This window comes from Chenopodium quinoa, unplaced genomic scaffold (assembly GCF_001683475.1).
Source record: "Chenopodium quinoa cultivar QQ74 unplaced genomic scaffold, ASM168347v1, whole genome shotgun sequence".
NCBI lineage: Eukaryota > Viridiplantae > Streptophyta > Magnoliopsida > Caryophyllales > Amaranthaceae > Chenopodium > Chenopodium quinoa.
This window is the reverse complement of record NW_018742418.1, coordinates 7,657,365-7,800,913: the sequence shown is the minus strand read 5'-3', so window position 1 is coordinate 7,800,913 and position 143,549 is coordinate 7,657,365. Positions and strand designations below refer to the sequence as shown.

The following is a 143,549-nucleotide window of genomic DNA, read 5'->3' as shown; positions in this document are numbered from 1 at the left end:
TCGTGTGAGTTGGTTTACTTAGATATTTCTATAAATAAGCTCTAGAGCACTAGTTATTTTACTTTATTTTTTTCCTAAAACTTCAGAAGTAAAAAACGATCAAAACCCAAAAAATGGCTAATCTTTTTCCCCAACTTTCAACCACAATCCTCCTAATTTTCTCTTTTTACATCGTTACTTCAACCACAACCGCCAACGACGTCAACTCCCTTGTCCTAGATGTTGAAGGGAACCCACTCGAAGTAGGTTCATCTTACTACGTCCGTACTGCAGTGTCAATATACAGAATAGGGGGTGGCCTAGTCGCGGCATCCAAACCAAACCAAATTGAATGCCCTCAATACGTAGCCCAATTAGCCGAAGGCTGGTACGGCGAAGCCCCAATAACATTCCTACCATCAGACCCATCACAAAAACACGTTCACATTTCCTCAGACCTTAACATAATCTTCAACACCTCATCTAGCGTCTGCTCGCAAGGGGCATGGCAGCTAACCCCCGATGCCAACTCCGGTGAACTCCACTTGTCTACCGGAGGTGTTATTGGAAACCCGAGCCCTCAGACCGCAGCTAATTGGTTCAAGATAGAGAAAAGTATTGCTGGTTCGGAGTTTTACCAGCTCGAATATTGTCCGTCTAGTAGTACGATCAACGGGTTTGCAGCTAAGAAAGATATAGTATGCGGCTTTATCGACGCTATTTTCGGCAGAAATGACTACCGCATGTTGTGGTTAGGTCTAGTTCAAGGAAGGCCAAGTTTCAACACTCTAAGTTTCATTAAAGCTTAAGTGTCGTGTGGTTTTCCTCGCTCCTAAATACATTACTACGCATGTACTCAAGAATAATATAAATAAATAAACAAGGTTGTTCATCTTGAAAATTTCTCTTCATTTGAGTACTTAATTACGAATGTCTTTGGCGGAATCGGAAAAGTTTAATGATGATAGGAAATGTTACGGTAGTTGCAATACACTATAAAAGGAAGGTTTTTATGGTGAAAATTGTTCTATTACCTTTATTTAAAACTCATGACCCTTTTGATTATACTTCTAACAACCTTTTAACCACATTTTAAGTGTACTATATCATGTGAGGTCCACTTTTCTTAAATAATGTGATAAAGTGTGTGTTGCAATTATAAAGAAACAAAGAAAGTACTTATCAGAGTTATCACTAATACATTTTTTATTTTTTAGATTTGGTACGAGAATTTGGATTTACAATTGAGGCGGATAAATTTTTATTTTTCATTTTGCATACCCAACTCAAATTATTTATAATACTTACTAAGTTACTATATACTCACTTTGTCCCTAAATTTTAGCCCTATTGCAATAATACGGGTCAAACTTTAAAATCTTTTACCATTAAATACTCTTTATTTATAAGAGATAATATAGTCAAGTGAGATTTTGTTGGATTCGTCTCATTGTATATATTATTAATATCGAGTTTTTATAATTTTTACACGTATAAAAATGAAGATACAATCGTTTTAAGATGCGTCTTGGAGAACGTGAAAAGTCAAATGGGACAAACTATTAAGGACGGAGGGAGTAGGACTCTAATTTATAAGTTCGCCCTAGGCCGCCAAAATCTCATAAACGGACCTGAATATTTTGTTACAAAAATAACAGTTTAATAATTCTAAAAAATCAGACAGCCACATTAGAAATATGTAATCCCTACCTTTTAAAAAGTTTGAGTTAAATCTTATGAATAAGGTTTGGACAATTATACCCTTTAAAATGATTATTTACTTATTTGCCCTTATTATTGCTAATTGTTTCTTTTTTTGAACTCTTGAAAATAGTATACTTATATTTATACTCTAAAGATATTTGTTTATATAATTTCTCTCATTAATCCTATCTGCTAAATCAAAAGACTCTTCTAACATGACTAGCTATGACGCGCATTGCGCACGTTAGCTACCCTAGTTATAAAAAAAAAAAAAAAAAATAAGCATAACAAATATTCCCTACAATAAATGAAGAACTTTTTGCGAAGTACTTAACTAATTAAAATATATTAAACCTTGAATTTAAAAAGCTACTTCGTAATCCGTAGTAGATACTCATCCAAATAACACCATATCGAATAGTATAATTGATCTTTGAGTAAAAACTAATCCAAAGCATTATAAATTTATAAGTAAGCTGAGCTTTGTAGTCATGTAGAGCCGCTATTTGCAGTCGGCTTACAACAAAATATTGTGAGCATGCTTAGCTTGAATGCGTTGAAAATATAATTATAGAGATCATATTAGAAGTTAATCTAGAAAATTCTAGATATGTAATGAAAAATCTAGTGAGTAGTTTAGAAAAATCTAGAATAAAGTAGAAAAGTCAAGAGAGGTTTGTATCTAGAAGTATCTTGTAAAAATATCAAAGATATTTGATGTCGAAAGATCTAGATACATGTAATATTAGACATGTGTAGAAAATCTAAAGAGTAGGAACAACCACTATAAATATGTTCAATGTGCATGGGTTAAGAGCTGCGCTAATTAAGAGAGGTCCCATTAATATGATGAGGGAAGTACTCACCAAGATAGTGAGAGAGATGAGCTCTCACTAATTAGATATGAGTTGTGTATGTGTGGAGTAAGTCTCCACCAAAAATATTGTTGTACAATTTATGATGAAATTTATGAAATCATAAAATTGCTGTATGATATTCGGATCTGTTAAACTTTCTTGTGCGCCAAAATTCTATCATATCATGCATGCCTAGCATTACTCTTTACTCTTTAGACGCTGCTAACACAAACTAATCACTTAAGATAGAGCAAATTCCTATACATTAGGAGTTAAGTACCCACTAACAATTAAAAGCAGATATTTCATCACACCTCAGTGTAAGAGTAGGTGGAATTGTATTTCATCAAGAATAATTACATGCAGTATATATTACAAGCCTAAGGCACTAATCACCTAAGCTATACAATAAGAGAATCAATCACAAAGTCAAAGATAATATATACTTTACAAATATAAAAGATAGTATACTCTCAATCAAGGAAATGGAGTGATATTAGCTAGCCCGTGATTTAAATATCAAGATATTATTCTCTACACTCAGCTCCTTGCTTCAAATTAGATTACAATGGCTATCTGATCTTCACGATTGACCTTTGATTTTACAACATTTTGTGATGCAAATCTCATCACACACATAATTTTGCTGGTGCATATTATCACCGATGCCTCACTTTCGGAGCACTTCTCTCTGCACAACTGTACTTATTGATGCACATACTTCTTTTTTCGTACTTATTGATAAGTGTTTGAGTAAAATGTCTATTGGTTACTGTACTTGCTGATGCACATACTTCTTTTTTCGTACTTATTGTTAAGTGTTTTAGTAAAATGTCTATTGGTTTTTTCCAAGAATTGTCCGTGCGTGTAAAAGAAGGACGAGTGATTAATTTAAAATTTGGTGGGTACTAAGAAATAATTAGAATGCAATCTCACATAAGTGTACAAACTCACCTTTCACACGACTTACACGTTACACTTAATCCAGTTAAAATCAATCAAGTTTGTACGATTAACGCCAATTAAGTTATTGTTCTACATCTACCACAATTGTGGTACAAAAATTTTCCAGTACATAGGTAAATATATAAATCCCCGTTTTTGTTATTGCAAATGTAGTACAATGAAAACTAAGTTTCATCCTATCACTGTACATGTCGCTACTTATTGGCCTCTAGCTAGGATTAGCAACAAGCCAACAACCTTCTTATCTACTTGGGTGACTATGCAATATGATGCGCAGTCCATATAATGCCACAAACTTTTTTCCCTCTTCTACAAAATACACTACGCTATAATTTTCAATAAAAAATAATAAATGAAAATAAATTTAATATTAATTTATTTTAAGAAAAAATAAATCACAAAATTTAAAGTAAGATGAAGGACCCTAATGAATCTATACCTCTCACAGATGAAGTCAGTCCATCTCCACAAGTCAATGCTTGAGAGTAGAGGAGGGATGTAAGGGAATCTCCCTAACACATGTAGTTGGTGGGGTTCGAACTCGTGACCTAATTTACTTTATTTGGGATCCTTAATAATATAGTCATGTAAAAATGTAAAATCTTATGTATTCAATAAAAAAAATGTCCAATTTTATAATATCACATTTTTGTAATTTTTTTCATAAATAGTAGAATTTGAAATATGTATTGGAAACCATGAAAAGTTAATTGATTAAAACTAACATATACTTCTTCTATTTTTAAATATTTGCAGCACAGCTTTGTGACACGGACTTTGAGATCGAGATTATTTAATGTAAACGATCAAATTAATCAAAATAAAAACTAGACATCTCATACAAAACTAGACATCTCATACAAACGATCAAATTAATCAAAAAATATTAATCGGGGAAAATGAAAAAAGAAAGTTTAACTAAGTTGAGGCCAATCGAGGCAACTTTATTTTTTGGTAGATAAAGAGAAGGTACCTACTGAATGGAACCACACACAAGTACCTTACAAGTTAATCCAACCCAATATAACGGTTTAGGTCTTTGGGAGTGAGGATAAAGGGTAAGGGAATCCCGATCCCCCCAAGCAAAATGTCTCTAGCAGGGTTTGACCTTGGATCCCACAGCCTCGTAATTATGGAAGCAAAATTTCCAATTAGTAGGAATGCGGCAATATTGATTATTAGTTAATTATAATGAACTTAAAGTGATGATAATTTGGGGAAAAAATTGGTCTAACGATTTAATAAGACTAGAGGGAGTAACTAACATAGCATTTTTTATCAAATAATTTTTTCTAGCTTCATTAGATGAAGCCTCTTATAAATACCAACTTCTACTAGTTCCTACTTTTCCAAAATACTTCAAACAACTTAGCAACCAAAGCTCAAAAGTTCTTAAGAAAATGACTTCCTTTCTCCAACTAGCAATTGCAATTCACTAGTAGAAAAAATGAAATAGGCACCGTAAAATACGCACCGGATTTTAAAAATCGGTGCGAAAAAAAATAGGCGGGATTGAAGGGAAGACTTTTCGCACCGCTCTAACCAAACCGGTGCAAAAAAAGAGTTAATCGCACCGGTTTGGTTCGAACCGGTGTGGAAGCTATTTAAAAAAAAAAAACCCGACCATTTTTATCTTCTTTTTTACTCTTTCTGTCTTCTTTCTTTCTCTTTCCTCGATCTCTCATCCTCTCAACATCGGAAACCCTAAATTCCTTCTCTCTCCTTCGATCTCCTTCTCTTTCCTCAAACTGAAAAAAAACCCTAAAGCTCTTTTGCTTTGCAATCAGCCGTTGTCACTCTTATTCCCCACAGAGAGCCTCTCATCTTATTCTAGCCCACCATAGAAGCGTGCACTCTACATTCACCATTGACGTTTCCTCGCGTCCTCTTCCTTAGCCAGTTCGATTCTTCTATAATCGATTATTGAACACTATTGGTTATAATTGAAGCTGATGATGCTAGGTAAGATGTTTCTCTTTGTAATCATCGAAAATCAATTTAAAAGTTTTTTCAGTTTGAATGTTGTAAATGATGATTGTTTGAGTTGATTTAACTCTATTTTTTCAAATTTATGTAGTTTTGAGTTGATTTATGTTTTTGGGTAATGGTTTTTTGGATAGTTTGTGCTGAATTTTTGCGGATTCAGAGATAATTTTTTTTTTCTCGATCTGAAGTTTTCGATTTTATTCTAATTCTAATATCGATTTTCGTTTTAATCCTCAATCATTTTATCCCTTTAATCGTTTTCAGGTTTCGTTTTGTTTTTAATTTTCAATTATATTAGATCTAATTTTTCTAATTTTCATTTGAAAATTAATCTAAAGTTTCTGTTTGGTGCGATTTGTTCTGATTTTGTGCGTTGATGGTGTGGTTGTGGGTGTTTGGTGCGGTTGCTCTGACTTTGTGCGCCGATGGTGGAAGGCTGGAAGCGTTGTTGTTATGGTGGCAAGTCAGTTTCTATTTCTTCATTTTTTATATTTTGTTTGTTTAATTGGATGGTTAGAAGTTTAGAACATACACGAGTGACGAAATATTGGTAAGGCATTGTGTCAATAGATTGTGATTCATGGGCAGTAATCATATGTTATTATGTTCATTGTTTTTTCGTGAGTTGGATGCTCAATAATATCAGAATTTGCTACATGTTTGCTGTTGCGCACTCAAATTTAAAATATTAACTCATCTGCAAAGTTGCTTTAGTTTTTAAGTACTTTTCTTTTTCAAATGGCCTATGTGCTTATGCAATTTCGTGAAGTTTCTTGAGTAGTCTTGTTGATTATGGTAAGCCATTTACATATCATATTTGTTGGGTTAACTAAAGGAACAACATGCTCATATGACAAAATAGACTCTAATGTACATGGCATCATAGGTAAAGAAGGAACATGAGTAATAGGCATAGAAACTTCATCCTCAAATAAATTTTACGACTTGCGCCATCAAACAAGGAATAATCAAAATCACAATTTCCATTTGAATTATCAAGTTTCTCATGAGGTTGTTCTAAAAAAGAATCATGCATTAAAGAATCATTGACTTTAGTTTCAGTTTCCAAAACTTCCTCATATATAAGTGACTCAACCTCAATAAGTTCCTCTTCCTTTTCCCCCACACTTGGCGTTTTCCCACTAAGGTCATTAGGAATCAAGGTAGCTTCGTTAAAAGTTTTGGTCCCTAAGTCACATACAAAAGTAGCTAACTATCCCATCATTTTTCTAAGGATTATAAACGAGCATTAGTATCCCTTCCAAATTGCTCTACAAGATTGGCTAAGGAAAATTTAGAAACTTGGTCATGCATGGGGTCATGAATATATGAAGAATAATTAACATCAAATGAAAGATTTGGTGGACAATCATATAAAAATGCGGATGAAGGATGCTCATATGTATAAGCAAAACATAAATCCTTACCTCACGTTGTTGCTAGTTTTTTATGACATTTTTTTTTTATAAAATGTATATTTTGTTGGAGACCTACCAGAAGAAAGGTCGAAGAAGCAAGGAGTCAAGGCATTCGGAAGAGTCCGAATGAGGTGTACTGGGAGGCGGTGGGTGGGCGCAATAAGAAGGGCTGTGTGAAGGGACTTGGCCAAGGTGCAGAGCTGTACTATGGCAACCAGATGGGTCGATTTTGCAGTTCTTTACAGCAATACACGCCTTCCATCGTTTCTCAGATGCAAGATTAGATGGAGGCTAGGGTGCAAGCTCTACAAGCAAATGGAAGTCGAGATGTAAAACCAAATTGAAGCCAAAACGGTCGAAATGGAGAAGAGATACAAGGAGAGTATGGATTAGATGATGAGTCGTTTCACCAACAATGACACTGTTAGGTTTTACAGCAATTCAAACAAAGAATTACTTAAAGATTGTGGGAACAAAACCTAAATAGTTTATAATAATCAAATTATAAAACAACCAAATACTTAATCAAAGTATTACAACCAAATACCAAATAAACAATGTATTTCAGAAAATACAGAAGAAAACACTAATGTAAAAGATTCTAGACTTGCCTCAACTCCAATCCTTGATGATGATGAACATGAACATGAGAAAACTATGACCACTTGAGTCTCAAACCTTGATACACTGTCAAAGGCGTGTAAACACTTTCCTAAAGAGGTTTATTTCCCCCACACAGTGCTTGGGTTAAACCGGAAATCCTCTTTCAGATACAATTGACAACAAACTTCGTTCTTAGCACTAGAATCGAAGAACAATGAGCAATTCACAAATTTGGCTAAATTTCAAGAGATTTCTCACAATAGTTTGCAAGAAGATTGAGAGAAAAATGTGGAGAATTTCGTCTTGGAGAGAAAAGGTGAAAAAATGTTCTGTCTTTTTAGAACTTCACGAAATTCCCTTTAATAAGAGAAATAATCGTCAGCAAATAACCGCAGAACTGGGAAGCAGCGCGGACGCAACTCAAATCGGCGCGGGCGCGCCTCCTTGCGGAGCGAGCGCTCCTCCCAAATTGCCTGCGAAATGAACTTGACGTAAGTGAGGGGCGCGGTTTTAGCGCGGTCTGCAGCGCGGGCGTGCTACCAGGTAGCGCGGGCGCGCTTCCCACTTTCATTCAACATGCTGATTTCTAGAGAGGTGCGCGGTTTAGGCGCGCTCTCATCGCGACCGCGCCTAACTTGCGCGGGCGCGCTTAACATGGGGGCGGGCGCGCACCATACAACACTCTAAATCATTAACAATCCTCCCCCATTTAGAGTGTTCCTTTAATACATTCTCCACTTCTATTAATTTAGCCATATCTCATGCATCAATGCCAATGTCCCTACGGATTGAATCACACGGATATATCCAACCATTCGAAGGTGAAGTACACACAAGACAAATCGAATTAATCATCACTTGACACTTTTAAACAGCCATGTGTCCGTATCTTTCATAAGTTCATCAAAGTTTATATGTCCATTTGGACTTCTTAAAGCGGCTAAACTTTGAACTTATATAGGTAGGTTCTCATATACGTAATAGTGCCCTTGTGATAAGACACCTCCATTTAGAGCTTCTCAACTCTAAATCTTTAAGAACTTTAAATAGACGCTACCTTTAACATCACAAGTATCATATCAATTTGGGTCACAAACATTGCTAACAAACAACAAAAATGCAACTCAACCACATTGAATCTAAGACTTGGTGTTTCTTCAAGCGTTAGATTGGGTTTCACAAATTCGTGTTTTTGGACATAAACCCATTCCATTCATAGCAAATATGATGGAATGCCTTGGCATTGCCTTTGTAAAGCAATCCGCCAAATTTAACTTTGTTGGAACATAGTCAAGACTTATGACCCCATCATTGATAAGCTCTTTCACTAGGCTATGCCTAAGTGAAATATGCCGAGACTTACCATTATACACTTGACTATATGCCTTTATCAACGCCGAATTAGAGTCACAATGGATTGCCACCAGTGGCATTGGCTTTGGCAATAAAGGGCAATTCTATCATGAGATTCCTCAACCACTCAGCTTCCTTACTAGCTGAAGCAAGAGCAATAAACTCCGCTGCCATAGTGGAATTCGCAATGCAAGTTTGTTTCTTGGAAGACCATGAAATGGCACCTCCCCCAAACATGAATACCCAACCACTAACAAAAGAGTCATCCTCTTTGTAAGTGATCTAACTAGCATCAGAATACCCTTCTAAAGCCGAAGGAAATCCACTATAAGATAGACTATGGTCTAACGTACCCTTAAGGTACTTCAAGACCCTCCGAATTGCAAATCAATGTTGTACACCCGGGTTACTAGTAAATCTACTAAGTTTCCCTACAGCCAATGCAATATCGGGTCTTGTACTAGTCATGGCATACATCAAGGATCCAATTATCCTTGAATATTCCAATTGGGAAACCGTTTTCCCCGAATTCTTAACCAATTTAACATTAGGTTCCATGGGGGTGTTCACGGGACACTTATCAAACATATTAAACCGTTTGATCATCTTCTCAATATAATGAGATTGACATAAACTAAGTCTACCATTGTCCCTAATAATTTAGATGCCCAAAATGACATCTGTCTCCCCCAAATCCTTCATCTGAAAAGATGAGGATAAGAATTCCTTGGTCAATTCTACTTGTTGTAGACTAGTACCAAAGATAAGCATATCATCAACATATAGACAAATGATGACACCATGACCTTTGTCATCAAATTTGCTATATATACACTTATCAGCTTGATTCACTTTAAATCCAAAGGACAAAATCGTGTCATCAAATTTCCGATGCCACTGCTTTGGTGCTTGTTTAAGTCCATACAATGACTTAACCAATTTACACACCTTATTTTCCTGTCCTTCCAAAACAAACCCTTCGGGTTGTTTCATATACAATTCTTCCTCTAGATCTCAATAAAGGAATGTTGTCTTGACATCCATTTGATGAATCACTAGATTATATACCGAAGCCATTGCAATCAATAACCTTATAGACGTAATTCTTACAACCGGTGCATAGGTATCGAAATAATCAACACCATGCTTTTGCCTAAAGCCTTGGATAACCAATCTGGCTTTAAATTTCACTATGGAGCCATCTGGTCTCCTTTTCCTAGTGAAAATCCACTTGCAACCAAGAGGTTTGCAACCGGGAGGTAAATCCTCTAAGACCCAAGTATTATTTCCCATGATGGAATCCATTTCATCATTTATAGTTTCCTTCCAAAAGGCACTATCTTGAGAGGAAATGGCCTCGCTATAACTCTTTGGATCACTATCCACATTAAAACAATATGGAATAGTAGAACTAAGGACATCCCTAGAACCCTCGACTAAATAAATTATAAAGTCATCAAGAGGGTTCCTAGTTTTTCTTTCCCTAGCACTTCTCCTAACTTGAGGAGTTTCAATATTCTTATTATCGAATGTATCTTCATGAGGTTCAAGTTGATCATTCAACTCTACTATCTCCCTATCATTGGCACTGATTTGTAGATCTTTTGGTCTACTCATTGATTAAAACCGTTTTTCATCAAAAATTGCATCTCTTGACTCAATAACCGAATGAATCGATATATAGTCATTTTGTTCTATTACATAAAACCTATAGGTTTTGCTATGCTCAGCATAACCTATAAAAATGCAATTCAAGCCCCTTTCATCGAGGTTTCTTTTCTTGTTGTCAGGCACTCTTACGATTGCCCTACAACCCCAAACCTTGAGATACTTCAAGTTTGGCTTTCTTTTGTACCATAGTTTATTAGGAGTATATTGTTTTCCCTTAGTGGGAACCCGGTTAAGAATGTGACAAGCTGTCAACATTGCTTCACCCCAGAACCCTTCACTCAAACCAGAGTAATATAACATGAAATTAACCATTTCTTCAAGAGTTCTGTTTTTCCTTTTAGCTACACCATTTGATTGTGGTGCATAACTCGCTGTCGTCTCATGAATTATACCCAAAGATTGGAAATAAGCTGGATCATAATATTCCCCTCCCTTATCAGTTCTTATTCTCTTAATTAATGATTCTACTTGCAGTTCTACTTCCCTTTTATAAATATCAAACTTTATTAAAGCTTCATCTTTGGAGTGTAAAAGATACACATAACAAAACCTAGAATAATCATCTATAAACATAATCATGTATCGTTTATTCCCCAAAGAAGGAGTACTATGAAAATCACACAAGTCACTATGGATCAATTCCAAAATATTATAACTTCTCTGAACTCTCTTAAAAGGAGTTCTAGTGATCTTGTTCAACATGCAATGCAAGTAGAACATTTATTAGGAGAATTATCACAAGAAGGTATCAATTCTTGCTTTGACATGAAAAGCATTTTATTATAATTCACATGTCCTAACCTAGAATCCCATAAGTCAAACAAATTCAAACCAACATGATTATCATTGACATCAACATTCAAACATAAATTATCCAAAACACCACTCTATTTCAATAAGAGTTTAAACAAACCATTATCCAAATAACAACGACCTACAAATGTTACACCCCTAATAATAATGCATCTATTAGCTTCAAATACAAGTTTATAGCCAAGACTATTCAGGGTAGACCCAAATACAAGATTCCTACTAATTTCAGGAGCATACAAAACATTCCTAAGAATAATTGCAGTCCCCGAACTAAACACAAGTTCAACTTGTCCTCTTCCAAGAACCTTGATGGTAGAGTTGTTTCCCATGTAGAGGTCTTCTTCATCAACAACCTTTTGAAAGGTTTTGAACCAATGTTTACTCTTGCATACATGCCTTGAAGCCCCCGAATCAATCCACCATGAGTCATCATCCTACACCATAAAAATGTTAGGATCCGTTGCATTTAAGTCCAAATCGGAATTAAATTCAACCTCATGAAATGGATTACCTTTGATGGATGGGTCATTGCTTTCAGTAGCACGACCCTCCTTGGCTTTCTCCATACTTCTCTTAAAAGAAAAACAGTCCTTCTTGCGGTGACCAACTTTACCGCATTCCCAACAAGTAAACTTATTACTTGTCATATTCTTTTTGGACTTATTCTTGAAAGAATAGTTATTCTTTCTCTTTTTACTAGTAGATGCACTAGCTCTTCCTTCATCTACCATATGAACGGTAGATGTGCTAGGATTTCCATCCTTAGCACCTTCCATGGCACGAATCCCTTCTTCAATTTGAAGATGGGTGGCCAAACCGGATAATGTCATGTCCTCCTTTTTATGTTTATATTCATGCTTAACATTTTTCCAACTAGAGGTCGTTGCAATTCATGAAATTGGTCCATTATGGACCGACCATCAACAAATTTAAAGTTATTGAAATTACTAACTAAAAATCTCTTACTTGAAGCGTCTTCCGCCATGTACCTGCTTTTCAAAGACGCCCAAAGCTCCTTGGCCAATTCTACATTTTGGTAGATATCAAAAAGATCATCCTCTATCCCATTCAATATGTGACCACGACATATGAAATCGTCGTTGTCCCACTTCGATCTCTCCCGAACGGATCCAAGGTTTCATTCTCATGTTCATCCAGCCTTGGAGTATTTATGACATAGACAACATTCAAAGGTGTAAGAAGAAAATACATCTTTTTCTCCATCTCCGAAACTCCACACCGTCAAACTTTTTCAGTTTAACAAAATTTGTGGTCAATTCTTCCACACTAAACATGCTTTCTAAAGATGAATAAACCTTTTTAGATTGTTAGGTTTTACAGCAATTCAAACAAAGAATTACTTAAAGATTGTAAATAGTGTATAATAATCAAATTATACAACAACCAAATACTTAATCAAAGTATTACAACCAAACACCAAATAAATAATGTATTTCAGAAAATACAAAAGAAAACACTAATGTAACAGATTCTAGACTTGCCTCAACTGCAATCCTTGATGATGATGAACATGAACATGAGAAAACTATGACCACTTGAGTCTCAAACCTTGATACACTATCAAAGGCGTGTAAACATTTTCCTAAAGAGGTTTATTCCCCCACACGGTGCTTGGGTTAAACCGGAAATCCTCTTTGAGATACAATTGACAGCAAACTTCGTTCTTAGCACTAGAATAAAAGAATAATGAGCAATTCACAAATTTGGCTAAATTTCAAGAGATTTCTCACAATAGTTTGCAAGAAGATTGAGAGAAAAATGTGAAGAATTTCTTCTTGGAGAGAAAAGGTGAAAAATGTTTTATCTCTTTTTAGAACTTCACGAAATTCCCTTTAATAAGAGAAATAACCGTCAGCAAATAACCGCAGAACAAGGAAGCAGCGCGGGCGCGACTCAAATAGGCGCGGGCGCTCCTCCCAAATTGCCTGCAAAATGAACTTGAAGTTAATGAGGGGCGTGGTTTTAGTGCGGCCTGCAGCGCGGGTGCGCTACCAGGTAGCGCGGGCGTGCCTCCCACTTTCATTCAACATGCTGATTTCCAGAGAGGTGCGCGGTTTAGGCGCGCTCTCATCGCGGCCGCGCCTAACTTGCGCGGGCGCGGGCGCGCACCATTTAACACTCTAAATCATCAACAGACACATGTTCCACCATTTGTCCTCATCATCGAGACCCCAGGGACGACCCGAGTAGTGGCGGAGCAGTCCAGGGTACCCTGGCGATTGCTTAGCATAGCTTCACTCTAGCATAGCTTTTATTTAGTATGGACATTTAATTAGTTTGGATTATCGTATGTACTATTACATAATATATATTATATGTACGAAAATTTAAATTCTTAGGTCGATAATGAATTTCTTTTAAACATAAAATAGCTGCAGGTGTTTAGGTTTTAAATGATTTTATAAACAAAAATAGAAATCTGAAATTATATATCTGGAAATAATACTACGTATTTTTACATTTTTCCGATGGAAATTTAATCTGTCGCAATTTTCCGACGAAAAATTGTGTCGGAAAGCATATCATTTGCGACGGAATAGTTCTTCGGAAAAGGTTGTTTCCGACGGAATAAAATCCGTCGATATGGTAAAATTCCAACGGAATTAATTCCGTCGGAAATTTGCGACGGATTTCCAGTTTGGGTCAAACCTGATTCGATTATAAAAATATCAGTCGGAATTTCCGTCAGAATCATGTGTTCCGACGGAATTTTCGTCGGAATATGCCTACTTTCCTACAAAAGGTTTTCCGAAGAAGGCTTACGACGGAAATTCCGTCGGAGCACAAAATTCCGATGAATTTTCATATGTTTTCGACGGATTTTTTCCGTCGAAATTGAGCTGTTTTCGTGTAGTGAAATTAGACCTACGTCCACGGGTGGGGGATTCGAGAGCTTCTTCACTATAATGGAGAAAGAACGAGAGAATAATACAAGGAGTCCTAAATCTAATGGCTTAAAAGGTATGATCTAATTGACCAACTAAAGGGTCCTTTTATAACACAAGGAAACCCTAATGAAACCCTAAATTGCTCCACAAGTATACTCAAATAGTCATAGTTTAGATATAATTTTAGGAAATATTCCATAAGTTATCCTAGAAGAACCGAACTACCGAGCTATAGCTCGGCAGCTAGCTCAAGCCTGCCGCAAGTCTTCATAGGACCGAGCTATAGCTCACTCGCCTAGAGCAATAGCTCACAACCTCGTCGTCGCAGCTTTTCAGCTTCGATAGGTCCTCGTAAAGCAGCCATAACTTTCTCATTTCTTATCGAAATTGGGCATATGACCCACTGTTGGAAAGCTCTTGAAACACGCTATCACCTCCAACTTGAACTACCTCAAAATCACTTGTAATTTGAGAGATATCTGCATTCAAAGTCAGCCCTACTAGATTTCGAGTCACAATCTAACAGTAGTGAATTTTGTGTGTAAACACAACAGTGAAAAAAACATATCATATACAGAAATGGTGCAATTAACTTCCCAAAAAGGAAAATGTATGGTGCAATTAACTTCCCAAATAGGAAAATGTATGGTGCAATTAATCATTTATTTTTCGTTTGCATATTTTTAAACTACTAGAAATTTGGTCATCTAATAATAGCTTAATGCTTGAAATAGAGCCAAAGTTAGAACAATGAGTTAGATATTTTGCTTGAAACATAAACCATATAAACTTCATTACACCATATTCCTTTTAGATATATACTTCGTATTGTACATTGGAATTTACCCTTATATCCTTTCGATCACCTGTCCAAAACTGTCACTTGGATTTATGTTTAAATTTGTTGATGAATATTAAGTGTGTGAGTGTGTCAAAAGTTGAGCACAAAACTAAGAGGTACTTACAAATAATGCCCTGGCTTTTAGCCTCTTCTTTTTTTATAAATAAGTTCCAACTCTTATTCCTCTGTTCTACAATCCTTACCCTCTAACTTTTCTCAAACTTCAGAAATAAAAACGTACAAATGGCAAATCTTATCATCCAATTTTCAACAACAATCTTCCTCATCACTTTTCTTTCCATCGGAGCTGCAAAGACAGCCGCCAACGACCTTGTCCTAGACGTTGAAGGGAACCCACTCGAAGTAGGCTCATCCTACTACGTCCGCACTGAACTGTCAAAAGTCGGAATTGGGGGTGGCCTAGTCGCGGCATCCAAACCAGACGAGCCTGAATGCCCTCAATACGTAGCTCAATTAGCCGCAGGCTGGTACGGCGAAACCCCAATAACATTCCTACCATCAAACCCATCACAAAAACACATCCACATTTCCTCAGACCTCAACATAATGTTCAACACCTCATCTAGCGTCTGCTCGCAAGGGGCATGGGAGCTAACCCCCGATGCCAACTCCGGTAATCTCCACTTGTCTACCGGAGGTGGTATTGGAAACCCGAGCCCTCAGACCGCAGCCAATTGGTTCAAGATAGAGAAAAGTATTGCTATTTCGGGCTGTTACCAACTCGAATATTGTCCGTCTAGTAGTACAATCGATGGGTTTGCAGCTAAGAAAGATATCGTATGCGGCGCTATCGATGCTACTGATGGCACAGATGACGACCGCATGTTGTGGTTAGGTCTAGTTCCAAGAAGGCCTGATTTCTTCCACATTTTAAGTTTCATTAAAGCTTAAGTGTCGCGTTGTCTTCCTTGCTCCAAAGTACATTGCTACGCATGTAATTCAATATATAAATAATAAGAAGGTTGTATGAATAAGTATAACAATAATGTATGATGTATTATCAACAACAAGATTTTATGTTGGAAATTTATCTTCATTTGAGCACTTAATTATTATGGCCTAGACTTGACTAATTAGAAATCTAAAATATTATTCCAAACAAACTTAAATCACTCATAATTGAGTCATAAAATTATCTAAGCCATTCATTTTTTGTATTAAATCTCCACTCTCTGTTTTATTGACTAACTAAATTTTTTTTCATTTCTCCTTCTTCTCAATATGGTGATGTGACTGCTACAGTGCAACCCTTCGTTGGATACTAATTACTCATAATTGAGTCATAAAATCATTTCCAAGCAAACATCATTCATTAAATTTTTGTTCATTTCTAGAGGTGATTAGTACTTTGTATATATTTCATATATTTCGAATTAATGAATTCATCCTAGATTAAAAAGAGGTCGTTGATTTATTGTTTTATATACGGAAGCCTAGCTAGATTCTACGAAATTTGTTGTGCCTAGTTTATTTGGTCGATTCCTGCCATTCATTTTAATTTTTTTGTTTGCAAGATGGTAACTGTTTAAAACAAATGAATGTCGCTGGTTTTTCCAAAAATTTTGGCCAAACAAAAATTAAAAGATGAGATTTACTTTTAAAATTCAACGGCCATGATTTTAAAAAATTACAATGATTGCAAGTTTTGTGTAGCCATTAGAAAAATTTCCTTGTGTAGATAAGGTGTTAACAGGAAAATATCTCATGTGAAAATCTTTTGGCTTCACAAATTTGGACTTTTATTTTGGCAACTCATCTTGTGTGTAGCCGGTTGTAAAAGAACAAAATAATTCGTATAATACTGGCTGAGAATCCCCTGTAATACTGATCGATTAACCCCAATAACACTGACCAAATAACTCCTATAACGCTGACCGTTGTAACACGAAGGTAAATTCTTTTCGGGTATTTCTACACGATAACGCTCCTTATTTAACTTTTCTACGTCGTGCCCCTCCATATAAGCACTTTTCACACTGTAACCCGCAAGTACATGTAGTAAGTATACAGTAACCTTGCCGTTATCCCACCATTAACAAATTCCGTTAGTGGGGCCCACTCTCTGCTAATTAATATTTTTTTTAATCGATTTGTGTGTTAGAAAATGTTCCGTTAAAGATCTTGAGGGCTATTTTGGTCATTAAAGGTTTAAATTGAGCTCAGATTTGGAAAAAAATAACGTAAATGCCTCGTTTTGCGTATTAAAAAGAAAACACGCAAATCAAGACATTTTTTAATACGCATAACGAGGCATTTAAGTTATTTTTTGTCAAATTTGTGCTCAATTTGGTTCCTTAAGACAAAAATAGCCCTCAAAACCCTTGACAGAACATTTTTCAACACGTAAATCGATAAAATAATATTAATAAGTAGAAAGTCGACCCCACTAACGGACTTTGTTAACGGCGGGATAACGACAAGGTTACTGTATACTTAATACATGTACCTGTGATAAAATTATCTAAGCCATTCATTTTTTGTATTAAATCTCCACTCTCTGTTTTATTGACTAACTAATTTTTTTTTTCATTTCTCCTTCTTCTCAATATGGTGATGTGACTGCTACAGTGCAACCCTTCGTTGGATACTAATTACTCATAATTGAGTCATAAAATCATTTCCGAGCAAACATCATTCATTAAATTTTTGTTCATTTCTAGAGGTGATTAGTACTTTGTATATATTTCATATATTTCGAATTTATGAATTCATCCTAGATTAAATTTTGTGTACTGTGTATAAACATCATTAATGATTGCAAGTTTTGTGTAGCCATTAGAAAAATTTCCTTGTGTAGATAAGGTGTTAACAGGAAAATATCTCACGTGAAAATCTTTTGGGCCTCACAAATTTGGACTTTTATTTTGGCATCTCATCTTGTGCGTAGCCGGTTGTAAAAGAACAAAATAATTTCTATAACATTGGCTGAGAAATCCTGTAATACTGATCGAGTAACTCCAATAACACTGACTAAGTAACTCTTGTAACGTTAACCGAGTAACTTGTAACGTTGATCGAGTAGCCCTATTATAGCTGGACACATCGTGGGCCAGCCACATATAAGAATTTGTGTTATTTTAGTAGTCTGGAGTTCTGAACTATGTTCCTAAAAGAAAAGTACTGAACGCTGAAGACCACCAGTCAACCACCATGTGGTCCATGTCTCAAGCAAATGTTATTTTCTTATTTAATCCGATTCAAATTATAATCGGTGACAATTATGGTACGAGGACATGTTTTTTCAAAGTTAATTACAAAATGGTCCTGAAGATGGCAAAATTATACTCCCTCCGTGTTTTAATAATTGTTACATTTATTAAATGCGGTCGTATTTTAATAAGTGTTACACTCTCCGTTTTTTGTTACAAGCTAGAGATGAGATTGTACGGAACTTTAGGTGGTTTAATAAAATAAGATGTTAGTGGGGTAGGTAAGGTTATTACTTTATTGAAAAGTAAAGTGGTGTGAGAGGGAGTAGAGACCATTGAAAGAGTGAGAAGTGATAAAGTAAGAAAGAGTGGAGACATTAGTAGATAAAGATATATTATTCTGTTTTATTTCCGCAAAATTAGTCACTAAAAACTCACATACAACTTACCCCTCTTATAGCATTCGTCTCAACTATTAGTAATTTTGTTATTGCAAATGTAGTACGTTGAAAACTAAGTTTCATCCTATAATTGGACATGTCGTTTTTGGCCTCTAGCTAGCATTAGCAATAAGCCAACATTCTTATCTACTTGGGTGACCACTGACGGACCTACTTTGTAACTCGAGGGGCACGTGCTAACCCTTTATTTTTTTATTATTTTTGATAAATAAATATTTAAAAATCTGTTTACATAAAATAAATTATGAAATACTCGGTACTGTGTATATGGTTTAAACATTACATAATTTGGAATACAATTAGACGCATACCTGCTATTTATTTGGATGTATATAGAAGGGCTAATTAGTAAATTTACATAATTTTTGTGAATTTTTATCGTTACAGTAGTACTTTTAATGTAGTATTATACTTACAGTGGTATTTTTAATGTATTATTATACATGTATGTTATACTATTAGAATATAGTTTGTTTCAGTAGTACTATTTATAGCCATTATAGGTAACAGTGGTACAATATTTGATGATAACCTATATACTTATTTGTACCACTAGAAAAAAAAAAAAAAAAAAAAATTCACTACTCTTTTATCTTGTAACTGCTATTTACTTGCCATGTAAATAGCAGCTATGCACAAATATTTAACCCACATTTTGTACGACAAGTGAAGCTAATTTAGTGGGTAACAAAGCAGGTGTATTAAATTTCCCTTTGTGCTGCGGGATTAGAGGTTCGAATCTCCTCACCTTCTTGATATTATTTATGTTTTAATTGATATGTACGCAAATTCTAGGAAAGAATAATGTTGAAATTAATAAATTATTAGATTCAACCTAAGAAAAGAAATAAATACGCCTACTTTGATGACCTTTTCTAGTGGCAAATGATTAAAAAATGAAATTAAACCCCTCATATTTATTAAAATGAAAGATCATCTTCATTTAAATTTCTATTGAATGAAATCAAATACGTTTATCATCTTCAGCTAGCAAATGAGTAAATGATCAATTTAAATTAACTCACACTTACATACAAGCATCTCTCAAAACTAGAATTTTGTTCATGACCCTCCCAAACATGTCCAAAAATTCAACCCAGGCCAAACAAGTAATCCACCTTCCAACATTGTATTAATTAATAAAAAAAAATAATGAGCAAAATCCACGAAAAATTTACTTTGTTCATTTAATTAAAGTGAGTAGTGTATACTACTTCTATTTCGTAATAATACAGTCATGTGGAGTCTTGTTATATTCATTAATGTCGCTTTTTATAATTTCATATTTTCTTATTTTTCTACACAGGTATTTACATTTTAATATGTGTATTAAAATTTGTAAAAAAGTTAAATGAAGCTAATAAATACGAGTAATAAGTAGTAAAAGACATTATTTTATTAAAATTGTAGTTATGATAGAGGATAGAAGCAATTTTTTCTTTCAAATTTGAAAAATAATGAGCCCGAACTATTTGATAGTGGAAAGAAAGATATACCAAAATAATAGCAGGACGTTACCTATAAAGGAAGACCAAAAATACTTATCTAGAAAAAATGAAAAACGAAAGTGTAAAAGTAAGTTGTGGCCGATCAAGGGCTTATTTTAATTTAATTTCTAGTAAGGTAAAAGGTAAGGACCTATTAAATGGAATCTGTAACAGGTCAACTTAATTCAAAATAACAGGTTAGGTCCTTGGGAGTGAGGATGAAGGGTGTAGGAATCCCCTCTTCAATGTACCTTTAATGGAATTGATCTTTGATCCCACAATGCAATATGATGGTTGTGAGATGTAAACTTTTCCATTAAATCAAACCTTGTTTGATAGGACTGAAGGATTATTGAATAGTAAAATCATAAATATTTTTTTAAATCGTAAAATTATAAACATAAAGAAACTAGTGTAATGATTTAGTTAGAATAGATGGAGTAAGTAACATTTCAAATTTTTCTAGTTATATTCGTTGGAGCCTCTTATAAACATGCTCCTAATTTTTTTAAACAACTTAGCAACCAAAGCTCAAAAGTTCTTAAGAAAATGACTACCTTTCTCCTACCAGCCATTGCAATAACCGCTCTTCTTTTGCTCCAACTCTTTCCTCTCCCTACTATGGCCGTTTCGTTTTTCTATATCACGGACGAGGATGGTGAACTAATGCTAAACGGCGGAACCTATTACATCATCCCACAGAGAACCTATTCACTTGGGATTAGCGTTTTTTATCAAATTGTTGCCGGAGTATTTTTTTATTTTACCAAATTATTGCTAGAGGTCTGTTTTATTTACCAATCTGGTCAATTGGCCGCTAAAATTGAAATAAAAACATGTTTATATATGCTTAAGACATAAAACCATAATTAACATTTTTATACCATCTTCCTCCGTCTGATAAAAGGCAATCTAAATTTTTAAAAATTAATTTCACCATTTTTTTTGTAAGATAATCTCTTTACATTTTATCCCATAATCTTAGAATAATAGTATCACATAATCTTGAATAATAGAACAAGTTAAAAACTTAAATATCATTGATGATATTAATTGGCCGCTAAAATTGAAATAAAAACATGTTTATATATGGTCAATTGGCCGCTAAAATTGAAATAAAAACATGTTTATATATGCTTAAGACATAAAACCATAATTAACATTTTTATACCATCTTCCTCCGTCTGATAAAAGGCAATCTAAATTTTTAAAAATTAATTTCACCATTTTTTTTGTAAGATAATCTCTTTACATTTTATCCCATAATCTTAGAATAATAGTATCACATAATCTTGAATAATAGAACAAGTTAAAAACTTAAATATCATTGATGATATTAATTGTGTAAAAAAAAATTAACACAAGAAAAGTTGAGCTCAAATCTAAGCTCAAGAATTTTGATTCAAAAATTATCCATTACAATTGAATGTAAATATATTCTGTTACTGTATTTTAGCTAAGCATATTTTTAGATTGATATGATTGTAATTAGTTCCTAAATAGGTGCCTTGTATTATGGCTAGCATTATGCGGCTACATTGTATATATTGGGAAGTCAGTGAATGAAATCCCTTGAGGAAAATATTCCATAAACTCTTTCATGGTATCAGTTGCCTAGGGCACAATTTCCTTCATCTTCCGCTGCTTTCCTCGGCTATTGTTCTATAGCTCACGTTTTCTTTCCATCTACTCTCTTCTCTTCTCTATTCTTCACCATGGGTGAATCCAAGTCTCAATATCACCCTGCTCTTGCTGTCCCTAACATCAAGGCACACATTCCCATTACTCTCGAAATGGCAAATATGCAATACTCTACGTGGGCGGAGTTGTTCAAGCTTCACGCAAAATCTCATCGGGTCCTTCACCATATCATTCCCCCTGCTGCCGGCAAGGAGAAAGTTCCGTCTACCGAGGAAGAAAAGGAACTATGGCAGACCCTTGATGCTGCGGTTTTATCGTGGCTCTATGGTACTATCTCGACTGACCTTATCAACACCGTTATCGAACCAGATGCAACAGCAATGGAAATATGGAATAGGTTGCGTGACCTATTTCAGGACAATAAACATTCTCGGGCTGTGACTCTTGAGCAGGAGTTTTCAACCACGAATTTAGAGGACTTTCCTAATGTCTCGGCTTATTGTCAACGTTTGAAGTCTCTTGCCGATCAACTCAAGAATGTAGGTGCACCGGTTTTGGACAGTCGACTGGTCCTTCAGATGGTTGGGGGCCTTACGAAAGCGTACAGTGGTGTTGGTACGCTTATTAGGCAGAGCAATCCCTTACCCGCTTTTTATCAAGCACGATCCATGCTTACTTTAGAGGAGGTCGGCTTGGCCAAGGATGCTTCACAAGGGTCGGACTCGGCAATGGTTGCGGCATCATTTGATAATTCTCCGCTTGACTCCGGTTCTCATGGTCACTCGAAAGGAAAAAATCAAAAAAAAAGGGAAAAATTCAGGCAACCGCAAGAATTCTGGTGGTGCAGGCCGTGGCTCCGGTGGCGGCAAGGCGGGTCAGTTTTCTGGTGGTGGTTCCGGCGGTGCGTCACGTGGGACAGGCGGCCAACAGTCCTTCTCCCCGTTCTGGCAGCAACAGTGTCCACCATGGGGGTGGATGCCTCAAGGGTGGCCCGTGCCACCATGTCCTTACCCAACTCAGAATTGGGCCAAGCCCAATTTCCAACCCAGGCAGCAACCTGGCATCTTGGGGCCACGACCACAACAAGGCCAGCAGGCCTATGCAGCTTCTTGTATTGGGCAGCCCGCGTCCTATGCTCCGTCTTATGTTCCAACTGACATTGAGTCCGCGATGCACACTATGACTCTTTCTCAACCCGATCCGGCATGGTACATGGACACTGGAGCTACTTCTCATATGACCTCCTCTCCCGGTAATTTCTCGTCTTATTTTAATTTGAGCACTCATCCTAATAATGGCATTGTTGTTGGTAATGGTCATACTATTCCTATACTTGGTTATGGTCATACTAAATTGTCTTCCCCTACTGCTCCCCTTACTCTGAAAAATGTTCTTCATGCACCCAAACTCATCAAAAATCTCATTTCTGTTAGAAAATTTACCACCGATAATTCTGTGAAAGTTGAGTTTGATCCCTTTGGGTTTTCTGTGAAGGATTTTCGGACGGGGCAGCCAATCATGAGGAGTGATAGCCATGGGGACCTTTATCCATTTACCACAAATCAGGCTACTCATTCTACCTTTTCCGCCATCTCACCTAAGCTTTGGCACGATCGGTTGGGACATCCGGGTGCTCCTATCTTAGATGTTCTTAGGCATAATAAAAACATTGATTGTAATAAACATTCTTGTTCTAGCATTTGCAATTCTTGTGTTTATGGCAAACATGTTAAATTGCCCTTTGCTCCATCTACTTCTACTACTCTTATGCCTTTTGATATAATTCATAGTGACTTGTGGACTTCACCTATTTTAAGTTCTATAGGCCATCGTTATTACATTATGTTTTTGGATGATTTTTCGAAATATCTATGGACTTTTCCTATAGCCAAGAAATCGGATGTGTATGACACTTTTCTAGCTTTTAAAGCCCATATCCACACTCAATTTGAACGAAATATCAAAAATATTCAATGTGATAATGGGAGGGAGTTTGATAATGGTCCTTTTTGGGAATTTCGCAAACGCAATGGCCTATCTTTCCGTCTCTCTTGTCCCCATACTTCTCCTCAAAATGGGAAAGCCGAACGGAAACTTAGAACTATTAACAATGTCACTAGAACTCTTCTTGCTCATGCATCTCTACCTCCTTCCTTTTGGCATCATGCCTTGCAAATGGCTACATATCTTCTCAATATTCTTCCAAGTAAGTTGTTGGGTAATAAGTCTCCTTTAGAAATTCTTTATCAACGAATTCCTTCTTACTCACACTTACGGGTGTTTGGGTGTTTATGCTACCCTCTTATTCCTTCTACCACCATTAATAAGTTACAACCAAGGTCTACTCCTTGCGTCTTTTTGGGTTTTCCTTCTAATCATCGTGGTTACAAGTGTTTTGATTTATCGTCACATAAAATCATTATTTGTCGCCATGTCTTGTTTGATGAGAGTGTGTTCCCATTTTCTAATCTTCATCGTCCAACTTCTACCTCGTATGATTTTTTGGGGGATGGATTACATCCTTTGGTTGTTCATCACTTGACCCAAGCTGCTGAACCTACACAAAACGTCCAGCATAATTCTCCACCTCCCTCCCCTGCGGCCCAGCCCGTTACCCCTCCCTCCCATCCAGCCCAGGCCCACACTCCTCCCATCTCCCCTGCAGTGGGTTCCCAAGAGGCGCTTGGGCCACCCTTGCTGTCAAGCCCACACACTCCTTCCCCACAACATTCATCACCTCCCTCTCTCTCGGCCCAGATGCTGAATGGCCCAACCGCACCACCTTCTGCCCAAATTCCAATCCAGAAGCCAAGTATTGTGACCAGAAGTCAAAATGGCATTGTTAAGCCTAATAAAAAATACTTTTCCAATGTTGCTGTCACGAGGTCTCCTTTACCTCGTAATCCGGTCGCGGCTTTACGTGATCCTAATTGGAAAATGGCCATGGATGATGAATTTAGTGCTCTTATTAAAAATAAGACGTGGGAGTTGGTGCCCCGTCCACCTAATGTGAATGTTATTCGTTCTATGTGGATTTTTACTCATAAAGTCCAGTCTAACGGTGTTTTTGAGAGGCACAAAGCCCGTCTTGTAGGTGATGGCAAAACTCAACAAGTTGGCATTGATTGTGGTGAGACATTTAGTCCGGTTGTCAAACCAGCTACAATCCGCACTGTTCTTAGCCTTTCTCTATCACAGGCATGGCATATTCATCAGTTGGATGTGAAAAATGCTTTCTTACATGGTGAGTTGCAGGAAACAGTTTATATGCATCAACCAGTTGGTTACAGGGATAAGGATCATCCGGATTATGTTTGTCTCTTGAATAAGTCTCTTTATGGACTTAAACAGGCACCTCGGGCTTGGTATAAGCGTTTTGATGATTATATGTTATCTATTGGATTTACTCACAGCAGGATGGATAACTCTTTGTTTATCTACCGCAAAGGGTCAGATATGGCTTATCTTTTGTTATATGTGGATGACATTATACTGACGGCCTCTTCTGATGCTCTTTGCCGTTCTATTATATCTCTTCTTAGCTCTGAGTTTGCTATGAAGGACCTTGGTCCTTTAAATTATTTTTTGGGTATTGCTGTGACTCGACATAAGGATGGTTTGTTTCTTTCACAGCGGAAATATGCCGAGGAAATAATTGATCGTGCAGGGATGTCATCGTGTAAACCGTCTCAAACACCGGTTGACACGAAGTCCAAGATCGGCGCTACTACTAGTGCTCCTTTTGATGATCCATCTTTGTATAGGAGTCTTGCCGGGGCTCTACAGTACCTTACATTCACCAGACCGGATATTTCTTATTCTGTTCAGCAGGTTTGTCTACATATGCACGACCCCAGGGTTGATCATATGTCTGCTCCCAAACGGATTATTCGGTATGTTCAGGGTACTCTTGATTATGGCTTACATTTGTATCCCTCGTCTATTTCTTCTCTGGTTGCGTATACTGATGCAGATTGGGGGGGATGCCCGGATACGAGACGTTCAACGTCTGGTTATTGTGTATTTTTGGGGGATAATTTGATCTCTTGGTCGTCTAAGCGCCAACCCACGTTGTCTAAATCTAGTGCAGAGGCCGAATATCGTGGGGTGGCAAATGTTGTCTCCGAATCATGCTGGATTCGGAATCTTCTCTTGGAGTTACATTGTCCGATTAAAAAGGCTACCCTCGTTTATTATGACAATGTTAGTGCTATTTATTTGTCAGGAAATCCAGTTCAGCATCAACGTACGAAACACATCGAGTTGGATATTCATTTTGTACGCGAGAAGGTTGCACGGGGGGAAGTTCGGGTTCTACATGTGCCTTCTCGACATCAGATTGCGGATATCTTTACTAAGGGTCTTCCGCGAGTCTTGTTTGAGGATTTTCGTGACAGTCTTAGCGTCCGTGGTCCTCCCGCTTCGACTGTGGGGGTGTGTTAAGATATATATGTAAATATATTCTGTTACTGTATTTTAGCTAAGCATATTTTTAGATTGATATGATTGTAATTAGTTCCTAAATAGGTGCCTTGTATTATGGCTAGCATTATGCGGCTACATTGTATATATTGGGAAGTCAGTGAATGAAATCCCTTGAGGAAAATATTCCATAAACTCTTTCAGAATGTTATGTGAAATTAAAGAAATTCCCTCACATAATTTAAGGAATTTACTTATGAAAATGCTACAGTGGTCATCCTTAAAATGAATACCACTATACTTCATTTTTATTGGCCGATTTTTAATTTATGTTTCTATAGGTCAAACTTATGAAAAAATGATTTTTCTTTTTTAAAAATTCAATTTTTTCTTAGAAATTAATTTTTGAATATTTGAAAATCTTTTTTTAATTAATTTCCAAAAAAATGAATTTTTAAAAAGATTAATCATTTTTAGTAAGTTTGACAAGCAAAAAACATAAATTAAAGTCAGTCAATAAATATAAAGTATAGTGGTAGTCATTTTAAAGATGACCACCGTAGAAAATAAAGTATACTTAACATGTTCGATTAACAGTTAGAATTTGAATTTTCATTAATTTTAATAAACAAGGGGATAGCTTGATACTTTGAGTAATTTAATTTAATTCTCATGTTTTATGATATTGAGGTCCCCATGATTTTATACTTTAGCCACTAGTATTTTATAGGTGTCCAACAAAGAAGTACTATTAAATATCTAAAATACCATATATGAAGTAGTTTTGATTACTCTCTTCTCTTTTCTCTATTCTAGGGTTTTAATTTTTTTGCTATTTTTCGAAAATTAGACTATTTCTGATCCCTTTTTTCTTAATTTAATATAGTTTTTTTTGCCTTGTTTTACGTTTTGGTTTGTTTTGGTCTCTCCATCTGTGAGAGTCCGTCCCAATTTTCAGGGTTTTTCCCAATTTTCTGGGATTTTGATTGTCATCCATAGATGGGAATTTTATTTTTTGGGTTCTTATAAATAATTAGGAAGGTGATTTGGATTCCTATGGGTTTGGGGTTTGACATCAACTTGTCGATCAAAGCGTCAGCACAGATTACAAAGGTCTCTACTTGGAAAGATGCAAAGACATCGAAAATCATTGCTCGCGTCAAGTTTGAAGCGATGGAGTATGAGCTATGCCAAATATGCAAATTGGTTATGTTTTTTATTGTAAAAGTTATGGTATTTTCACTAAATTTATGTTTTACGGATCTTTTTTATTGTAAATACCGTATGGTTATTATTTAATGATATTGTAAAATTTAATCTAGAAAATTCTAGATATGCAATAAAAAAAATCTTGTGAGTAGTTTAGAAAAATCTAGAATAAAGTAGAAAAATCAAGAGAGGTTTGTATCTAGAAGTATCTTGTTAAAATATCAAAGATATTTGATGTAAAAAGATCTAGATACATGTAATATTAGACATGTGTAGAAAAATCTATAGCTTAGGATCAACCACTATAAATATGTTCAATGTGCATGGGTTAAGAGCTGCGCTAATTAAGAGAGCTCCCATTAATATGGTGAGGGAAGTACTCACCAAGATAGTGAGAGAGATGAGCTATCACAAATTAGATATGAGTTGTGTATGTGTGGAGTAGTCTCCACCAAAAATATTGTTGTACAATTTATGATGAAATTTATGAAATCATAAAATTACTGTATGATATACGGGTCCATTAAACTTTCGCGTGCACCAAATTCTATCAGATCATACATGCCTAGCATTACTCTTTACTCTTTAGACGCTGCTAACACAAACTAATCACTTAGGGGAGAGCAAATTCCTATACATTAGGTGGAATTGTATTTCATAAAGAATTAAAAGATAGTATACTCTCAATCAAGATAGTATACCACTAACAATTAAAAGCAGATATTCCATTACACCTCAGTGTAAGAGTAGGTGGAATTGTATTTCATAAAGAATAATTACATGCTATATATATTACAAGGTTAAGGCACTAATCACGTAAGCTATACAATAAGAGAATCAATCAAAAAGTCAAACATAATATATACTTTACAAATATAAAAGATAGTATACTCTCAATCAAGGAAATGGAGTGGTATTAGCTAGCCCCTGATTTGCATATCAAGAATAATATCTTGATGTGATATTATTCTCTACACTCAGCTTCTTGCTTCAAATTAGATTACAATGGCTATCTGATCTTTACGATTGACCTTTGCTTTTACAACATTTTGTGATGCAAATCTTATCACACACATAATTTTGCTGGTGCATATTATCACCAGTGCCTCACTTTCGGAGCACTTCTCTCTTGCATAACTGTACTTGTTGATGCACATACATCTCTTCACTATGATTCCCTTAATTATCACATACTTCTTTTTTTCGTACTTATTGATAAGTGTTTTGAGTAAAATGTCTATTGGTTTTTTTCGAGAATTGCCCGTGCATGTAAAAGAAGGAAGAGTGATTAATTTAAAATTTGGTGGGTATTAAGAAATAATTAGAATGCAATCTCACATAAGTGTACAAACTCACCTTTGACACGACTTACACGTTACACTTAATCCAGTTAAAATCAATCAAGTTTGTACGATTAACGCCAAATAAGTTATTGTTCTACATCTACCACAATTGTGGTCCAAAAATTTTCGAGTACATAGGTAAAAATATATATCCACGTTTTTGTTATTGCAAATGTAGTACAATGAAAACTAAGTTTCATCCTATCACTGTACATGTCGCTACTTATTGGCCTCTACCTAGCATTAGCAACAAGCCACAACCTTCTTATCTACTTGGGTGACTATGCAATATGATGCGCAGTCCATATAATGCCACAAACTTTTTTCCCTCTCATACATAATACACTACGCTAGAATTTTCAATACAAAATAATAAATGAAAATATGTTCAATATTAATTTATTTTACAAAAAAATAATTCACAAAATTTAAGGTAAGATAAAGGACCCTAATAAATTGACACCTCTCACAGGTGAAGCCAGTCCATCCCCACAGGCCAATGCTTAAGAGTAGAGGAGGGAAATAAGAGAATCTCCCTTCTCCCAAACACATACAATTGGTCGGGTTCGAACTCGTGACTTCAAAGTCACAAAATTGACTTTGCTTGGGTTCCTTAATAATATAGTCATGTAAATTTCCGATTAGTAGGAATGCGGCAATATTGATTATTAGTCAATTATAATGAACTTAAAGTGATAAAAATTTGTGGCAAAAATTGGTCTAACGATTTAATAAGACCGGAGGGAGTAACTAGTATAACATTTTTTATCAAATAATTTTTTCTAGCTTCATTAGATGAAGCCTCTTATAAATACCAACTTCTACTAGTTCCTACTTTTCCAAAATACTTCAAACAACTTAGAAACCAAAGCTCAAAAGTTCTTAAGAAAATGGCTACCTTTCTCCAACCAGCAATTGCAATTACCGCTCTTCTTTTGCTCCAACTCTTTCCTCTCCCTACTATGGCCGCCTCGTTTGCTTTTATCACGGACGAGGAAGGTGAACCATTGCTAAATGGCGGAACCTATTACATCATCCCACAGAGAACCGCCGATGGTGGAGGCCTCACCGTAGCACAAAAACCACAAACCTCGGCGTGCCCTCTGTTTATAGCCCAAGAGAAAGATGGTTCATCTAATGGCCACCCTTTCAAACTCACTTCTCCAATAAGCTCAAAGTACCTTCCGTTTGGTCCAACTGAATTCTATGTTATCGACGACACTACCACCTGCACGAAACCACTAGCGTGGCGATTAACCACGGATAATGCAACCGGCCATATCTATGTGGCTGCAGGTACTACTGAGTCGCTCGGACCGAGTGCATTCAGTATTACAGTACCATTCAACTATGTCCAACCAGATGAATATCAGATATTCCATTGTGACAATGTCTTATGCAAACTTGCTGGAATCTTTGAGAATGGACTTTTGGGCATGAATCATGATGTTAAACTTGCTTTTCGTTTCAGAAAAGCTTTTACCCAAACTTCACAGGTTATGTGATGTTTAATTTATAAATTTGGCCAGTGTTTGTTCCATGTTATGTAATGTGAATAAATTCCTCCTTGAATTAATTAATAATAAAATTTTAGTGTCGCTGTTATTACGTTCTAGTGCTAAATCATATTTATAATAAGTCCATTGATGCTTTTAGTGTTGGATTTGGTTTCTAATTTTAATTTAGCTATATATTGAGGCCAACACACCAATAATGTTGAATGAATATCTCTCTGTTTTATAATGTTTCTCACTTTTGCATTTTAAACTATTGCTAATGCACTATTTTGATTAGTAATTTAATATTTTTCAATTATGTTTAGTAAAATTGTAAACTTTTATTAATTGTAAAATTAATTCATTCATAAAAAGTATGCGTCATCTATAAAAAATATCGAATTTAATAAATACATAATATATTGAATCCAATAAAGATTTCCTTCATAAAAACCAGGATAATTTATATTTTAACCAGTCATAAATAACCCACTTTTTGAAATTACCACAAAAAAAAATTATTTTAAAATATTACCCAAAAAGACAAAAAACTTATATTTCACCACCATTTAATACTTTCCGTTAAATCAATCGTTTTAAAAAGTATTTCTTCGATTTTTGTGCCAAAAACATGTTTTATAGAATTTTAGATGTTTTGTCCTTTGGGTCTTATTTGAAGTTAAAATTTATAAAAATTAATGAATATGCCTCATTTTGCGTACTAAAAAATACCTCGATTTGCGTGACACATGAAAAATGAAGCATTGTTTATAGTTATTTGTCAATTTTGACATCTCTTTGGACAAAAATGACTCCCAAAACCTTTAAAGAGCATGTTTTTGTCACGAAAATCAAAATCTTACTGCCAGATAAGACCATGTTCAATTGAACAACAACTAGATTAATTAATGTGCACATGATGATGCAGATTTAAGGAATGAGAATGAATGACCTACAGAAATGAACAAAGAGGAAAGGGAGGAAGAGAGACAAGATGATGACGCAGCAAACCCCAGGAATAAGGGTAAAAACTACGGGTGACTATGAGTCCACCAATCCACTAGGTTAATAATTCAATACAAGTATAATGTAGGTTTAGAATAGATTTATAACGTTACTAATAATTGCTAGTTGGTATAAAATGTAAGGCTTAGTGATTGTGTGATGCCCGTGTACAATGATTCTTGTCATATTTATAATAGAAAATCTTCCTAAGGCACTTCAACGGCTCTTTACCTGATTCCGTGGAATCCGGGGTTAGTTGTCAGGCTCTACTCCGAGTTTTATGCCACATTCTTCATGCATTATCCGTTGCAGTTTGACTTATTCTTCGTAAGTAGTTAGCTATAGCTTACTGGCTCCGAGTCTCATGGCACTCCTCTTGACTCATTCAACATGGATCTTGCTTCTTGGAATATTCCTTGGAAAGACCTTCATTTGACTTCTTTTGATTACTTGAAACAAGATCATTAACTTCGTGGCAACCTGTAATCTGCAACCTAGCAACCTGCAGACATATGAACATGTAGTAATAATTTAGGCACGACATATACATATATAAAAAAGACGAACCAAATAAAGGAACCAATGTCAAACACGAGTGGAAGTTCCTGCAAAGGAACTTGGAAAACTGACAAAGCTGAAAGGAACTTGCTGGGCACGTTTTGTTCGTCTAGGTTCATTGAATCTATGAATTTGGGAAGTCTTGGGGAATAATTTACAAGATCTACATTAGTTGGAAAAGATATATATAAATAAATAGAATATCTTATCAATTGGTTAAGATATAGAAAGAGATAAAATTTCAAAATCTTATCTAATGACTTTCCTTATCTTTGAAAGATGACAACTCATCTCTTAGCCTATTTAAAGCCACGAAATTAAAGAAGAGAGACGGATGCTGGAGAAAAGGGGGACTTCACTCCAAAACCCCTCAAGGGTTAGGAGTCGTTCATCACTGTTCGTGATACATTGTAGCGGAGGAACTCAGAGCAACCTGAGAGGAACTCAGATCCAAATCTAAGGAACTTGATGGGTTCTTGTTTTCTTTTCTTTTCTTATCTTTGTGTTATGAGTCCTTAGCTTATTATTCTTAGTAACTATTAGTATGAAGCTGTGTAATAAGTATTTGAGATGATTATTGTTGGTTTTAATGATTAATGCTTTGGAGTATTCTTGAATTGTTGTTTATTTTATGAATGATAATTTCATATAAGTAGGTGTACAGCTAACAATTTGCTTGGGTCTAATTTCTATCGCTAATTAATGATAATAAGTTCGTAATTGCTTGGGAGCATTAATGAAGTAGCAACCAATTGTAGAGGAGGACGTTCCACTCTATTAACTGTAAAGTAATTCTTGGTCTAGGTGGAATCACGTTCCAATAATATTTCATAGTGTCTAGGCTTGATGTTTTCCTAGTTCCTAATGTTATCAACACGTTAAATTTCTTGCTCGTAGTATAGGGTTATTTGTTGGTTAAGGTTAGTGGAAGTATTACGGGATCTAACCATTAATAAGGGAAAACAGAGGAACTTGTCCCATAAGTCAAGTTATTCTAAAGGGTTAAGTAATATGTCTGGGATTATACATGTGCATGGGGGATTCCTATGTATAGTTGTTGAGTATCTCGAGTTCGTTTAGTGTTTTTCTTCTTTGTTCCTATTAGCTTTAGTTCCTAACTAGATTTAGTTATTCGTTGTTCCTTATCCTTAAACCCCCTTCCCCCAATCATTTGTTTTGTTGTCTTGAGTCTTAGTTAAGTGTTTTGGATCTTATTCTTAGTTATTTGTAATCATATTCTTTGTGGGATCAACCCCTACATCAACTAATTACAAGTTAGTATTCTTAGGGTAATTATTATTAATTTGTGTGCGTTTCGACACCACATCAAATTTTGGCATCGTTGGTCTTTGATCGTCCTCGAGCAAAGCACTCACATAAAATATAATAAACTATGTACCACCAAACTAACCTCTCTTGCAAGACATGGACTCATATATAAGTACTAAACAATAAATTAAAACACATCTCTTGTTAGATTAGCAAGCTTTGAAGATTATTTGTTAGATTAGCAAGCTATGCATACAACTTCCTCCCATACTCTAGCAATTTCAAAAAAAAAAACATAACACAATTAACTTATAAGCAATCTAGGTGCTCAAGTCCACGTGTATATAAGCCCTGATAAGTCGTGTTTTGTGTATATTATTTGGTTGGTTTTTAGTTAGTTTTGTTAGTTTAGTTGAGTATTTGAGTCCGTTTTGGCGTATTTTGCTTTAGTTTGGATAATTCGATGCTTTTATGGGTAGTTTTGTTGTTTTTGATGATTTTAAGGAATAATGGAGCTAATTTGGATGAATTATAGATCCATGAAGTAAGTCAAAGCCCATGGAGTTTGGAGATTGAAGAAAATTCAAGAAAATGGCATTTTAGAGGTAGGCACGGTCGTGCCTCCCTATTAGGCACGTCCGTGCCTCTGTGCCAGAAGCTGCGCTAAAGGAAGACCCTAGGCACGTCCGTGCCTAGCAGAAGAGGCACGTCCGTGCCTAGGTAAAGAAGCAGGAACGTCCGTGCCTGGAAGACAGAAACTGCAGCAATTTTGCTACGTGTAGAGGCACGTCCGTGCCTCCTGGGATTCTTGTGCGCCAAGGCTTAGCCGTTTTTCTATCTTTTTAGGCTCATGTAAATACTTTTTAGCCTTGTTTTTCTTATGAATTTTATTTTTCATTAAGCCATATATTATTTTTATTCTCTCATTAAGAACTAGTTGTCCATCTACTTTTCTAAGTTTTGTAATTCAAGATTCAAGGTTTCTACCTTCAATTTTATTTAAAATTTGGTATTTATTTCTCATCCTTTATTATTTAATTATGTTTTCATTATTTATTGTTGTTTTCGTTTCTTTAATCATGTGTGAGTAGATTCTTTAATTCAAGATCTAGTGTAGCCCTATTATTATTGATGCATGAATTAAATCTTTAAATTCTTTAATAACTTTAACAATTGAATTTCTAAATTGATTGTGATTATGCCAATTCTAGGTTAGACGTAACTATAGTATTGCGATTATTCCATTGTTTTTATCACAGCGAGAGTTGGGTATAAACGGATTTGAGTAAATCAATTTAGGGTTTGATTCTCAACACGAGAGTAGTTGGGTTTGATAATTGGGAAGTGAGAGTAATGTGTTTAATGTCTTTAATATGCATGATACCATGAGAATATGATTGATTGTATGTTAGGGAAGCCATTGATACTCGAGAGAGATCCTTGGTAATTATTAGGGTTTACTTTTCCCCGTTCACTTGAAATCGTATGTTAAGGGTAGAATTACAATTGCATCAATAATAGTTGTGGTGAAGCTAGATCTTGGATGTTTTTAATTGCTTGATTTAAACATCTTAATTAGTTTATTTTCGAATTTTTCCTATATTTTAGGCCCTTAGTTATCGATTATAATTGATTCTTGCTTAGTAGAAATTTGAGTCTAATTAATTGTTCCTGAACCTTAGTCTCTTGGGATCCGACCCTTACTTGCCAGTCTACATTAGTATTGGTCTGTTAGGTTATTTTGGATAGGTACGCGACATGCCTACCAAATTTTTGCGCCGTTGCCGGGGACTAACGGTTTCATTAGATTAATTGTGATTCGTTTTTGCTAGGCTTATTTCGTTGCTTCGGCTATTTTTTTCTTGTGTTTTTGATACTCTTTCTCTAGTTTTCTTGTTGCATGCCCACACGAAGCTCAAGTTCAGAAGATCTAGCACCTTTTGATTATGAAATCGAAGCAACCGCAAGAAGACGGGCAGGTAGAAGAAGAAGGAGAAATCAAACCAATAGAAACATGGTAGACCAACCAACGAAATCCCTTTTGGAGTACGGTATTCCTGATACGACTATCGGAATCCTTTCTAGCATCGTAAGACCACCTGTGACGGCTCAGCACTTCGAGCTCAAGCCGCAATTCATCCAGTTCATCTCCAATGATTCATTCGCAGGGCTACCACATGATTGCCCAGTAAGTCATATTGATAGCTTTTTGGAGAAATGTGATACCATGAAGATGAATGGTGTTACAGACGATGCTCTTAGACCTCGCCTTTTTCCTTTTTCATTACGGGATAGGGCGAAGGAATAGCTGAGAGATGAGGGTTCTGGCTCATTTGACACATGGGACAAATTGGTGAAGGCTTTCCTAGTCAAGTTCTTGGGACAGGAAAAGACTGCAAGGTTGAGAAATGAGTTATCCACTTTCAGGCAGTCAGATGATGAGTCCTTATATGACGCATGGAGGAGATTCAAGCGTTTGCAGAGACAATGCCCTCACTATGGTATTTCTGAATGGATGTTGATCCAAACTTTTTACAATGGTCTAACTCATGAGTTCCGAATCTACATTGATGCTGCATCTGGGGGCTCTCTCTTGACAAAGAATCCCACTGAAGCAAAGGAGCTTATAGAGAAGATGGCAGCTAATGATAATTATCATCCAGCAGGCCGAAACACTGTGAAAAAGGGAGGTAAACTCGATGTTGATGCTTTAACTATGCTAACTAGTTATGTTTAAGCACTAACAAGCAGGTTTGATAAGTTCCAAGCAGGAACTTCTAACACCCCACAGGAGTTGTGTCAGTTATGTCATGTGCAGGGTCATGTTGCTCCAGATTGCCCACAGATTTTGCAGAATACAGAACAGATGTCAATCGAGCAAGCCAATGCTTTTTACTCCTTTAACCCAAAGAGACCTTATGACCCTTATTCTAACACCTATAACGAAGGATGGAAACACCATCCTAACTTTTCATACAAGAATACCCAAGCACAACAAAATCCACCTCAACCCAACAACTACAACCAACCACCACCTGGTTTCCAACAAAGACCACCCAACAACCAATGCAACCACAACCTCAGAAATCTAGCCTTGAGGTGACGTTAGAGAGCTTTATAACCACAACAAATAGTGCCATCCAGCACCAAAATAGCTCTATACAACAGTTACAAGCCCAAAGTAAACTCATGGAAAACCAGATAAGCCAACTTGCTAATCAAGTTAGCCAATCTTTAAAGATTCCAGGAACTTTTCCGGGCCAGACAGAACAACCTCAAAAAGGCCAAATGAATGTCGTCACCCTGAGGAGTGGAAAGCAGTTGGAAGATCTTCCTACCAAGGAGCCATCAAGGGAGGTCATTGAAGAAGTAGGTGCAAGTGAGAAGGAAGTTGACAACCCTAGGGTCGAGGATGAATCAAAGGAAGCACCAGCAAAGCCACTTGCTCCGTATGTGCCTAAGGTTCCTTTTCCTCAAAGGTTAGCCCAAGCTAAACTTGAGAAAAAGTTCAGTAAGTTTCTTGATATTCTTAAAAAGTTTCATATTAATATTCCATTTTTAGATGCCATATCTGAGATTCCTTCTTATGCAAAATTCTTAAAAGATATGCTATCTAACAAGAAAAAGTTAGAAGAGAATACTACAGTTGCTTTGAATGCAGAGTGCAGTGCTATTTTGCAGAACACTCTCCCTAAGAAATTAGGAGATCTAGGTAGCTATTCGATTCCAGTGAAGCTTGGGGATATCGAAATCAACAGAGCATTGTCCGATCTTGGTGCAAGTGTAAGCCTCATGCCACTGTCCATATGCAAGAAGCTGCAAATGGGTGAACTCAAACCCACACGCATATCCCTGCAACTTGCAGACAGGTCAGTGAAGTTTCCTTTGGGTGTACTTGAGGATGTACCCCTCCGAGTAGGTAAGTTTTTCATTCCCAGTGATTTTGTTGTGATGGAGATGGATGAAGATGTGAATGTTCCAATTATACTTGGTAGACCTTTCTTAGCTACTGCAGGTGCAATTATTGATATGAAGAAAGGTAAGATTAATTTTGAAGTAGGTGATGAGAAATTGGAATACTCACTTTTGAATGTTATGGGTGCCCCTTCTATGGGAGACACTGTTTGTCAGGTTGATGTGCTCGATGAGCTGCAGAATGAGCAACTTCCCTTGAATCAGAATGATGATGCCCTCGAACAAGTGCTATTAGGGAAGGAAGATGATAATGGAGATTGGTAGTCTAAGGAGTATACCAGGTTACTTAATGAAGCAAAGGCCAATCCAAATCAGAACCCGATCAGAGAGACATTGGAAGCAATGAGTATTAGGGAGAGTTCTAAGCCTCCCGAGGTAGAGTTGAAACCCCTCCCCTCTAACTTAAAATATGCATATATTGGTCCAAATAATTCATATCTCGTTATTGTCAATGTTGAACTCAAGGACACAGAATTGGAGCAATTGCTCAACGTTTTGAAAACATATAAAAGTGTCATTGGGTACACCATTGATGATATCAAGGGCATTAATCCTTCTTTTTTTATGCATAAGATAATTCTTGAAAACGATCATGCCTCTTCTGTAGAACCTCAACGAAGACTTAATCCTAATATGATGGAGGTAGTTAAAAAAGAGGTTCTGAAATTGCTTGCTGCAGGTATAATCTACCCTATCTCTGATAGTAAGTGGGTTAGCCCTGTACAAGTAGTACCAAAGAAGGGAGGTATGACCGTTGTTAAGAATGACAAGGGTGAGCTAGTCGCCACTAGAACTGTCACAGGATGGCGAATGTGTATAGATTATAGGAAGTTGAATAAGGCCACCTTGAAGGATCACTTCCCCTTACCCTTTATCGACCAGATGCTTGAAAGGTTGGCAAAGCATTCCTTTTTCTGTTACTTGGATGGATATTCAGGTTTCTTTCAAATTCCCATCCATCCTTGTGACCAGGAAAAGACTACTTTCACATGTCCATATGGCACCTTTGCATATCGCAGGATGCCATTTGGATTATGTAATGCTCCTGCCACTTTTCAGCGATGTATGATGGCAATTTTCTCAAGACTCATAGAAAACTCTATGGAAGTATTTATGGATGATTTCTCTGTCTATGGAACAACCTTTGATGTATGTCTTGAAAATCTGAAAAAGGTGCTCCAAATATGTAAAGAAGTTAATCTAATCTTAAACTGGGAGAAATGCCATTTTATGGTTCAACAAGGAATTGTTTTAGGTCATGTTGTCTCTAATAAAGGGATTGAGGCCGATAAGGCCAAAATAGAGGTTATAGAGCGCTTACCACCCCCTAACTCTGTAAAAGGAGTTCGAAGCTTCCTTGGTCACGCAGGTTTTTATCGGCGTTTTATTAAGGATTTTTCGAAAATTGCTAGACCTTTAACTGAGCTATTGGCCAAGGATGTCCCTTTTGTTTTTTCTGATGCTTGTCTTGAAGCTTTTAACAGGTTGAAGGAAGCTTTAATCACTGCTTCATTCATGCAACCCCCAGATTGGAGTCTGCCGGTTGAGATCATGTGCGATGCTAGTGATTATGCGGTGGGAGCCGTATTGGGGCAAAGGAAGGAGAAGAAGCTTTATGCCATATACTATGCTAGCAAAAGTTTAAGCTCTGCTCAAATGAAATATGCCACAACTGAAAAAGAGATGTTAGCAGTTATATATGCTATTGACAAGTTTCATTCTTATTTGGTAGGTTCCAAGGTCATCATTCATACAGATCATGCAGCATTGAGGTACTTGATGACCAAGACACATGCCAAACCAAGGTTGATTCGATGGATACTCCAGCTACAGGATTACGACATCGAAATCAGGGATACCAAAGGAACAGAGAATGTCGTTGCAGACCATCTTTCCCGTCTTCTCCTTGACCCTGAAGATGGAGATGATATCCCTTTTGATGATTCTTTTCCTGCTGAACATTTATTAGCTTTATTACAGACTGAATCCCCTTGGTTTGCTGACTTAGCTAATTTTCTCACCACAGGTACAATGCCTCATGGCTATTCTTCTCAACAAAAGAAGAAATTCTTTTCTGAAGCAAGGAGATACCACTGGGACGATCCCTTCCTCTACAAGGAATGCGCAGACACCATGATCCGTAGATGCGTTCCAGAAACCGAGATAAGTAATATTAATTTCACATTTCCATGACCTACCTTGTGGTGGACATGCAGGCCCCTCGAAAACAGTTGCAAAGGTTTTGCAATGTGGATTTTACTGGCCTACGATGTTCAAAGATATTTATGATTATGTCAAGGCATGTGATAGATGTCAACGGACAGGCACGATTTCCAAGAAGAACGAGATGCCACTTAATAACATACTCGAGGTCGAGTTGTTTGATGTGTGGGGGATAGATTTCATGGGTCCGTTTCCCTCCTCTCATGGAAACCGTTACATATTGCTAGCTGTTGATTATGTTTCAGAGTGGGTGGAAGAAATAGCTACTCCAACCAATGATGCTCGTGTGGTAAGCAAGTTTTTCGAGAAAGTTATTTTCCCTCGTTTTGGTTTACCACGTGTTTTGATCAGTGACAGGGGAACATACTTTTTGGAGCATCGATTCGAGGCAATGTTGAAAAAATATGGAGTGCACCACAAGCTTGGAATTGGTTATCACCCACAGACAAGTGGCCAGGTAGAAGTGTCTAACCGAGAGATCAAGTCCATCATAGAGAAAACTGTTACGCGAACAAGAAAGGACTGGTCTGTGAAGCTAGATGATGCACTTTGGGCGTACCGAACGGCTTTCAAAACACCAATTGGTACGACCCCATACAAGCTTGTCTATGGTAAAGCATGTCATCTTCCCGTTGAGCTAGAACACAGGGCATTTTGGGCCATAAAAAGCTTGAATTTTGATGCCAAAGCAACGGGAGAGAATAGGTTGTTGCAACTCAACGAATTGGATGAGCTTCGTCTTGATGCTTATGAGAGTTCGAAGCTGTAAAAAGAGAAGACAAAAAGGTGGCACGACAAGAATCTTGTGAGAAGGGAGTTCAAAGAAGGCGATCAAGTCCTTCTTTTCAACTCTAGGCTGAAATTATTCCCTGGAAAGCTTCGGTCTAGATGGTCGGGACCGTTCAAGATTAGAAAAGTCTTCCCCTATGGCACGATTGAGTTAGAAAACACAAGAGGGGAACCCTTCAAAGTCGATGGACAACGAGTGAAGCACTACCGAGTCGGTGATCCCATCGATGAGGGGGTGGATATCACACTCTCGTCCCCATCACTAAGCCCATGAGAAACCATACGGTCGAGCTAAAGACCTCATAAACAAGCGCTAAATGGGAGGCAACCCATTCTCTAGTTTTCACTTTTAGTTCGTTTTGATTTATTTGGTTTGATCCTTGTGTTTTAGTTTTTGAGTTGTTTGTGGTTTTTATTTAGGTGAAAAGTGAACAAAAAAAGAAGAAACAAGGAGGAAAAGCGCCAAAAGGAAGGAAAAGGAGAAAAACAAATTTCTGCAGAGGCACGTCCGTGCCTCTGAGGCAGAAAGTTTGGGGGATGAAAGTTTAAAGAGGCACGTCCGTGCCTCGATTTTCCGTATTTAATTTTTTTTTTCTCTTACTTTATTTATTTCTCAAAAAAAAAAAAAAAAAAACTGCATAAGAGGCACGTCCTTGCCCCTGAGGCAGATTGTTTTTGAAACTCGATTTCTGAAGAGGCACGTCCGTGCCCCCCCCCCCCGAAACATAGGCACGGGCTCCCCTCTTCATTCACAACTCCCCCACTTTCAAACTCAAGAGCTTCTCCCTCCTCTCCTTTCACTCAAGATTTTCGGCCTTCCTCTCTTCAACCCATCACCCAAACTCACAAATTTTTACATAATCTTCAACTTTCTCATATTTCTACTTAATTCTCACACTCCATTATCAACAAAAATCATCCCACACACAATTTTGCCCAATTTTTCAAGAACCCTAGATTCAAAAAATCAATTTGGGACTTTTTGATTTAAAGTTCTTTGGAGAAATTGGAAGGAAAGGAAGGGATTCAAGGGTGCTATATACGTCAATTGTGGATCATTCGTAGGCATCCAACACCCACCATACCTTGGGTAACCCCTTTTCTCACACTTTCTCTCTTTAGGTTTTCATGAATGAATTGTTATAAATTGTTCATAAAAATTGTTAGAGATTGTTAATCGTGTTTGGTTTGTTCTATTTGTTTGGATATTTGTGATTATATTTTGGTGTAGTGTGATTGAAAAACCACTATTAATCTTGAAGCATTGTTGGAGTATTGTTGAATTATTGTGAACCTTTGTGAAATTGTGGTTGATTGATTGCTTGTTTGTGTGCTTGAGTTGTTATACATTGATTGTTAATTGAACTCATGGCATCCTCGTCTCACCAAAGAAGAAATATACCTAGGAACACCTCTACCAAAGGCCTTAGAACCCCACCCGTTCCACAACCTTCTCCCACACCACTTGCCCATATCCCACCCATCGAGACTTTTGGGATCAATTTTAAGGGTAATGAAGAACACTTAAACAATTTTCTTCGCATTAGATCACGACCCTTAGTGCCTACACGGTTTTTTGACCAAGAGGCCTTGGAAAGTTTGGGTATGGGAGGTGAGGTTCAATGCATTCTTAACCGACTAGGTTGGGACGGTTTCTTAGCCAAACATGCCAACACCTATTCCAATATCACCTATGAGTTCCTTTCTACCTTAGAGGTCCGTCGTAGATCGGACGGCCACACTCCTAGGGACGTTTTTTTTAAACTTGTTTGGTGAACGTCACACCCTTACGGTGAGGGAGGTTAATGTCTTGTTAGGCTTCCCCACTTTCGGCCAAATAGGTAGGCCAAACTACAGTAGGTTGACTGGCTACAGTGACCTTAACATGTGGCGGGATTTGACTGGGCTAGATGACTACGACCCTAGCCATTCTAAGACCTCATGTATAATCCACCCGGCCATGAGACTTATATGTCGACTCTTTTCCTGGACCCTTTTTGCTAGATGCAACACAGGAGGAGTTTGCTCGGCCAAGGAACTCTATTTTCTATGGCATTTTCTTTGCCACCCCGACCCCACTGAGGCAGAAGACATGATTAACCCTGGGGCATGGTTTTTAGACCACCTATATAATGTAGCCATGGGATCTGGGGAGATTGTTATAGGTGGTATGCTTTCTTTGTTGGTTGTTGGCTATGTGTAGGAATGGGCAGGTATCGACCAGTACAGGGTTGGAGGCCCCACCACGTTGAGCTTTCAGAGCTTCCAGCAGATGTGCTGGGTGAAGAGGCGCCGCAACGCCCAAGGTTTTGTGTGGTTGGTCGGCCGCCCAACTCTACCCCGACCGGTTCCTTATGCTTACCTCCCGAAGTTCGGGATCCCTCAGGTGACCGGGAGGGATACATGGATTATCCCTCCTGATTTCATGTGGCCACCACAGACTGGGGAGGGACTCCCGATGCCTATGGGGGAGGGAGTCCAGTTGCCTGGTGGTGAGGGACATGCACACATGGAGCAGGATGCTCCACATCAGGAGACCCATGCCCCACCTATTTTGGAGGAGCAAATAGCCTCCATGAGGGCCGATCTCAACCATGTCGTGCTAGGCATGGGTGACTTGAGGAGGGACGTCAATGAGACCCAGAGAGCAGTCACAAATCTGTCGATGTCCCATGATAGCATGGCGACCACCTTCGGCGACCTGCGAGATCAACTTGCCGCTTTCCAGCCTGAGTTCTATGATATAGAGGGCATGATGAGACAACACTTCCAGGGCGGTCCTAGTACCGACCCGAGGTATGGTTTCCCCCCCACCCCTCCTGATCCGTAGTTTGTCTTTCCCTTCCCCTTGTTTATTTGCCTTGATTTATGCATACATTGAGGACAATGTATGGTTTAGCTTGGGGGAGGATTTGCTTTTCACCATGTATATATTAGTTTTATTTCAGTTTTTGGGTAGTTTATTTCTTTCTAGTGTCGAATAATATACCATTGCATGACTATGCTTCTATGATTATAATCCCTTTTTGAAAAAAAAAAAAGAGTTTTCGAAAACCCATTCATTGATGTGCTTGGAATTGAGCTAGGTAGTGGCCAGGATGGTCTCCCCGCTCTACTTATGTGAATAGTTTGTGTACCCGGTGAGAGTCTTGAGCCTTATTTGACTGATTTCACTCTACCTCAGTCATGTTTCTTCTTGTGTGATTAGATTGTCCTTCATATAATCGAATTCTTGGTCTTGCTTTTTGACTATTTGAGACTTTATGATGCATGTCGCGAAAAGATGATTGAAATTCCCTTGTAGAATTTAGAGCCTCCACATTCTAGGCCTTCATGTTTTTTTCTTTTTGTTTTTATTTATTTTTTATTTTACATTCACCCGTAGGTTGAACCAATTTGAGCCATATTAACCCCTCCTTGATACCGTACATTTAAAGCTTTAGAGCTATTTTTCTAGGTTTATTTTGAAGGTGTTTTACATTTGTTAAGCCCTATGAGTGTGAATGATGTTGAAAAAAAAAGCGAAAAAAATGAGAGTTTTCGAAAAAAAAAAGAAAGAAAACAAGAGAAAGAGGGGATATTAGAAAAGGGAAAAAAGGAAAGAAAAGAAAAGTGGCCTTAAAGGCTTTTAAAAAATTGAGAGTTCTTCCATTTGTTTTTATTTATTAATTCCCTCCTCTTTGTGAAAAAAAAAATAATAAAAAAAAGACAAAAAAGGGAAAGAAAGAATAAAAGGGCTATAATATGAAGTTGGAGGAAATAAGGTTAGCTTGAACCCGACATTTGAATGTGTAGTGGGATTAGGATTTGTTTTATTTTGAGCACCACATTCCCAAATTACGTCGTCCAACCCTTATCTACCGAGCTTACCTAATATGGATTTCATGATTTTCGTGTTTGCATCAATCACTAAAAGTGGAGAAAGTTGCATTGCAAGCCTAAAGAGGCCGGTTGTGTGAAGTTGATATGCATGCTATGCTTAGGTTGAGTGGCTTCATATTTCATCCCGAAAACACATGAGCGTTATTGTTTTTATTTTTCACAACTAAAGTGAGAACTATTCATGTTTGTGTGAGTAGGTATGGGGAGATGTGTGGTAAGATTGGTTGTCAAGTCTAAGTATATGAGATGAATGGCGGTTTTTGTACATGTTGATTCTTGATTTCGTTTTTATCGTGGTTTTGAACTCGATGACACATTGTGATTGTTTGAGGAGTTATCATTCTCTTCCCTTGTGATTCATGGTTAAATTCTTGAGGACAAGCATTAGTTTAGCTTGGAGGAGTTTGATAAGTCGTGTTTTGTGTATATTATTTGGTTGGTTTTTAGTTAGTTTTGTTAGTTTAGTTGAGTATTTGAGTCCGTTTTGGCGTATTTTGCTTTAGTTTGGATAATCCGATGCTTTTATGGGTAGTTTTGTTGTTTTTGATGATTTTCAAGAATAATGGAGATAATTTGGATGAATTATAGATCCATGAAGTAAGTCAAAGCCCATGAAGTTTGGAGATTGAAGAAAAGTCAAGAAAATGGCATTTTAGAGGTAGGCACAGTCGTGCCTCCCTATTAGGCACGTCCGTGCCTCTGTGCCAGAAGTTGCGCCAAAGGAAGACCCTAGGCACGTCCGTGCCTAGCAGAAGAGGCACGTCCGTGTCTAGGTAAAGAAGCAGGCACGTTCGTGCCCAGCATCAGGCACGTCCGTGCCTGGAAGACAGAAACTGCAGCAATTTTGCTACGTGTAGAGGCACGTCCGTGCCTATGAAGAGGCACGTCCGTGCCTCCTGGGATTCTTGTGCACCAAGCCTTAGCCGTTTTTCTTATCTTTTTAGGCTCATATAAATACTTTTTAGCCTTGTTTTTCTTATGAATTTTATTTTTCATTAAGCCATATATTATTTTTATTCTCTCGTTAAGAACTAGTTGTCCATCTACTTTTCTAAGTTTTGTAATTCAAGATTCAAGGTTTCTACCTTCAATTTTATTCAAGATTTGGTATTTATTTCTCATCCTTTATTATTTAATTATGTTTTCATTATTTATTGTTGTTTTCGTTTCTTTAATCATGTGTGAGTAGATTCTTTAATTCAAGATCTAGTGTAGCCCTATTATTATTGATGCATGAATTAAATCTTTAAATTCTTTAATAACTTTAACAATTGAATTTCTAAATTGATTGTGATTATGCCAATGCTAGGTTAGACGTAACTATAGTATTGTGATTATTCCATTGTTTTTATCACAGCGAGAGTTGGGTATAAACGGATTTGAGTAAATCAATTTAGGGTTTGATTCTCAACACGAGAGTAGTTGGGTTTGATTATTGGGAAGTGAGAGTAATGTGTTTAATGTCTTTAATATGCATGATACCATGAGAATAGGATTGATTGTATGTTAGGGAAGCCATTGATACTCGAGAGAGATCCTTGGTAATTATTAGGGTTTACTTTTCCCCGTTCACTTGAAATTGTATATTAAGGGTAGAATTACAATTGCATCAATAATAGTTGTGGTGAAGCTAGATCTTGGATGTTTTTAATTGCTTGATTTAATCATCTTAATTAGTTTATTTTTGAATTTTTCCTATATTTTAGGCCCTTAGTTATCGATTATAATTGATTCTTGCTTAGTAGAAATTTGAGTCTAATTAATTGTTCCTGAACCTTAGTCTCTTGGGATCCGACCCTTACTTGCCAGTCTACATTAGTATTGGTCTGTTAGGTTATTTTTTATAGGTACGCGACACGCCTACCAAGCCCATAGAATTAGGTTAGTCAAGTTGGACCATTATAGTGTTTCAGTTGATTCCTTGGTGCTTTCTCATACATGAAGTACTTACCTACCAACAAATACATGGATATTTCCTTTCATGTGTCATTGCACTTGCCACCCATTGATCTCAAAGGAGTACTAGATACTTTGCTTTTTCCAATGCTTTTGAGGCTTTTATTTGCATTTCCTTAGTTCTTTTATCTAAGGAACTGATAAAAAATCACTCTATTATTTTTTTTAATGGTTCAATTTCCTCACCTTTGGGATTACTAATTCACTTTTCATTTTTTTTCTTTTGAACCATTTCTCCCTCATTTCTTTAACAAAGTCAAGTAATTCTCCAGTAACCAAGAGTAGTGAAAAGTCACCAAAGAAAACACCAAGTACTAATTAGATGAATTAAATAAGCAAATGTCCTTCCCAATATCACCACATCTTAAGCCAACAAAGTAGTGTTCCAAATTGCTTACATGTCTAAATACAAAAATAACCTTTACTTGTCACAATTGCTAGAGATGGAAATCTTTTGTACATAACTTGAGCTGTCAATTCGGGTAAACGGGTCGGGTTTGGGTTGGTTCATGCTTGAATAGGGTCACGTCGAGTCATAGACCTTATCGGGTTTAGGTCGAGTTTAGGTCGGGTCAGTAACAGGTCGAGTTAATTCGGGTCGGGTGAATAATAGATCGGGTTTGATTAGGGTTTTAACAAGTTAGGGTCATTCTCGGGTTCGATTCGGGTTCGGTTTAAGTCAATACTTTGCGGGTTATAATCAGGTTGGGCCATTTCCAAGTCGGGTCATGTTCGGGTCTCAAATAGTGGGTTAATTTGGGTCTCGAGTTCATTTCAGCTCGGGTCATATCGGGTTCTAGTACATTTTTTGGATCGGTTTATTAACAGTTCATGTATTGGCGTTCACAAAGCTAATAAATTTTAAGGCATAAACCTAAGTTATTATTTGCTCTAATTATTATTTAGCTAGAAAAAAAAGATTCGATCTTGATTCTTGGGTATCTCTTCCAAATCATGCCAGGTCAAAATGATTAGAAAAAAATTAAGGAAATTAGTCAAGCAAATTAAGGGAAAGCAAATAATATTCCAAGTTATTATTAGAATTAGACCCAAAAAGACTACATCGTCTATGGCTATAATTGATTTTAGAATGATAATAGACAAGCTTATGCGGTTATGCCAATATAATCTAACTCTTAATGAAAGATTGAGGGAACATTTTCCTTACTTATCATTAAGAGAATAACCACATATATACAATGCACATGCCTTCGTCAATCATCATAGGCTAAACTCAAGCTAACTATATGCAGATAATTATCAAGCTAAGTATCTCCATTGACTATATAACAATATATACGGCAATATACTAGGGAACTATAGCCTATAATTGAACTTGGGTCATGCTTGAGTCGGGTCACGTCAGGTCATACATCTTGTCGGGTTTAGGTCGTGTCAATAACAAGTCGAGTTACATTCGGGTCAGGTGAATAATAGGTCGGTTAAGGTCATTCTTGGGTTCTAGTTAGGTTCGGTTCAGGTCAATAATTTTACGGGTTATATTCAGGTCGGGTCATCTCCCGGTCGGTTCATGTTTGGGTTCGGGTCTCAAATACTCGGGTTAACTCGGGTCTAGGGTTGGTTTTAGGTCGGGTCATATCGGATTCGGGTCACCATTTTTCCGGGTTCAAACTGGTCGGTTAATAATCGGATTCGGGTAAATTTTTTGGATCGGGTCAGCTTTTGACAGCTCTATGCATAACTTAAAAAACGTCATCCTTTTTTTTCTTCTTTTTTCTTTTTTTTTCTTTCTTTCAAAAATCAATTAGATTAAAATTACTGTTTTTCCTAAGAGTTAGTCTTTTCAAGAAGTTTAGAGGTGGTATCCTAAATGTTTTTCCTAAGAGTTAGTCTTTTCAAGAAGTTTCGAGGTAGTATCTTAAAACACATATTGCTATCATCATGTTCCTCTCCCCACGCTTTAATTATACATTGTCCTCAATGTAAGAACTTGGCATTATGCGATAAAGAAACAAAAGCAAGAGACCATGACTTTATTAAACAACTAAAAAGCAATAAAAGATAGGGAAAAGAAACATCCTTGAGTTGCCTCCCAAGCAACGCCGTTATTTTAAGTCATAGGCTTGACCATCCAGCTTGTTCCAATCAAACTCCAACACCGCTAAGGCCATCTCGTTAGATGGGACTGGCCAATGGAATATCAGCTTACAAATCTGGAAAATTTTCATTTTCACACGAGGTATGTAATCCACATCATAATTACCATGCAACTTCTCATTCCATTCAGTTTTATGATAAAAAGCTTCCATGCTAATCCACTCATCCTTTGTTTCACTAAAAGAAAAGTAAGGATCACAAGGAACAACATTAGACTCAACTAAAGGAACAACATGCTCATATGACAAAATAGACTCTAATGTACATGGCATCGTAGGTAAAGAAGGAACATGAATAATAGGCATAGAAACTTCATCCTCAAATAAATTTTACGACTTGCGCCATCAAACAACGAATAATCAAAATCACAATTTCCATTCGAATTATCAAGTTCCTCATTAGGTTGTTCTACAAAAGAATCATGCATTAAAGAATTATTGACTTTAGTTTCAGTTTCCATAACTTCCTCATATATAGTTAAGTGACTCAACCTCAATAAGTTCCTCTTCCTTTTCCCCCACACTTGGCGTCTTCCCACTAGGGTCATTAGGAATCAAGGTAGCTTCGTTAAAAGTTTTGGTCCCTAAGTCACATACAAAAGTAGCTAACTATCCCATCATCTTTTCTAAGGAGTCTAAACGAGCATTAGTATCCCTTCCAAATTGCTCTACAAGATTGGCTAAGGAAAAGTTAGAAACTTGGTCATGCATGGGGTCATGAATATATGAAGAATAATTAACATCAAATGAAAGACTTGGTGGACAATCATATAAAAATGCGGATGAAGGATGCTCATATGAATAAGCAAAACATAAATCATAATTGTAATAATTCACTTCCTGTAAACCATGAGTTCCTCCATATATATTAGAACAGTGATGAGTTCTTGCATATAAATCTGAACAATGATGATTTCTTGCATATAAATCTGAACAATGATATCAGTAGTTCCACAAGGAACTTGAACAAATCTGCTCTTATTTTTCCATTTGTTTTAGGCGTTGAATTTCTATAAGTCTTGCAAGGACATTGGACATAGCGATATAATTAACCATCCTTTGAAGTTTCCTCATCATCTTCATCTTCTGTAATTTAAGAATTTAAGTTTCTCTCTATCTCAAGGAGTTCCTATTCTTCTTTTAACAACAAATCCATGCTATTGTACCTAAAAAGGAATTAAACAAGAAGGATCAATTTCTTAAATTAGATAGCAAAATAATCACATTCCCCGGCAACGGCGCCAATTCCTAATGAGATATGGATTCTAAATACAAGTATTAAACAATTCATAGACTAATTTGACATCGCTTTAATTTGCTCCTTAATTTATAATTATAGATGTCTTTGCACCTTTCTAAACAAAGCCTCATAGATATGTAATCTCGAAGGCGATAAAATGTAATCACAAAGGTGAAAAATGTAAGCAGTTCTCAAGATCGACAAATTAAATATGCAAGACAAATATTTCCAACTTGCAACCGAAACTTAATTCCACTTATCTATAAGATGTGTCTTCTAAATTTGTATCCCTGCATAAATAAACAACAAAACTAATACAATTAGGAAGGAAGACCGGCTGTGATTACCATATTTAAAATATGGTTCTAACAAGATTTGAACCTACAATTTTAACTTTAAACTTTAAGGTACTAACCACTAAGCTATTACCATATTACATACCATTCTATAAAAATTAAATATTATTAATAAAGATTTTTATCATGGAAATAATGCAGTAACACGGCGCATTGATAGCCTGAGCCTAAAAACTAGTTATTGATAAAACACTTGAAATAATGATAGATCGATGTAGCAAGAAAAGTTAAAAATTAATCACTCTTATTGATTTAATTATACAATATAATCTTCGTAAATAAAATTTTGCACATACATGATTATTCGAGTATTATATATATGATACATCAACTCTTTGTTTAAATGAGGCCGAGAAGTGCATGTTACTAGATCGTTGAAGAAAATGAACTAATAACATATTGAAGGCCTTGCAAATCCGACAAAGATACCAACTAGAACAAATTAAATATTTAACAATTGATGGAATGTGAATATTGATGAAGTAGTCTTTCCAATTGATGCACAACGGATCGAAGTTAAACACATCTTCATCCAAGCCATTTTCACGGGCAGTTTTGATCAAATTTTCGGTATTTGTATCGAAGAATCTATAAAGAGAAAACCATTCATTAGCAAGGATACAATTACTCTTACTACGCATAAGAATTGAATAGCTAGAGAGTTAAAGATAGAAGTTATGTTATTATGAAGCTCAAAAGTTGAACTTACATGCCCTTAAAGAACAAGTAGGGTTTGTACAAGTCGACCAATTTCATAGCTTTTTTCAGCTTTTTGTCGAAATTAAACAAGGTACATTGCAAGTCACTACGACCCATTCTAGTAGCAAATAATAGAATCTGAAAACAAATTGAGTAATTAGATAAAATTGGAATAATAATTAATTTTAAAGGATAAGAAACAACATTGTTGTTGAATTGTATGACAACATTAAACTTATGATTTGAACAAAAAATTGCCATACGAAGAGAATGATTTTGAATATCTTTATGTTGCTCAACACAAGACCTTTCCCAACTATGACAGAGTTACCTTCACGATTGCTCTATGGATTTTTAGTGAAGTAACGGTAGTGAATGTCATGCAACTCTTTAAAAGTTACAGGATTTCTGTATGAGCTTCCGACTTGATATATTGTCGAACAAGGTTTACAGACATGGGCTTTCATTGCCACAATTATCGAATTCACAAACATATCCGTAGGTATCTACATAGTTATTAATTGGTTAGCATCATCAAACTTATTGCCAAAATTCGCATAAATAATCATATAAATTAAATTATCGATTTCATATACCTGATAAGGTTATATAGTCAGAATTTGAAAAGTCAAATGGAGAAAGTAATTTGAGACGGTTACTTATAATAAATAAAAAGGGTAAGGGAGGACTGACCAAGTCTAAGACGGTGTTCCTATCCACAGGGAAGATACTTAGGATACCTTTTCCATAGGTCACGGCCACACTATCAATAGTCATGCACTCAAGTAAGTAGAAATGGAAAATTTAATACTTCGTACTACTCTGTAGTCTGTACCGATAAGGTCAATAGTACGTAATAGAGCTATTGTATTAGAGAGACTTAGTTTTAAAATCCAACAACATAGGTAGGGTGAAGAAAACCAATATGCGCTAGTATTCTAGTATTTGTATCTGCTTATGTACAGCTCCCTGTATTCTCTGTTTTTTGTACAGCTAGCTGTTTTCTTTTGTTCTTTTGTGCAGCCTAGGTGTAACTTTGTTAGTGGCTTGTTTTTTGTATATATTTTACAATACTAGGTTTGCTGATCCCTAAGAGGATTGAGCGCCGTTTTACCCTCAATACAGAGAAAAACATTCTCCCAATTATTGATTGTGAGAAAGGCATATTCAACCTAAAACTCGAAACTTTAAGGAAAACCGAGTAAATAGCTCGGGTTTTCACCTGGTATCAGAGCTTCCAAGCTAAAATCCGCCTGAAAGTTGCGATTTTCTTCTTATTTCTTCAATCATCTTGCCTCTAATTATCCAAAATGCTAGAAAATGAGAATTCTGATGTTCAAATGAATTATCAAAAGACCCATTATTCCTGTCACATTCTGATAGTCATGCTACATCTCTGACACAATGTTGTTTGATGGAAAAAACTTCATGATTTGGAGCAGAAATGTGAAGCTAGCTCTAGGAGCTAAGAACAAGAAGGGTTTTATTAAAGGAAAGGTAGCAAAACCAGCAGTCAGCCACAAAGATTACACCAGGTGGGAGAGAAATGACTACATGGTGAGGTGTTGGATCTTTATATCCATGACAGATCAGGTGGCTGGAGGTTTGAGCCTTAGTCAAACTTCCAAACAGCTGTGGGATGAGTTGACTGAGAGGTACTCCAAGAGCAACATACCTCTCTTATATCAACTTAAGAAGGATCTTGGAAAACTCGAACAAGGAGACATGTCTATAGGAGACTAAAACTGTAAGTTGAAGAAGTTTTGGGATGAGATATACAATATTGAGGCAATACCGGAATGTACCCGTGGGATTGTGGCAAAGTGTACATGTAGCATGTAAAAGAAAATGCTGGCAATGGTTGAGACAAATAGGGTGATTCAATTCTTGATGGGATTGAATGGAGGATACTAGAATGTTAGAGAGAACATTCTTAGCTTGGACCCTCTCCCTAGTGTCAACAAAGCTTTTCATTTGGTGCAACAAACTGAAAAGCAGAAGAAGATGTCTGGTGATATGCAAGAAATAGCAGAAGCCTCAACATTCCAAACCTAGAAGGAAACTCGAGGGTATGCTCCTGCAAAACTGAATGAGAGCAGGTACTAGAAAAGAGAAGCAAGAAAACCAAAACCTTATGTTACTTGTGACCACTATAAAAAGAAAAGACATGAAAGGTCCGGGTGCTTTGAAATCTACGGGTTTCCTAACTGGTATAAAGGTAAGAGAACTGCAGCAAATGTTGGGAAGCTTGAAGAGGAGATGGATTCTCCCTTGGATGAAGATGAATATGATGCTGGAAGTGGCTCTAGCAGCAAGCTAGATGCAGGAATGATTTCAGCAGTGGTGAAGGAAGTAATGAAGGGTTTTCAGGAGAAAGAAGGAGCAGGAAGCAGTCATTCGAAGGGAAATAACATGAGCAATTTTGCAGGTATAATTTCCTACTCAAATGTGGCTAGTTTTCGTGAAAACTTTGACTGCAACTCCTGGATTATTGACTCCGGGGCTTCAGATCATATGGCTGGCAATAAAAGATTGTTTTATAGCCTGAGAAGTCTGTCCAGACCTGTTATGGTAATCTTACCAGATGGGACAATAAAGAAGGTAGATCAAATAGGAACTATGAAGTTAGGAGCAAAAATTGTTCTTTATGATGTCTTGTATCTTCCTGAGTTCAAGAACAATTTATTATCTCTATGTAAGATAATAAGATGCAGCAACATTAAAGTAATCTTTTATCAAAATGGGTGTGTGTTTCAGGACCCTACTAACTAGTGGAGAAAGCTTGGCTTTTGGGAAGATTACAAATGACCTGACAAATTCACTTTAAGGAAGTGGTTAAGGAGCAAGAAATCAACCAGCAAGACTGTCTTAACAGCAAGCTTGGTAAATAATTCTAATGTTTTGGTTTGTAATAATTCAGTGACTCTAGATGTTATGCATGCTAGACTTGGGCATGGATTTTTTTCTAAGATGAAACACTTGGATTTTTGTAATTGCAAATCTGTTATAAGTTTCTGTTGTGATACTTGTTATGTTTCTAAGCACCATAAGCTTCCTTTACCTGCTAGCAGTAGTATAGCATCTGCAATATTTGATTTATTACATGTTGATTTGTGGGGTCCATATAGAACTCCAAACATAGATGGTTCTACATATTTTCTGACCATTGTAGATGATTGTAGTAACCGGGTGCACTTGCTGAAAAACAAAGAAATTGTGAGAGATTTGTTAGAAAACTTTCTTGCTTACATTGAGAACCATTTTGGTACAAGAGTCAAAACCATTAGGTCAGACAATGGGACTGAAATAGTCTAGTCAGAATGCAGCAAAATATTTGCTAAAAAGGGCATTGCTCATCAAACAAGCATAGCTGGTGTCCCACAGCAAAATGGGAGAGTAGAGAGAAAACATAGGCATCTTGTTGAAACAGCAAGAGCCTTGAGAATACATGCGGGGTTGCCTAAAAGATTCTGGGGTGAGTGTATACTTGCAGCTACTCATATCATCAATTTGCTGCCAAGTGTTGTTATAGGGTGGAAAACTCCTTTTGAGAGATTGTGGAAAAGGAAACCAGATTATAATCACCTCAGGACTATAGGTTGCTTAAGCTATGCAAGTGAAGCAAAGAAAAACAATGACAAATTTGCCGAGAGAGGAATTAGAGCTATCTTGATTGGATATCCTGTGGGTCAAAAGGGATATAAGCTCTATAATCTGGAAAAGAAAAAGGTTTTTACCAGTGTTCATGTGAAGTTTAAGGAGTAGATTTTCCCATATCTGCACCTAAAGAATGAATGAGGAGAGAACAAAGGGATGTACAACAACATTCCTTTAGTCAACCAAGATGTCCGAGGGAATCTTGAAGATGAAGAAAGTGAAGATGAAGAAAACATAAGGGAAGAGGTTGATGAGGATGCAACCATTGAAGAAGAACAACAACCACAAACTGAAGAAAAATTGCAAGAGTTGTTGCAGGAAGCAGAACAGTTAACTCCTGTAGTGAGAAAATCTACCAGGGACAGAAAAGTTCCAAGATAAATTCAAGAATTTTGAAGTCGATTTACCTCCAAGTAATTCAACTGATCATATGATCATCTCCTTCCTTTATTGCTCATAAACTCAGTGAGAATGAGTTCTACGATGGAGAATACATTGTTTTTCTTAACAATGTATTGAAAACTATAGAACCAGCAAGTTACACTCAAGCTTCGAAGAGCAAAGAGTGGACAGAAGCTATGGAGGAAGAATTGAGTGCTCTAGAGTATAATGAAACCTAGGAATTCACTGATCTTCCAGTTGACAAGAAAGCTTTGGACTCAAAATGGGTTTACAAGGTCAAGTTTGATAGAAATGAAAAAGTGGTGAGATTGAAAGAAAGGTTAGTGGCTCAGGGAGATAGACAGTTGAAGGGAAAGGATTACAAGCATACTTTCTCTCCAGTTGCCAAGTGTGCTACAGTCAGAATCTTATTGCCTTGGCAACAGTCCAAAATTGGAAGCTTCACCAGCTTGACAACAATAATGCCTTCTTACATGGCTTTATTGATGAAGACATTTACTTGAAGCCACCCCAGGGATATACAAAAGCTCCTAAAGGGAAGGTATGTAAACTCAAGAAGAGTTTATATGGCCTTAGCAGGCTTCAAGACAGTGGAATAAGGAAATTACAAAGTTTCTAAAGGAAAGAAGTTTTGACCAGTCAACTCGAGATTACAGTATGTTTTCTAGAGTGAGAAATGGAAAGCAAACCATTGTATTAGTCTATGTTGATGACCTCCTTATCACAGGTGATGATGATGACTATGTTTCTATTTTCAAGAAACAATTAGATGAGGAGTTCACTATAAAGGACTTAGGTGAAATGAGATACTTTCTTGGTTTGGAGGTGTCAAATACCTGCAAGGGAACTCTCTTGAATCAGAGAAAATATGTGCTTGATGTGTCGGAATATACTAGGTTAAGTAACTGCAAACCTGCCACTGCACCTTGTCCAAAACATGTTAAGCTATCTACTCATGAAGGCACAATTTTGAGTGATCCTGAAAAGTACAGGAGTTTAATAGGAAAGCTGCTATATCTTAATTTAAGCAGACCTGACTTTTCCTTCTCTGTACAGCAATTGAGCCAGTTCATGAGCTGTCCTAGAGAGTCTCATTGGGATGCAGCTTTACATGTTGTGAAATATTTGAAAGGGACTTCAGACTGGGGTCTTTTCTATCAGAACAATTTGGAGTTAAGAGAGATTGGTTACAGTGATGCAGATAATGGATCTTGTGTCTTTATAGGAAGATCCTTAACAGGCTATTGTTTTTCTTGGAGGAAGCTTGGTCTCATGGAAGACTAAGAAGCAGGCCACGGATTCAAAATCTTCCTGTGAATCCGAATATAGAAGCATGTCACAGACCACCAGTGAAATTGTTTGGGTGGATGGAATTTTTGAGGATTTAGGCTTCATTATTCCTAAACCAATTCCTTTGTACTGTGACAACAAGTCTGCAATGCACATAGCTGACAATCCTATATAGCTAAGTTTGATTTACTTTTAGATTGGATTTGTTTATAATTTGATGAAATAAGCTCGATTGGTTTAACATATTTATAGGATCAGAACAAAGGCCAAGCAAGTAGCTAAAGTCTACATACAACCTGTCGAAATTGTTCACCAATCAACAATTTAGGGAAGTTTTAATTTTTTTTTTTTTTTTTTTTTTTTTGTATTTAGTACACATTTTGCTAGTAATCTTCTTACCTCAAATGTCCTTATCAATTAGGGTATATCATGTTATCATCATCGAGTATACACAACTGTAAATAGAATAAAAGGAATTGCAAGTGGCGAAATTTAATTTGTACAAAACACGCTATTTACTCAATCGCTTAGAAAGCCAACCTTGCAAAGATCCGTGATTTTACATGTAATTTGGTATGACTAAACATGTCGTCTGCTGATATTTGAAACCACTCCACAGTAACATCTATCGGTCAATGTTTTGTTTTCTATTTTGAATTCTTTTATGTTTTTCTTCATTAAATCAAATGAACCATCAAATGAACCAATTCTCTTAATTTAGTTACCCTATAATTTAGGTACTTAGTTAAATAGTAATCCGTAGCATTGAATTATTAATCTAATAGCTACAATAAACCCACTGTTAATTAGCTAGGTTTAGAGTTTAGTAAACCCATTGTAGCTATTATATTATTAATAGTTCAATGGTACTATTTGGAAGAAAGTTAAAATAAGGGTACCATTTGAAAAAGCAAAATTTAGTCGGTACCATTTGGAAAATTACCCCCCCCCAAAAAAAAAAAAAAAAAGGAAGCCACGTTAGAAATTAAAAACATAAAACTTCAAAAAAAAAAGGAGGGGGGGAGTAGATGAATTAATGCAAATATAATATTCGGATAAAAATGACATGAAATGTACATCGTTCTGAGGATAAACAAGAGATATAATCAAAGAAGATACAACTCTCTTCATCTCACAAAACTTCTCGAGTGGAGTTACATATTGGCTCGCTAGGCTTAACGATTTCTTATATAACATAAGAAAACTATACAAAACCCTAATTATTCTCCAAGGAATAGCATTAGTAGCCGTCATAAGCGTACCCGAAATTAGGAAGCAAAAAAACATTCACGTGACTAAGCATGGGCGTGCTATGCAGGGCACGTCCGTGCACCTTCCCGGCCCAGCTTCGATAGCTATCCGTAAAACAGCCATAACTTTCTCATTTCTTTTCGGAATTGGGCATATGACCTATTGTTGGAAATCTTTTAAAACAAGCTATCACCTCCAACTTGAATCACCTCAATGCCATTTTTGGATTGAGAGATATGTGTGTTTGAAGTCGGCCCCTTTATTACACTAGATTAGTCAAATTAACATTGTACAATAAATGATGTACATTATGCTTAACTAATTAAGATATATTAAACCTGGAATTTAAAAGGCTACTCTGTAGTCCGTAATAATCATCCAAATAACACCATGTCGAATAGTATCAACTGATCTTGAGTCAAAAATCATCCAAAGCATTATAAGTAAGCTGAGTTTAAAAGAGCTGCTATTTGCAGCCGGTGTACAACAAAACATTGTGAGCATGCTTTGCTTGAATGAGTTAAAATTATAATTATAGATATGGGAGAGGACAAAGAATAACATAAACTAATTTTGTATTCAATACTAAACTAAAATTAAGGAACACGATTCTATGATGATGATTAGATCATGCCTAGCATTAACCCACTAAACCCAATACTCATAATACTCCGCTAACACAAACTAATCACTTAGGAGAGCAAATTCTTGTACATTAGGAGTTAATTAATTACCCACTAACAATTTGTAGCACATATTCCAACACACACCCTTGCTTCAAATTAGATTATAATGGCTATATAATTTTCATGTTTGACTTGCTTTCACATCAAATTTGATGGGTGGTATTAAGGAATAATTAGAATGCAATCTCACATAAGTGTACAAACTCACCTTTGACATGATTTACATCGTTACATGTCAGTGATGTCACACTTAATCCTATCACTTTTAAAATCAATGAAGTTTAATTTGTACAAGTAACGCCAATTAAATAATTGTTCTACATCTACCACAATTGTAGTCCACGTTTTTGTTATAGCAAATGAAAACTAAGTTTCATCCTATCACTTTACATGTCGGTAGTTCGGTACTTGGGCCCTAGCTACATCCTTTCCTTGGGTTCCATAATAATATACATCCTCCTTATATTTAAACTCGCCTCATTTGCACTTTTTTTGCATTATTCAATTGACATCTTATTGATAAGTGTTAAAGTAAGGGGTTATTGATGGATCACGTAAGCAAAAATAAGCGTCAAAACTAGCACATCTCTAAGGCAACCAAAACATACTTAGAAATTTACAACACAAATTAATATACTTATAAAACATCGGCAAGAGAGGATAAATACCTCATCCTCTTCGAGTTGCTTCATGATAGAGGGATCCATTGCACAACTAAATACTTATTCAAAACTTCTACCAACTGTTGATTAAAATACCAAGAATTAAGTCAAATTGTCGAACAAAGTGTGTTAAATAGACACAAATAATTAATAAGAAATTGAAATTGGTGCATCCCAAGATTTCTCTTATAATTTCAACTTCCCCACGAAGGTGGTTACTTTATTAAACATGGCTACACAATTCACCAATTTAACACCCTATTCGATTTGGAACTCGAAAATAAACTCATGATTTCTAATTCCCCAATAAAAATTCGATTTTTAGCAAATCACAATTCTATATTTCTTAACCTAATTCTGTTAAAATTAAATGCCCCACTCAACCATAAATAAAAAATTATCGCCAATTACAATAAGTGGCATATATAATTTAGAACAACCAAATCGGAAAAAATTATTGAGCTTGGCAAGGTAAAAATAATAATTATATAAAATTCGAAAAAAATGAGCAATCGAAAGAAAATAAGAGAACGATGATATACCTAGCGTGTGAATGAGTAGGATCGATGGTGAAGTAATGCTAAACGGCGGAACCTATTACATCATCCCACAGTGAACCGGCAATGGTGGAGGTCGAAACCAATAAAAATTGATCCGGACAAAAGAGAATTGGCACCATACTATCATTTCAATGTGGTTCCTGTTTACTGTTAAGTGCTAATAAAAATAAATTGAAATGATAGGGTCTCAATTGTCTTTTGTCGGGATCAATTATTGGTTTAAAAAAAAATGAATTATGTTTATTATAAACAAAAAAAAAAACATACTTCGTATTAACGTTTTTATCATCCATGTGTACTTGTATATATGCTCTTATTTAAGGAAACGTTAAAAAGAAGTATTTTTTTTTTTTAGGCTAAATGAAATATTAATATATGAAGTAGTGCTACTAGTTTAGTAGGTTAGACCTAGCCTCTATTGTTACTTTTGAAGGGGCTTTCATCGGATTTTACCGGTAAAAAACCCAATCTTTATTTCTTTTGAGCCTTTAGTTTCTTAGGTTATAATAATGTCTCCCTCAAAAGAAACAAGGTTTCTTCGATCTCTTTCAGAAGACAAAGTTTTTCCGATCTCCTTCGAAAGATAATGTTTTTCAACTCCTTCGAAAGACAAGGTTTTATTTGTGTTTAATTTAGTCTCCACTTGTACGGAGCTACGATTTCGAATTCGGGTTATAAAATCAACACAAAAATTTTCTTTCTCACAAAATTACGAAGCGATGACGAATTCACTCATAGCCTAAATTTTATGTGTGGCAAGTCACGTAATGTGAATGTGTGATCACATTTGTATATAAGAGTAATTATTATTGTATTTGTTATTATGAGTAAGCTGAATCATTCATATGATGAGTTACCTTATTTTATTTGCCTATAAAAGTAAGTCCAATTTATTACAGAGTACACAGTAATATCAATTAATTAAAAAAAAAAATGTGACCCATTTGTTCTAACATTAAAATATCTGATGTGAATGTCGCCACGAAGAGCTTGGCAAGTTTCCTCAAGCAAGTCGGTAATAGGGGTAGGGGCCACTTACTTACAGGCTCCTCCTATAATTAATTTAAGAGAGAATCTTTTATAATAATAAAGTTGTAGCTTAAATATAGGCTTTGAATAATAATAATAATAATAAAGTTGCTAAATTACTTAATTGTAAATTGTAAGAGAGAAATAAAAGTGTATGGCGTCTACTCCTGGTATCTTTTCCACTGGCCGTGGGAACCTCTTGGTAACTTCAAGGTTTACTCTCTATTTTACTATATCTTTGTCATAGCTATTTATTGCTTCGTGTTTGTTTCAATTATTATTATTTTTTTACAAATTCATGAAATATATATATACTTCATATTTACGTATTAATTATATATTGTGCAATTCTACAACATTGAAGTATTTTGTATGACCTAATAAGAACACGTGGCAACCAAGTAGTATTTGACTATTTGGTCGGACTGTATCTCACAATCTTAATAATACTAGTATAGCATCCGTGCGATACACGGATTACAAATTTTAATACTTATATTCATTTCACAAAAATTTAAAACTAGATCATGTAATACGAAGGATGTAACATTGAATATTCTTATAATGTTTTAATCATATATTTTTAATACTATTAAATGAACCGCTAAAAATGATGTATAGTAGTATTTGAAAGCAATTTATTTCTTCTTCTTATATGTAAAGACTAAATAAATAAATAAATAATAAAAAGAAGAAAAAAAACCAACACGCTTTTTCCCATCTACAACCTTTGAAAACACATGAAACTTAACACTTTAGTTTTAAAATTGAGAATTTTTTCCCGTGTATATATATAGGATGAATAAGTTTATCTCAAACTCTATATTATTTCGCATATATTTCATTCACCCGTGGAGAATATGAAATTTAAAAGGATTTTCTAAGCTATGCCCTTAAGGTTATTTAATTTTTAAGTTGTGTCCATATTTTTTCTAAAGAACAAGTATGACTTCTTCTAAGGTTTATTAGTTTTTAGTAACTGAGATGACTTTTTCTAATATATTCTAAAACCATGAGCATGACTTATTTTGGCATGATCCTTAAAGATTCACTGTGTTTTAATACAGTGGAGAATATATTATTGACTTATTTTGGCATACAGTGGAGAATATATTTACTTTAATAATGTATTCTAATACCAGGAGTATGACTTTTTCTAAGGCGTCTACTCCTGGATGTTACATCTTCGTACAAAAGAGTCTAATCAACAAAATTTCATCGTTACAAATATAAAATTTCATGTATGCTGATTGCTGATCGAATGATGTTAAAAATAACCTCTGACTAGTTGATTTAATTGTATGGGTTGAAGTATGTTTTAGTGGCACCAGGGATTATTCATAGCATATACTTGTACTTAGAGAGATCGGAGGAGAGAAAACCATTTTATCCCTTTGCATTCTTTTTTATGCTATGGAGGATGCTTCACCAGCAGCTATGGATAAGTCTGTCTCGATACCGAACAGCAAAAGGCAACAACCTTATTGTCGATAGGAGTATCGACTTCGAGCAAGTTGACAGGGAAAGCAAATGGTAACGTAATTTATCATCCTCAACTTGATGTGATAATTAATTTAAATCCACGTTGTTTGTATTTCCCTGGCAATTGTATCAATAATGTTGTTATTTGGTTGCTCCATGTTCGATCTAGATTAGTAAATAATCATAGAATATACTACCTTCGTTTTCTTTTAATTGACACATTTTGACTTTAGCACTATTCACACGCTTTCAATTGACCGTGTTTTGTGCTTTATACGTAATGAAAAATATAGTCATATGGGATTTTATTGGATTCGTCACGATATATATTTTCAAAATATCAAATTTTCATAATTTTTACTTATCGGTAATTAAAGATATATATGAATGGTTGAAGTTGTGCAATGACAAACGTGACTAAAGAAACGTGTCAATTAAAAAGATAACTCCAACTATTCAACTCCCTCAATGGCAATAAGGAGAGTAATCTCATGGCTTTAAAAAGTAATTGAACGAACACTTTTCTCTTAATTTGTCAATATACGACAGTTACATATTTGTATAATTTTTTTTTTTTTCCGTTTTTCTTTGTATAAATATGACACCTTTTTGTACGTATGTGGTAAATTATACAATCAGGGATGACCAGATTCTGCTTAATGGGATCTTATTCTATATTGCATATTGGGTGCTAGAGGATGTAAAGAACATGCCTTTATGGAGAATGGATGGTCTCCTTGTAGTTTTCATACTTCACATTGGTCCTGTTGATCGAGTTCCTCTACTATTGGTTACATCGCGCTCTACACCATCACTTCCTTTACTCTCGCTACCACTCTCATCACCATTCTTCTATTGTATCTCAACCCCATACTGGTAAGTCAACACAAAATCATTTTATATAATGATCAAACATCTTGAAATATACATATATGAATCAAAATAAGATTAATTAATGTTGAGTTGTACATACTGCTATATCAATTGGAAATAGGTGGAGTAACCAATTCAACTAGACCTTATATGTTACTCATCATATTATATATGTTTAATCTAGGACAATATTTTTTTGGTTGCAGCTGTGATTCATCCATTTGCTGAACTCATAGCATATTATGTTATCTTTGCATTACCATTGCTAGTAACCACATTCACGCGAACTATCTCTATAGCTACTGTGGCGTTGTATATCACTTACATCGACTTGATGAACAACATGGGTCATTGCAACTTTGAGGTCATTCCGAAATGGGTGCTTGATAGGATTCCTCCACTCAAACATTTCATGTACACTTCCTAACATGTACAGACAATACAATTCTCGCATCTATTTTAAAATGCACAAAAGTAATAACGCTCTATTTTGTTTAACTTATTTCAGACAAATTAAGTTCAAATAAGTGCTAGAGTAGCACTGCGTATACGTATTATCTACCTCATTCTTTATTTAAAAGTAAGTCATATATATGCATATATAATTCTTACTGAGAGTGAGGGATAGCTCCATTGGTTAGAGCTTCCCTCCCGATTTCAGGGGTTCCTGAGATCGATTCTTACCTTTGTCTTTGTGACTCTCTAAAAACAAAAAATATATATATAATTCTTACTTTTAGTAGTCTGTTTTGATGCTTACTGTTTTTCTGCTTTTATTTACAGGTATCACTCTCTGCATCACACCCGTTTCAGGACAAATTACTGTCTTTTCATGCCATTCTATGAGTACATCTATGGAACAATGGATTAATCAACAGATATAGTTTATGAAACTTCTCTGAAGAAGCCGGAAGATGTTCCGGATGTGGCTCACCTTACGCATCTGACAACTCTGCAGTCTGTCTATCATCTCCGGCTTGGGTTTGCCTCGCTTGCCTCGAAGCGTTTGAACTACAAATGGTACATGTGGCTAATCTGGCCTCTCACATGCTGGTCTGCGCTTATAACTTGGGCCTATGGTAGGACATTCATCATCGAAAGAAACACATTTAAGAAGCTTAAGGCAAAATTATGGATTGTGCCATGCTTTAAGAAAGAAGTGAGTTATTTTCACTTAGCCACTTAAAATTGAAGACAGTTTTTGGATCTCTATTTTTTTATATTACACTGTGAAGGTTTACAGATCAGAAATTTATATTTACAAGCTTGCCCTATTTGGCTCTTAATTTATGCCTAAAAATCCTCCTAATTGATACTGATTGATACAAAAAATATTCCCTAAACATTACAGATTTTCCTAGAAGATTATAGACAATTCTAGAATTTCTTACACTCCCCCTCAAGTTGGGTTGTAGGATCTCCGACACCCAACTTGCCTAACGCTCGTCTGAAGGCTTGTGCAGTAACAGCTTTAGTTAGAATGTCTGCTAACTGATCTTCTGATCGAACAAATGGCAAGCTTATCACCTTTCCTTCTAAATTATCCTTTTATAAAATGCCTGTCAATCTCAACATGTTTTGTACGATCATGTTGGACTGGATTTTCAGATATGCTTATGGCCGCCTTATTGTCACAATACAGCTTACAGCTTTTCTTGGGTGATAGAGATAACCTATGTAGGAATTGAACCTACATCTCCTATGCATTTGCATAGTATTCTACCAATAGAGCTAATAGGTTTATCATATGATCAAATTTCATGAAAAAGAACTCATTTGCTACCATGCAACACTTCAAAAAAAACATAGCAAACTTCAGCAAAGCCTTGAAAAGTCGAATTCACCCACATTGAGATGAAGCATGATAGAATTCTCTTCCAAATGTCAAATTAAATTACTCTTTGAAGCCAATCATACTCAACAGTCAACACCAACATTATAGTCCCCCAAGCCGCAACATTACACACACCAACACAAACATAAATAATAATTGTAATTTGCAGTAACATTCTATCAACTCTTGTCCAAACCTCTATCAAATAACTCCCCAAGCCCCATAGCATGTAAATTACAAAACTACAACTAATTATTAAGGAAAACCTTAATGTACACCTGAAAATGGAATATATCCTAGTTGGGTTACATTTCCAAACCATTCTAGTAGGCCCCTTAATTCAGAGAGCTCATCAATGTAAGTTTCTTAAAGACTTAGCATAGGCTCCTAGGAAGAGATTTCAGTTTTGAGATTGAATACAAGCTCAAGGAGCTAAGGAACTTCAGGCTTTGCAAAGCAAATGGCTTGCCACTAATAGCCTCATCTTCATCATCATCATCATTCTTGACATCCCACAAATCCACTTTTCACAGTGACAAAGCTTCAAATCCTCAAGTGAAGAGAGACGTTATAATGCACCCGTTATGTCTCTCAGTCCCCACAATCATTGATTATAAGTTGCCTTAGAGATGATGGAGATCCAGCCACAATTTGGTCAATCATGGCATCCCTTAATCCAGCTTGTTGCTCATTAGATAAATGAGCGATGAATTGTTGCTTATTTGATAAATGAGCAAAGAATTAGTTGCTCATTTGATAAATGAGTAAAGAACTGTTTGCTCATTTGATAAATTAGCAAAGAACTGTTTGCTCATTTGATAAATGAGCAAATAATTGTCGCTCATTTGATAAATGAGCAAATAATTGTTGCTCATTTTAATTCTTTTTGCTCATTTTATTTTTGTTCGCTCATTTTATTTTCACTATATTGCTTTTCATATTTAGTTTGCTCTTTTTAATTATGTTTGCTCATTTTAATTATCTTCTATTGAATTTATCAAATAATTACAAAATAAAGGGTAAAAGGATTCATAACAAAGGGCAGTTCATTTTCCGCATCAAAAGTATACGAAGTATTACCTACGAACTCATTCAAAACAAACTCATTGATAATAGAGTACCAAGTCACAAGATTTCTAACAAGCGCTTTATCAAACACCTTGTATGCACTATCAGGATATTCATAAATATTATGCACCAATAATCCATTTTAAACCAAGTTTTAATTGAAACACAATTACAGAATTCATAACAAAAATTAATCAACTCAAAAATTAATAAAAATTTTACAAATTAAGAATATTCAATAGAAATTTTACGAAAATTAGCTTTAATTAACGTAAAAGTAGCATGCAATAGGAAATTTATAATGAAAATCCTAAATTGAGAGCACTCAACTCAAAAAATGTAGCAAAAATCATAATGTCAAACTCAAATAACCAAAATAAGAGCATTCAAATTCAAAATTTCAGAACACCAAAATTTGATAATTAGAACATCAAATTCGAAAATTTTGATGAAAATACTAAATTGAGATAAATCAATTTGAAAATTATAATGAAAAACCAAAATTAATGGCATGATATTCGAAAATTACTTACCAAAATTATGTGTTAGTGAACAAGAGGAGAGAGAAATGATCGATCCTTGAAGCTTCAAACCATTGATATTTCTCCTTCAACTTTGGAGAGAGAGAAATAAGCTGGGTAATTTTTTCTGGAGAGAGAAAGAGGTTATGTGTGATGTTGGGTTTGGGTGGGTTTTGTTATGTTGCAAATTACATTAATCTCAACTGATGGATTTAATACAATCTAATGGCTTGTCCTCACATAAGGGATTGATTCTCACATAGAGGGTGGTTCTCACCTGATCCCGACCCTATATATATATATATATATATCAATCAATTCTATTATTTGCTAATAATGCTCATTGATGAGATAATGTATACAAGGAAAATTAAGTATTGTTATAAACTAATTTTAGTTATTTAATTATTTTGATAAGAATTATGTCTTTATTTTCATGATATTATAAATTAGATACGAAGGACATGTTTATGTAATTAGTCAATAATTTTTCAATAAATAGTTTATTCAAAGGTTTAATGAAAAACTATTATAAATACACAAATAATTAATAAATAAATAAATAATGAACCTATCTATTCAGTTAAGTATAAGTGTTCAAAGTAACAATTTGGGGCATCATCCGGGCCACACACTAGTTATGATTATCAAAACTATATCATATGAAATATTATTAGATTCGTCTTGAAATGTATTCGTATTTTCTAAATAGCAATTTTTTAGAATTTTTATTCATATAAAATTGAATACATAGCTCAAAGTTGCATACGGGAGATCGTAAAATTCAATGTGTAACAAATACAGTATAAGGTAACAGAGGGAATACTATAAATAGAACATAAGGGATCAGGCAAATTCCAAGGTACATCCATATATTTGTCAATTTGCGCATATTCATTAAACAAATAAAAATACTTCTTAGAATATTTTTTTTCATTCTTTTCTTATTGCAACGTTAGAATTTGACACTTGTCAATGGATATATTTTTTTTTAATATCTTTAATTAATTCTATTACCTCTATTATTTGTTATCTATAACTTTAGAGTATTATTTGTGAGATAAAAGTTTTCAAAGTTGTAAATATTAAATAATGGAGATAATGATTACAATATAAAAGTTAATATTTTAAAAAGTAGTCCGTGTATATATATAGAGAAAGTATTTTGTAAGTTGCAAGTGTGAACAATATACCTTTATACTTCATAATGGGTTTTTATGATGGAACCTCAATTTTTTACATGTTTGAAGGTCACCTCTACCTCCTCCTCGTCTCTGTGCTCCGTCTATTATAACACCAGGAATAAATAAGAAACAAAGTTTATTGTACGTAATAATTAAGATATTTCTTTGATTAAATTTTATGTATTGTTGGGAATGTTAAGAGGCTAAGGGTATCTTTAAAGTTCGAACTATTAGCTTATGAATATGAAATAAACAAAGACAACTAACCTAGACGACCTTTTGAATCTTAAATTTCCTTTTTTTTTTTTTTTGTTACTCTTCAATGTTACGAAGTACTCGTACATTTGCCTTAAAAAAAAGTACTCGTACATATTTTCTAGGTTCTAACCGTCAAAATAGGTTGAAGTAAATCCCTCTACAAAACATAGTATAAGACATAATTATGTATTTCACGTACAAACTACTGAAAATTTTACAGTAGTGGTTTGAATATGACTACCATAATGTTTTATGATTATATAGTTCATAATTGACATATTTTTTCCAAGTAATTAGTTATATTACTTTATTAATGGTATTAAATAGTATTATCAATATTTTTTTATTTATCAAATTTTTAGTTTCATTTATGTAATTTTTATTCTTATTTTATAGTTTCTCAAAAAATATTTATTTTATATTGGATTAAAATTTTTAAAATTTATATTTACATTGTAGATATTATAAGACTAATTGTGGCCATTTTATAACGTGAAAAAATAAACCGATCATATTATATATCATTAAAATAATATGGTATTCATTTTTCAAATAACCGTTGAAAAATCATCCACATCTGATATTAATTCATCTTTTCCATTATTAATCCCTGGCATTAGTTAACATATATCTAATCGATCAGAAATTAAAGAAGTAAAGAATAGTTAAAATGATGTTACAACTTCTAAGATCTAACAAAACTATTACACTACTTGTTATGACATTATTATTGCTATGACAAAGGTGGTGCACAATCCCATATCAAAGAGGAGGATGACTTCCACGTCTCAGGCATAGCCAACGGTGGCAACAAGTCTGAAATCGGAATTGAACCAATGGTCTCAATCCCGTCCCATTGATGGCCATTATCGTCAGCATATAACATATTATTCAAATTGCCCAACAAAGTACATGCAAAATCTTGTTGATCATCACCACAATATTCACGATGGACTTGTTCATCATCTTCGACGTTCACACGTTGCATGTGTTCTTGTGACAATGTGACCGGTGAAAAATCATGGCATTTTCCATTTATATTAGGCAGCATGCCAAATTCCGCGTTCCCATCCGTATGCTTATCAAAATTTCCGAGAACTGAAGACGACATGTTTAGTAACATCGATGAGGTATCGATGTTGTTCGATTTATTGGACGGATCAGACGGGTTCTCAAGTTGAGGCAAGGTGTAACAAGGTGGAAAATCTAACAAGGTTGCTATATTCGCCAACAAATTATTATCGTTCGATATTGTTTCATCGGTGTTATAAGTACTAGTAGTAGGGTAAATTGGTTTGAAAGTTGGTATTTGATCTAAGAATGATGAGTAATTATCAGGTGACCCCAAAAATTGGTCTAATTCATTTATGTTGTTGCTAGAGTTTGGTTGTTGCATGGGAGAACTACAACTAGTTTTGATCATGTTATCGGGGCTAAAGTTAGGGTTGTTGCAAGAGCTAGATGGTGGTAAACGAGACGTAAGGTTCGGGTGAGTCAGATCAGGTGAAGGAGATACCCAAGAATGGAAATGGGTCCTTGAATTTGTAGGGCCTGTTTTCTTAAATATCCTGCATATTGCCCATGAATCCTGCATGTTTAAACCAAAAGAAATATTAGCTTAACTAAGTAATTTATTAAATTTTTATAATATAATCAAAATAACTTTTACTTTAATTTTTATGGTCTTTCTTTTTGAGATCCTTGATATTTTAACTAATTTATTTATTAGTACGTACTTTCATTTGAATTATTTGTAATTTTGTTTCAATCAAGAAGTTTAGGTGAGCATGAAAAAGAGAAAATTATTATAAACTTGTATTTGTTCAAACCACAAAGCTAAGTTTCACGAAATTTCTGGGGTTTCTTGGTTATTGCTCCATGCAAGGACGATTGTTAGGTTTATGCCGTAACTTTTACTTGCAACGGTCATTTTTGTCCATAATATTTACCCTTGGTTCTAGTGCTTTACTTGTTCTCTCTTTTCAAACTTGTTTGTTGATTTATCTCTTCCCTTATGAATCAACCACTTCCGTTTTTACCTCACCGGCTCACTCTTTTTAGTTAAATGTTAGTACTTAAATATTTGGACGATAAACATAATAATAATGTATGTACACTAATACGAAGTGAGAAAATTAATAACTCCGGTAACTTATTTTACACTCATTCTCGACGAAAGGCTCTATTCAATTCGTTACATAATTTCTTTGCAAGTTAAGGCCGGTTTAATTAACTTATGGGAATCTATATAGCAGTAAATTTTTTTACATGTTATTACTAAGAAATATAATAATAATAATAATAAGTACATAAGATACATTTATATTGACTAATTAAGTTTATTTTCTTATCACCCCAATCCCCCAGCAAATAAAAGAGAATTTTTTTTTTTTTTTTGGTGTTTAGAAAGCCACAAGGGTGGATAATGAGAATCGATCCTAAGATCACCTGGAATCGGGAGGGGAGCTCTAACCACTTGAGTCATTCCTCACTCTCGTTGATTAACAACGTAATATATAGTGTATATTATTGACAAGAGATAGAGGGAAAACATGGTATAGAAGTACTTACATTAGCAGGAAGGTTTTTATCCACGCATCTTTTCGTAAGCGTAGCGTCGCCAAGAGACGGGAGGCGAAACTCGTGCATCATCCAGTCAGTCTTGACCCCTTTGGCAGCTCTACCTTGGTAGAACACCAAGGACTTCTTTAACCCTATGCACTTGTTTCCCTCCGATGAGTAGATCGGACGGTCCGTTCCGGTTGCTTTCCAAAACCCTGCTCCGGTGACCCTATTAGGCCTTGCACTATTTCTATATTTTCTGTCCCTTGGACAATAAAAATACCACTCTTTCTCCCCTGCAGATGCAAATTCTGCATGCAAAAACATAAAGTTTGTTAATCACTTTGTCAATATTATACTTTTTTACCAATAAATAAAAGTCATATAATACGTAGTATGTTGATGTAAAAAAGATTTATAACATACTTATTAATCCACATTATTTTATCATTTTGTCATACATAGAAAATATATAAAAAAAGTTTTCAACTTCTTAACAATAAATTAAAATAGAGTGAAAAATAAAAACCCTTTATGTAAAGGTAAAGAGTTTAAAAAACTCGGCCTTAAAAGGCGAAAATATTACTTATTTAGAAACGGATTGAGTCATAGATAAAAAGGGGGGAAAAAGTCAAGATATATTATCATAATATAGAATAAGCCTAATAAGGTTTAAGAGTACATGATAGTTATGAAAAATATAACTAATTAAGAAAAACATGTAAGTAAAACATGCATCAAGTTTATTAATATCAGTTCATAAGATCTACTAGGTTTATTTTTCCCTTTACGTACAATAACATGAAAGGTACATTATGTAATATAAGTTGATAATTAATAAAATATATCTTACTTGGAAGATCCCATGGATCAAATTTATATATATCAAGTTGCTTGATAAGCTCAATAGAAAGAGGACGTTGTTGAATCTTCCTCTTAAGGTAAAACCCTACAAGCTCCTCATCGGTTGGATGAAATCGAAACCCGGGAAGAAGAACTTCGTCTACCTTCTCTCCTTCATTTGTTTTCTCATTCATACTACAATCTTTAATCATTGTCTCTTCCATTACTTTGGACCGTTGAATCCGTTAAATTAACTTTCCTTAATCTTTAAGGTATCTAAGCTATGAGGAAATGTTTAAATATATTTTTGATCTTGAGCAAAAGGTTTGTTTTAGAAGCTAAGAATTTTTATAAGTCAAAACATATAGCATGAAACACTCTAAAGCGTGAGAAAAAAGAGTGAAAGAAGTACTAAGTAAGAGTTAGATTTCTAGAATGAGTAAAGTTTACAAAGTTTGAAGCTCATTATATGCTTCCTTCTAAGGGAGCTAGCCCCGAAGTATCAGCCGCCTTTTCTGGTGACTTTCATGAAATTTTCTATCTTTTTTTTTTCTACTACTAGTTGTGATGAGCTCATAGGGTTAAGTGACAACTACCAAGAAACCGACTTTAACAATTTGTTTGGATTGAAGGAAATGGAGGAAAAAGAAAGGAAGAGAACTGGAGGGGTAGACAATCTTTTATTTGGATAATAAATGGAGTAATTCCCTGTTCCTCGTGGGGTATGCGTCAAGAGTAAGGAGGTTCACCCAAAATTGACAGGCGGTCTCCACTAGTGAAAAACATCACATTATTTTCCAAAATTCCATTATGAGGAACAAAAGTGTTTCTCATGATGAGGAACTGGGGCTCCCTCTAACAAATGAGGGAGGGAGGGAATTGGAGGAGAGAGAAATGGAGAAATTAATTTGTAATAAATTAATCTCTCCAACAATGGAAAGCTTTAGAAAAAAACTCATCATTCTTCTCTCCCCTCCCCTCCCCTCCCCTCCCCTTCCACTCCCTTCCCTTCTTTTCCTTCTCAATCATCTATCCAAACACACTGTAAGTCAAATGAGATTGAAAACATAATTTATGCTAACTTATTACTTGTTTATAAAATAATTATCGCATGTATTCAACGTTTGTTCGGCAAAATTAGTTGTAAATTTTAGTAGAGTTCAGGATAAAACTAATTTCCGGTAAAGGACACATATGGTAGTTCTCTTGATTGTTCCTAGCTAGTCATTTGTCTTTATAACCAACTTTCTTAGTTCATACCCTGTATTATTTATTAGGTTATTTAATATAATTATGAATTTCCCTTGATTAGAGTATATAGTATTTACAATTCTACGTCTAGCATTAATATAATGCGCCATAGTCAAACATTATCTATCACTCTATCAGTTTTATGCGCGTCATGTATGATCGACCAATATCAGTACGTATTTTTTTCAAATTTATGTCATCTCTAATTATTACTTCATATTACAATAAGCTATGTAACAAGTATTTAATCATTCATTTAATAGATAGAGGGAATCTTATGCTTCAACTTTACACTATAACACGCATATGTACTTATGAACCTATTCATGTTTTTCCTTTATAAATGGAAAAAAAAAATTATGAAATTATTATCATTTAATGGATGAAACAAGCAAATAAACAGCTCATTGAAATCACCATTTGTGTCAATTAGTACACAATAATTAATTTTTTACATTCAAATTTCTGATAAATATTTAAGGTTGCATCAAGACAAAGCAATCTCAGGAGAGTTATAAATAAAATTTAATATTATAACCTAAGCTTTGAATATTAATTATAAGTGTGACGGTCTAAGGGTACGTGGACTTTGAGACACAAGAAGCCAAAAATCATAATCTAAATTTATTCAGTTCCACGTACTCTTGAACTTATGCTAAACAAAAAAATTAACATTAATTAATGCCTTCAATTAATTAACTCATTACATAATCTAAATTAATAGGTAGCTAGATATGAGTTTCTCAAGATCCGAAAATCTCCATTTCTATTCCATTCTTTCAGAGCTTCTATTCCACTGACTTGTCAGATTATTTGACCATTTTTATTTATTTATAAATTTATTTAATTATATCTGTCAAATTACTTCAGATTCCTTGCAGTGAGTTATGAGAGGTGTAGTATAATATACAAAATTAGTTAATGGGTGGTAAGAGTGGCCCACTAATTACTCTCTTAAGCACATAATTAAAGAGTTATTAGTAATAGTAGCTAATACAAGGGGTTTGCAGCAAATGACCTATGCTAATGCTAGTAAATAACTTAACTAGCCTTTGGTTTTTGTAACTAATTACATAATCAAAATTAATGCTAGTGTAATTACCACCCCTCATGAAGTGAGTTATATGGAGTACTTATATATTTATATAGGCAAATGGAGTTGTTACTCCATGCAGATTGCTTCCATATATTTACATCCATTCTTAAAGAATAGTATAAATAAATAAAAATAAATAAATAATATGGGTGATGAATAAATAAATAAATAAATAAATAAATAATAAAAATAAAAAATCTCTCGGTTTTGTGGCGATTAGGGCTGTTGGGTTGGGTAGGTTCCACGTTAATTTTCCGGCGTTTAGGGCGATTTTCTGGCGCGATTAGGGTGTTGGTGTTTCGGGTGGTTCTCGGCGTTTCAGGGGAGGCAATTCTCAAGGGTTTCGGGGGCAGTATCGGGGCAGAATTCGGGTGTTTTCAGGCTTGTTTTCGTTGGTTCCGGGGTGATATCAGGCGGTTTTCAGGCATCGTTTTGTGTGTAAAAGATTGGCTTTGTTTTATGTTCTGTTTTTGGTTGTTTGCAGGCGGTATTCAAGCGAGTTTGTGGTCGTTTTGTTAGGTTCACAAGTAATTCTAGAACAAGAAGTACTTTAACAATTGTGGGAACAAAACCTAACTATGTATAATTGATAATGAATTATACAAACAACCAAATACAATTCAATGTATTACAACCAAACACCAATTTATCAAAGTAATACAGAAAAACACAAAGAAAACACTAGTTGTGAAAGATATGTTACTTGCCTCTATTCCAAGCTATTACATCCAACATGAACATGAGAAATCGGTGACCACTTAAGTCTCAATCCTTGATACACTGACTTAGGCGTATGAATACATTCCTAAAGAGTTTAATTTCCCCCACAATGGTGCTTGGGTTTGATCCGGAAATACTCTTTGAGATACAAAAGTCAGCCCAATTGTTCTTTGCACTAAGAACAAATTGATGATAAAATGATTCACAAGAAAGACTAAAATCAAGAAGATTTCTCACAAAAGATTGCAAGTTTTTTGAGAGAAAGATGGAGAAATTTAATTAGGGAGAATTGTAGAGAAAAAGGTTCTGTATTTCTTTCGAAACAACTTCATCCTATATAATAGGATCAACCGTCGTATAAAACCGCAAAACGGCAAGAAGAGCGAGCGCGTGCGAAGAGGCGCGGGCGCGTGCGAAGAGGCGCGGGCGCTCCACAAGGAGGAGCGGGCGCTCCTCAATGTGGAGCGGGCGCGTGCGAAGAGGCGCGGGCGCTCCACAAGGAGGAGCGGGCGCTCCTCAATGTGGAGCGGGCGCTCCTATAGTAGGAGCGGGCGCTCCTCTTCTGAAATCTCAACTTTCTGATTTTCCAGGAAGTTGACGCGATTTTGTCGCGATTTAGGCGCGGGCCGCGCCTTGCCATGGCGCGGGCGCGCCTCCAAACTTTTCCAGAATTTCCAGAAACTCATCGCGGTTTATGCGCGGTTTTATCGCGGGTCGCGCCTAGCTGGCGCGAGCGCGATTCAGAAGCGCGAGCGCTCCTCCGACACTCTAAATTATCAACACGTTTTTGGTCGTTTTTTCAGGCGATTTTATCCCAGCTTTCAGGTGAGTCTTCAAGGCGTTTTTTAGGCTGCGTTAAGGTCATTTTTCAGGCGCTTTTATTCCGGTATTCAGGCTGCTTCAAGGCGTTTTTCAGGCTGCAGCTGTAAGGTGAAGCTCGTGATCATGTAGGTTGTTTGCTGGGTCGTTTTTCAGGCTGTTTGCTGGGTTGTTTTCAGCATCGATAAGGTAAAGCTCGTGATCACGTTTGTGTCATTTCTCAACCGCATTTTTTGGGTGTTTTTGGTGTTGGTTTGGGCGAAATTGAGGGTGTTTTTTAAGCTTCTATTTTTGCATTTGTCAAGGGTTTTGGGTGTGGTTTTTGGTGCAGTTTTGGGTGCAGTTTGGGGTGTAGTTTTGGTGCAGCTTGGGGTGTAGTTTTGGTGCAGTTTTGGGTGTTTTGGTGTTGGTTGGTGTGTCTTGGTTTTATTGGTGTTTCATGCGGCTAGTTATTGCTGTAGTTTTTGGTGGTTGTGTGTTGCTATGTCTATTGCCGTTGTGAAGTTTCATTGTCCCTTTTGTGGGTCTTAGTGGTTGTCAAGATGGAAGTGGAAATGGCCTTACTAGGAGTTCTCTTATAAAGCATCTTTCTGATCGTCATTGTTGTATTGGTGCTTGGGATATCACCCGATATTCTCTTACTTCTAATTTGGTTGTTTATACTGAGGCTGAAGTTACTTTTTCTCGTATGGGGATTTGGTTATGTGGAGTTTTCTACAGAACGCATACGCATCGTACTAAGTGCCGTCATAGTACGGGTGAGTTTGTGTCGCCCCCGGATGAAGGAGATGGTGTCATTCGCTTTGTCCTTTATGGTTTCTCCAAGCCACAAGCTCCCTCTTCTCCTCCTCAGCTCGGGCGCTTGGGTGATTTGGCGCAAGATCAACAGTGTGGTTTTGATGTGGCTCTCCTTGATGGTTTGTTCTCTAGGGGGTTGAAGTCTATCCCACCCAAGTGTCATTTGGGGTTCTCTCGGGTTCTGAAAGGTGCTCTTGATAAGGTGATCTTTAAGCCTGATGATATTTCTACTTGGTGGTTTCTTTGTTGGTGTTACCTCTTTGCATCCTTAAAACCTTTCGCCCGCGGAGTAGTCGTGAGTCTCAGTCTTCAATGAAGCGTCGGCATCAGGAAGAGAGTATATCCCGAGCTATTTTTTCCTGGAGTGCACCCGGTGGTAGTTTACAGCTTGTGAGGGAAACTCTGGCGGAGGTTTCTCCTTCTTTGACGGTTATTGGTGATGAGGACCTTGATTTGGAAGAGCGGAATATCAAGCAGTGTCGTAGGAAGATATGTGATGGTCATTATACCACTGCAGTCCGGGTTCTTTCTTCTTTAGGCGTTGCTCCTTATAATGACGCCACTCTTGCATATTTACAGTCTAAACACCCTACTTCTCCAGCTCCATCCTTGCCTGATATACCTGATGATGGCCTTCATCTCGTTACTACTTCTGATGTTGTTTTGGATCGGATTAAGAGCTTTCCGCGTGGCACATCTTGTGGTAGGGATGGTTTGCGTGCTCAGCACCTTATGGATTGTTTGGGTGGTGCTGTTGTGGCTGTATCAGATGAGTTCGTTGACTCTATTTCCGAGGTGGTTAATCTCTTTCTTGCTGAAAAGTGTCCTACGGAGCTAGGAGAGTATATTGCTAGTGCTCCTCTTACTCCACTGGTCAAGCCTGGTGGTGGTATTCGTCCTATAGCAGTGGGTACCGTTTGGCGGCGTCTGGTTTCGAAGGTCGGTGTTGTTATGGTTGGCCATTCTTTAGAAAGTTACTTTGCTGGTCTCCAATTTGGTGTTGGTGTTTCTTCGGGAGGTGAGGCGATTCTTCATGCTGTAAATCGGTTGATTGAGGATCGTGGTTCTGATGTTGGTCTTTCTATGCTATTGATGGATTTTCAAAACACCTTCAATCTAGTTGATCGTGTGGCCATGTTACGTGAAGTTCGTCGTCGTTGTCCGGGCCTTTCGCGTTGGGTTGAATTTTGCTATTCTAATCCAGCTAGATTGATTATGGGGATCACACCTTATGGTCGTCTCAGGGGGTGCAGCAGGGTGACCTGCTTGGTCCTCCTCTTTTTGCTTTGATTTTACAGCCTTTGGTGTGTAAAATCAGGGACAATTTTGATATTTGTTTTCAGGTCTGGTATTTGGATGATGGCACTGTTATTGGTGACACGTTGGTGGTGGGGAAGGTTCTGCAGTTGATTATGGAGGAAGGGCCTTGTTTTGGGTTACATCTTAATGTGGAAAAAACTGAAGTTTTCTGGCCTTCAGAAGACCCTAGAGGCAAGCTTGTGGGTGCATTTCCACCTGATACTGCTCGACCTTTGCGTGGTGTTAAGTTGCTTGGTGGTCCCGCTAGTTCTGATTCCGATTTTATTGGTGAGCTTGTGATGCAGAGGGTGACCAAGACCATTGCGCTTATGGATAAGGTTGCCAAGCTTGATGATCCTCAGTGTGAGCTATTGTTACTTAGGGCTTGTACCGGAGTTTCTAAACTCTACTTTGCTTTGCGTACTTGTTACCCTAGTACCTTTGAGGCGGCTCAGCGTACTTTCGACGGGGCTCTTCGATCTTCCTTGGAGCGTATTGTTACTGCTTCGGGGCCGGGGTTTGGCGAGTGGCAATGGCGACTTGCTACCTTACCATTTGCGTTTGGAGGGCTTGGGGTATATTCCGCTGGTGATGTTCGTCATTATGCTTTTCTTGCATCTCGGTTACAGTCTGCTGGGTTGCAAACACAACTTCTACTGCATGCTGGCGTTGTTGGTCTTGGACGAGCCTTTGACGATGCGTTGAGTCTGTTTAATGGAATAGCGGAGTCTGACATTATGTGTAATCCTAGTGAGATCGCTGCCCCTAAACTCATGAAGAAATTGGCAGATATATATTTCACAAAGGTTATCGCTTCTGCAGAATCCGTCTTTTCTTTATCTCCTCGGCAATCAGCATTGTGGAAATCGCAGCAGGGAGATCACACCTTTGCTTGGCTTCGGGCAGTCCCTATTTCTGGGTTAGGTCAGACGATGAACGCTAAGACATACCAATGTGTGTTGTGCTACAGGATGGGTGTTCCATTGTTCTCTATCTCAACACCGTGCTCGGCTTGTTCTCGGGTTTTTACTGGGGATATTTTTGGTGATCACGCGGTGTCGTGTGCTGGTATTGTGGGTATTAAACATCGGCATAATGTTGTTCGGGATACCCTTGTTGATATCTGCTACAGATCTGGGATTTCAGCAAGAAAGGAGGTGGACATAGGGTTGACCGGAGAGAATAATGGGCCCCTCAGACCTACTGATGTGTTACTTTATTCTTGGGATCGTGGTCGTAATGTTTGTGTGGACGTAACAGGGTCTTCTCCTTTGACGCAGACTGGGCTATCTAACTTTGTTCCTGGACGGGTTGTAGCTGATGCGGCTCATCGAAAGCGGGTGAAGTATGAAGCTAGTTGTCAACTGATTGGATATGGTTTCATTCCCTTCTCCTTTTCTTCGCTTGGGGAATTTGAGAAGGATGCTGTTATGTTGCTGAAACGGGTTCAGAGGTTCTCGACGACGCAAGACATTGGGGCTCGTGCTGCAGCCCATATCTTCACTAGGTAGGCTTTTCTATAGCTAGAGGAGTGGGGGCCCATATTGTATCTCGGATACCCACTAATTTATTGTACGTTGTATGACTTTGTTTTTGAGATGATGATGATGATAATAATAATAATAATAATAATAATAATAATAATAATAATAATAATAATAATAATAATAATAATAATAATAATAATAATAATAATAATAATATGGCTATGGTTTACTTCCTTTCTCCTTTTCTTTATTGGGGGAATTAGATAAGGATGTTGTTACGTTGCTGAAACGGGTTTAGGCGTTCGCTAGGATACAAGATATTGGTGCTCGTGCAACTGCTCACATCTTCAACAAAATCGGGTTCGCTATAGCTAGGAGGGTAGGGACCCAGAATGTATCCCAGCTCTCCACTAATTTCTTGTAAATCGATTGACTTTGTAGGTTTTTGTTATTTTTCTATAATAATAAGAATTTCTTTCTTTATTTGTTTACTGTAACTACTTGAGTCGGGCGAGGGGAAACTTTCACGTCCGGCTTTGAAGGGGGGCGATCTTATAGGATAGGATCCTATCCCAATTTTTCATTTGCTAGGCCTATAGCGAAAAAACCTACTTTTTTACGATTACGCGGTTTATTCGAATATGAAATCCAATCCTGGAAATACAGCATCCCCCTTTTTTTTACTACCCAAGGTTTTGATACATTTCGAAATAGAGAAATATCTACCGGAGCAGGCGCTATTCGAATAATAATTGATTGGACACTATTTCACACAAATATTTTTTTTTTCTTTATAATATGTTTTAATTAGAGAACGCAAAAAAATTGGGAAAATGGAAGACTTTGCATTCATTTGATTAAAACTAATATAATTGCAAAAATGAAAAATTAGGTTGTATAAACAAAAGTCTCTAGCCACAAGAGACTGAATCTTGAAAATACAAGAGAAAATATAATTAAGGTAACACTTCAAGAGCAAGAGAAGAGAAAATCCTTAAAAAAGAATCATGAGTTTAATACCTAAACCACAAAAAATTAAAGTTATGGGGAGAAATATCACTATTCCAACACCTCAACCTCAAATATAAATATAAGAGATAGTTACTCTAACGTATGAAGATGTTATTATCTATATACGATACAAATACCACACAAATATATATATACCACCACAAATTCATGACTGAGTATTGTATTTATTACTGCATGTGTTTTAGTTTTATGATAATTTTAATACATTTTACCTTTTCAAACATGACAGTGTATAACTTTTACAATTAATGAATATATTTTGAAAATACAAGTTTAGATGCGAAGACTCAAATTAATAACAAGATCCTATATGAATAAATTCTTCTTTTGTATAAACTAAATACAACAAAGGTACGGTCATATGCAGCATATTATTCTCTCTCCATTCTTTTTTGTTTGCCCCATTTGCTTTTTGGCATAGTTTTCAATGCACATATTTGATCATTAACATTCTCGTTTATAAAAAGCTCATATTTTGAATCTACACATTGAAACATATCTAAGATGATCCCACATAATTATATTTGCTATTATTATATTTATTAAGTTTCCTCATCATTAAAATTCCTCTATCCTCAAATGAATGATTCAAAAATAGGTCGCGACAAACAAATATGAACAGAGAGAGAACAAGATAGCTTTATTACGAGACCGAGTTTCTGCTAAAAGTTTTTATACTTACTCTAGCAAAAAGAGACATGGAGAGTAACACTTAAATATTTTTGTTATTATGTAAAATCGTAATGGATTATTACAATTCAAAATGTTGGGATTTACATTTGTACACTTCACTCATAAGCTTAGGTGAAGGTTCCAAAATCATAGAATAACTAATTTATGAATTAAAGGTAAAATGATTCACACCCAAGGTCTTGAAAATGGTTGACGAAACCAATTAATTAAGTTAAACAAATTATTGATTTGGGCATAAGTCAACTTACACTTAATTTGGTGGGCTTTGGAAAATGACCCATAAAATGGCATGGGATTCCTCACATCGATTATACCAATTTCACTTAACCCACATCATTATCGATTAATCGTACCAATGAGTTTGAAATTTCATGGTTAGATCAATTATAGTTAATGTTTGAAATTTTGTGTTTTTGCACTCCAATTTCCTCAACAATCACATTTATTTCATAAATATTTCTAGTAAATGCGAATTTTCCAAGTAATAAACAATTATCCAATGGGTATACACCAAGTGTAGTACCAAAAAACCAAACATATTAAATGTGAAAATTAGACCCGGTTTAGTCAAACGGACCCAAACTTGGGAACTTCAATTTTTTTATATTTGACAAAAATCTATGCCCCTCGTTTGCAACCCTTTTTGTCTGTTACATGAACCCAAGCGTGCGACCGAGTTTAAATATTGGGTCAAACTCTTGAATTCCAAGCATTTCTATTATTAATCTCAATGTTATTCCATTGTCTCATGTTTATTATTTAATGTCCAAATTATATGTCCAAGTCATTTCCTTTTTGATTAAACTCGGTTTGTCAAAGGAGTAACTCCATTCTTTTTATATTTTCATTAGTCGTAATAATTAATCAGTCGATAATTACTCCCTATGTTCTTTTATATTTAACTCACCTAATACTTCGTATAAATTTACAAATTTACGATACTCCTTATGTTAAAAGGGTGAGCGTGTGTAAGATAAACGAAAGTAGAATAAAGTAAAGTCTCGTTCTTTTAGACTGAGATTTGCTACACTGAACTGAAAAGTTTTGCAGAGAAGTCCAAAAGAACATGGCATAAGAATGATAATGTTAAATGATGGGTGAGTGTAGGAAAAAAGTGAATAATAAAATAAAAGCTAATCAAGTGTGTGTAAGAGCAACTCCAAATCTCTAATGGCAAGCTAATTGTCAAATTAGCTTTCCCTGCCACATAAATTTTTAAGCTAATTGTCATTTTAGCTCCTTTGAGTTCTAATGGCTAGCTATTAGATAACTATCTAAATGAATCTCAATTCCTTAATTAGCTCTTTTGATATTTCATTTTATTTATTCTATTTTGACAAGTTTTTTCCCAAGCAAATTGCATTTTTCAGCTCCAATGATCAAGCCAGTAGCTAGGGATTATTAAAAATTACAAGCAGCCCCTAGCTACAACCATTGGATCGGAATTGCTCTAATTATTGTGGTTTTAAAGGGATAAATGGTTAAGAGCCTAAGAGTGCATATCATAAATAAAATAAAGTGAGTAGAACAATGAAGAACTGAGGGAGTTTTTATTTTTAATTTTTTTTTAATTAAGGTATAATGATTTGACATTTATATTATTAATGTGTAACTTTAACCACAAACTTTGATTTACTATTAAAGACATCAAAATTAATACATACTTTAAATATTCAAATACTAATCAAACAACGAATCACCAAACCATTCAATGAATGTACATATTTTGTTTGTGTTTTAGACGTGTTAATAATAAACTACTTTATCACTTAATATTTTAGAATATCATAAGATAAAGGAGATTTTTAAAAAAAGGTAAAGAGAAGGATCTTGATCAAACCTCCTTCACGGCTTTTATAGTCTAGAATTTACGGGTTAGACACTTTAAAAGTGAGGGGGGGGAAGGATAAGGAATCTCCACCCTATAAGTGTCCCTAGTGAAATTGAAATCTTTTCCACTAAACTAAGTTTAACTTGATGTAAGATACAGGTGTATGAAAAGGATTTCTAACTTTCTATCCATTATACGTAGTACAACGCATAAGTAATTAAGTATGGTGGTAAAACTCCCTTCCAAAAAAAAAAAAAAAAAAAAAAAAAAAAAGATGGTGGTAAAACTCCACCTTCACCATCGCAATAAAAAAACATTGAATATTATTGAAATCCACTTCTTTTTTTCTCCTTTTTATCTGCACAACATTTATTGGGCCCACAAATATATGGAATTTCAACATACAATCCTACTATGTGCACTTGTGCTCGGCCCAGTAAAATTTATCAAATACCCAAATAAATACATTGTAGTTTTAAATAACATTTGGCAAATGACAAGAATGAATTATATAACCAAGCTAATCTTGGTTTAGCGATAAGGATTGTACTTTTTAACTTTAAGGTTGGGGGTTCAATCCACACTAAGACACTTTGAGGGTGGGAATCCCTTATCCTTCCCCCTCACTCTCAAAGTGTCTAATCCGCAAATACCGGACCAAAAAAACCGTGAAGGTACGGTTAAGGTCATTCTCCTTACCTTAAATAAAAAAATAAAAAGAACGATACGCATGTTGGAAATTTCGATCTGAAGAGCCAGCATGGCTGCATGGCAGCATATAAGCAAGTAAACTGTGGTTAGTTATGGATGAAACAAATAAATCAAATATCAACTCTGACCAAAGTTCATACACACCGTCTCATAAAACAATAATATTGTACAATTAGGGCAATATATGACTTATTAGGCCACCAACATGAAATTTTCATGTACACCTGACTTATTAGCAGTATATACTTATCCATTTACAGGTCTTGGCTTGAAAATATAGTATAAGACATGCGCTTCACCTAAGTACGAAAGTCAAAGGACCAAAGAAAGGTAAAACCTAAGAAATTCAGGCAACCAAGATTGAGGTTGGATTGGCGTGAAAGTGGCGGTGTTGCACACCTGTTTCCCTACTGTATTTCCTTACTGAGACTGCAAAAGTTCTTTGATATCATAGCCCTGGAGCTGCAAAGAATTAAATAAAAAAATTATGACATGAGAATGGAAAATATTATAGATCCAAGACAAAGAGGTGTTACCTTATTATAATTGCCCAAGTGATTTACATATTTGACTAATGACTTACGAGTTTATCAAATGTTGTTCCATTCAACAGAAATACAGAACGCAATAAATGAGAATAGTCATTTACCAAAAAAAAAAAAATGAGAATAGTCTTCATCTACAAATACTACTTCAAAGAATACTACATCTTCCCTACAAATGACTACAGATCTATGCTACTGTACAGGACATAAATTCTGTGAAGCAAAAAAAATGACAAGGCACAAATCTTTACACTAGAGATATAAGCTGCCTATGAGTCTCTGAGGATCTACTAAAATCAATAGCACCGCAATGGGAAATTTATTAGACATGAGCCTTTTGGTTTTCAGTTGAACCCATCTACGAACCATAAAGCAAGAGAAGGCATGCAAAATGTACCTGAAGAAATGTAAGGAGCAAGATAACACCAGAATTCCAGAGCGAATGAATTGTGATGGGAGTTAGCAAATTGCGAGTTTGAGCATATGATAATCCCAAAGCAGTACCTGCAAAATTATGCAAACTTGTGAAGAATGTTTCTCACTTGTGTAAAATTCAGCATCTCGATAAAATTAAAGTTCTAGATGAATAAAGCACAAAGGAGGCCATTAAAAAACTTGTTTATGCCATTTGTCATGACTGATTTTTTCCCCGTAGTCTAACCCCGAGATTTGGCTTTTCAGCTTTTATTTTTAGTTTTTTCAAAAAGCAACATCAATAAACACAAAGGACTTCCTATTGATTACCTAGAACACTATATATGTGAATATATATGAACTGAGAACATCTGTGGCACACCAATCTAAGGCAATGCAGGAACTGAAAATTATTGCTTCAAAATTCAGAAAAACTGAAGGACTGCAATCTTCCATTTAATACACTGGAACCTTTTCTCCATAATACTAGGTACAGGTACAAATTGTAAAGGATTATGATGACTTACCATCATTAGTTACTGTTTATAGTTTGTGTAATCCCTTAAGTTACTCATTTAGGACTTTAGGTTGATAGTCAAATTAAAAATAAAAAAAAATAAAAATAAAAAGGTTGATAGTCAAATTATATCCCTAACTCTTAGTTAATGTACCTAGTCAAATGTATTTAGTCGTAGTTTATTGCTTACTCATGTACTATGTTGATACTCAAATTATATCCCTAACTCTTAGTTAATGTACCTAGTCAAATGTATTTAGTCGTAGTTTATTGCTTACTCATGTACTATGTTGATAGTCAAATTATATCCAACTCTTAGTTAATGTACTTAGTCAAATGTATTTAGTCGTAATTTATTGCTTACTCATGTACTATATAAACTCATAAAATCACATCAATGTAATTAAACTTTCTTTCATTCTCTCTAAGCTTTCCATCATATGGCATCATCTGAATCAATTACTTTAGAGCATAAATCACATTCAACAACCATGGATCTCACAATATATGACTATAGTTTGTGCAGCGACATGAGTAACCATATATAAAAATTGAGAATAAGATTGGACATACCAAGAACAAACAATTGGGGGAATTCACCAGGAGTCAAATGAGCAAGTGCAAATACAGCAGCACTAATTACCACAGCTACCGGAGTTGGGATCCTGCAGCCAGTTAAAAAAAAAATTATGATTGCTCAACAGTTTCCTATATACACAAGATAGAAATAATTGCAAAAACCTTCCTCAATTGTTACTCGTATATTTTTGTAAGGTGGCAAGGAACCATTACATCCTCACTTTATCAATTTTAGCGTAAATATCAACTATGCAGCATAAGTGCTAAAAGAAATATTCCAGCCACACATATCCAAAAAAAGAATAGAATCATCGAGTACAAAAGAAGCTGGAAGTCTAGAGAAATTAGTCCAGCATACCATTTTGTCATGGATACCATAAAAAATCCTCTAAATACAGTTTCTTCAAGTAGTGGAGCAAGAAAGCCAGTGACTCCCAACAAGCAGACTGTGCTGAAAACAATTGGGAAAAAAAAAAAATAAGTTGATAAAAAGGCAATAAAGAAGATGTTCAAAAGTCAAAACTCTAAAACACAGATTTTGTGCCTATAAGACCAGAAGTACAGCACTCCTGAATCTTGATAGCATCATCACATAGTACACTTAGAAATATGATTAAGGTGCATTTTCTGAAAGCTACCTAACTTCTGATGATCCAATCAGTGGCAACAAGCGAACCAGAGCATCAGTCTGAAAAAAGAACGTAAGTTGGTAAGAATTCCTACAAAGATTGGAGTTCTAATAACTAATAACTCATGAGAAACATAATGAAGTTCCAAAATAATAAAGAGAAGCATCCAGCTTCCAGGGGTTATAACAGAAGGAACTATTGTGCAACATGAAAGCATGCCCCTCTAGCTTACCTAATCATCATATACAGTCAACAAAATCTAGAAGCACATATAACATGGAATAAACCTGAATGCAAAAAAAAAAAAAAAAAAAAAAAAAAAAAAAAAAAAAAAAAAAAAACCACGCAGGAATATAACATATAAGAAAGATTAAATAATAAGAACAAAGGTAAAATAATACATACATACATAGCTATAAGCATTTCAGTTAGTATGCAAATACGAGTATAATTTCTATTCCAATGTGTCCAAGTTAACATTTTGATCAGACTTACGAATCTTTGAAATAATGATATAATTAGTATCTTAAAGACCATGAGAAGTTCAATGAGACAAACATAGTTTGATGAATGAAGAACAAATAAAGCAGCACTTCATTTTGTAGTTCAGGTGAGAAAAAATTCAGAAATTACATCAATATATAACATAGCATATAATTCTAACCTCTCTTTGTGGGTTCTCACCATTAAAGAAGGACAGAGCTACTCCTGTCAATGCAATGGCTCCAAGAGCCCCAGCAAACCCAATCCCAGCCCATAACAGCCATCCTTTTCGTAGATTGAACGGTTCTCTCAAATCTGACGACATTCATTCACACAAAACTCTGAGTCTCACAGATATCAGAATATTATGATCTCATTCCAAATTATAGCATCATTTCAAAAATCAGTGAAGCAGAGTCTTAATCTAAAACATAAATTTGGAGAAAACAATTTCCAGAAAAAGTAATTCTTATTTAAATATTTCAATCGTTAAAGAAGCTTTTGTAGATCCAAGGAATAACCTTAATGGTTAGATTCACTACAGCTGACTAGAACTTGTAGATGCCAAAGAAAGAAATTAAAAACAATACCATATCGATAGAGGTCATCGGGAAGTGGCTGAAAGGACTTGGTAAGACTGAAAAGGACTCCTAAAACAGCTGCTGTAGTTATGCTGCACAATAAAGAAATGTCCTATATGTTAAAAAAATTTGGTGCAATTGAATTCTGAGATCACAAAGAGAAACCAAAACTATAATCAATGGAAGTTCACCAACTGCTTTTTTTCTCAACCACAGGGTTTTCAACTTCTTTTCTCACCAAATTACAATGTCTCAAGTCTCGACCTCACAGGATCTAACTACTTGAATTTGAAATGGTGTGACGTACAATATTAGGTATGACATTAAATTCATAAATGCAGCCATGCAAATATTTGCTATCTACACTTGCCAAGACCTACACATTAGTACCTATGCAAAACTATCGAATCCGATCCGCATCTAATCCGATCTTTTGGATATCCGGTCCGAGTTTTCATTTCGGATCGGATATCCAATCCGAAAAAGCGGATATCGGATACAGATTTGGATATTGATTTCCAAAAATTCGGATTGGATCCCAGAATTCATTTGATCTATTCACTGGCAAGTTGATTTATTTTTAGCTATTACTTAGCTTACTTTAAACTCTAATTCAAAAGTATTATTATTAAATATCCTTAATTGCGTTATTAGGCCAGAACTTGAAATTGTAATGACTATTTGCTAGTGATGTGACTTTTCAGTAAGTAATGACTATAGCAGCAACTGAAGACCTTCCGTTGAAGTTTATTGGTTCATATTTTCCTGCTAGATTTGTAGAACTGCAGCAATATGCTGAATGCTCAATAGAATAATTATACAGCTAATCATGGTTTTATGATAAACAGAAAAATCCAACATAACATAGGTAGCAGAAAACATGATACGAAGTCACAAAAATGATTTATATTCAATGTTATTTTTTCAAATTCTTACCCTTGATCCACAAACAATAGTTCTGCCTTTTCATCTAACGTCAAATCCCCAAAGTTAAATCCAAGATATGGCAATGCTTGCGCCTCTATCAAACCTGTTACCACAAAACTGCCTAAAATCACATCAGTTACACATTCACGTAAGATATTGTAGTAAACGAACCTCTATCATGGTGAAAGATCCACCGGATGAATATGTGCTTTTTTTTTATTATTATTTGATAAGTAAAACAATTTAGGAGAACTACACAGAATAAAGTACAAAAAGAGGATAAGATGTCCTCAAGTAACTGAAAAATCCCCAACTACAATAGCCAATATCTTTGGTTTACCCGGCAAAATATATTGAAAAGCCCCAACAGCCTCAGCCCACAAAGAAGCTAAACAATCTAACTTTACACCACAAAATATCATATGTGACAGCTTTGTCATAGAAAATATATTGATTCCACTCTAGTCACAGTTTAAAAAAATAGCCAAGCATATATGCAGCATGATTAACTGCCACTCTTACCAAAAAAATTGACCTCAAATTCTCAATCAATAAGATTTTACATTTTACATAAAATGATGTGGATATATGAAATTAAAATTTGGAGACCTGCTTTAAACAGATTTCTGATAGAATCATTTCAATCACAACCCAGCCTAGGCTTTATCAATTGTATTTTCAACTTCTATTCTTTCTATTTAAAAAGGTCAATAACAATACAGAAAATTCCATTTTTGCTCCAAAATTAAATACTGTCGTCGTCCTTACTCCTGAGTCACAAATGACTATCAGTCTTTCTATTCTCTTCTTCTTCTTGTAAACATTATCTATCCACACGAGTATCAAGATTTTGGCCACATTTTGTAATAAAGAACCTTTCAAGTATATTTCACATAATCACAGTTTCTAATATCCGTGGTAGTTTTTTCTTTACTCAATGTGCTCCCTCCAAGCAATTTGCATTAAGAATGGCAATGAAATGGTATAGATTCCAACACTCCATTACACCTCCTCAACAAAAAAAAGAAAAAAAAAAGCATTCAACAAAAAGAGACTACCAAGTAACTCCATAACATATTGATCTAAACACATGGTCACATATACATCATCACCAGTCCAGATAGATACATCATCACCATTCACCTATCAACGTATGCGGTTGGGTCATAGCAAAGTAGCCTAGTGCCTTGATTCAATGATCTACCAAATAACTTCCTTTCCAAAACCACTAATACCTTTGTCATCTAATTATCTCTTTCTCATGACATCCTCCTATTCCTACTAAAAGTGTGTTTCTCCTCCACCACACTCCACTCCCAAAAGTAAACACCCAAACCACAGAATAATTCATACATCAAAATTTAAAAGGGCATGAAGAAATGGGGAAAATCAACCTTATTCCACAAGCAAGCGAGGTAAGCGAAACGGTTTGCCATGGCCAAGGCACATCCCAACGCTTCAAAATTGGCCAGTCCAATCCACCTCCCTGCATAACAACAACAATTAGTAAAATTTCAATACAATGCCAAACTATCTAATCACATACGCACCTCAAATAAGATTTCAATCCCACAACCATCATATTCGATATCGTTCCAAGATTATATACTTACATGCACACTCAAGAACACTTAATTATCAATCAATATATCCCACCAATTAAACAAACAATTCCCAAACCCAGAAACAGAAACAACCCCACCAAATTCCTCCAAATTTTCTCATACACAATCCAAAAATTAAACAATTGAAACATGTAATTAATGAGGGATAAACTAATAATCAACATTTAATTAGGGTATGGATACCTTTGGTTTAGGATTGCCGTTTTGGGAATTGTAAGAGCAAGAAACTGGTAGTAAACGTGATAAAGTACCAGTCTTTGATCTTCCATTAGCAGTGAATTTGGGAAGTAAGAAGCTCTGAGGAGGGTATGTATAAAGGGTGTGAAAATGGCGGTTAATTGAAAAGGGGGTGCATAGTTTTGGTCGAAATATGGAAGAATTTGAGTTTAGATTGGTTGAAAAATTGCCGGAAAAAGTAGAAGTTAATGGGGTTGACGCCATTAATGGTGGAAAGTGGAGGAGAAGAGAGAATTTGAGATAGAAGAAGAAGAGTGGATGGCTGATGAGTGATGAATCAACTAGAGATGACTCTGGATTTGAAGTGCAAAAGGAAGGAAGATAAGGAGAGAATATACCAACTAGGCAACTAGTACTTCCTACTAAATACTACGAAGTGTAAAGAATCGTAACTTAAATGGTGTAAATGAGCCGAGCCGAGTTTTACCTTGTTCTGGTTTGATTTTATAGGCAAGTTCAAACATGATCTCGGACTTTCAAATGAGCTCAAAAAACTGTTTAAACTCAAAGGTCGTTTGGTTCGCAATAATAAGCAAAGGAATCATTCCCTTTGTTGTTGTTTTTTTTTTTTCCATTTCTATCATTCCCTTTCCCTTTTGATTACCCAAAAATCTTCTACTCCCATTCCCCACCCCCCCTAGCCTTTCCCATTCCCTTTCCCCAACCACCACCGTACCCACATCAGCCACCCTCACCCACTTCTCGCCGGAACATCGCCGCCCCTCACCAAAATGTCACCGCCAATCCCCTCACCATTCTCTCTCATCGGAAAACGAACACAATCATAGTTTCAGAGGAGAGAGAAAGAGAGAGAAGCTTCGACCTTCAAGAAGCCCGTCAATGGCGGGCAACACAGATGATGACGATGCAACTCCTCTCATAAATGTCGCCGACATCTCCCATTCTTCCTACGACCGCGATCGACATTGAAGCTTGTCCTTCTGATCAAATTCAATGCCGTATTTGTCTCGAAACTGACGGTCTCTTTCTCTCTTCTATTTTCTAGGATTTCATGTTGATAGTCAACTTGGTCAATTTTTTCCAATTTTGCTTTGCGTTCATTGGTCTTTCACAATATTTCGATTGTTAATCTGGAAATGGGATTTTCTGGCGAGTGGTTTGGTGGATGGATAGTGGCTGGAAAAGGTGGAAAGTGATTAATTGGTGGTTGTGTGGTGGTGGTGGGATTGTTTCCCTTGTTTTTAAAACAAACAATATAAAGAATATAAGGTATTTTCATTCCATTCTTTTCCATTCCCTTTGTTCATTCCATTCCGTTTACCCCGTGCGAACCAAACGGCCCCTCAATTCATTTAGAACAATACAATGTTCGCAAACTGTTTGTGAACGACTCATTTATTAAACGAGTGCTTTTCATGAACGAGCTTATTTATAAACAAGCTTCTATAATAAATGAGATTTGTACTTTTGACATTTGAAAATCTTAAAACTCGCATAATAATTAAATCTTAATTATAAAATTTAGATTTAAATTAACACTTGTGAATAAGTTAATAATTTATAAAATAATCAATTTATATCATAGCTTTCACGTAAAAGCACTTTGCGCCTGTGAGATATCATATTTTATCATATCAAACGAGTAGCTCATGAACATAAATAAAGGAGTAGTTCATGAACATAAATAAACGAGTTGTTCATGAACTTATTTGAACGAGTATACCTATGTTCGTGTCCAGACTCATTTATTAAACGAGCTTCAAAATTTGTTCAAGCTCGGCTCATTTATTAAATAAACAAATATGAACGAGCTTCAACCAAGCTCAAACCCGAGTAGTTTATTGATCGGCTTCGGTTCATTTACACCCTTAGTTAGATAGTCTCTCTAAAAAGGTTAGTTGTATATTCCAGGAATGCGATAGATGTACCACTGACTACCATAGTGCAAGATCAATTTAACGATCCTGGCTACAATAAAGTAAAGGAAACCTTTGTTTGATTTGTTTGTATGTATTTGTTAAATTTAGAATTCATTTATAAACGTCGTATAGCTTTTTATCAATGAATTGGTTATTTAATTTTTTTTAAAGATGATTTTATATAAGATTAGATGCATCACTTTATTTAACTAATAAGTCTCTCTCATATCACATGGGCTCTTTTTATTTATTTTCTTTATCTCTCTCTACTCCAAAATTGCTTAGGAATCTGTAATATCAAAAGGGATGCATTTTTAAAAACGGAGGAAGAAATAAAAAAGTATAATTTACCACTTCTTGTTGATATATGGTTGATGTATGTTGACATTAGAAACCACACATGATAAAAGGAAGACGTTTAGTGACTTAGGATAATTTCAATTAAACTTGTATGTGCTCTTAGAATCTACTAGTATTTCATTATTTGAGCCTAGGCGATACCTCAGATTATTGCATGGAATTAACAACTACATATCTATCACACACCTGGAATTAGTGTGAATTATCATTAACAACTATATGTAGATTCCAGGTGTAAATGATATAATTAATGTGAATTAAAGGTTAGAATTTTCAAACAGTCTCTCTAAAAAGGTTAGTTGGTCATGTAATCGTACTCTTAATTATTTATTTATAATTATCATTCACTACATTTTGATCATTTGTTGCAATAGAAAACATGAAAATAAATGTGATGGCATACAAGTAGCTTAGTGGTAAGACATTTAATGTTAAGTCTTGAGGTTGCATATTCAAATCTTATACAAATCACATTTGCAACTTTTTGAATCTAAAGATAATGACATGACATAAAAAGAGAAACAATAAATGATTCCATATGACATGTAGATTTCTTTTAAAACGTGGGTTAATAATTATTGACAAGAAGCCTAAAACACTCAACAATACAAAGGTTACCTTTTATTTTATCCACTTGCTTCATGCCACGAAATAAAATGCATCCCTGTCATATAATTTATCTAATCTTATACAAATTTTGAAGCATGAGTTGTGTGCAATTAGATCTATTTATACTATGTGTATTAAAGTGAACTAAATCAAGTGAACAATTAGGATTGTCAAATGAAACATGTTAAATTCACATTTTGCTTTCAGTTAAATATTAAAATAAACGAATTAAAATATTTTTGGGTTGATATTTATCCCATTTTAATTAATGAGAGGACGAGGGGTCATAAGCCTGACAATTTCATGTTGAAATTTTCAATCAAATTTAATTGACGACTCTACCATATCAACCTTCTAATGCTTTTCAGATCAGTGATGTTTCATACATTCATGTTAAGTGAGCTTGACCCATATTGAGAAAATAATTATCTATGAGAAATAAATTTTTGTAAAATACACTTTTTAAACAAATGGACATTATATATATTATCATCAACTCAATGTTACATAGTGGGTAATTAGTAGGTGATTTGTAACATGTTTTGATCTTGACAATCTCGTTAACAATCATCCATCAACCTTGTACTAAAATGGTCACTAGTCCTCTTTCTTTTATCATGTGGCGTCATTATCCTCTTGCATCTACACTAAATGAGATTTTATACACAATTAAAGAACACTCTTCCTCCTTGATCACCAAGAAAACTTTCTCCTGCCTAATGAGAGAAATCCCCACCACCTACCCATGCAATTCCCTAAAGAAGAGATAATAACTTTGGCTGCTAAGCATTTCCTAATTCATTGCCCTCTCTACACATACATGAACAAACTCACAGCAATCAAATCTTGTCACGAGAATTAAATAATCTTTAACCACTACATATCACTTCATATATAACATTCAATTCTATCATTACTTTCCTCCATAGTCTCCAATAGGGTAAATTCGTGCATTAATATACTTACTCCTTTATATATATATATATAATTATTATATAGTATTTAGAACAAATCTATTTTCATGTTTGTCAATGCAGTATTTCAATTGCTAATGTCTTTAATTACCAATACATAGAATTATAAACATTTGATGTTTAAAAAGTAAAAACTAAAGGCGATCTTATAAGATTCCAAATGACTATGTATATTTTGGTTTAGCTCTAAAAAATATAATCAAGGTTAGTTGAACTAGCACATAAATATAAATAGTGTAAAAGTCAAACTGTTGCAAGTAAAAGAAAAAAAATAATAAGTAGATTTTTAGATTGTTCAGATGGAAAAAGTACATTAAGAAGAACGCATAGAATTTTCAAAAATAAAGATAAATCTAGTGCACTATGACACCGACTTGTAAATAATTTTGAAATCACTGGCTTGAAAACAACACTAGAGCTGAAACTCTCATTTACAAAGGCAAGCATATTGATTTGGATAGCACATGAGATAAGATACTAAATTGAGTACATTCATTGAGTAAAATAGAATTGAAGTGACAGCAGTAGTAATGAGTACTGTAATTAACAATTTAACATAGGAAGACAAGCTGAGTGTTAAGTTAACAGTGACAAAAATCTCCCAAAAACATCCTAAGAAAAACCAAACCCTTGTTTCACGCCGTTAACTCCGATGCCTTTCTCTCTCCTCCATCACTCTGTAATTAACGCGTGGGACCCACATCCCATACAAATCAGATCTGATTTTCATCTTAAAAAATCAATCTTTGCTTTTAAAAAAAAATAAAAAATCAATCTTTCATTCTTCAGTTGAACGCCACTATAATTGTACTCCACTCGAATTCTCACTTCAGCTCTCCTAGTCTTTCTACTTATAGCTGTAGTAGGCAGAAAACAAAGTTTGGGGATAATTAATTCAAGAAATAATTTATTAAAAAAAAAAAAACAAATTTAGGGTTTTATTTTTTAAAAAAATTTGTTTGATTTGATTTCGTTTTGATTGATTTTATTGATTTAATTTCCCCCAATTTTTCTGGCTTTTCCACGATTTTCGATTTCATCGCAATTCTGTGTCGATCTCTGTTTTTTGAGTAGCAGCAGAGGAAGAAGAAGTCGCCAATTCGAATTGTTCTTTTGATTGAGTCCGCTGTTTCTCTCTCTTCCCCACTTATTTGATGCTTTTGGTAAGTTTTTGATTTCAATTTATAATATTTATTGTATAGTTCTATTCAATTTTGTTTATTTTTGTCATATTATAAGGTTTGTGAATTGGGTTGTTAATTTGCTGCATTGTTAATTTCTTTATAATGGGTTGTTTGTTAATTGGGTATTGCAAGATGGGGTTTTTGATTTGTAGCTTAGATTTGGTTTGATTTGATCTCGATCTGGTGGGGTTCAGCTTTGATTTGTCTATATGTTCATTAAATGTTACTAATTTGGTTATAAATAGAAAATTAGAAGCATAATTGGCAATAATTGAGTTTACTGATTGTTTTTGTTGTTTTCTTTGTCTGATTAGAAAATCCAATTTGTTTTAGTATTCAATTTGTAATAATTTTGGGGTTTATTAATGTGGATGATTTGTTTGTTTACCGTCAGCTAATTAGATTAACATTTAGTGAATCGAAAATCGAAATCGACCCAGGATCAGTATTGGGTATGTGGGAGGTGTTGGTTGTTCTATGAATATTAGTTCTTTATGCTGTTTTTCAATATTTTGATTGATTGAAGTTGAAAGTATTGGGGACAATTGCAGGCGGAAAATGGCAAACAAAACATCTGGTGACAGTAGGACGAGGAGTTCTATATCTATATTTATCGTAGTTGGTTTATGTGGTTTCTTTTATCTGTTGGGGGCATGGCAGAGAAGTGGGTTTGGGAAGGGAGATAGCATTGCTATGGAGATTACTAAAAGTGGGGCGGATTGTGCGGTGTTATCAAACTTGAATTTCGAGACTCATCATGGTGGAGAGGTTAAGACTGGGGATTCTAGTATCGATACGAAAGTGTTTGAGCCATGCAAGGCTAAATACACCGATTACACTCCATGCCAAGATCAAAAGCGTGCGATGATGTTCCCAAGAGATAATATGGTTTATAGAGAAAGGCATTGTCCTCCCGAGGAAGAGAAATTGCGTTGTCTCGTACCAGCACCAAAGGGATATGTAACTCCATTTCCATGGCCTAAGAGCCGTGATTATGTACCATTCGCGAATGCTCCTTACAAAGCTTTGACAGTGGAGAAGGCTATTCAAAACTGGATCCAATATGAAGGAAATGTCTTCAGGTTCCCTGGTGGTGGGACACAGTTCCCTCAAGGAGCAGATAAATATATTGATCAGCTAGCTTCTGTAATTCCAATGAAGAATGGGACAGTCAGGACAGCTCTAGACACTGGATGTGGGGTATGTTCGGGTTTCTCTTCTTTCATTAGATCTCCTTTGTCCATATAGTTCTTGTTTAATCTGTTAGGAAAAAATCAATTTTCTTAAGTGTTAGTATTTCCATGCTGACTTTTGTGATGTGCTAGGTTGCAAGTTGGGGAGCATACCTTTGGAGCAGAAATGTTATTGCAATGTCATTTGCACCTAGAGATTCTCATGAGGCTCAAGTTCAGTTTGCACTTGAAAGGGGGGTACCTGCTGTTATTGGCGTTCTTGGAACAATAAAAATGCCGTATCCATCAAATGCTTTTGATATGGCACATTGTTCTCGTTGCTTAATTCCATGGGGTGGAAATGGTGAGATTTTGGGAGCTGTGCTGTCATTTAGATTGATGAATGATCATTTGGTTTTGTAGCTTTTTTTGTTCCTTGAAATATTACTTGTGGTGTCCTTATAATTTGATCGGTTTTTGTAAATATATGAGCCATGCTTGAGGATCTCAACAGATTCTTTTCATTAATACTGCCCTGTACTTGCATTAGCTAATATGCCACTTTTTTGTTCTTTCCTTTTGCAGCTGGAATGTATATGATGGAAGTTGATCGTGTTCTTAGACCAGGTGGCTACTGGGTGCTTTCAGGCCCTCCTATCAACTATAAGAATAACTACAAAGCGTGGCAACGCCCAAAGGAGGATTTGCAGATAGAACAAGATAATATTGAAAAGGTGGCTAAGCTTCTTTGCTGGGAAAAGAGACACGAGAAGGGTGAAATAGCTGTCTGGCAAAAGAGTCTTGATGCCGATAAATGTCGCAGTAAACTAGAAGAATCCCAGGCTACCGTTTGTAAATCCAATCCCGATGAAGTCTGGTACGCTTCTGTCTTAAAATATTTTACTTTTTAACCTCCTTTTTCTCTATCCTACTTTTTATCTGTAGTTTTCTGGCTTACAGTTTTAATTTTGTTTGGGCGATGCATGATGCTTTCAAACTCAAGTTTTTGTAACTCATAGATTTATGTGCTATTATGGATTCGTTGCTCTAAGAGTGTTGTATGACAGTTTAGGAATCATTCTATACTCTGAATTAAGATTTTTGTCAGGAATATTGAACTCTTTTTGTGGCATGGTAATTGATGCATGGCTTTTGTAATTAAGGGTTCAGCGCTTCGGGCCTTACTAAGAAATACCTTTGTTATTTTGAAGTATGAGGAGCACTACGAAGAAATGGCCCCCTCATGCCACATCAATTGTCACGTCAAGTACAATGTGATGTGGCATAGTTTTGATACAAATAGGACTGGCTGATTGAAAATAGTTAGGAAAGGGAACGTCTTATAAATTTGATGTGATAGGAGCATAAATTTCATTTTTTCTCTTGCCAAATAAGATATGAGTTTCATGTGGATTATGTTTTTTTTTGTTCCCATCTGCTTTGCTGCTCTATCAGTGAAGAGAACCTCTGGGGTGTTAAAGAAACTGCTGCTGTAGGAAATTCCTTCCCATCCATCAAAAAACTATTACGAACCCTTTTTACAATTTCTTGTAGGAAATATCTTCTTATCTTGACTATTTTCTTCATGGAAAATGAAGAGAGGTCTATCTGAAATGTGTAACCTATACTCCATCTCAAGCAACATAAGACATGTGCATGTTAGTGAGGTTGTTGCTTTCTGATTCTCACCCAAGCGATATCAGTTTTGGTGCATAGTGACTTGGAAAGTAGAAATAAATGTGAATTTGTCCTTGTGTACTTTTGGAATCCAGGTTTGTAGTTGTATGAGTTGTTCTATCCTCAAGGCAAAAGTTTTGTTTATGATGTTCTTATACTGGATCTGTCAAGACCAACAGTATGCAAGCATCGAGCTTCTTTAAGTTTGTTGATTGAATTCTAAATAATAAAACAAGCTCTTTTTGGGAAAATAATTAGTGTAATCATGTAGACAGAATCTGTATTTGTATCCTCTCTTTCCTATCTCATTAATTCCTTGATGAGAAAAAGTGTTAGTGAACTGTGTACGTGTGACTTTCAAATTACATACTAGTACAGTACTGTACATGGTCTTTTGAGTTTTCATGAGTGTCAAATATAGGTAAATGAAAGTGATTTAATTCAATAATATGTTTAACTAAGCATTTATTGAACCTCTTAGCAACGGTGATTTTTTTAGTCCTGTAGACAAGTTATTAATTACTGCAACTTCTACACTACATACTAATAATTTTTGCAGGCTTTGAGTATGCGTGAATGAAAAATAACGGCGATTAGAAATGTTTTAGATAAATATTATGTGTAACTAAGCATTCATTAAACCTTTTAGCAGCAAAGGTTGGTTGTGACTTGTAACTTTCTTCTAATAAATTGTCCATGTCTTTCCGTGGAGTGGATCTTTCTTTTCTTGGCTTGGTTTCTTAGCTTGGTCCTTTGTCTTGTTTCCAGGTACAAGAAAATGGAGACTTGTATCACTCCATTTCCTAATGATGGTGCTGGAGATCGGCTGAAGCCATTCCCTGAGAGGCTGTATGCTGTACCTCCCAGGATAGCTAGTGGATCTGTCCCTGGAATATCTGTTGATGATTACTTGAAGGACAATAGTCTGTGGAAGAAGCATGTAAAGGCTTATAAAAGAATCAATAGCCTACTTGATACTGGAAGATACCGCAACATAATGGATATGAATGCTGGGTTAGGAGGTTTTGCTGCTGCAATCCATTCTTCCAAGTTGTGGGTTATGAATGTCATGCCGACTATAGCTGAAAAGAATACCTTGGGCGTTGTATACGAACGAGGACTAGTTGGCATCTATCATGACTGGTTAGTGATGATTTCCAGCTTTTGAACATGCAATTCTTTCTTACATTGCTGTCTACAGCGAATATGTCAGGGTAGTTTTCTATGTATATTCTAGGTTTCCATTGATGTGAAACCTTTATGTTGCAGGTGTGAGGGTTTCTCTACATACCCAAGAACATATGACTTGATTCATGCTAATGGCGTCTTCAGTCTATACAAAAACAAGTAAGTCATTTCAATTTTTTCAATGTTGCCATGAATTTGAAGCGACATATATTACGATCTTCCATGTGTGAATGCTAAAATTTTGGTTCCTGAATTCCTGATCACATTTCTTTCCTTTCAAATACTACTTATGTATGTAATCATTCTACTATATTACAAATTTTTGGATATCATTGCAGTATTCCATATCAAACATGTGGAGTTGCAATTTTATGTGGTACCCTATGGGTTACTATTTACTAATGTCTTTTGATGAATTAGTCAGGAAAATGTACTTTTATTTCTAACCCATGCAGTTATTAGTATAAATTATACAAGTACAAACAAAGTTGCTTTGTTATTAGGAAAATGTATTTGTTATTGGTGTGACCACTTCTTACTTTGTCCGGTGGTGTACCAGCTGTTTGTTATTATTATCCAATTTAGCTTAACTTGAAGCACAATGCAGTTACAAACTAACTTCAGCTGTATGAAAGAATCTGAAAGATTAAAATTATTGTCCTCACCCCCTGCCTTAATTGGCATTGTGGTCTATAGTTACTGGAAAGTCATTGTCCATTTTGTCCTTATAATTCTGAAGATTTTCATCCGATGAATGCAGGTGCAACTTGGAAGACATACTTCTTGAGATGGACCGTATATTGCGTCCTGAAGGAGCAGTAATAATTCGGGATGAAGTAGACGTGTTGGTAAAAGTGAAAAAGATAGTAGCTGGGATGAGGTGGGACACGAGATTGGTGGATCACGAGGATGGTCCATTGGTTCCCGAGAAGATACTGGTTGCAGTTAAGCAGTACTGGACCGTTGATGGAGGTAATAGTACATCCACCCAATGATTATGCCAAAACAAAAACTAGTGAGTCCCCTTGCAATTCCCTCGGCAGCTCATAATTCAAATCTGTAATGAACGCTCTGAATTGAAAATCACATTTGTGCTACTGGGTGTGTTCACTTCTTTTCCTTGATTTGCTTCAGCAAATGTATTTTTTCAACACCCTGCTAGATGCCCCTGTGTGTTCGTCTGCTTTGATTTATGGCTACCCTTCTTAGTAATTAGTTTCTAAGCAATAGCTGATTATAGTATCGTTTTGTTAGGAGACAGAAAAAGATTAATTAGTTTTGATTTATATATGCGTCACATGTACTCTATACTCTTCAATTTTTGTTGAATCTGTACTAGCAACTTATTTATTGTCTTGTCAAAAGAAAAAAAAAAAAAAAAATCTTTCCAAATTATTTTTGCTCATTTCTGTTTTAACGATATCCTTTCCAATTTTCATTTAAGGCTGTTCTACTTTGGATGGAGCAGTCCATTTGAGATATGCTGAACCTCGATGAGCCCTTACATGATGTACTGTCTCACTTTCTTGACATAATCTATAAGGTTTTGAAAGTTTACCCCCTAAAATTAGAAAAATGTTGCTCCAATTTCACAAAAAGCTTATAGGTTATGTCAATTAGGTTCCTCTCCAATTCTTAATCTCTATTTTCCATCATCTAATAAATACACCTATGCTAGCAAATCGTAGACCTAGCAAAACTAATTCAAGCCTAATTATCCGATCCAAAATACCTGACCTAAAACTCAAACTTTACTAGAAATCACTTGCTACATTTCGACCCGACTTGACTCAAATTGCCCCAAAAGAATCGAAAACAATCCGATTTGAACTCGAATTCGACCTAAACAAGTCATACATGAAAACTAGTAAACAATCCAACCCAATATAATTTGATCCGAATAATATGATTGCCAACTCAAATATTGTTTTTCCAATCTTGCCTATTTCCCCATTGTGCACATTGATTGTCATAACTCATAAGAGAGTACTCTATACTCGATTTCAAATATGTACTTGCCTAGCCAACGCTCAAAGCCCCATCTTCAGGGATGGGTGCAATTTAAATGGTGGACCATGATGTATAGTGTAGTTACTATGCACCTAAAGAACACAAGTACATATGTAAAAGAATATGATATTATATTCCGTGATAAAAGATTATGATATTATTACATGTATAGCTATAATATAATACAAAGTAATAAATAAAAAAATCTCCAACATGTTTTTTATCACAACGATTTGTTCTTTTACATATGCGCATGTCGGCATGCAATATGTTACTTGTGTGTACAATGAGTATTCCACACTCTTGTCTATAGTCTACTATTCGAGGGTGAGGGTTTATTAGATTAAGGGTTAACAACAAAATGCAACTCCTACCAATGAGAACCACAAAATCAATTTTGGGACCTGAGGAAGCCAACAAAGCCTTAAAACTCTCCATACTCAATCTATCATTCATTCATATCTCTACACTATTCTTTTGATCTTTTCTGCTTATTTCTCAATTTTACCCTAAAAAAAATGTAAGATTATGCATTTAATGCCATGTTTTTTCCTCTCCATTTCACAAGCAAAAGTGGGGGAAGGCGGCCCTCCTTATCTTTTTTAAATTCATTCTACCAATTATATTAGTCCGTACTAATAGTTTTGTTTCTTTATTAGTGACACAATTACCCAATAATATTTTTTACCATATATTATGGTTTTCTCCACTTATGGTCAAAAAATATATGCTTGTTGTGTGTTTATTTTGGAGAGAATAGCAACAAGATTGCCCGCATTCTTTTTGTCCTTTCTGTTGCCACATAATGACATAAATACATTATCATGTGAAGTTTCTTAATATAGTTGTAAGGGTTAGCTCAAGTGGTTAGAGTTTTCCTCCCGATTCCAGAAGATTTTGAGATCGATTCTCACCCCACCCTAGTGACTCTCTAAACACCAATATATATATATAATTTGTTTAAACTATTCACTGATGTGGGATGTTTTCTTTAGAAGAGAATTAATCCATGTAAAGCACAAATACAATCAGCTAATTAAACAAGTCAAGTAACTATAATAGTGAAACTACTACTTCATGTTAGTTAGAATTCAAGTAAACAACTAATACCAATAATCAATATCGAATAAGGTATTACCCTAGATCAGGAATAACAATAATGATCTCTAACCAAATGCAATTTTTATAACACTCGAGTGTGCTTAAAATAGATGCTTTTAAGCATTACAGATGAGCAAGATACGTCTTTAAGTGTACGAATTCAATTCTAGCTTCAAATCGACATCCAACATTACAAATGAGAATTTACTTCAATTCTAACTTGGTAGGGTTTACAAAAGCAATTTTATAATGAAGTAAAAGCACTAATAATGTGGTTCATGGAATGTTTCTTTGGATTGGATAGTATTTAAAGAAGAGGACTGGATTTTGAATTTTGATGATGTTCGTTTCACTAAGAAACAAATACCAGAATTCCTTGGACAATACAAGAACCTGCAATTTCTTCTAAGAATAATGACCATAAGCCAGACCCACGTATCACGGGCAAGCATAATAGATAGAATTATATTTTGAAAAGAGGAATAATGATATCAAAAATAGGAGAATAAAGAGTGAAATTGCATGGCTAGAATTTCATTAATCCATTTGTTTATCGGATTTCTCAATTATTATTTGAATTTGGAATGATTTGAGATGATGACACGAGGTAATATAGAAAGAAACGATATGATAGACCATCATAAAAGACTTTTTCATTATATTAGCAATGTTGTTAAAGTTTCTTGACATTGCCACAAGTTCTTCTTATACTTGCAATATTATATAGAAATTCTTACCATGAATTATTATTGAATACCAAATAGGCAAATAACATCGATAATATAATAATTTTGACTAGCATATGATAGTATTCGGACTAATCACACCTATTGCTCTTTATTGTATGTCTCTCTTATACAACCAATGATATAATTTTCGAATTTTTTTGTAATCAAAGTGCACGTAAACAAGTATAGAGAACTATGTAACGAGCATACAACAAGCTTTATGTTGATTATCGAAGCTAAAATGTAATCAGGGACCATATTGTACATGTAATCGCATTAAACAGGTCCTTTTTGTTCTATTAGTTGTGCATGTCATAAGATCATGTCAATGATAATAACATCAAATATTTATATAAGTTGATCAAGTGTAATTTTATTCTCATGATAAGGTGTTGTCATTTTCATGCATGGTAAAAAAAGAGCAACATATCGCAATCAAACTATTAAAAGCGAAAGGCCAACGTCAAAGCTTTCAATAACTTAAATGTTTCTTGAATTTTTGTAAACACATCCAACTGTCATGATGCAAATCACAACAATTAAACTTTATACTCTCTCATTCCCTAGCTCTATGTGAGTAATGTAACACCACATGTTACAAGTTCTTTTTCCTTTTCCTTTCTTTTTTTTTTTTTTTTTTTTTTTGGCATGTATCTTCAATTTTCACTTATTTTGGTGTTACAAAGATGGCCGAAAATATGAATAACATCTCCTTTTTCACGATGTGTATTTTGAAGCGTGGCAAAACTTACCTCAAGGAAAAATGTTCAAAGTGAATTATTTTGATTAAAAGTGATTAATATCTGTAAAAAGACAAAAGAATCTTGTGTATATATATAACATGACCTAATTTGATCATTGAGCTTGAATCATAAAACTCAACATTCGAATGTGACTCAATTAAACGCAATGCAATCCAAGTAATGAATCATTTGCCAGAGAATAGTAGTGCTTTCATATTTTAAGTGAAAATATAAATATTAGACGTCCTATTCTTCTATAGGCTCAATTGCACCGCAACAAAACCAGCTTACTTGAAAAACTTGGATGAAATTGACTATACGCTTTGTTTGTGTCTAACTGTCAAGTGTCTTATCTCCATGCACAAATTGTTGAAGCCAATTCATTGAATTTAATTTCAAAGTGTTTTATCAACCATCTAATTCAAGCTCTTATTGATTCAACATATCAAAACTTGTCTAAACTTATTTTATCTGAATTTAATTAGACTAAAAGAAAAACTTTTTTGTGTGTGAACTTGTTATAAAACACTCGTGTTGTTTAAAGTATCCTGAAAACTTATATTGCCTAAACTTATTAGAATTTTTTATGTATGAAATAATTCAAATTAAGCTGAACAAAACGAGGCCTTGACATTATATTGGTGATATTTTTGCTTCTTTCTTGTACCTTTTACTCTAGACATTTTCAAGGTATAGTCATTTTCGGCCTTCTTCCAGCCATCTGCCTGCTGCAATTTGATACGAGTATGTTTTATATCCCTTTATATAATTAAACTCTCTTCTTTGTTGAGTCATTATCTCCCAACTTAAAGTTCTCTTCTTTACCTCAATCTACTACTAATCCTAATACTACACCCTGATCTTGCTGATACTTCATTTATGGCTTCACTATCACCCACTAGCACCCGCCTAAGCCTACCGCCATCTTGGTCCTCGGAAAGCAACAATAGTAGCCTTCGTGAAGCCTCCTTTTCTTCCTATCTCAATAGCTCCGAGGAAACGTACATCCGTAGCCTCATTGAGTCCAGCCAAAACCAACTACTTTCAAAGCCTCCGCAGCAGCAGCAGCAGCATGATCATCTGCATAACTCGAGGCAGAAGAAGGTCGAGGATGGAGAAATCGACGTATTCAGTGCTGATAAGTACTTCAGCAGTGGAATAATAGATCAGGAGCGTAGTAACTCAACAAGGTCTAAAAGTGCAAGATTTCAACTGTCAGAACATAATCATGAAGAGCGTTCTGAAGGACCTGAACAGATAGTCAGAGTTAACTCGAATAAGCTGAAATCTCAGTTTCGAACTCCTAGCAGTCAGTCAGAACTGAGCTCGAATAGCCAGAGCGCATTATTGAGGCGTCTACATAGGACTCTGTCTACGTCTAATAATGAAGGTAATGGCAAAACACATCAGGGAAAGACTATGTCATTACTGTCCTGCTCTTGCTGTGTTAATAGGAAGTCTGTCGATATTGATCGAGAGTTTACTAAACACGGTAGCAGAGGCGGTATCACTGATGGAAGACCTCCAGCAGGATACAGTAAAGGAACCTACACGAGATCGATTAAGACAAGCTTTGACACGGCTGAGATCACACGAATGAACAAACTTCACCCAAATAATACCATAGAACCCTTTGTCTTCCCGGTCTCAGATTCTGCCAGCCTTACAGCAGTTAACAAGGTTTGGCTTATGGGGTTAATTGACCCTACTTAAATTTCGGTTTTTTTTTTTTGTTTTTTTGAAGTCGTCTACTTATTAAGATTTCAAAATACAAGTTCTCAAGATATATATATATATATATATATATATATATATATATATATATATATATTTTGTTTGGCCTCCAATAATTTTCTTTTTTGTTGGAATTTCCCCTGCAGTTGATAAATGTCGAAGAAGAGGAGGCAAGAAAGTCACTTGAAGTGTTCGGGTTTAGTGATTTGGATGATGGGAGCAAGAGGTTTAGCCTACAAAAGAGGCTTAGCATGCTATCATGGGATGCTATCCCAAGAACTGATGAGATCAGCACTTCAGGGGCACCTAGTGAGACATACAAGGACACAGAGAGCGATGCTAGTTCCGACTTATTTGAGATTGAGTGCCTGTCTTGTACTTCCAACCCGGTTATTCAGAGGCCTCGACTGATACCCTCAGATGGCAGCACCACCCCAACAACTGCATATGCACCTAGCGAGGCTAGCATCGAGTGGAGTGTTGTAACTGCCAGTGCTGCTGATTTCTCTATTGCGTCTGATTCAGAGGACCAAAGATCAAGGGCACTACCCTCAACAACTCGCCACAAGTCATCAGCATCAAAATCTAGTCCATTTGCTAAACGGGGTATGAGCAAGGAGGTTCAAAAGCCGGGTTCTAGCCTTCTTTTAGGGTGCAAGAGTCAGAAAGCAGTGAATGTAGCTCGAGAAGTTCATCGAAAAAGTCCTGCTAGAGGAATTTCTGAGAGTCAGAGGAAGCACAGGCTCTCGGATTCATTCACTCCGGTGACTAGGTTCCAAGTAGAGGCTAAGCTGCCTGGATTTGGTCATAGACAAAGAAAAAGCTTAAGTCCTGAACTTTTGTACATTCAATAGCTTTCGATTTTTGTAAAATTTATCTGTTACTGTGCTGTGTGTTTATGTACTACCTGCATTATTTTTTCCCTGATGATAATTAACTTCTTAGGAACCTTGGATATGTTCAATCTTCTTCCTAACCTTTCGATTAACTCAAGCACTCTTCTTTTTCCAATAATGTACTAATTTTGTCAATCACTATACTATTGTAACAAGTTAAGCCCCTTATATGATACATGTTTTGCTCGTGTAAGTTCCTCTTCGCCGGAGTTGTATAGGATGAATTGTTGTTTAAGTTCATAAGTGGTCTAATTAGAAAAACATCACATGTAAGATGAACTTATGAACCTAGTTTAAGGTGAAATGAACAAGGTACAAAAGTACAATCTAATTGTTCATCAAAGTTAAATTTATAGAATTGTTTTCACGAGAAATTTTTGAACTCAAACATGGTGTGTTTGTTATGTAATGTGTGCAGAGTATCATCCATTTTTTTTGCGGGTATAGAGAGAGCTACATATGTATACGTGATTCCATATCAAGTTTTCTGCCACGACGACTAACTAATTAAGGTAGTTGGCAACCATAGTAATTAATTCACTATTCATTTGTAAGGAGTTGTAGGGACTAAGGTAAGTTTAAATTTAAAAGTTCTTCCAATGAAGATGAGTGCATGCAAGTCAGTTTTTTATTTTCATTTTTTTAAACAAAGAAAAAAGAAAACACAACTTAATGAGACAAAATAAAAGAGTAGGTTAGCATGAAGACGTTAATTAGTTGTTGTCTCAATCCTGAACAATAATGTCTAAATATAATAACTTTGCATCCGCCATCTATTAATACATATAGAGCTTGGATTGATTTGATTGCCAATGTCAATTTTGTAACCACCTAATCCAGAGTATAATTATTTTGTAGCAGTAAGCGTTTTCCAGCTTTCCACCATCTACGGACTTTGGAATGTTACGATTATGACGCTTTTTATAAAAGTAATCATCCTACCTTCTTTACAGAGGTTAGTCACTCCAAATCTCATAAAATTCATGTTTTCAAAAGATAGGATTTGTAAAGATAACATCACTCGAGAAAATTACTGTAAAAAAAGGGTGCATCAAGTATGATAGGTGTTAATAAAATAATTCGCATTAGATAATTGTATATTTTCCTTCTTGTCTTAAATAAATATGTTTACATCATTATCAACATTATATAAACACCTCTCTATATATAGAGAATTATGTACTAAAGAGGGTCGAGGGTGATAGGTATATTTTCGTTAAGTATATATTAGGTGAAGTGAATAGAGCCTACAGAAACAAAATCAATCGAAGGTATAGTAACCTGCAGCTCTTGCGTACTAGCGAGTTCATCTGCCGTAGCTAGAAGCCATGAATTAGTGATTCGTGCACGGATGGTTAGCTTACCATAGCCGCTTATCTGCGTACAAAAATGCATGCAACTGAGCACTGTACTAACTACCAAAAAGAGTGAACAAAAATAGTAATGAAAAAACATAATGAAAGACAAGTTAGTATGAACCCAAATATTCATGCTACAAATTTGTAGGAATTTCACAATTTAATTTTATTATATTCTCCCAAGTCCCTTCCTCCAAAAAAAAAAAAAAAAAAAAAAAAAAAAAAAATTATTCTCCCAAGTCCCCACCAATTAAAATTGCTCAATATAAATGCCTAAATAATATAACACCAAAAAAATATTATTAAATTGGTATTACAATCTTGAGGAAGCCCATCATTTTACGTGGAAGAAAAATGAACCATATAACAATATTAAAAAGTAAAGGCCATGCAAAAACGTCGGCATCTAATTAATAAATATAACAAGGACTAAAGCTTAAAGAAAAGAGAATATTTGTCAATGTACTCTAAGTTCTGATTGTTAGAGCAATACCTAAGATAAGGATGGTCAGCTTCAATTATACTTGTATACATGGCTGAGTAGTCGAGTGTGGCTATCTATCTTGGTTGATATGTGGAGATGATAAATAATTATTAGTTGATACGGATGACTTCAAACTATTCCGAGTTAGGCTCGACCAGACTAGATAAAACCAAGTCAGAGAATTAGGGCATTTACATAGCCTAAACAATAGAAATGGGTGAGGTGTGTGATTGTCACTTATGAGTGGGTCCAAATTATTAAGCTAGTCCAGGTCATTGACCGAGCTACAGTTCTTACCTACAAGCACTTCAAAAGTTAGTTGAACGATCATGAACATTGAATGGTTTGTGATTAACGCCCTATAGGCTATAACCTTCTCATATCCTGTATTTCATTTATTCTTATTTGATTACAACATGAGAAGTGTGATATTTTAAGACTAGAGATATAGAAAGAAAAGAGAGAGAGAGAGAAGTACATTGATATGAGTTTTACACACATAAACTAGGTCAATGATGGATTAAACTCTCTAATTACCAAACTATAAACAACACTTTTGACAAACATCTGAACTTGCATGTTGCATCATTATAATTATCGCGAAAGCCACTAGATAAAAAATTCGTGGAGACAGATATTTACATTCCTCGCCCAAAATTAGTCTCACATATAGAGAGAGATCTAACAAGTAACATGGTAGAACTATTCTAATGTCTTTGAAAACAATAAGGCCAGGCATTCGAGGTGGAGAGATGAGCCGATGCTAAATCATCATATAAAAGACGTACGTTTACGAGGCCATATCTCAAAGCAAAAGGGGGTACGGGAAGGGTGTCAATTTGACCTTGCTATGCACCTCTAGTATTTGGGTGAGCCTGTACAAAGGTCATAACACGATTTATAAGATAGTATCTGACAAAAATATGTTGATCAAAGAGTAACAAAGCATACAGCTGATATGTGCTTCAGAGATTACATTCCTTAAAAAATGACTCCCTCTATAGTGTATCCAGTGACAATGAAAATTAGAATTTTGACATTTAATAATCCTGGTCTAAAAACATTTGAGCTAATAAATCAATACACCATCCAACCAAGGAAATGCCTGAATCACAAAGGCAGTATGAACCAGAGGCTATTCCGAAAAAGATAATGCTGAAATTCCCAACTCTACATCATTTAAATTCTGCTCAAGCGTCAAAAAACTTCATATAGACACAAATTAATAAGATTACAAAAACCGGCATGTACATAGAAAACACATTCCAAAGGTAGCTTAAATATGACAGCAGAGGACTGCGAATAGTGGTAAATGTAGCACATACAGTGGGTTATATCAATCATCCTTGCATTCCTTTGTAGGTCTCGCCTCAAATCCACCACCTTCTCTATGCTCTAGAGAATAAGGCATGTGAGTCCCAAGAATTTTGTCCCACATAACAAAGAAAGGCTGCGAGAAGTTGTACTTGCTTCCATAAAGCTGATGATGCACATCATGATATGCGGAATTATTACTGAACAAGATATGAAACAGGTTACCCGGTAGCCAAAGACCGCAGTGATCGTCCACTGTTTTGATGGTTGCAAAGGAAAAGAAGAAAATGGAGGTCCTTGGTGACATCCCAGATACGAGAAATGACAAGGCCCCACCAATAGTATCAAGAATAAGCCCCTCTAAAGGATGGTTGTAAAGAGCCCCATAAGCATAAGGGACAACAAGCCGGTGATGCTGGGAATGGATATGTCGGTACAAGAATTTGTTATGATGCATGTATCGGTGCATGAAATACTGCCAGGTATCCAAGACCATCATGGCAGTTACAAACTGGCATATGAGAACAAATATAGAAGTTTTTTGATTTTTTGCAGCCTCTACAGCACTTCCTGTTACCTACATACAAGCATTTCGAGTCAGCAATCAAGATATTCAAAATGGGTAAAAACACTAAATACTCATGATAGGAGCTCAGCAAAACCTGAATAATTGAAAGATTGGTAGGGGGGTCACTAAGTTATTCATTTACCATATAAAAAGACAGAATATACACATGCTACCAACACTTACTGAGGAACTGTCACAAAAGACCCACAGAAATGACTTATTTCTTAACTGTTAAGCATCAAATAGTTGTAGAAAACAAGCTTTTGGAACCTAGCAAATGGATATACATTATAACAGGAAAACATGGATTGCCTCTCAAGAAACTTTTGGAACCTAGTGAATGGAAGCAACATACTTCAAAGGTGTGTTTGGTTTGACGTAGATGTTTTCATGGAAAATGATTTTAACTCATTTTCCTTTGTTTGGTTTGAGAAATGGCTGGAAAACAATTTTCCTAATGGTGGAAAACTACATTTTCAATGGTAGAAAATAATTTCCTTTATAAAAAGATGAGAAGCCACATTTTCCTCCCTCTTCCTTACCTCCTTTATACTATTTTATCATCTATCCTCACCTTTCCAATCCTATTTCAATTTCTCTATGACTTTTCTGGTAAAGGAACAAACAAAAGGAAAATTAATTTGCAATTGTAGTTTTCCTTGAAAACATGTTCTCCATGAAAAATCATTTTTCATTGAAAATGTTTTACGTCAAACCAAACAGAGCCTAAGTGTAAAACATGGGTTGCCACTCAACAGTAAATTCAATCAGCAGCCCAATAGAGAATAAAAAGTAAAGGCAGTTAAAAAAAAAAAAAAACAAAACAAAAAAAAAAAGGTCTATGTACACATAAGCAACTGCTTAACAATCAGAATCGTTGCTGAAAGGCCACAAGCAATTAGCCACCATGTACTAACAAATGACCCTTAATGCATAACATCTGCAATGCAGACCAATGAATTAAGACCACCAAAACCAACAGCAAGACCTTTGATACAGTCCTTAAAATAGCGTCATTCTGACACATCTTTGAAGACCTATGAGCATCAACTGCCCATGCAGAGACAGTTGATTAACATATATAGCCAGTTTAGGCTACAATGCCAAGGCAACTTGGGCCCACAAACAAAAGCAAGGCTCTAAATAAACAAAGAATCAACTTGTCATTTAGTTGACAACAATTAATTCCCAAGCAACCCTGTCCCAATTCACTTGATGATTTAACTAATCCCAAAAGTAAATGTAGAATTACCTTCTAGCCTCAATAGCCTTAGACCCCTCTTATGGTATGGATCCTGGGTATCAGGTGAGAAATCACATCCATGTGTTTAACATTGATGATTTTTGGAGCTAAATACCTAAAAACAAGTGACCACAGCCTTAGGTCTCTTTTGGTGGCTCCTGGTATCCAGTACCAAATTGGGAAAAGAACCCCCTTCATCTCTCTCTCTCTCTCTCTCTCTCTCTCTCTCTCTCTCTCTCTCTCTCTTCCTCTGTGCTCCTAGTCTCAAACTTCACTGCCAGAGCTCCTCCCTCACTCTTCTCCTCACACTCTGGCAACTCTTCTCTTGCAGCAGCATCTCTCCCTCACTGCCTCTGTATCTCCTTTCCCTCCACCTGTGTTCTCCTTCCCCTCTGGAGTCTCTCCTACTAGGAAAGGTGTAATAATGTAGATCAATTAGATTAATCCACACCTCTTCAACAACTTAGTACAATGTAGGTATGGATGGTCAATTTTGGCTACCAGGTTTGGGACCGGTGGTCGATCAAGGGTGCAGAGCAAAGAGGTTGATGTCCTTGATGAAGAGATTGAACATCATGGTAGTGATTTTTGTTGGCAGCGGTGGTATTGGAAGGGTACTAAAGGGGCACATACAAATAAGGGCGGAGGCAGAGGCGAGAGGGGAGGGGTCACGTAGCAGAGCTGTTATGGTGGTTTGGCGACGAGGGTTGTATTGCTGGTGATTGTATTTATGGTGATAAAGCCATGGTGTTCTGTCTCTTAATTTATTTAATTCCACAGTGAGGCCATGAGGGTTTGGAACAAACCCACAAATCCCATAGGTCTGGAACCTTATAGTTTGCAGGTAAAGAGGGTTGGCCCCCCTCACATCGATTTGGATGATTCCATATGTTATTGATACCTGAAACTTGTGAACCAAACACATGCTCATAGGATTTTCGGTGTATTTCTCATCCAGGATTATTCATTGAAAGATTTATTACATAATTATTTTTTAAAATAAAAGATTTTCATTTCCAAATATAAGATATGTAAAAAGAAAACCCAGTCTAACACACTCAACACACACCAAAAAATTCTAAATTGGTGGAACCATGGAAGAATTACATATACTGTATAGAATAAGTACAGACTATAAACTTTTGAAACATCAATAAGAACAAGATCCAATTTCTCAAGTACAGGGCTGACATTAAAAAAATTACATTTATGAAAAGACTAATCAACTGAATTCACTGCACATGATCAGACTACAACTACTTTGATCAGACCGCAAAAGAAGGTGCTCAATTAGTCAAATTAGAGGTGTGAGGTGTGGGGCAGACACAACATACACTAGCACAAGATTCTAGGTTTCAAATTTGGTTATTTATCACCTTATAAGATTATTTTTACAAGGAAACACATAATTTATATTACATTGAAAGATTTGGGTTTCTTCTACTTCAATCAAAAAGTGCGAAACAGAATTAACAGATTTTGGTCACATGTGTAATTAATGCACTGAGGTGTGCGCCTCAGCCCATGGCCCCATGCTGTGCAACAGTCAGTAGCTCAGCATGATATATTGAGGCAAAATTTGTAACCAGAAGGACATCATGACAGCTATTGTATCTCAGTGTCAGACTCAGACACTCAAGAAGAAGAAAAATTGTGAGCATTGGTTCAAAATGGAGTCTTAAGAGAGTGACTGACTGAACCAACAATTGCATATTGAAATTAAATGGATGTCCCGAGTATCATGAGAGACGATAACATTTCCACATGCTCACATACAAGAGACAGACAATTCTTGTACACCATAATAGTTAAGCCACATGTTAAGACAACAACAAAGCCTAGTGTTTTTTCCTAATCCACAGTGCAATTTAACACACCAAATGGGTACGCAGAACGCAATTCACTACCTAATTATGTTGAATTAGTCCAAAAAATTCCATTATACCAGTATGTGTAATAGCCAATATACTCATGTTCCCAATACAAAATTTGCGCACAAAGGGGGGGGGGATTGGGTAACACTACCAAAGCCACATAATCACGTAAAAAGAGTTATAATATTTACCAAACAGCTGAATAAGTTATATGCCAAATCTCATTATGGCATAAATTGATTCTATTCCATAGAAGCAGAGAACAGTACGGCAAAATATGACCATTTATATCTACCATATACACTTTAATACTCCAATCAAAAAACATCTACGATTAGTCAGACACTATGCCAGATTGCCAGCATCATTGGGCGATGCCTTTATATTAAGAGGCAAAGAACAAGGCCTCAAATTCAAGGTGTAAGGTGAGGGTGAGGCAAGTGTGCACCCGTCACAAACTCAAGACACTATATTTTGCAGCAATGGTTATAGAACATTTATTTCATTTATACTAAAACATAGATATTAATACTATGCCCTCCGTCCTTAAAAAGCCAAAAGTATTGCCCATTTTTAACGGAATTGTCCAGTGAAAGTCACTGTTGAGTGAAGATTGAATAAAGAAGCTTTTGTTTTATACTTACAATGTTCCATATTCCAACTTGCAACATAGCACTTTAGCAAGCATTTTAAGGAAGAGAATTGATGGTGTAAATGAGCATATTAATCAAAATAATTGAAACACAAGCAACTGAAGCAAGATGGATACTATATGCTATCGATGTTAAATTCATTTTAATAATCTGAACATTTAAACCCTCAAATCTTTCCCTTAAAATGTATGTCAAAGTGATACGTTGCAAGTAATTTGTTACAGAGGAAGTATTAGTTCAATTAATGAGAGAGGAAGTGAAGCAAATTTTTAAATAAAATAAATAAAAGAGGAAAAAATGGGATTTATGTTACTCTTTACTACATTGAGTGGACCCAGCCTCCCAACCCACAAAAAGAAGAGGGCATTCCTTTTGGAACCGACTAAAGTGGAAATATGACTAATTCTTTTCAGGATGAAGGGAGTATCTTACTACATTTTTATTCAATTTTTCATAAGCTAAACATGGAGCGGAGCAAAACTAAAGTGATGGGTTTTGGTCACATGAGTTGTTTGGGAAGATTAAGGTGCCCGCCTCTTCCCATGTGATGTTGACATGCTTAATTGAATTAAGGGCATTGCAGTGTGACTATGGTATGTGACTCACTGTTAAACTCATTCACTTCATAAAAATTGCATTGGTTCAAGATGATACGTCAAGTGTCAATATTCATGTTAGAGTACTCAAGAAAAGAAAAGCCCAAGTATCACAGGAGACACTAAACATTCCCATAAACTCCAGGACAAGAATACTACTACTGTTTTTTTTTCCTTTCCTACTTGTTCCACTTTGACACTATTCACATATCCTACTTGACCATATTACTTTTACTAATATTTACAACAATAATTCATTGCGTAAAAATGTTATTGCCTTTATCTGACAGAGGTAACAAACTACTCTTTATTCATTAATCAATACTCATAAACTACAAAAGAGGCTATTCTGTATTCAAGACATCATTAAAGAATCTGATAGAGGAAACAAACTACGCTGTATTCATATACATAAAAGCTGTAAGCTTTGTCACAAGGACCTATATATAGCTCGGTACAAAGTAACATGATTCTATTATCACTCAAAATGGTAAGCTACAATGCAAATAACATTAACTTATCTTCTTGAATGAGAACAACCGTTTTCTTCTCAAATCCGCACGTAGGGGCTACCAAAATTGGAACTTTCACCAAAAGTGTATCCCTCTTACCAAAAACAATGTCAATCATGTTGTGGTTGCACATTATTTTCCTCAAGCGATATAGAACTACTTCCCAATTTCATGTGCATCATTACTAATAAGCTAGCAGTAACAATCTACAACTTCCCCAGATATCCTAAATTAATATCTTCTCTACTTGCCAAAAGTTATTGTGCCTGTTTCATTCGGAGTTAGGGAAGCATAATCTATAAATTTCATTATCTTTTCATGTATCAGTTTTAAACCAGATTATTGAGATATCACTTTCCCATAAAAGAGGGAACAACATTTTGTACTAGAACTTCACAAGGAATCCTCTTCACAAGGCTTTTACCCAAATATTACATCTCCTAAAAACCCAAATATCAGACCTCCTAAAAAATGTCCTCAGTACAAAGCTTATTCTAAATCATCACTTCTCTTGGAAAAAGAATACTTTTCTCATATCAATAAGCCATAATTTCTTAAAGGGGAATTTATCTCTTTCTCCAAATGTGAAAGTTCTAAAATTCCAGCTCAACCAAACGATGAATGATATCAAACACTCCTCTGAAAACAATTATTGCCACTCAAATTCCAATTAAACACCAACAACTCGACGAAGATAGCACAAAAAGATCCTTCATTTTTTCAGTCAAAACAAACTATAGCCACCATTGACCACATTTTAAACGCACTTCACAGAGTAAACTTACAGGCTAACTAAAATTTTTGTCAATTGCAATACACTTTGACAATAAAAATCAACAATTTCACAAATTACTCGGATACAACAGAAAGCATTGTCATTAACTCATTATCATGCAATTAAACAAGAATAAAAAGTTCCCATTCAAATTAAAATTGATTTCATCATCATAAGCTCAAACCTCACTCCAAATTAACCAATTAATATTCAAAATTAGCAGTTAATACAAGAAAATTAGCACTATAATCAAAATTAATTTACTGTAAAAACATAATCAAACCCACAAATCAATCCACTAAACACTGAATGAACACAAAACCCAGATCAAAATTAAGGCGAAAACAAAGATCAAAACGACTAACCGCGAAAAGTATGATAGCAACAACAGCTTGAACAGTCTGTTGAAGAAGAACACCCTTAACAACAGTAGATTTCGAGACCAAATTCTTCTCATCTTCATCCTTTCTCGAATGCAAACGATAATTATCAAAAGAACCAAACATCAAATAAATCCCAGAGTATACCCAATACACAATAATCGGCGCAAATGTCCCCAATATCTCATCGGAAACCTCAAATTCAGCACCCATCATCTTCATCCTTTTTCTCAAAAATGAAGAAGAAATATAAAAATTCTTCAAAAATCTGGGGAAAATCGCATACCCAGAAAATAATAAATGTCGATTAATGCAAAAATTAATGGTTGATTGATTATGATCTGACCCAGATAATACGACGGGTGAAGGAGACAGAGCTTGGAATTATGAAGCTGGATCAAATGATTGGACTGGAAAAAAAGGGGAATTATAATTTGGGGAATTTGATTCCTGAGAGAGTAGGAGAGAGAAAGTCAGCCACGAGAAAAGGTGAAAGAGATGAGTTGCTGGTAGTTAGGGTTTTATAATTTAATTGCGGAAAAATCAAATAGGAGAAGAGTCAATGAACATATAAAGTACCTAACCAGATTGAACTATCGATCTTAATGTGGACGGTATATGCATATTCCGTATGTTGGTACATTGTATGTCAATCATCACATAAGAAACGAAGTAATTAAAAAATTAAAAAGTGAAGAGTTAATAAAAACATAAAGTACGAATACAATATTGGATCTGTATTTTCGATATTACGTTGATGGTATATGCATAAAGAGTATGTCGATAGGTAATACGTCGATAATCATTTGAATACAATTAATTTGAAAATTAAAAGAGAAAGATAATGAGATATTTGTTTCTGAAAACTGTGGTTTTCTATAGTTAGAATTGGTATTATTATGATAAAGAAATTAGTGGTAAATTAATCTAGAAGTTAGTAAATCGAATAAAATTCAAAGATGTAAGGTGGAGAATATTTGGGCCTTGAATAATTTGATTATGCTGTCGTAATTGACTGGATTAGGTATGGTTGAAAGATATTACCACTGACTTGGGGCATCACGTAAGGAGTACATAATTGTACTCTATACACAATACACAACATGTGACTATGTGACTTGTGTTGTAATGGTGACATACTGACAATGCTGCTACTGAAATTTACTTAGTACTTGTACCTCCCTACTAGTCCCTAGTTGTCATACTCCATATTTGACTAACTCGACAAGAATAATCTCTAATCTCGTAGGTTTAATTTTGTGCTGTGACATTTCGTTTTTTTATTAAGGATAATGATACTCGTATACAAAGTAACTACTCTATAGTCTATATTAGGGGTGAGCAAAAATTTCGGGTATCCGGAATTGGAACAGAAACCGATTAGGAACTGGCGGGTCCGGAAACAGAATTGGACCTGGTGATTCCAATTCTTGGTAATAAATTAAGGAGCCGGTTATAACCGGTTCCAAATCCAATTCTCAATTTTTTGGACCCAGAACCGGTTGGGTACCCGATTACCCAACATATGTTACACTAAATAAGTTTTTAAAAATAAAATTATGTTAAGTGTATCTAGTTAGTAAAAAAAAAAATATATTAATACCTTACATAAATAAAATAGCTTAATGCATATATAAATACAAGTGTTAAACGCTAAAAATGAAAATAGAATAAAATATATAAGTATTATAATTTATAATATATTTTAACAATTATATACATAAGTGGGTACCCGAAACTGGAACCGATACTCGATGGTTCCCATTCCAAGTCCTAAATTTTAGGACCCGGTTGAACCAATTCCAATTCCGGTTCCGAATTTTAGGACCCGGTGCCAACCAATTCCGGATCCTAAAATTTTGACCGGGGACCCGGTTTGCTCACCCCTACTCTGTATATGTATAAGGATAGATGACACTATTGATGCAGCACAAATCTAGCGCATCATGACATGAGCACGCACAGTGCGCAGCAAGCTATAAGTGAGCTTATATGTTATTTCAGGAGAAGCACGACATTGCACAATAAAATAAGTTAAATTTAGCTTAGACACCACACAATAGCACATGGGTTTTGGTCCTACCATGGTTGTTTTTTAGGAATTTTGACACGTCACATCACAACATGTAACGGGTGGGCTCAGTCGTGAGCCAAGCTTAGTTGATGCGTATTTTTGACAATTTAAATTTAGTGGAAGAATTTGAGTGATTTTAATGGTGGAAATTTAAAGGATAGTCTTAGAAGGCAACGACTTCTAAGTTTGATCTTAAGAGCAACAATCCCAAAACCTTAGTTAACAACTAGTTTGAACCTTAACAAAGTTCTCTTCAAGCAAAAGCTCAATATTCTCAACTTTTAATTCATAAACGTCCTACTATAATTGTTGACATGAATCAAATATATATAGGAAAAATAAATCTAACCTACTTGCCTTGCAAACAAACTAAATAAAAAGTCCTAATAATTAATTAATGAACCAAGAGAGCCCACTAATTATTTAACACAACTTAGGAAGCCCAAGGCCCCATAACTACTACTAAGAAAATAATTAAAACATTATTAAAACTCACTCGTAAAACCCCTACTTTAAGAGTAAGGTAAAACTAAGAGAGCACCTATATAAAACAATAAAAATAGTTATAAAAAGGGGACTCGATTCACATCATTAGTCAAACACAAAGCACGCAAGCCCAACACAGGGCACGGCCTACCTTTAGGAAATCCAAGTTGCTATTTGGTAAGGAGACTTAGAAAACAACTTCCTCTATCTTATAGGAGGTGTTACTTCCTATAATTTTGTCAATCATATAACTTCTGGTGTTCCACTTTCTAGGAAATTTCCACTTCTTATGTATTGTTATGTCAACTAAACAAACACTTATGCTATACACTTGTTTTTTCATAGTTTACACATGTTAATATGTTGTATTTATCATCAATATAAGTAAAACTTGCAAAATTTTGATATCTTTAATATTTACTTTGAAACAAACCTAACACAATCTCGCGAAACAATTCTTTTCTTCTACAATTGACCAAATACAATCAACATTTTCTTAATTTAGCCACTTGGACAGTATTGTGTAAAGAACAAATAGGAACAGATAGCCACTGAGAATATTTTGTTTTTTGAGGAAATTGTGGTTTTAATTTATAATATCAATGTAATAACAACTCTTTATTCTATAAGCACAACATTAAAAGACTACAGTATTTGAGTCCAAACTAGATCTACTAATCAGATTCAGACTGCAATAGTCTGGTAATAAAACATGATTTTCCTTTAATTAAAACATGAGCTGTAATGTAATTGTTTATACTTTGGCGGTTAGTATAGTGGATTCTTTTGTAAATGATATAAACCTGTGAAAAGCTCCAATATTAATGATTGAACCACTGTCAACCAGTAATAAACTCTACATGATTTGATAACATTTCAGAATCCAGCACATGCATAACATTCACTAAATATGGATTCACCAATAATTTCTTAATTAACTTACAGAAAACAATCTTATCTATACAGATTTATAAAAAAGAATAGAAGAACCAGATGTTGCTTAGGCTCATGTATGTTGACTGGCATATGAATAATTTTATAATTATATCAGCTCTGTCATTTTAAATACTTAAATTTATATGTTCTGTACATTGTAACATGAAAGTTCAGAAACAATTACACCTTTTGTAGAAGTGGATGAGAAATCTGAATCATATAGCAGATAGAAAACTGAATCCTTGCCTCTTCGAACAGGTGTATGAGCAACTTCAAATTCTAAAATCTGAACACCGGACAAAATTGTGTACATAGCTATGTAACCTTCAAATCCTGAGTATCACGAGCTATCGTTGGAAAGTTCAAGCGGGCTTGCTTTGTCCGCTTGGTAGTAACTGAAAAGGAATGCATGAATCAGTCAAGAAAAAGAAACAGCATAATGGAGCTAGATTGTTAATCTTTCATAGCATATCATACCCTCTTTATCTTTTTTCTGGTTTATTGATGAAACCACAGTTGATTTCCACTCCTCATAATCATGTTTCTCCATTCTCTTTCGTTTCTTATAGCTTGAAGGCTGCAAGTAATATAATGATGAATTACACATTACCAGCAACAGATTTAGAAGTACAAGTATTAAATTTCAACTAGATATACTGTGTGACAGCTCTGAAGTAGCCAACATGGCTCTTTCAGTCACATCTAGTGTTAATTTAAGAGATCCAATTAAACATGATAGAGAAAGTTTTCTACCCTGCTTATAAAAATTGAAAGTAAACTTGAATTATACAACGAATTAGTTAACCACGTTACTTCGATAGATTGGCTTTTACTAGATTGGTGAAATATAGAGAAGATCAATTGCTTCAGTGCTTGAATCCTTTCACATGCTCACTATGGTGTTTAATACAAAGAACTGTGTAAGTTAACTCAGGTACAATTAACAACCACCTAGAAAGTGTGGAGGGGAGTGTGCTATTCAAGTAAATTCACAGAATATAAATATAAAAATAAAAAACCCAAGGATCAAAACTGATCAACAGGATCATGTTTTATTCCTATGGAGCAAAGGGCTTAGGTGAGTTTGTGGAATGCCTCGGGTGGTCTGATGAACTTATTAAAACAGAGTATCTCTCCACAAATCCAAATAACTATTATCAGCTTGGGTTCACGCACAATTTAATATTCTATGCTAATTGGAATAGTGTACACTAGTGAAACACAGGTACAAGTCCTTGTATTAGACTTGTTTTTTTAATTAGATTTTCTCATTGTCTCCAAGCCCAAGTTAAATATCGAGGACCCAACAAAGGTACTTGAGGTGGTGAATTGAACAGTCCAAGTAACATAGCTAGTTCGATGTGGTTAGCTCTTGTAACTTGATCTATATGTAAAGAGTACAAAAATTATCCAAAAGTACCTCACTGTCCTCATCAGAGGTATAGCCACCATCATCATATCCTCTTTTTTCAGGAAACGCATCCAATAGTTCTGTAAGTGGCAAAATATCAGAGCAATTCAATTTAGTAAACCAAATGAGGAGTATTAAGAATCATCAAAAGAATAACTGAGTTTTTACCTCGGTTCCCTTTTACTTCTTTGGGGTCCTTTTTCTCTTTCAAAACTCCGAAAACATCATGACATAGGTCCTTCATTGAATTAGAAACCTACAATTGAACTTCAACTATCAGTACACCCAAAACAAAGCAAGTGAAAAAAAGGATTCAAGGATGTTCAAAGACACAATAGTGCTTACACTAGAAAATTCTGATTCTGAAGTGCCACAAAGCTCGATCAGCTTAACTTTGTCAGCTTTAAGCTGTCAAAGAAATAAGATACAATTAGCAACAATTGCTCATAGAAAACCAAATGCTTACATTACACTTATAGCACCGAAATGGGCTAGATCAACGAACAAGAAGTGCATACCTTATGCTTCTTAGCACATAGATAAAATGCCACAGCCATAAACACGGGTCTACTGAAATCAGTGCTACTTCGCCTACTAGCTGGGAGCGAAGCAAAGAATCGGGCTTTGTACCTAATAGCAATATCAACAAGGCACCACAATTAAAACTCTCAAACACAACATTTTATACATATTTTCACACACCCCCTTTCTACAACCTATGAGAACCTCATCTACAAGCTCAACAGCAACAGATACCGCAATATACAAATTAACGTAAATACTAAAATTACCAATTCAAACTATACTCGAACAAGAAAACATCCCATTTAGGCATTTTATCAAACATTGGATGGGCAAATCAATAAAGTTCATGAATCCTCAAATTCTCATTAAACCCAACAATTGTTCATTCACACATACAACATTTTTCTCGAAAGAATACAACAATACTTACATTTTCAATCCTTTCTGCACAAAAGGGATAATCCTAACGCATCCAAATTGAATTGCCAATTCTCTCACATCCAAATTATTCCTAAACAAAATCAAATCAAATCGTTAAACCCCAAAACATCCAATCAAACCATAGAATAAATCAAATGTAAAAGAAACCCACTTGACATCAAGAACATTCTGCAATGAATTAAACGATCTGGTGTAAGCTTTCTCTGACATTCCACTTAATTTAATCGCATTTTGCCGATCAAATATAACTTCATATCTACAAACAATCCAATTCGATAAATAAACAAACCCAATCAACAAAAATCAAAATTGAAAATGAGGGCAAAAAATTAGGGGAAAACCCACTTGTTTGCAGCAATTTCTAAGCAGATTATAGCCTTGCAAATCTCACCCTGAAAAAAATAATCTGGGTTTTAACGATCTTAAAACTTTTTAGATGATGCTAAAGAAAGAAATGCAAAAATGAGGAGATACAACATACGATGCCGAGAGCAGATGAATCGAACTTGACATCGGAGAGACGGCGGAACTCAGCAGCTTTACGAACGACGGGCTTGTTACCGGCGAGGTCTAGCTTCTTTGCTATATCAGTGATATCCATTTATCGATCGAATCAATTATTATTACTATTATTATGAATGATAATTAGGGTTTGAATTCTGCGAAGAGGGTTGATTGCTGAAAGAGGAGAGAGAAAATGAGAAATGAGGAAGGAGGTTGAAAGAGAAGGGTAAATAGAGATAAAGATGGCGGGAATGTGCGCATTGTCTTTTGAGTTTTGAAATTTTCTGTTGGCGGGTGTTTAGTGGCGGGAGTCTACGCCTAGCTATCAATTGGGAGTTGGACTAGGGTGAAATTTGAAAGATTAAGAGCAAGATTAGCCCATGTGTTAATGGATAGTCGAAGAGGGTAGTTTAGAGTGCGGTTTAGACCACACCAAACTATTTTTATACAAAAACTTAGCGTTATCATACTATATCATTATGGTCTTGTTTGACTGTAGCGTTTGAAGTAGCAGTTAGTTTTCATTAAGTCAATACACTATTAGAAAAAATATATATAATTGTTTGCCGAGGTATTAGTTCATGTAACAATTAGTGGTAGAAATAGCGTTTTGGTAGCTTTAAACGTTAAAAAAGTGTTTGTCAAATGTTGGTTACTTTTTTAAACAATAGTATGTATTTTAGTATTCAACTACTAATTTAACCCAACACTAGTACAATCAATCGTTACTTTGACAAATAACCTCTTCCTACTACTAATTGATAGTTACTCGCTACTCTAATAGCTACCTAGACCTGATCAACATGGGTATGGGTCTGGCCCATTGGCCTATTCCGATTTTGGACGGGTCATGGACATAAAATTTGGGTTTGAAGTCGGCCACGATTATTATTTTTTTGGGCAGGCCTTGAACAAGTATATTACACATCTTTAGTTGTTTTTTCTTTTACCAGCCGGAAAAAGCCCGCTACTATGGTTCAACAATCAACATACAATTTGCATGAGTGTTCATGCTAATTTGCTATAGTTGATTGTATTAGACTTTGACTCAAAAAGTGTATCATGCCTTGGTGAATGCCTGAGAGAACCTCGGTATCATGTGCAATATGCTGAAGAATGAGTGTTAGTAGTCTTTGTACATGTAATCTACACTACTGTATCACTATTCTTTGTTGCTTCAATGTTGATATAATTTGCTAAGTTGTTAGGTAGTTGTTGAGAAATTTGTTATGAGTCTCAACTTCATGACTGTTATAAATACCATCTAGTTTAGCATTTCATCACATAACAATATAATCTCCCTTAGCTTACTCATGTTATTATTTGTTAATTATAAGTCATCAATCACAATTTCAAAAACAATTGTTATAGAAGACAATTGAGAGCTTTGCCACTGTTTCTATGCTTAAGTTTAATATTCTTTTGTTTTTACAGCTTAATATTGGGTAACTATGATGATCTAATTCTATTGCCCGTCATTCCTCATCCGCAAAGGTTCTCTCTCTGTCTTGTTTACTACTTGTTTTAGTCTAAAATATGTAAAATGTACTCCTTTATATCGTTTTTAGCATGTTATATACTCTAGTATCTTTTATTACTAGCTAGTAGATGAGTAGATATGGTACTAAAGAAAAAGTTTTAACATGATTTTTATATAGTATTTCGTAGCATGTTGTTTCACCAAACTGACTTTGATTTGAAACTTACCAATACTTTGTATATGATATAGTTACAAAATTTTTTTAAAAATGTAACTTGTAGAGCTGTCAAGTAATTTAAAACTTTGGCAATTTTTCATAGCCTTGAGGCAGAGCTTGTCTATACACAAGATGATGACGACGGAGACAATGGTGAACATCAGGAGGATGAGCATGACGACGTTGAGGGTGATGAAGACACAAACGATGAGAATGCTCGACAAGATTTTGAGGATGATGGTCCCAACGATAGCGATATTGAGGCTGAAGAAAATGGTAGTAAAACTCAAATGATGATTGCCCTGACTATGACGAAGAAGAGGAGGAAGGCGACGACAAGGAAGAGGAGGGTGAAGAGAAGGAAGAGGAGGGTGAAGAGAAGGAAGGCAAGGACAAAGAGGAGGAGGAGGAGGAGGATGAAGAGGAGGAAGGCGACAACAAAGAGGAGGATGAAGACTAGGAAGATACGAGGAGGATCAGATCATCAAAGGATGAAGAGTTGGAGTACATAAATGATAACCATATGAAGAAAAGTTGCATCTGTATAGATTAGACATTAGATGTTGCCAGGAATGCCTTCTCTTGAGGTAAAATGATTAAACCCTAAACTACTTTAAGCAAGAGACCAAGACGAAAAAAAAAAAAAGGTTATCTTTGGCAAATTTTGATGGTCTTGGTATTACTGCGCAATATGCTACACAATTTGCTTCACGATAAATATGTTGGACTTTATGTCTTTATGTTTCACAACATATGTTGGATCGCAAGAGTGCATATATAAAGTATCTAAATTGTTCAATATCAAGCTGTCAAGGTAATTGATAATATCACAACACTTAACATGAGAGGCATCGATGAACCAATTTTCAGATCTTTCACACAATAACATGATTTCAATTTCTACAAGATAAAAAACATGTCCGAGCTTGAAAATTATACCCTATGGAGAAGTATAATTATCCTTGCGAACACAAATTCTTGAATTGACATGTCCATGTATATTGATGTTCTTGGCCATTATTCTGTCCCACTCGTATCAACCAACTGATAAGCAAGTATTAAAAACGTAAGGTTTAAGTTCAACCCCTGAAAGCGAGAGAGTGAAAGAGAAAGAAAGAAAAAAAGTTATAGGAAGAATGTGGTGGATTACCAAGGCGCCAACTCTCTCATAGGCTTCCATAACCTTTGGATCCTCCTCATCTTCATACCCTAATTGCAAAATCCTTGGACCATTAACTGACCAAAAGGCCCTTCGACCAGCTTCCTGCAAATTTAATACAGACTACAATGCTTAAGCTGTTATCCAAACATTGAGGTATTCACTCTTCCAACAATAAAAAATTAAGTGAAACAAAAAACATTTGAAAAGAGGCAGCATATCCAATTATATGAGATGATATATATCTGTAATGGGAACTCGGTAAGATTAAAGCTAATAAAATAACAAACTACTCAATATTATGCCTTGTGTTACTCGAACTCTTCATTTTACCTTGAGTACCCGTGTCGGATCCTCAATATTGGACTACTTGTACATGGATAGGACACTTCAACCCTTTACTCTTGACCAAATTAAATAATGATTTTTTCACAAAATAGCCAAGTCACACACTTGGACACATATCCATGTCGGACATGGGTATCTGGGTCAAAGCAACTTAAGCCTTGGTATAATTCGTGTTCACTAAAGAATTAGAAGGCAAATTCAGTCAAGAGAAAAATGAAGGGATAGAGCCAATGCAATTCCCAAGAAGATACATGCTGTATCCATCCACTCTCCTATTGTCCACATGCTCTGTTGGGATAAAAAGGAAGAGGGGGAAGCTCATTCTATCATTTTTCTTCAGATAAGGGACTATCGATCTTAAAGAAATAAAACATCCATTTTTTGGTGCGTAAGAGTGATACTACGTATTAACTAGCCTTTTATTGCAAATTTAAGAAAGGGCAGGACATAAAGTACGAAAGTTTTTTTTATTTTTTACTTTTTAATTTATTTGATTTTTAAAATGAAAATGGCAAGATAACTCTTCTTATTGGAATCCCTCCCTACAACCTTGTGATTCATATAGGCTACTAAGTACTCTGTAGTTGCATAAGGTCAATATAGAAAAAACAGGTTTGTAGTTTTCAGTAAAACCTTTGCAATTTTACCTGTAAGACAATCAGATATATTGCCTCTAATGTTTGAACACGAATCTCAACATTAGTAACTCTATCACGCTCAATTGAGAGAGCATTTCCAAGTTCACAAGGCATCTTGGATGTGTCCTCCTGGTTGTATACCTGAAGCAAAAGGCAAAATACAAAAAAATGAAAATTAAACAATTTTATAAGACAAACTAAGGAAATGAAAATAAAGTACAAAGTTAACATGAGGCAAAGTCAAATACTATCTCATGTTAAGGGATAAAATGGCCGACATTCTGACCTAGATAAGCACAAAGCTGAATGTATATACTCTTCTCGTCCAATATTTACCTTTCCATTTCCCTTTTTGAGAAGTCCCCACTCCTCAACAAAAAAACTTCTCATTGACGTTTTCAGGGTTTTCAGGGTAAAGTCACTTCTCCATAACATCAATTCTTGTCTCTGTCATTATAACTTCATACTACTTTAAACATAATTTCTTGTTATTGATGGCACTAAGAGGTACTTTAAACACATTTTCTTATTATTGGTGCCACTTATAAGTGGAAAGCAATGTACATCTTACAGTGAGCAGTTTGGTTACCTGAAAGTGCAGAAAGTTTAATGCTATGTTCATAGCTAAACCTCTACCGTATATGTGGCATTTTGTATTCAACCAATTTCACATAAGTTCATAAAGGAGATACAGAGCTTCTTATCTAACAAAAATAAAAAGAGCAAATAAAAGAATTTAAAGGAAGATAGAACTACTGATTAGAAGGATCAGATATTCAGATTACCCTACAGAAAAGCATCCATAAACCACAAACGACATAGAGAGTTTGATGCGAAGCAAAACAATAACAGCCTCATAGAACAATAGATGAAATTCAACAAGTACACCATAAGTTACCTTGTTTCCAGCAACAGGCAATAGAAGAGCCGGCCAAAGAAATTCTGATGTTAACAGCAAGTTTGCCAACTGATTTTCAGCATCAAAACAGCAATTTCGAATAGTCCCTGAGACCTGAAGTCAAGAAATAAAAAATTTAGTGCTGAGAAATAAAAAAAAACTCTTCAACCAAATAAGTGATGTCTGATCATATTCCATTTAACATGAACTTGTTGTACTTCTAAATTAGAGGTCCAAGTAAATTAAATGCATTCTAAAAGAAGATTACATCTCTCAGGAGTTGCAGGAAACAAAAAAGACCATCAAACTAAACAAATAAACTTTGAAGAAACCTTATACATCCCATTTAGCCCCTCTGATATAATACTATAATGTATTAATAGCATTAGTTAACTAGTAGATGCCTCTATTTATAAATGTAATAATAGCATATCAGACCTGACATGAATATAATTTCACGACTTTCCAATGTTTGTGCATCTATTATTCTATTAACTGAAAAGCAGGACTCAAATCTCTCAATTACAGGCAGATGCTTTGAAACTGGAGTCTCAATCTTAAGCATTTTCATTGTTATCCAGCTATAGGATATCAAAAGACTTTATTAAAGCACCAAGTAGACGAAAGCATGAAGTCATCAACAAAGAGATAAAACACCCAAATTTATTTAACATACCCCCTTTTCCGTAGTAAACTGGTCGAGTCAAATTGCATAATTATCTGCTTTAAAAGTCCACGTTTGGGATCCAACAAAATTTCCCTTCCTGCTTCTTTCTTTGAAATGTTCACAAGTATAGAGCCAACATGCTCAAATGGATCATCTAATAACACATGCAGCACAACAGAGATGTCAGATGCCAACAATGGGGAAAACATACACAGCAAAACAGATAAAAAGCACAAAAAGGAATAAGTGATGAGGAGAAAGAGAATCAAGAAGAAATCTTAACACAAGAAATTAGAAATTATTAATCAAAAAAAAAAAAATTAGAAATTATTTTAATGCAGAATAATTTTAGGATCTTGTTACTTAAGGCATCAAAGGAGATAATCATTGCATTCAAATATCATTTGTCCATTTAAGTAAAATTATCATTTTTACTCCATATAAGTAATGAGATAGTAATGTTTTAACAGTAATGAGATATTACTAATAACAAAAGTATTAGACTATCATTATCAGTTATCACTCATCACATTGTAATAGTAATGTCATCATAGTAATGAGATATCACTAGCCGGTTTTCGGATATTAATGTAACCAACTACTACTTCAACTAACAAGTCTAGCTCAAAAGGTACTTACAAAGGAAGGAGTATACTGCAAAAATTTTAGAAATGCTTTGCTCCGATTAGAAATGAGATTATACGATTAGATTTTAACATAACATAAACTTTATAGTTATGGGACATGTTATTACTTAAGTAGATCAAACATTGTGGGCATTGCTATTCTTCTTGAAACCTGTTAAAAATTCATTGTTCAGTTTATACCCTTCACATGCCTAGTTTGTTGTGTTTGTCATTCTTTTACTTATATCCAGTTTATGTCTGTATGATCATTCATCCAAACTCACATGCGCGCACACAACCTAATAATTTAAACTTTGTCCTACTTCCACAACTAGAGTAGTCTTCAACAGTATTTGGAAATTTTATTGGTTGTATAGAATGGACATGTTTAGTTGGTGATCTACTCATTGGGCAAGATCAAACTTCTATACTCTAAAGAGACAAGGATAAGATTTATTGCTCCATGCTAACTCTTTGCTAAAATTGATAACTGTGAATAAAAATTAACGTCCAGCTTCAAACTAATCAAACAAACCTTTGCTCCCATCAGGAGATCTACAAAACGACCTCACAAGCTTCATCACATTAAGCCCCTGCACTTTCTCATCTTCAACCTGGAAGCAAGCAAAGTATTATCATAAAGATCCTCACCCACCAAAAAAGCAATAAAACCAAACCCCATCATCTCCAAAGTCATTAGTTGGTGATCCACATAATTAGCCACTATCTTTATTCACTCCAATTAACTAACACATGCACCTAAAAAATAGATAGTTACTTTGAATCAATCCAACATTCCCCCTTGATTCAAAGTCTCATACACTCGACTAAACTTTGCTAACTTCAACATTCCATATTGCCATGGACTTGAACTTGAAGTTACCGACTTTTATCTCAACACGAACACTTAGCCGCACACTTAACTTTAAAAGAGCTGGCTCTCTTCCATTTCGAATTTCATAACATCTTGCTAGACATTTTAATTTGTGATGCACATCTCGTCACCTACACATAATTTGTTGATGCACATTATCACAAACATGGTATTCTCAGAGCACTTCTCTCTGCACAACCAAACCTTTTTTTTTTTTTTTTTGTTGATGCACTTCGAAAATTTTCACCATCTTACATTTAATGAAGCACATTTCTCCATTAACTCTCATTGACATTATATGTCTTCCAATTGACCATGTCAACTTGCTTCTACAAAAAATCTTTGGTATTATCTTGGAAACCAACTCTGTGACTTTCACACTCGTAAAGATTATGCGATCTTTACCTTAAACAAATTTCGGCCCTCTTGAGTAAAATCCAATTTAACGGGCTAAAAGGGAACCCATCACCACACCAAACCAACCATTACTTCCATGGTTAAACATAAAAAACACTCACTTACAAAATAAATTTCTCTCAAAAAAAACTTATTGCTCACAAACAATCAATGAAATCAAGTTGCGTTGTTTGTCCCTCTTAGAGATTTTTTTTTTTTTTAATATTCTCTTTCTCCCTCTTTTTTTTCTTCTTCTTTTTCTTCATCTCTTTCCCTTCTCTTTTTCCCGGATCTAACCTGGAGCTCTTGATACCATGTTGAAATAAGAAATAGAGATGAGAGAAGGGAAAGAAGAAGATGAAAGAGCAAAACTAAATAATGTTTAATATATTATTGCTATTCTACATAAAATGAAATACACCCAACAACCCTTTAAATAAGCTGATAAACTATCACTCCTAAACATAAGGAAACCACTACTCCACTAAAGCTTAATCCACTATGTGTAAACTGATCAAAATAAACTCCACATAATTAGCCACTATCTTTATTTACTCCAATTAACTAACGCATGCACCTAAAAAATAGATAGTTACTTTGAATCAATCCAACAATAGATAATGAATTGAAATAAAACATTGGTGACAACAGCATAAATTAACTCAAAGCACCTGAAGTAAGAAAGCAATACCAGCATCCAGCTGAGTAAGATTTACTAGAAGCATAACCAGCAATCTTCGAATAGCAGACTCAGGCTTATATAAGAGGTCCATGGCTTTCTTAACCATTCCTATAGATACCATCTGGCCTGCCAGATCTAAATTCTGTGATAAATTTACAAGTGATTCTGCAGCAGGTTCTGATACTTCCTGCAATTAGAATAATAGTAAGCCTCATACATACACTTAAACAGTACTATATGACTGATTTCACTGCAAAATTATTGTTTACAACACAGTTAATGACTTAACGTGAGACACCATGATAAGAAATTATGTTTTACCTAATATACAAACAAAATACGTAGCTCTCAGACAGAAGCACAGAACATTAAGCCCAATAAACAGAATGTAACTAAGAAACAACATAAGATGACCATGAGCCCATTGAAAACAACATACCAATGACTGGGGCAGAAAATAAGATACCATTGTTTACCAAAGCTGACAAACTGGACTATTCACATTTCCCAACCATTTTTATTCTTTCTTTTATTTATAGAGGAGTTTATAACACTATGATTATGCATCTTCACAACCCTCCCTAAATAACTCAACTATCATTAACAATGACCATGTATACCCTTTATATAGAGGATAACATGAACAATTGAGTATTTCAGAAGTGGACTCATGCTCTAGATTTTAGAATTTGGTCAATTCTTCAATATAATCTCCAAAGCAACTTGAGAGTTATCTTCAATTGCTCCATTTTAGCTATTCACAATACACCAAGCAAGCTTTAGTTCCAAGAGGACTAAACAAAAAAGTTAAAGTCTTAGAGTCGAGGGAGAAGTTCACTTCACCTTTGGATCCCCCAAAAGGTCAGATAGTTTCTGCAGAACCACTTTGGAATATTGGGCAAGGGACTTTATACCATCTTCAGACCCAGTTAAGCTACGAACAATGTCCACAGCGGCCCTTTTCACCTGCATATTTTATAACGGGTTCTTAGGAGCCACATAAAATAAAACTGGAAACACTGAGAACAAATTCAAAATTAATAACAAAATAGCATCATCAAAGGCCCCTCAAGGAAATCAAAAGATAGTTCCTTGAAATTCAATTGCAAGTTCAAGTTATATGCTCAAGTTCAATTGTTCAAATTCAACAACAAATTATATGTTCATGCTACTTCCACCTCCATCACACATTAATTGTCTTATCATAACTTTTTGAGGTATCCCAATATTATATCCTGGCTGATGTTGGCTTCGCAATCCCAAGAGAGCATAAAGTATCTGAATCAAAAACTCAGGTGCCTGTCGACTCGTGAGGTACTTTACACAAGCGCCAAAAAGATCAAACAATCCAACATTTACAAGATTTATTGCCTCTTACAACATTTCCTTGCAGCCTGTTGCACACCAATGTAGCTTCAAATTACCTTCTAAAACCTCCCTATTCCTCCCCTTATTTATTTACTGCCATATTTTTTAAAAAGAAAAGTTTTTGACATCAGCCTGAGTACTTTGCCTCTATATAAACCACAAAACCTACTATGGTTTCCAGCTTATGGTTATTGGTGTATAGGGAGCCGCCATGGGCAATGATGTAGACGGGATTAGATCCCAAATCCTTGGCACCACTCCCATATGCTTAACCAATTATCTAAGCTACCTCGCTTGCACCTGAGTCAAAACATTCTAGTATGCTAACAATTAAAGGGTTTTTCACTACTAGATTTTTCTCACATATTTATAACATGACAGCCAAATCCGAAGACTTCTTGACAGCCTTTAAAAATAAAAATCTATTTTATTACAATTCTATGTTTTAGAAGATTGTAGCTGATTAATTTAGCAAAAGGGTACATCCAAAAATACAGAATAGATTGATTTCGCTAAATTGTTAGGTGAATAAAGTTTGATTGAAGAAAAAATAAAAGAATAAACAAGGTTTTGGTTGAGAAACTTACCGGAGGAGAAGGGGCAGATAAAAAATCCAGCAATTCTTCAAGCTCCGTCGGCATTGATAAGTCTTTAGAGCTCGCCGCAACCAAGATTTAACCACTCGTAGTTACGAGTTTTTGAGAGAAAAATAAGAACCGGAATTGCTGGATCTCCTAGAGCCAACAAAAAAAATCTAATCACTTGAGTTATCTCTCTTTATAATTAACGAAATAAAACATAAGTACTAAATATATATTTTCTCTCCGTTTTGTTTACTTGACTCACTTTGGCTTTTATACTATTCATCAACCCATCTTTAACCGTCTTTCGTGAATTATATGTAAGGAAAAATATGATCATGTAGAATCTTATTAGAATCGTCTAAATAAGGTTTTAAAAGGATATTTTCATGTAATCAAAAAGGATAGCAAAGAAAATATGCGCTAATAACATATATGAGTAAGACAAGGTATAACCAACTGTATTTGTAATCAAGTTAACAACGCAACCCACACTCAAAACATAGATCCATCTCTTTCTTCCTTCGGTCCTTCCTCCTCCTTTGAACCTTCCTCTTTTCTCCATTGAAACTTCCTCCTCCTCTTTCCCCAATCACTGCCATTTCCACCATTGTCGACAACTTGATTAGTTTTAAAAAATGTGTCTTAGGCGCACTTAGGCACAAGGGTCACAAAGAGCGCCAGTAAACGGACCTTAACTACTTACAGAAAGCGCGCTCCTTGGTGTGCCTCGATGTGTCTCTTCCAAGGTGCAAGGCATAGCACCTTCGTCGTTTTTTGTTTTACAACGCTAAAAAATGGGATTCGAATAAAAAAAAATCTCAAAAACACCAAAAAAATAATTCAATTTGAAGCTTACTCTGTCTTTAAAATGATAAATCGAGCAAAAGCCCCTTATAAATTGAATGAAATTGCTTTAATTTAACCCCCAATTGAAAATTCTAATTATTGGAAAACAATTTACGGGTTACTATACAATTGGAGAAATTTACTTTTAATACCAAAAAAACACAAAATTGGTTTTTAACGCCAACTCTTTAAAAAAAAATTATAAAAATAAAAAAAAATTGTCACCGGTTTCCGTAAAAAAAATGTTAAATCTACAATTTTAAAAAAAAATCTTTGATTTTCTTGCAAAACCATGTTCTGTGGAGGCTTTCAGTCAATTTAGCCTTAATGGGCAGGTCAAAATTGACAAAAAAAAATTATCGAAGATGCCTTGTTTTACATGGGTCACGCAAACTGGAGTATTTTTAGGTCGCAAAACGAGGCATTTTCAATAATTTTTTTGTCACTTTTGACCTTGATCAGAATCTTAACGAGACATTTGGCGACATTTTCGTGAGACTTATGAGTATATATGGTGAATTAAGTGATAACTTTAGGGGTATTTCGTGAAAAAACCATTAAACTTTTTGTGGTAAATCCATCATTTTTACTAATTCTTCTTTCCATTACAATCCCTAAATCCTAAAATATGGGAATTAAGTTACTGTAGCTTATGAACAACTACCGAAACTGCCCTTGGTTGCTCTTCTTTTTTCCCCTTTTCTTTTTCCTTCTCTTTTATCTCATTTGCTTTTCAAAATTTTGTCCCCTTGTGTCTTCTTCCACTGCATGCCTTTGCTCATTTTCCTATCCTCCCGCTTTTTCTCTCTTTCTCTTCCCTCAATTCATGAACGTTAATGATGGCATTAATGGTGGCTTTGTAGTTAGTTGTGCAATTTGGAGATTTACATTTCATGGTTGATTTTTTTTATTTGAAGATTAGACTCATTAGCTTTCGACTTTGGACAACGAAGGATAGTCTTAGGTCGGGTTTTATAATGTCTACGCATCCTAGTAATCGCCGGCAAAAATGGCGTCACAATATCGCAGAAGTGAGCGAGATCTGGTTTGTCACTTGAAAATTAAAGCATCCTTATTAAATTTTTAGTCATGTAGTTATGTGAAGAAAAATGGCTAAATAAGTCATCTAAATGTTAATCCATTTGCAACTCAAAAGTGGTGATGTCCGATGGTATGATACACATCCATTGTAATCTTTTACAATATGAATGAATATTTGTGCATAAATGTAATATTACATGGCAAAAAACAAGAATGGTCCGATCGGCAACTCTAACTCGGTAGATAAACTCTCTACTCAAAAGATCGGGTTGTCCAGATAAATTAATCAAACGGCATCTGTAAAAAAAAAAAAGGAAGGGTCCGATCAACAACACTAATTCGGTAAACAAATCCTCTAATCAAAAGATTGAGTTGTCCGATGAATTAAACAAACGACATTTGTAAAAAAAGAGTAAAGGTCGTCCGATCGACAACATTAATTTGGTAAACAAATCGTCTAATCAAAAGTTCAAGTTGTCCACATAAATTAATCAAATTGCATCTGTAATGAGTGTGATAATTTGATTGTCATAGAAATCTAAATTACAAATGGGTTCAAATAAAACCAAAATCAAACAAATTATAATAAAATTATTTATATATTAACAAATTACGTGAAACTACGTATATATTATATTGCACATTGTCGATCCATATAATTATTGGTATTGATAAATTAGTCATATATTATATATCATATTTCTCATATTAAATAGTTTAATGTTAAATAAATTAATAAATAGGGTCAATTGAACTTATATCCGTCCCAAAACATTTGTAATCGTTCCTGCAGTTGAAATATATTGTGTTATTATTTCAACTAAAGTTGTATCTAATCCATACATTTGTTGATCTTTAAAATATAATGTTATCACAAAACCATCTCCCATCTCTTACATTTACCCAGAGACTATCAATAAACCCAAACCTTATACGTCAATGCAGTGACGCTTAAGTAACAAATACAATCCTCGTCAAAAATATCATTATTAGCATCAGCGTAGCTATAAATAAGCAGTATAAGTTTCTACTACAACTTTATCCAAAACTATATTTGTAGCCAAACTTATTGTTTGAAATAGAAGATTGAGGCAGAGATTTGAGATGGAGATAGATATTAGGAGTGTTTGATAAATAGAAATGGGAATTTAGGGCTCATAAAGTGAGATGAAAATTCAAAATTGGGAATTGAATAGGAAATTAGCATTAATTATTGTTGTTTAGAGAGTGTTGAGAACATCTAGGAAATACATAATTCCAAACATACCCTTAATGAAACTTTTGACAACTTTATTTCATCAATCTGCACCACAGAATATTTATAGAACTTGTTTCCTTCAACTTATGTCAGATTTTTGACTTGATTATAATTAATCATACCAGATCAGAAATATTCATCTCATATCACCTTATTTCAGGTGAAAAGACTAAGTCCACAATAATTAATAAGACCCAGCAAACATCGACCAAGTTAGGTCAAATTTGGATTTCAGGTAGATTTTGGGTCAACATATAATTCGGTCATGTTGGGTATAATGTTTACAATTCAGGTCGGGTTAATTTTCAGGTTCAAATGTCGAGTCATGTTTGGTTCGGTTTAAGGTCGGGTCTAGTCATGTTTGGTTCATATTCAAATCAGTAAATTTATAAATTTTAGTGCTTTTTTAATTTTTAGGAAATATAATTATTAGTGTTAATATCGTTGTTATTGTTATCATCATTATTACTTCGTACAAGATTGGGGTTTGTTCAAGTTATAAATTCGGGCTTAAATCGATTTGGTCACTTTGGGTATCAGCTTACTCACGTATGTTTGGTAACTTTGGGTATCAGCTTACTTAGGTCCAAACAGTTCAAGTCGATTTTCAGGTCCAGACCAATTTGTATACACCCATAACCATAACCACCACCCAAAATCCCTTGCCACCTAAACTGCTCTCCACCCCAATCTGTTGCATGTTGCTAACTCCCCCTTTGCTGCCACCCTCCACTGCCGCGAGAGGTGCATTCCAGCCCCACCCCACCTCCTGCCACCTTAAAGCCCCAATCCCCACCTCTTTATCGCCTCGAAACCCCTAGCCCCACCCCCTGCTGCGCTGAAAACTCCCCAAACACCACTAGACACCCCCAAAAACACTACAAAACACCCCGAAAAACCCCTACCCACCCTGAATTCCCCAAAGCTCCGAAAACCCACCTAATCATCATCATCATAAAAAAACCCCTAATAGCCGAAAACAACACCCCATCTTTTCAAATCAAAATCAAATGAATACCTACTCAGATTTATCTGTAATAATTAATAATCAATCAACAATAATCCTAGCCCATGGACCAAGTTTAGGAATGTTGGTTGAGGTTCTATTTCACAAGTTCGTAGTTAATCTTTCATAGAAATCATGGTCAAAGGTATGAATTATGTGGATTTTTATGTGCTATGCATGTTGATCTTGATTAGGTGCGAACGAATATGATTCGTGAAATGACGAAATATATTACAAAAGTTCCTACGCAATCAACCACAATTGATCATATCCTTCTTCTTCCCCTACTACTTCTTCTTCTTCTTCTTCTTCTTCTTCTTCTTCTTCTTCTTCTTCTTCTTCTTCTTCTTCTTCTTCTTCTTCTTCTTCTTCTTCTTCTTCTTCTTCTTCTTCTTCTTCTTCTTCTTCTTCTTCTTCTTCTTTATGAACTCACTTACCTTCTCCATTTCATTCTCTCTCCTCCTGTCACTGGGGTTGTACACCGGTCCATAACTGGACCGAACCGGGACAGTATTGGATCAGACCCGGAATATCTTGTTTTTGAAGACCCAAGACCAGACCTGAATCACCTGGTTCGATTTCGATCCAGACTTGATGGACCTAATTTGTTGCCTTTTTTTTTTTTTTTTTACATTAATGCTACATAATATGAAAAATAAATATGAAATTAGATAATTTACCTTTTACACATACAATATGAAAAATACGTATTCAAAAATATATTACATAAATGAAATTCGCAAAAAATAAAATTATATTAAAAAAAATAAATAAAAATTCAAAAACTTCACATAAAAAAATGGAAATACTATATGAGTCTAAAGTAATAAAATACATAGAAATTTAATCCCAAATTGTTTATATTATGTAAAGACATACTAAACAAGTAATAAAAAAGAGAAATACATATCTATTAGGCGTACCATCGCAGGGAAGTAGCACCATAGTAGGGACAATAGGTGAGCAGCACCGCTATATGGGTCAGTAGCGTAGGGGCGTGGTGGTTGACGGTGGTTATAGTACGTGGAGGATGAGAGAGAGGGTAATATGAAATAAGGAATTGGCTGGCGGCCGCTATTAATTCGTTAGACATACAGGGTTAAAATTGAATATAAAGGCAAATTTTATATAAAAAAAAAATTACAGTCAAACAAGTTTTGAGGTTTGGACCTGAAAAATCCAGTTTTAACCCAGATCGAACCTAAAAACCGAAAACCTCTTTTATTGAGGACCGGGACTGGACTTGAATTTACCGGTCCGGGTCCGATCCAATCCAAACAGGTTCGGTTTAGATCGGGTTTAAGGTCTGAGTCAGATTGTGTACACCCCTTCTTGTCGCTATGGATAATCGCCGCCGCCTATCTTTTCCTTACTAAGCAAATTAAACCACCATTTCCATTCTCTTCTGTTTCTTCCTTCTCTTTTTGTTTCATCGCTGCAATTATAGCTCAACTTTTTGAGGTTTTAATAATCAAATTCTAAAGTTTTCTTGATCATTTGAGACCATTAAATACCCAAACAAATGATGAGATATGGTATAATTTGCATTAATTTATTTGTTCATCTTTTTAGGGCTAATTCAGGTTGTGAATATGGTGGGATTCATGATGGTGGATTTTTCTAAGTGGTTGCCTGATTGGGAGGTGATTTTGAGGAGGGTTGACTAGGTTTTGGGTGGTTGGTAGGGTGTTGGTGGGTTTCAGGCAGTTGGTGGTGGTGAGCTGGAAGGGTTTCGAGTGTAGGTGGCGTTTAAGGTGTTGGGTTGGGTTGGGCGGGTGGGTACTGGATTACCAGTGAATTATCAATCATCTTGATTTCTCTCTTCTTCATTTAATCACATACCTTTTATTTTATTAATCAAGTCGTACTCCATCCATTTTTTAAAATGCTATACTTGAGATTTTGCACTTGTTATTTTTGACTTATTTTTTTTATTTTATTTTTATATTTACTAATGTATAATATATAGATTTGATTATGTAGTATGTTATTCAATATTCATAGTACAATGTCTACTTTTAGAAATTAATTTTTGGGAAATTCTCTTTGGTAAACTCGAACTTTTTAATTTTCTCAGTGGTAAACGTTAAAAAGATTTATTATTAATGGTAAACTCTAATTAACTATAATAGTCAAATGGTGACATTAGTGATGTTTATATGCAATTATAAGCCTAATCCTAGTCAACTTAAGCCCAACCATGGTTAATTATTATTTTTTAATAATAATATTATATTAAAAAAAAACAATCCCCTCACCCACGCACCCAACCACCACCTAACCCCCTCCCTAGCCATCGGCGCTAAGCTCCTCATCTCCACCGGCGATCCCTTACCCCTCCCTCCCTTCCGCGACCAACAACCCTCCCTGACTCCCTCACATCCGATTCCCATTTCTCCTCCTCACCTCCCTCGCCAATATCCTACCCCTCTAGCCTCCCCTTCCCCAAAAACGCTCCCTTCTCTTGTTCCATGCCACCCTAAACGCCAAATGCGACAAATTTGCCTTATTTCGCGCACACAAAGCTCTACAAATCAGCCTCTTTTTCTTGCGAATGTATTTGAATAGGTTTAATATAATGTAGTGAAATTGAGATGGGTCTCGAAAATTAAGAAGTTCCTGCCTCGATTTCTAGGTACGGGCTGCGGGTGAGGTACTTCGTTGCGCGCGCAGCAACAATGCGGCAAAGCGGCTGTGTGGCGTGGGATGCTTGTGGCTAGGCGTGAGGTGCTCTGCTTGCGGGTGTTGGTGTTCGCAGGTTGTTGCGAGGGTTTGAGAAGAGCAACAGTTGGTTATTGTTGGAGATGCGTGATGGAGGTGGCGAGGTGGTGCACGCAGCAGCACCGGTGTTGGGGAGTTGGTTTACTGTACCTTCTAATTAGACATAATAGGTTGAGGGTAGTAATTAGGGGCTTTTAAGTTATTTCGGTTTTTTTATTTATTTTAAAGGCTAACCATGGTTAAGGGATCAGCTAATTATATCATTAATGTTACCAATGAATTGTTAAATAGTAAGTTTTTTTTAACGTTTACTATTGTGAAAATTAAAAAAGTTCGAGTTTACCAAAAAGAATTTCCCTTAATTTTTTTATTCTATAGTTTTACTAATATCTCATTAAAGATATTAGTGGCAAAGTTATTAGTTTTACTAAGGATAAATTGAAACTAATAATCGTACCTATGGCTCATCTTCTCAATACATTCCCACCTTTACGTATTGCGGAAATAATCCCACCTTTATACCCCATAAAAAAAAAAATTCTCAAAATGAGCCTTTTACTTTTTAGTGAAATTGATAACCTCTGTAGAAGACTAGAAGGTATTTTTCCCACATGTTGCTTCTAATTGGATATTTTTATAATAAACCTTCTTCTTCCTTCCCTACCGGAGCCCCTCCCTCGTCGGATCAGCCGCTGCGGACCAGCCGGACCTAGCCAGCACAGCCAGCCGGCCAGCCGGCCAGCCGCCCCCCTTAATTCCCTCCCACCCAATTCACCACCACCACATCCTAACAAAAAACAAAATTCCCCTTTCCCGAACACCCACCTGCAACAAAAAAGTCAGTAATCCGTCTTCTTCCTCCTCTCTTTCTTCTACTTGCTACACTATCCCCATTCTAAATATTATATTTGTTTAAAATGAATAGAATAGTGAAATTGAGATGTTTTGCTTTGATTTATTCAATTCCCCCTTCCCCTGCTACCCCATTTAATCTCAAGCTTGGGTTTCGATGGGGTTTCGATCCGGTGGGATTTCGGTCAGGCTGGGTAGTATTTCGAGGTCGAGGGTAGGTTTTAAGTGTTAGAGTGTGGGTTATAGGGGTGGCTGGTTGGGAAATCGAGGCGGGAGGGTAGGCTTTAGAGGTGGCTGGGTGGGTTTCGTGGTGGGGGTTGGGTTTCCGGTATTTCTGGGTGGTGTTCGGTGTGAGGGTGGGTGTGGGGCTGCTGTTCAAGGTGGTGGTGCCATGGTAGTTAGGGTGATGATGTGGTGGCGGTGATAGATGGGTGGTGGTCATGGTGTTTGACATGGATGAAGGGGGTGAGTTGGGAGAAGAGGGATTAAAGAAAAAAAAAATAATATAGTGTATTATTTTCAGAATACGTAAAGATAGGATTATTTGGAGAAGATGAGCCAAATGTAGGATTATTAGTTTTAATTTTTCCTTTTTATGTCGACTCGGTAATGTTTGCAGTAGAATCAATTCACCGAACCCAAAAAAAAAGTGGTACAACCAACCAAAGCCTCCATCCAGCGAAGAAAAGAAGACTCACTGTCGACTTCGTGCAAAATATCATTCGCTCTTTTACTCTTTATTTACACTTTCTCTCTCCTCTTTCCTTCTTTACTCCATTGCTCTCTGTGAAACTGTGATTTTACGCACAGAATTTCCAGAGATTATTAATTTCACAAAATCGAGATCGATCAATCAAATTCTTGATTCAATCAATTCATTTATTATTTCCGACATTTCCCTTGATTGATTTCATTCCTTTGTCACAGATCTACAGAGTTAACTCTTAATTACTACTCGTATTGCAGTTTGCACTTCACAATTTTTAAGGTTTGTTTTTGCTTACAATCCCTTTTGGTTTCTGGGTTGTACTATATGGTATAATTACTATATAGTGCAATCGTGAATTTTGATTTGGGCTTTGTGAATTGATGATTTACTTATTCTGGGTTTTTTTTTTAATTTTTTTTTTTTAATTATTGTTTGTAATTTTAGTTGTATCAGTGATTTGTAGTGCAAAAATGTCAAAGATTTAAGCTTGTTTGATGTGGATTGTGAATTTCTATTGATTATGTGCAAATGAGTGGTTTATTTTTGGAGTTTCTGATTGGTGATTTACTTAATCTGGGAAAGTTTCTGGTGATTTACTGAAGTAAGTTTGAGAATTGTTATTTGGGATTTGTGGAGCAAAAATCTGGAAACTTTGATTTTGTTTAATGGATATTTGTCTTACTCGATTGGAAGATCAAGGTTCAGTAGATTGAGTGATTTTCAGATAGGCTTACGAAGTACCGAGTTATATGATGCAACCCGGCTTAATTATGGTTGATTTTGATGTTTACATTACTCGAGGAGTATTGGGATGTTAATTTTGTGGTGATCCTTGAGTGATGGATGAAGATTTGATTTTTGTATTTCTTGTTGTGTAGGGAGTAGTTGGATTGGGTTATATGTAATCTGGATCCGAACTTCCGAAGTATGGTTTTGTTCAATGGGCTATAAAGAAACTCAAGTGTCTAGATTTGTGTCACAAGGAACTTCAATGTATGTTTTGCTTTTGTGTCGCACCAATAAAGGGGAAACAGGTGTTAGCCGTGGGCCTAAAGGAAAATCGTTGCTGAACACCTATTGAGCACTTTATACATCTTGTCAAATCTAGTTAGAACTTAGGAGGACTTGATCATTTGTCTTTCAACCATGGCCTCTTCAAGGTCTGTTAGTGGGAGGTGGAGAGCTAGAGTTTAACTGGCTTTGGGAATTTTACTTTGGGCTTGAGTTGGAATGACGGTTGATGAGAGAGTTATATTGAGCTAAGTTGGTCTTAGAGAACCTGTCGATATGGAAATGTCTTAGATCTTCATTTTACGCAATCTATGTTGTGATGCACCTTACTGGTAACTTCGTAACATAGACCCTTTGCTGTCACATGATAATTATGTTGGTGCAAGTTAAAACTGTATTAAATTACATAAATAAGACTTTTAGTGTGCTATATAATACTAGACTAGGGTTCGTTTGGCATCATTGTGGTTTTTTGTTTTTCAAAATCATATGATATGTGTCATATAATGAATAAAAAATTTATTAAACTCGTGATAATTTTGAAAACTAACAGAATAGTGGAAACACCTTTTTCTTTTTTCCTGTTTTTGGTTTTTGTTTTCTAAAAACCGAAAAGTGAAAACAAAAAACAATGTCAAACAAGCCCTTAGTTGTTCGTTTGTCGTTCTTCATTTTTTTTCCTTTTTAAATATTGGATATCTACTTTATACACATATCGCTGTTGAACATGGATCCTGACTTCTGGATTGGTTGGCTGTTTGTAGTTGCTTGGATACAAGAATAACAATTTAGTCTTGAACAATGAACTAATTTACCAGTGAAATTTTCTTAAAATGTTGTTGGATTCACTTTAATGACATAAATTTCGGAAATATACTTTTTAAATTTTACCCTATTTTTTCTTTATTCGGCATTTTGTCTTTATGTTGAATTGTAATATCACCACTTTGTTGTATCTATTTCTGTAGAGGCATATGAAGAGGGTCAAGGTTTTACAGTTGTTATCCTCAGCTTTTCTGTGTCTCTTGTTATCGCGATCGTTACTTAAAGGGATTTCTTTGACACTAGAAACTAGGGAACTGTATTAAATTTCCAGATAATGATGCATATCTCTATGCAGTTATGTAGCATTCATTTAATGCACCGGGAGTAGACTTTTTGCTGATGAATTTTTGTGTGGCACAGTTCCACAGTATGAGACTGAGATCATCTTTTCTATAACTAAGGGCGACCTATATTATATTTTTTCTATTGGGGTAACTTTTGATGTCTCCAACAAATTATTGTGAGAAGGTAATTAGTGTGAGAAGGTCTAACACACTGTCTATTCCTTTAAGTTCTTTAAATTTGTTCTTCTCTGTTGACTGTCAATGTCAACAATCCCCACTTTGGATTCCACTTGTGGTGAGTCTGAGATCTTTGCAACCCTGCCTTTAGCTACCCATATCTGATAGTCATAGAGAGGTTTATGAAAGCTCATACATTATCACACATTCAAAAAAGAAGGGACTATCTAGTAAACGAGCAGTACTAACGCTAATAGTAAGACTAGTATACTAGTAGTTAAGCCTTTTGGTATTGTAGAAAGTGATGCTACTATTGGTAGTATATTATATGCCACTTTCCAATTTTAATATGTATTTTGCTCTTTGCAGAGATGTTGTGGTAAAGCATAAGGACTTGCTTCTGTACTAGAAATGGTGTGTATCGTATAACTAAAGTCAAAGACTGAGCATTTTGTTTTGTTCAAGAATTAAGAAGAAATGGCTCCAAGTTCCAAGGCAGAGAAGAAAGCAGCTGTTGATGCATCTGCTTGGATGTTCAATGTTGTCACATCAGTGGGAATTATTATTGTCAATAAAGCTCTGATGGCCACATATGGGTTTAGTTTTGGTAACTATTCTTAAGCTTAATATTATGCACTACAATATTACTCATTACTTGTATTATTAATTTATAAGTACAATTCTTGGAAACAACATCGTAATTTTTTACAGATGAGGTTTAAAATCCACTTTGTTGCACAATGTTTTACTGATTTGCAGGCCAGTCATCATTTGACACTGTATCCATGTTAAACACTGACATTGTCTATACAAATTTATGTTCAAGAATAATTACTTTAGATATCCCCTATTGGCCCTATAAAGTAATGAATTATCCATGCTCCCTTCACTTTACCTTTAGAAGGTTGGTGATGGAAAAGGCAGAGAAGTTGGGAACAGAATTGCAAAGCATGAATTTAGACCTTAATAGTATGGCATTAATTAGCTAGCGTCTGGCAACTTCATTTTGTGTTCCAATGTATTTTTCAGGTTTTAGATAAGCTTGATCTTCCACATACTTCAGATGACATGCTTGCTAAATTTCTTTTTAATTTTGGAGATTCAATCATTAGTCTGAAAGATTAAAATTTCCATTTAATGTTGCAGCTACTACATTGACGGGATTGCACTTTACTGCCACAACTATAATGACACTTGTTCTCAGATGGCTTGGATATATTCAACCCTCTCATTTGCCACTGCCAGATCTGCTGAGATTTGTTTTATTTGCTAACTTTTCCATTGTGGGCATGAATGTTAGTCTTATGTGGAACTCAGTAGGATTTTATCAGGTGAATTTTTGTTGCTCTTAGTTTTGTCTTGCTTTTAAAGCTGTTGTTATCAGTTTTTGTAGCTGTTATTCCATTTCTAAGAAGGAACTTGTACCTTTTTTGCAGATTGCTAAATTGAGTATGATTCCTGTATCCTGCTTGTTGGAGATTGTGCTCGATAAAGTTCGATACTCCAGAGATACGAAGCTCAGCATAGGACTTGTTCTTGTAGGTGTTGGTGTATGCACAGTTACTGATGTCAGTGTAAATACCAAAGGTTTTATTGCTGCTTTGGTTGCAGTTTGGAGCACTTCTCTGCAGCAATATGTAAGTTTTTGGGTTCTTGTG

At 35.4% G+C, this 143,549-nt stretch overlaps 14 protein-coding genes, 2 long non-coding RNA genes and 2 pseudogenes across 18 annotated transcripts in view; 11 read left to right on the top strand and 7 right to left on the bottom strand.

The window, feature by feature from the left end:
• Positions 1–47: 47 nt before the first annotated feature.
• On the top strand, positions 48–924 carry LOC110712439 (miraculin-like). Its single transcript, XM_021890910.1, has one exon. The coding sequence runs from the start codon at positions 114–116 to the stop codon at positions 786–788; it is 675 nt and encodes a 224-aa protein (XP_021746602.1). The 5' UTR covers positions 48–113; the 3' UTR covers positions 789–924.
• Positions 925–15,178: 14,254 nt separating this feature from the next.
• LOC110712432 (miraculin-like) lies at positions 15,179–16,170 on the top strand. Its single transcript, XM_021890899.1, has one exon. It carries the CDS (start codon positions 15,344–15,346, stop codon positions 16,010–16,012), a length of 669 nt encoding a protein of 222 aa, XP_021746591.1. The 5' UTR covers positions 15,179–15,343; the 3' UTR covers positions 16,013–16,170.
• A 5,526-nt stretch (positions 16,171–21,696) lies between these two features.
• Positions 21,697–23,238, top strand: LOC110707328. Its single transcript, XM_021885351.1, has one exon. The coding sequence runs from the start codon at positions 21,934–21,936 to the stop codon at positions 23,014–23,016; it is 1,083 nt and encodes a 360-aa protein (XP_021741043.1). The 5' UTR covers positions 21,697–21,933; the 3' UTR covers positions 23,017–23,238.
• A 6,485-nt stretch (positions 23,239–29,723) lies between these two features.
• Positions 29,724–30,338, top strand: LOC110714289 (trypsin inhibitor 1B-like). The gene has a single exon (XM_021892795.1). It carries the CDS (start codon positions 29,724–29,726, stop codon positions 30,336–30,338), a length of 615 nt encoding a protein of 204 aa, XP_021748487.1.
• A 347-nt stretch (positions 30,339–30,685) lies between these two features.
• On the top strand, positions 30,686–34,173 carry LOC110712425. The gene is made up of 2 exons (XR_002509582.1): positions 30,686–32,364; positions 33,697–34,173. It is a non-coding gene; the product is annotated as an uncharacterized LOC110712425 (long non-coding RNA).
• Positions 34,174–36,350: 2,177 nt separating this feature from the next.
• On the top strand, positions 36,351–37,400 carry LOC110714279. The gene has a single exon (XM_021892784.1). The coding sequence runs from the start codon at positions 36,351–36,353 to the stop codon at positions 37,398–37,400; it is 1,050 nt and encodes a 349-aa protein (XP_021748476.1).
• A 12,578-nt stretch (positions 37,401–49,978) lies between these two features.
• On the bottom strand, positions 49,979–51,175 carry LOC110714260 (annotated as a pseudogene).
• Positions 51,176–54,211: 3,036 nt separating this feature from the next.
• Positions 54,212–55,741, top strand: LOC110714251 (uncharacterized mitochondrial protein AtMg00810-like). The gene is made up of 4 exons (XM_021892751.1): positions 54,212–54,397; positions 54,676–54,776; positions 54,857–54,998; positions 55,097–55,741. The coding sequence occupies exons 1-4, from the start codon at positions 54,212–54,214 to the stop codon at positions 55,739–55,741; spliced, it is 1,074 nt and encodes a 357-aa protein (XP_021748443.1).
• Positions 55,742–56,780: 1,039 nt separating this feature from the next.
• On the bottom strand, positions 56,781–59,071 carry LOC110712420. The gene is made up of 2 exons (XR_002509580.1): positions 58,889–59,071; positions 56,781–58,426 (listed from the first exon to the last, which is right to left on the bottom strand). It is a non-coding gene; the product is annotated as an uncharacterized LOC110712420 (long non-coding RNA).
• A 1,018-nt stretch (positions 59,072–60,089) lies between these two features.
• On the top strand, positions 60,090–63,510 carry LOC110707319 (annotated as a pseudogene).
• Positions 63,511–67,770: 4,260 nt separating this feature from the next.
• LOC110707308 (protein FEZ-like) lies at positions 67,771–71,168 on the bottom strand. The gene is made up of 3 exons (XM_021885331.1): positions 70,571–71,168; positions 69,727–70,028; positions 67,771–68,743 (listed from the first exon to the last, which is right to left on the bottom strand). Exons 1-3 carry the CDS (start codon positions 70,782–70,784, stop codon positions 67,889–67,891), a joined length of 1,371 nt encoding a protein of 456 aa, XP_021741023.1. The 5' UTR covers positions 70,785–71,168; the 3' UTR covers positions 67,771–67,888.
• An 11,280-nt stretch (positions 71,169–82,448) lies between these two features.
• On the bottom strand, positions 82,449–89,997 carry LOC110712409. The gene is made up of 10 exons (XM_021890874.1): positions 88,781–89,997; positions 88,367–88,458; positions 86,982–87,089; positions 86,055–86,137; positions 85,646–85,779; positions 84,991–85,040; positions 84,711–84,803; positions 84,347–84,438; positions 83,240–83,346; positions 82,449–82,759 (listed from the first exon to the last, which is right to left on the bottom strand). The coding sequence occupies exons 1-10, from the start codon at positions 89,036–89,038 to the stop codon at positions 82,718–82,720; spliced, it is 1,059 nt and encodes a 352-aa protein (XP_021746566.1). The 5' UTR covers positions 89,039–89,997; the 3' UTR covers positions 82,449–82,717.
• A 3,312-nt stretch (positions 89,998–93,309) lies between these two features.
• LOC110712400 (probable methyltransferase PMT2) lies at positions 93,310–99,234 on the top strand. The gene is made up of 7 exons (XM_021890862.1): positions 93,310–93,820; positions 94,393–95,041; positions 95,167–95,377; positions 95,599–95,890; positions 97,459–97,833; positions 97,960–98,037; positions 98,639–99,234. The coding sequence occupies exons 2-7, from the start codon at positions 94,400–94,402 to the stop codon at positions 98,871–98,873; spliced, it is 1,833 nt and encodes a 610-aa protein (XP_021746554.1). The 5' UTR covers positions 93,310–93,820; positions 94,393–94,399; the 3' UTR covers positions 98,874–99,234.
• Positions 99,235–103,101: 3,867 nt separating this feature from the next.
• Positions 103,102–105,353, top strand: LOC110707298 (protein PHYTOCHROME KINASE SUBSTRATE 1-like). The gene is made up of 2 exons (XM_021885320.1): positions 103,102–104,140; positions 104,341–105,353. Exons 1-2 carry the CDS (start codon positions 103,340–103,342, stop codon positions 105,046–105,048), a joined length of 1,509 nt encoding a protein of 502 aa, XP_021741012.1. The 5' UTR covers positions 103,102–103,339; the 3' UTR covers positions 105,049–105,353.
• Positions 105,354–107,829: 2,476 nt separating this feature from the next.
• On the bottom strand, positions 107,830–115,388 carry LOC110712391 (sphinganine C4-monooxygenase 1-like). Its single transcript, XM_021890851.1, has 2 exons — positions 114,833–115,388; positions 107,830–108,823 (listed from the first exon to the last, which is right to left on the bottom strand). The coding sequence occupies exons 1-2, from the start codon at positions 115,067–115,069 to the stop codon at positions 108,269–108,271; spliced, it is 792 nt and encodes a 263-aa protein (XP_021746543.1). The 5' UTR covers positions 115,070–115,388; the 3' UTR covers positions 107,830–108,268.
• A 2,997-nt stretch (positions 115,389–118,385) lies between these two features.
• LOC110707289 (origin of replication complex subunit 6-like) lies at positions 118,386–121,519 on the bottom strand. Its single transcript, XM_021885308.1, has 10 exons — positions 121,202–121,519; positions 121,066–121,112; positions 120,872–120,976; positions 120,710–120,790; positions 120,273–120,384; positions 120,100–120,162; positions 119,923–120,010; positions 119,764–119,834; positions 118,821–118,920; positions 118,386–118,738 (listed from the first exon to the last, which is right to left on the bottom strand). Exons 1-10 carry the CDS (start codon positions 121,319–121,321, stop codon positions 118,659–118,661), a joined length of 867 nt encoding a protein of 288 aa, XP_021741000.1. The 5' UTR covers positions 121,322–121,519; the 3' UTR covers positions 118,386–118,658.
• A 2,172-nt stretch (positions 121,520–123,691) lies between these two features.
• LOC110712376 (protein HGH1 homolog) lies at positions 123,692–131,337 on the bottom strand. 2 transcript variants are annotated; one of them, XM_021890835.1, is made up of 9 exons: positions 131,165–131,336; positions 130,053–130,175; positions 129,199–129,396; positions 127,793–127,871; positions 126,641–126,785; positions 125,965–126,079; positions 125,076–125,207; positions 124,072–124,185; positions 123,692–123,965 (listed from the first exon to the last, which is right to left on the bottom strand). In XM_021890835.1, exons 1-9 carry the CDS (start codon positions 131,216–131,218, stop codon positions 123,939–123,941), a joined length of 987 nt encoding a protein of 328 aa, XP_021746527.1. In that variant the 5' UTR covers positions 131,219–131,336; the 3' UTR covers positions 123,692–123,938. The 2 variants fall into 2 exon arrangements, with proteins under 2 accessions (XP_021746527.1, XP_021746535.1); XM_021890843.1 differs by lacking the exon at positions 127,793–127,871 and having other exon boundaries at positions 129,219–129,396; positions 131,165–131,337.
• A 7,329-nt stretch (positions 131,338–138,666) lies between these two features.
• LOC110712362 (UDP-rhamnose/UDP-galactose transporter 6-like) overlaps positions 138,667–143,549 on the top strand; it is a 10,891-nt gene continuing 6,008 nt past the window's right edge. The window contains exons 1-4 of one of the 2 annotated variants that reach the window (XM_021890825.1): positions 138,667–138,871; positions 142,261–142,498; positions 143,038–143,222; positions 143,328–143,528. In XM_021890825.1, the coding sequence (XP_021746517.1) occupies positions 142,369–142,498; positions 143,038–143,222; positions 143,328–143,528 (516 nt within the window). In that variant the 5' untranslated portion in view covers positions 138,667–138,871; positions 142,261–142,368. Of the gene's footprint in view, positions 138,872–139,276; positions 139,874–142,260; positions 142,499–143,037; positions 143,223–143,327; positions 143,529–143,549 lie in introns of those variants that run through there. The other variant, XM_021890816.1, reaches the window with a different exon arrangement.

Excerpts from the sequence above, each read along its gene's own strand:
- LOC110712439 (XM_021890910.1), top strand. The coding sequence starts at position 114 with ATGGCTAATCTTTTTCCCCAACTTTCAACCACAATCCTCCTAATTTTC.
- LOC110712432 (XM_021890899.1), top strand. The coding sequence starts at position 15,344 with ATGGCAAATCTTATCATCCAATTTTCAACAACAATCTTCCTCATCACT.
- LOC110707328 (XM_021885351.1), top strand. The coding sequence starts at position 21,934 with ATGGGTGAATCCAAGTCTCAATATCACCCTGCTCTTGCTGTCCCTAAC.
- LOC110714289 (XM_021892795.1), top strand. The coding sequence starts at position 29,724 with ATGGCTACCTTTCTCCAACCAGCAATTGCAATTACCGCTCTTCTTTTG.
- LOC110714279 (XM_021892784.1), top strand. The coding sequence starts at position 36,351 with ATGGAAAACCAGATAAGCCAACTTGCTAATCAAGTTAGCCAATCTTTA.
- LOC110714251 (XM_021892751.1), top strand. The coding sequence starts at position 54,212 with ATGTACAACAACATTCCTTTAGTCAACCAAGATGTCCGAGGGAATCTT. Across the intron at positions 54,777-54,856 it reads GTGGTGAGATTGAAAGAAAG|TCAGAATCTTATTGCCTTGG; the intron begins GTTAGTGGCTCA and ends AGTGTGCTACAG. Across the intron at positions 54,999-55,096 it reads CAAAAGCTCCTAAAGGGAAG|TCAACTCGAGATTACAGTAT; the intron begins GTATGTAAACTC and ends AGTTTTGACCAG.
- LOC110707308 (XM_021885331.1), bottom strand. The coding sequence starts at position 70,784 with ATGGAAGAGACAATGATTAAAGATTGTAGTATGAATGAGAAAACAAAT. Across the intron at positions 70,029-70,570 it reads TGATCCATGGGATCTTCCAA|AATTTGCATCTGCAGGGGAG; the intron begins GTAAGATATATT and ends TTTTGCATGCAG. Across the intron at positions 68,744-69,726 it reads ATAAAAACCTTCCTGCTAAT|GATTCATGGGCAATATGCAG; the intron begins GTAAGTACTTCT and ends TTAAACATGCAG.
- LOC110712409 (XM_021890874.1), bottom strand. The coding sequence starts at position 89,038 with ATGGCGTCAACCCCATTAACTTCTACTTTTTCCGGCAATTTTTCAACC. Across the intron at positions 87,090-88,366 it reads TCGCTTGCTTGTGGAATAAG|TTTTGTGGTAACAGGTTTGA; the intron begins GTTGATTTTCCC and ends GATTTTAGGCAG. Across the intron at positions 84,439-84,710 it reads ATGGTATCCATGACAAAATG|GATCCCAACTCCGGTAGCTG; the intron begins GTATGCTGGACT and ends AACTGGCTGCAG.
- LOC110712400 (XM_021890862.1), top strand. The coding sequence starts at position 94,400 with ATGGCAAACAAAACATCTGGTGACAGTAGGACGAGGAGTTCTATATCT. Across the intron at positions 95,378-95,598 it reads AATTCCATGGGGTGGAAATG|CTGGAATGTATATGATGGAA; the intron begins GTGAGATTTTGG and ends TTCCTTTTGCAG. Across the intron at positions 97,834-97,959 it reads GTTGGCATCTATCATGACTG|GTGTGAGGGTTTCTCTACAT; the intron begins GTTAGTGATGAT and ends TTTATGTTGCAG.
- LOC110707298 (XM_021885320.1), top strand. The coding sequence starts at position 103,340 with ATGGCTTCACTATCACCCACTAGCACCCGCCTAAGCCTACCGCCATCT. Across the intron at positions 104,141-104,340 it reads GCCTTACAGCAGTTAACAAG|TTGATAAATGTCGAAGAAGA; the intron begins GTTTGGCTTATG and ends TTTCCCCTGCAG.
- LOC110712391 (XM_021890851.1), bottom strand. The coding sequence starts at position 115,069 with ATGAAGATGATGGGTGCTGAATTTGAGGTTTCCGATGAGATATTGGGG. Across the intron at positions 108,824-114,832 it reads TTGCTATCATACTTTTCGCG|GTAACAGGAAGTGCTGTAGA; the intron begins GTTAGTCGTTTT and ends GCTTGTATGTAG.
- LOC110707289 (XM_021885308.1), bottom strand. The coding sequence starts at position 121,321 with ATGGATATCACTGATATAGCAAAGAAGCTAGACCTCGCCGGTAACAAG. Across the intron at positions 121,113-121,201 it reads ATTCATCTGCTCTCGGCATC|GGTGAGATTTGCAAGGCTAT; the intron begins GTATGTTGTATC and ends TATTTTTTTCAG. Across the intron at positions 120,791-120,871 it reads CAGAATGTTCTTGATGTCAA|GAATAATTTGGATGTGAGAG; the intron begins GTGGGTTTCTTT and ends GATTTTGTTTAG.
- LOC110712376 (XM_021890835.1), bottom strand. The coding sequence starts at position 131,218 with ATGCCGACGGAGCTTGAAGAATTGCTGGATTTTTTATCTGCCCCTTCT. Across the intron at positions 124,186-125,075 it reads TATATCTGATTGTCTTACAG|GAAGCTGGTCGAAGGGCCTT; the intron begins GTAAAATTGCAA and ends TTAAATTTGCAG. Across the intron at positions 123,966-124,071 it reads ATGAGAGAGTTGGCGCCTTG|TTGGTTGATACGAGTGGGAC; the intron begins GTAATCCACCAC and ends CTTGCTTATCAG.